Source organism: Bufo bufo, chromosome 2 (genome assembly GCF_905171765.1).
Source record: "Bufo bufo chromosome 2, aBufBuf1.1, whole genome shotgun sequence".
Lineage (NCBI taxonomy): Eukaryota > Metazoa > Chordata > Amphibia > Anura > Bufonidae > Bufo > Bufo bufo.
Genome location: NC_053390.1, coordinates 333,421,200 through 333,565,378, shown reverse-complemented (window position 1 = coordinate 333,565,378; position 144,179 = coordinate 333,421,200). Strand labels below are relative to the sequence as shown.

Here is a 144,179-nt window from a genome sequence, read left to right as displayed (position 1 = left end):
TCAGCCCAGCTCCAGGCTGTCAGGGCTGAGCTCCTCCTCCCAGAGCTCATCCGTGTCTTGTTATAATACTGAGAAGACGGACTGCACATGGCAACGCTGTGAGATGAGAGCTGCTGAATAGGAAAGTAGCATGCATTTGTGGGAGTTATTAGCAGGTAAAACGGAAAATGATCAAATTTTAAAGCACAAAAGCACTTATACAGCAGAGTGTACTATACCATTAGGGAATAAAAAAATAATACGGCAGTTACACTTTAAGGAGCATATACAGATGCAGCAGAGGGAACAGACACAGTCATAAAGCGTTAACTAGATATGATAAATCACCAAGTGTGTGTGTGTTAGATCTGCTACATCTGTAGACTTTGCACATGTGACTCTGCCATATGAATGGGGCATAAAGAATAAAGCTGCAAAGAAAAAAAGGGGTCAGTCAGCACATCCCATTGCGCAGGTGCACTCTGCAAACCAAATAAAGTACAAAAAAAGTATTCTGATGCAGCATTCAACTTTACTTAATAATCATAGCATTAGAATACTTTTTTAATGGAGGCACCAAAATGATGGTGAAAGATAAGGTGGGCCCAGCATACATGTGGAACCTACACTCCCTGAATTTTATGGTAGCCATCATGGCACATAACAGTTAGAATTTAGTGTTAGGTTCCCGTCTTATAGAGATCGCCTTGACGTGTGGCAGACGGGCCCAAATAATTTTGCACAAAATGTATTTGCCAAGAATCTCAAAATTACCTAATATTCATAGCATTATCATTAAAATACTTTTTTGTACTTTATGAAAAAAATACAATGCAACAGCAAATAAAGTATGAAGCCTCTCCAGGCAGCCACATGTGACTCCGCAAGTGGATGCCTGCCTTAAGGACTACAAATTGTTAAATGAATAGGCAACATGGCTGCCTTGAGTTCTCCAGGGTGGAAGGTGCTCTGTCTAGGTAATGGAGTTCATTCTGCCATCTAACAGAGCTCGGAATTAAGTTTCCGTAGGAGAGCGAGCAAACTGCTGTGCAAACACTATTGTGATTTCATTTGAACATTAGCTTACAAAATCCAAATTTCAATTTAGAAAAATTCTGCTTATTTCTGTGATGAATATTTTCCTAAACAGTTGCTAATATGAAAACTGCCTACCTTCTGAAATATGCTACCATTTCTTAGTTTCTTGCATATCAATAAGCAATGCGGAATATGTCAGCGTATATAGGAGTATAATAATATTAATAATAATCATTACACAATGAATACATTCTACCCTTAAAATGACAATTAAGCAAATAATGCCAAAGTCTGCATCATGTACAACATTGTTTGGTATAGCTTACTATTTCCAGCATTAGTCATATTCTATCTGTGTTGACTCAGTGTGCTGGTAAAGTGTGCAAATAGAGGAAATGGCACACATGATTACCAGTGTCACTGATCCATTGAGTGAGCATGAATAGGACATTGTGTGCTTATGTTTTCTCTTCCATTTCATACTGGCTCAATGAGATGTGTCTAGCAATATTGAAAGAATATAACTGTCCTTCCTTAAGCAGTTTCTGTATTTCTATATTAGGGTTAATATCTTTCGACACTTACAATGAAATGATTCTTCTTGCTAACAGGTTGCAATACCAAAAACAGCGATAACTACAACCGCATAAATTGTTTTCTTTAGTTGAAGCAACACTTTTCTGCTTTTGTGTCTTGGATTTGTGTCATTCAGTGATGCACTAGCTTACAGTCAGATGTGGACATAGTGCAAAATTAGTTCCTCAATAATAATAAGTCAAGAAGCTGCAAAAACTCTCCTCACCATCATGCTGCTACCACCAAGCTTGACTTCTGGTATGATATTTTATTAACTATGAAAGAGCTTCCATCACAGCACACAGGAGATATGACCATCAGGGACTGGCCACAATGAGGGTCCACCAACCAGCTTGACAGCCGTGAAAGAAGCAACTGAGCAGAAGCCTAAAACAACATTTTAGCTACTGTATATAGAAAAGCTCACTGCAAAAGGATTTAACAACTGCTACTGAGTTCATTGGGAGCTGTAGAAATCCATCAAGATCTTAGACCTTGCATTCCGTTAGTGAAAATTATTTCAGACATCAGTCAGGTATGCTCCAATATCTTAGGCACATATATCTCAAAAGAAGAACATGGGACTCTATTGATTTATTGGCCACAGTCAAGCAACCAACAGTCCTCTCTTAAAGGGGTTTTCCAGGTTCAAAGCTGAACCCAGACATAACATCCTTTGTACCATGTAGGATAGGAGCATCAGAGCATTTCTTGCCTCAGACTGCATAGCACATCGCGTGTACCAGCCTCTAAAACCACCCAGAACATTGCAATAGGCCGCTTGAGCCAGTGATGTCATCGGGCTCCCTGCTAGGTAGAAGTATCCACCTAGCATAGTGTTGTGAAGCCTGGAACATCACCGGCTTATGACAAAAAGCCTCGTGCTACGCCAAGCATGCTCAACCTGCGTCCCTCCAGCTGTAGTACAACTATGACTCCCACAATGCCCTGCTGTAGGCTGATAGCTGTAGGCTGTTCGGGCATGCTAGCTGTTGTAGTTTTGCAACAGCTGGAGGGCCGCAGGTTGAGCATGCCTGTGCGACGCGATGCAAGGCAAGGGAGAGCATCGGAGCAAAAAATGCTCTGATGCTCCTATCCTACATGGTAAACCAGTACAAAGGAGGTTATATCTAGGTTCAGGTCTGAACCCAGACAACCTCTTTAAAGGAGTTGTCTGGGTTTTTAACATCGATAACCTATCCTCAGGAAAGGTCAGCAATATCAGATCAGTAGGGGTCTGACATCTGGCACCTCAGCGGATTTGCTGTTTGAAGAGGTTACGGTACTCCAGTGTGCTCCAAGGCCTTCTCGCAGCTTCCTAAGAACATTGCATAGTGGCCGTGCTTGGTATTCAATTCTCTAGAATGGGACTGAGCTGTGCCTAGGCCATGTGACTTCATAGGCCTAGGAAGAGACCACAGTACCCATGAAGCACCAAAGTCTCTACAAACAGCTGATTGTGGTGGTGCCAAGAATGGGACCCCACAGAACAGATATTGATGACCCATCCTGAGGATTGGTTATCAGTATTAAACACCTGGAAAATCCCTTTAAGGCCCCTTTAGATGGGTCAACGATTGGGACAGTTTTTGGAAATTTCCTGCTTGGTCAGGCTGTCTAAAGGGAATTTAGGTCCTAAAGACATTTCATTCATTATAATCCATTTCTACAAATAATTACCTTCACCATAAATGATCACATAGAATTCATCGACATGAAACATTAATATATCTTCTGCATGTACATATTTGTTTATAGGCCTTGTAAGGGATCGCCTTATTCTCACAAGGATCTTCATAACCACTGGGTTTCTGGTCCAAACAGTGCAATTTATTTTACACTCTTCATACACAACATAATAAACATCGTATCCCTAACTCGGCTATACGATAGCGTTCCCACATGGAACCAGGTGCGGCTTACCCCAGACATACAGTCCACCAGCCCTCAGGCTGTAACAAATGCAGTACCTTTGGAGAGGGTTGTGGTCTAGTAGTCCTCTCGACTCTGACCTTTCAATGCTTGTTACTCGGTGTCACTGAGTCCCCCAAAGTCCAGGCTATTGCATAGCCTTGTGGCCCCTCAGCTTTGCCTAGCTAAGACCACACTGACAGAGCCTCACCAGGCCTCTGTCTGCACACTCTCCAGAGTGAGACACACCCAGGATCCATTAGCAGGATTAAATAGGATCCCTGGACATGAGCATGCCCTAAGTCCCGGACTGGAACCTGGGGAAACAACACCTCAATGTTCACATTGCCACATATCCCCCCCCTCTGTTCAAACCTGTGGGGGTGAACACATGTACCAACTGGATGCTCGTAACAGGGCATCCGCATTTTCTTGCCATCGCCTGGCTCAACCTTCCCCCTGGAAGATGTGGTCAGGGTCAGAGGCTTCCCTTTATTTTGCCAGACCCATGCCATCAGTGCTTGGTTTGTTACCCACACTGACATCTTGCCCAAGAGACATTGTCTACAATGTTCCCATGTCCATGTGACAGGCAGACCCTCTCTTTTTATTTTTTTATCTTTCTCGCTCTTTGACTTACACAGCTGCTTCAGCCGAGCACGCTTCTTATGACTCGCCTCTTTTTGTCTCTTTATTTTAACAGTAGATCGTACATTTCTTTTTCCTTTACTCTTAGAATTTCGATCTCGGCTTCTGGAACTCCCTTCAGAATATATTTTTATGCAAACGACAGACTCTCTGTTTGACTTCGCTGGCTCTTGCAGACGCTTAGGCCTTTTCTTGTCTTTGCGGAGCTCCGTCAGCAGAGCTGGCTTGCCCCCGCTCACTTCTTTTCCAGCAGTGGTCTCCTCAGATAGTGCCTCAGTTTCAGGGTCTTCTGCCTCTTCACTGCCTCTCCGCACTTCGGTTTTACCCTTGATCTCTGGAACATCCAAGGATTTCTCCCACTTCAAGAGCTCGGCCTTAGCTTCCTTGGCCTTGGTCTCTTTGGTATCCTCCTTTACTTTATTAGCATTCTCACCATTCAGGGACATGGCATCATATCCTTGCTTTCTTAATTCCTCCTTCCCTTTCGCATCAAGGTTGGAGGCACTGGGGTCTTCAGCATACTCCTTGTCTTCTGGCGTTTTCTCCAGAGGCTCACCCAAGACACTGGACTCCTTTTGGGGAGTCCCATCGTAATAGCCTAGATCTGCAAACTGGTCGTCCATCTGATCATATCTCTTCCCCAGCAGGCTGCTGGCTACTTGGAAGACCTTGTAGGCAGAGGGGACGTCTTTTGCGACCTGGTCCTGGTTACACACTGTCATGAGACTCTTGGCCTCTGCATGCACATCAGCCCCATCAACTGGTTCAGCCGATACCTTTTCCACCTTCTCTGCCTTGGCCAGCACCCCGGCACCACCATCTCCAGACCCACTTTTACCAGGCTCTGACTTCTTGGCACCTTCCAGAGGATCTTCCTCTTCCAGTTTCTCATTTTCTTTCTGTGACTCCTCTGGAGACTCCTGCAGTTGCTCTGCGAGAACCGCTAGCCCCATTTCTAGTGTATCTAGCGACTGTGCGGAGCGAGAGAAAACATCTTCAAGTTTGTAGCTGTACTGTCCTGTCAGGTCATCTACAACTGTCAGGATATGAGCTTCAGACACTAGGCTGTCACCCGACTGAACTCTCGTCTCGTCAGATATAACTGTCATCTGGTCGCTAGACTCGCTACTAGTAACCACTTTAGTTTTGCTGGGTCTTGACATGGTAGCCTCACTCTCAAAGTTGCTAACTGTCACTGCACATACGCCACTTATACTGTTTGTGTCATTATTAACCCTGACCTCTAGGGGCACCCATGAGTCAATCCCCACCTGGGACATTTTATTAATCATAGAAACCTGTGGAGACTGCACATCCACCTCTGGTACGTGTGGTACACCCTCTAGCCCCGCCACATTGTCTACAATAGGGTCTCCTAGGGGTGTTTCTTCAACATTTATCAACACTTTTATATCAGACACATGTTTACCAACAGGGTTAGCTTTTTCCCCAATCACAGCCTGCAAAGGAAAAGGCATGTCATTATTATCACATATTTCACATGACCTCACATTGCCATTATGCATTTCGTCAAACATGGTACCATCACTTTGCACCTTATCTGCACCCTTGTTCTCAATGTGCAGCTCCTTCACATTATCATTTAAAGGGACAGGTACAGGTTCTGCAGGAGTTTTGTCACTCTCTGCAGAAATGTCTCCATTACTTAAAACCTCCAAGCATAAGGGGAAATTACGGCCCACCATTTCCTCATGTATGAGCGTATTTGTAACATCAGGTTCACTCTCAGTGAGAACCACCTGAGAGTCCGTATTATTCACATAATTGTCCCGAACATGTAACACTCTACCAGTCTCTGGGGCGGCCATCATGCTACCTCTTACCTGGGCTAGCATGGGATCTCTGACTTTCACCACCCCAAATCTAGCTTTGATCACCGGCTCTTTGGGCGACCCAGAAACCTTCTCCCCTGCAGGTTTCTGCGAGGGAGCAATCACAGCAGGCTTATCCGCCTGTTCAGACACAGACTTATTACCCATCGGCCCAGCAGGTATCCCCTGCCGCCGGCTCACTGTCACTGGGTCTGCTACACAGTTAATAACAGGAACAGTCTTACCCTTTATAATCAACCATTCTGGTAAAGCAGTGCCATTCTCTCCCGCGGACTCATCAAGGTTGTGGTTGCTCCTAGCAACAGCTTTACTGCACCTCCGCACTTCCTCTCTAGGACTCCGGACACAGTCGCAGGGAAGATATGCACTCCTGAGAACCGCACCGCTCTCCACCTCTTTGTCTTCCCGACGGTTGCCCTTGGCAACGGCACATATCTGCTGTTCATCGGATTCTCCAGGTACACAATTTGTAGCATTTTCTCCGCTCCACAGCTGCCAAAATAACGGGAAATCTTTGCCAAGCACAAACTCCACTTCCAGGGTCTCACATTTGAAGAGCTCCCACTGCACAGGGCCATAGTCTGTTATAAAGGTCAGAGACACGGTGACATCTGTCTCTGGCCCTCTCTCCAGAAAGTCCAGAATTACGGGCAGGACCTGAGACACTTGTTGGCGGGAGTCTAGTACAACCAGCAGCGGGATCCCCCCGATCACCATCTCACAGGACTTTTCCCACGCGCTCCACCATTTGGCAGCCATTTTCACAGGTCAGTTTCTTTTACTGTGCCCTTTAAATCCCTGCACACTTTACACCACAGAAAAATAAAGTCCAGATTAACCAGCAGTTTTCCAGCAGCACCTGCTCCAGCTCCAGCAAACAAGCAGGCTTCCGGCCCTTTAAGTCACTGCACAGAAACACAGCAATTCCTTGGCAACATTCAGCAGCACCTGCTCTTTTCCGTCAGGTCGTTGCCCCTAGCAACCTGCTGTTATTGCCCGCATCCTCCACCATATGTAAGGGATCGCCTTATTCTCACAAGGATCTTCATAACCACTGGGTTTCTGGTCCAAACAGTGCAATTTATTTTACACTCTTCATACACAACATAATAAACATCGTATCCCTAACTCGGCTATACGATAGCGTTCCCACATGGAACCAGGTGCGGCTTACCCCAGACATACAGTCCACCAGCCCTCAGGCTGTAACAAATGCAGTACCTTTGGAGAGGGTTGTGGTCTAGTAGTCCTCTCGACTCTGACCTTTCAATGCTTGTTACTCGGTGTCACTGAGTCCCCCAAAGTCCAGGCTATTGCATAGCCTTGTGGCCCCTCAGCTTTGCCTAGCTAAGACCACACTGACAGAGCCTCACCAGGCCTCTGTCTGCACACTCTCCAGAGTGAGACACACCCAGGATCCATTAGCAGGATTAAATAGGATCCCTGGACATGAGCATGCCCTAAGTCCCGGACTGGAACCTGGGGAAACAACACCTCAATGTTCACATTGCCACAGCCTGTACATCTTCGAAACCACAGGGTGGCCATACATTGTATTCTTGATATCTGTATTGATATCTTTATAATGTAAAAGATATAATGTGTCCGGGGCAAAGAATGTGAAATAAAAATCACAGATAACTGCCCGCTTTAAGATCTGAATTGTCAGATAAGATGCAAGCATTTCTGTCTGACTATGATTACAGAGAATTGGCATAGACTTATCTGTACTGCCATCTACTTAATGATATTGTATAGTTGGTTAAAAGCATCACATTGCACCCACAAAATTCATCCCCTTTCTTCTGTGCAGACAGGATGTTACACTTGTCTTGGGGCTAGAATAGCAGTGCAAACAGTGTCAACCAGTCCATCACATAGCACTAAAAAAGTAAGAGGAAGTGGTTGTGGTCAGTGCATGTCTGAGTTTCATTCTGAGTAAAAGCTGTCAGGCACTGGCTTCATGAACCTTAGTCAAGCAAGGCGAGACGTTCTGCAGTATGTATTACTTTATTATTAAAGGGGCCATCTGCTTTAAGGTGGTGCATAGACCTATTTGTGAAGCAAATGTGTCAAAAAGAATAATTCATTGCACCAAGATCACCTGATTCAGTTATGCATCTCAATAAGGGTCGCGGCTTAGCAAAATGGAGGTGTCGTTTAAGATACGCCAACATTTTTGGGCCAAAATAAGCCATCCAATATGCACCAAAATTATACAGTGTGAGCAACGTACATTAAAATATAAATATCAAGTCAAACTTAACAGGGTTGTCAAGAAATGGCTTGCAAACGTAAATTAATGAAACAAATATGCAAATGTTTTTTAATTCCATCATAGCTGATGCAGAGACAGGGAAGGGGGCTGGCCTAGCTAAGTAACTGAGGCAGAACGTCAACCTCTTCAGCAACACAGAAAGGGGTAGAAAGCCCTCTGCCCATGCCAGAATACCACTTTTCAACAGGAGAAGCGCCACATGAAGGGGTTTAAAATTGGGCCATCTGTACAGTTTTTAAAAGTATAGGGTTTGCCTCGGGCAGCCACTGTAAATTGGTAAAAATAAGAAAATAATAATTACTCTTAGCGGTAATTTGATTTTCCAGAGTCCATGATAGCACCAGGAGGGAGGATCCTCCACCCAGGACAGGAAACCCACAGATATTTAAGAAGGAGGGGCCTCTCCATTTCTCAGTAGTCTTCAGAGACTAAGAGAGCATCCCTGATAATCATCCTTCTGATTCATCTAAATCCATTTTGTTTAATTCATTGAATAGAGAGATAGAGAGCTAGGGTGGGATAACAGCCTGCAAGACCTTACACCCAAAGGAAAGGTCAGAGACAGAAGAGAGGTCCAGTCTATACTGCCTATAGAAGGTTAGAGCAAAAGACTAGGTAGCAACCTTGCAAATGTCATGAATAGACGCATCTGCTCTCTCTGCCCACAAAGTAGATTCCGCTCTTGTGGAGTGCGCCGTCCAACCAATAGGTACGGGTTTCTGTAAGGAAACATAAGCTAGACAGATAGCTTGCTTAATCCACCTGGCTATGGAACTTTTGCTAGCAGCCTTTCCTTTATTAGGACCTGAATATTGAACAAACAAGGCATCTGACTTCCTCCATTCCCTAGTAGCATCCAGGTAAGCTAGAACACATCTCCTAACATCCAAGCAACTAAACTCCAACTCCTTATTACACCTGGGATTGGTATCAAAGGACGGAAGAACCACTTCCTGAGATTTATGGAAGTTTGACACTACTTTGGGAAGAATAGCTTGGTCTGGTCTAAGGACAATTCTAGCATCCTGGATGGAAGTATATGGATTGGTGGACAAGGCCTGGATCTCCCCTATCCTTCTAGCTGATGTGATTGCTACTAAAAAGGCACATTTAAGAGTAACATTCTGATAGAGATCTCAGAAATGGCTTCAAAGGGTCCTTTCATCAAACTCTGTAACACTAGATTTAGGTCCCAGGGAGGAACTTGGAAAATCCTAGTCGTAATGTCCCTTGCAATTGCTTTACAATAACTCATAAGAGGATGAACAGCTAATCTAACGTCAAACAAAACGCTTAAAGCCAAAATCTGGACCTTTATAGTACTAAGGGAAAGACTCTTCTGAAGAAATTGCAAAATCCTGGGAATAGAGAGACTACACTGTAGGACAGGATCAATTACCAGGAAAGCAAAGAAAGCCGCCCAGGAGGGTGGATGACTGGCCCCTGGCTTAATAAGTCCTTGATCTCTGGTAGCACCCAAGGCTCCCTGACTGAAAGAAGCCTCAGCCACATGAACCAAGCACACCGGGCCAAAAAGGTGCTATCATGAACACCGAAGCCCTTTCCTCCCGTATCTTCTTGAGAACCCTGGAGATCAACTGAAGAGGCAGGAATGCATAGAGTAGACCCCGGTCCCACGGCTGTCGAAAGGAATCCACTGCTGAAGGAAGGTCTCTTGGAAAGAGGGAAAAAAACTTTTCCACCTTTCTGTTGGATCTTGTAGCAAAGAGATCCACCGATGGTTCCCCCCAAAGCTGTACTAGCTGGGAGAAAAACCCCCAATTTAGGGACCACTCTCTCTGGTCTAGTCTGTGACGACTCAAAAAATGTGCCTGTTGGTTGTCCACTCATCTGATATAAAGGGCCAACAACGACAGGACTCTTCCTTCTAGTAAAGAAAAAATATGAGCAGCTATTTGTTGTAACTCTATGAACCTGGTACCTCCCTGGAGATTCAGATAAGCTACAATGGAACCATTGACGAAGGAGAAATGTGTATCGTGGCTCACCCGTATCTGACGTATGATGATGGTGCTATATTTTATGGGTGGTTCACCCGTCCACCCAATAAAATGGTTAAAATTAAGAAATGAATAAAATAAGCACTCACCACCTGGTATGTTATCAATCGTTTATCTCTTCGAATTTTTTAAAAAAATAGTAGCAACACATATAACATTAAAACATAATTGCATAGATATTGGTAGATATAACTGATGAATATAGTTGATAAATCTAGCTGATGACTATAGTTGATGAGTATCGCTGATCTCTTGGTGTCTGGAATAAATATCCTGCCTCAGATATACCTAATACATTAGCACCATGTGTAATAATAGATAAATATAAATATAAATAAATATAAAAATATCAAAAGGTATCAAAAGGTATTTCCAAAAGTGTCCATAGTGTGGCAAAACTATTCAAATATTTCCAAAAAATGCTATTTCACAAAAACAAGTGTCAAGGTAAGAATACTGAAACAAAGTGTCAAGATATTATTCAATGTGATGAGAATCCTCGTGCAGTATAAAATATCCAGACAAGCAAATTGAGAACTTAGGATAGATGTTTAAATCTCCCAATATCCGTCAGTATTTCCAATAATGGCAATCAATATAGCTTGGAGGTTAGATGTTAGTATATTGCGTTAGGTATTAGTATATAGGGATTGCGTCTGGGGCGTCCCCCTGATGCTCACCCTCTTACCTTCCCCTGCGTGATGTTCGCTGCTTTTAGGTGGTCAGCTTCGGTGCGACTCACTGTGTATCACCGCTGAATATGGTAAAACCGATAGTTGTTCACGGGATCTTTCGGCGTTGTTTGTTGGTCTCGTGGCCTTCTTCTGACGTCATCAAACCTCGTCTGGTTTGCGTGTCATTCTCCCGGCAACTCTCGTATTAGCTCGCGATAGATTCGAGCCCCGCTCCTGATTGTGGATAAGTGTATGCGTCGATCCGTGTAGGGAACGATTTGCTCAAATACACTTTCTTTAAATTCTCTCCTAGGTCTAGATGGGTAGTTGGTCCTCTCCAAATCAGGCCAGACGCGTTTCGAGGGTTAATCCTCTTCCATTGTCTGACAAAACTTTTTGATGACGGTTCTCGAGCAAGGGTAAAATCTCCTGCATATTTGAAGAAGCTGCACATATCGATCCGTCCAAAGGGCCCTGCAGAACCCTGCCCTGGACGTGAGCTCCCCAGCCAACTGGACTGGCATCTGTAGTTACTACTATTGGGTCCACAGTCCTCCAGGGAACTCCCCAGACAAGATTGACTGGATCCAACCACCATTTTAGGGAACTGCATGTCTGACTGGAAATAGACATTTTTCTGTCCAACTCTTCTCCCTTTCCTGACCAAGTCTGGAGAATCTCCCATTTAAGGCTCCTGGAGTGAGCCTGAGCCATGCAGGAGGTTAAAGTTCCCAGAGCTGACATGCCCTTTCTGATACAGAGTAGGATTCTGAATAAGTTGATGTATCACTGAGCTTAGTCTCTGGACTTTCTCCGGAGGAAGAAGAGATTTCTGAGATGTAGAGTCCAGTAATATGTCCAGGAACTGTTGAACCTTCTGAGGAACCATTCTGGATTATTCCGCATTGATTATCCACCCCAGAGAGTTCAGAATGCAGATCACCTGTTTCATCTGGGTGAGAAAGGCCTGTTCGGATTGGGTTATGATCAGGAAATCATCCAGATATGGCACAAACAGGATGTCTTTTTCTCTTATATGGGCTGCCATTTCTGCTACGAGCTTTGCGAAGATCCGCGGTGCCATGGAAATTCCGAAGGGAAGCACCTGGAACTGAAAATGTCTCAGACATCCCTGCATCTTCAGTGCCACTCTTAAGAATTTCTGATGAGCCGGGTATATTGGAAGATGATAATATGCGTCCCTGATGTCCAGGACCACCATATAACAGTCCCTGTATAGGAGGTCCACTACTGACTTCATTGTCTCCATTTAGAATTTTCTGTAAACTAAGAACTTGTTTAATACCTTAAAATTTATGATGGTTCTGAACTCTCCACTTGATTTTTTTTTACAAGAAAAAGGTTGGAGTAGAACCTCATACCTTCTTCTGATGGAGGAAAAGTGCCCCTTTTAGAATAAGTTTCTCTACCTCCCTTTCTAGAGCCTCCTGAGCCCTCAGGACTACCTCTGTTACCAAAAATGTTTCTGGGGAAGACTCTTGAATTCCAATCTGAATCCCTCCTGCAAGGAATAAAAAGAATCCAGTACTGTTGGAAATCAGTATTAAGTTTAAATAATTTACATTTGCAAACCTCTTGAGGACTTTTTAATCCACCAGACAATTCTTTCAACAACTTCCTGTATGTTACAGCTCAAGGATAGTGAAGTAATTGGAGCCACGCCTTTGGCATTAGTAAGGGGTGTCATAGGCTCCAGTCAATAACGATTATGGGTTGGCTATTGGCTATGGCAGCCAGAGGCCTTATGCAGTAGCTAGCATAACAATGTAACACTAATAAGCATAATATTTTGAAATACATACGTATTCCAATATATTATTAAAATGATCAGCAGATCTCACATTAAAATATGTTAGTGGTATAGTGGTAGACAAAAAGTTTTTAATAAAGTAATAAGTAAAAATAAAAAAAAATAAAAATGAATGCAGTCATACTGCAAACTGAAGCCAATGAAAACTACAACTTGCCCCATAATATACATTCAGGGGTGCACCACCAATGAGGCCAGGTGAGGCTATCATCTCAGGCAGCACCAAGTGGGGTAAGAGGCGGGCAGCGGAAGGTTAATGGGCAATGAGCACTTTCACTGTAGCAAAGGTATTAGGTTAAGAAATTGGCGTTGGGGGAGGGGCGCCATTTCAGTTTTCACGTGAGGCAGCGAAAGGCTAGATGCACCCCTGTATATATGCCCCTATATACATGAAAAACAAAGTACATCCTCCTTAAATTCTATGTTTTTTTACGCATAAGGACACAATAAAAACATCTAGTCCTCAGAAGGTCTTAAAATTAGGTAACTACTAGAGTTGAGCGAACCCAAACTGTAAAGTTTGGGTTCGTACCGAACTTTAGGTTTTTTGGCACCCGTACCCGAACCCGAACATTTACATAAAAGTTCGGGTTCGGTGTTCGGCGCTTTCTCTGCGCTTTTTGAAAGGCTGCACAGCAGCCAATCAACAAGCGTCATACTACTTGCCCCAAAAGGCCATCACATCCATGCCTACTATTGGCATGCCTGTGATTGGCTAACTGCAGCATGTGACCCAGCCTCTATTTAAGCTGGAGTCATGTAGCGCCGCCCATCACTCTGCTCGGATTAGTGTAGGGATAGGCTGCAGCTGCTGTGAGGGAGAGATCAGGGAGAAATCTTATGAAGAACTGCTTCTTTACTCAGCGATCTACAGCAAATGTGTTTTGTGGGTGCAGTGCACAATTGTTTTAAGCCTGCCCTGAGCCAACTACTACTGAAAACGAACTTTTTTTCATTCAGTTAGTCAATATCAATACATAGAAACATAGAATGTGCTTGCAGATAAGATCCATTTGGCCCATCTAGTCTGCCCAATATACTGGATACTATGAATAGCCCTTGGCTCTATCTTATATGAAGGATGGCCTTATGCCTATCCCATGCATGCTTAAACTCCTTCACTGTATTTGCAGCTACCACTTCTGCAGGAAGGCTATTCCATGCATCCAATACTCTCTCAGTAAAGTAATACTTCCTGATATTACTTTTAAACCTTTGCCTCTCTAATTTAAAACTATGTCCTCTTGTAACAGTTTTTCTTCTTTTAAATATTCTCTCCTTTTACCTTGTTGATTCCCTTTATGTATTTAAAAGTTTCTATCATATCCCCTCTGTCTCGTCTTTCTTCCAAGCTATACATGTTAAGGTCCTTTAATCTTTCCTGTTAAGTTTTATCCTGCAATCCATGTACCAGTTTAGTAGCTCTTCTCTGAACTCTCTCCAAAGTATCAATATCCTTCTGGAGATATGGTCTCCAGTACTGCGCACAATACTCCAAATGAGGTCTCACTAGTGCTCTGTAGAGCGGCATGAGCACCTCCCTCTTTCTACTGGTAATTCCTCTCCCTATACACCAAAGCATTCTGCTAGCATTTTCTGCTGCTCCATGACATTGTCTGCCTACCTTTAAGTCTTCTGAAATAATGACCCCTAAATCCCTTTCCTCAGATACTGAGGTTAGGACTGTATCACTGATTTTATATTCTGCTCTTGGGTTTTTACGCCCCAGGTGCATTATCTTGCACTTATCAACATAAAATTTTAGTTGCCATATTTTTGACCATTCCTCTAGTTTTCCTAAATCCTTTTCCATTTGGTGTATCCCTCCAGGAACATCACCCTGTTACAAATCTTTGTGTCATCAGCAAAAAGACACACCTTACCATCGAGGCCTTCTGCAATTTCGCCGAAAAAGATATTAAACAATATGGGTCCCAGAACAGATCCCTGAGGTACCCTACTGGTAACAATACCATTGTCTGAATATACTCCATTGACTACAACCCTCTGTTGTCTATCCCTCAGCCACTGCCTAATCCACTGCGTAATCCATTCAATACATAATCGGCAGCCATTTTATGCAACGATAGTGCACCAGCACAGAATATCTGCATGTCTGCAAGTCCAGAAATACTGCTTTGAGACACTAGGGTTAAAAAAAAACTTATTTTCATATAGTGCACATCTAGGATTAGACGTGCATAAGTGAGTGTCACATTTAGGCCAGAAATACAGCTTTTTGCTTACTGGGGTGAAAAAAAAACAACTGTTTCATATAGTGCACATCTAGGATTAGACGTGCATAAGTGAGTGTCACATTTTGGCCAGAAATACAGCTTTTTGCTTACTGGGGTGAAAAAAAAACATCTGTTTCATATAGTGCACATCTAGGATTAGACGTGCATAAGTGAGTGTCACATTTGGGCCAGAAATACAGCTTTTTGCTTACTGGGGTGAAAAAAAAACAACTGTTTCATATAGTGCACATCTAGGATTAGACGTGCATAAGTGAGTGTCACATTTTGGCCAGAAATACAGCTTTTTGCTTACTGGGGTGAAAAAAAACCATCTGTTTCATATAGTGCACATCTAGGATTAGACGTGCATAAGTGAGTGTCACATTTAGGGCAGAAATACGGCTTGGGCATACTGGGTGAAACAAACCCCTCTGTTTCATATAGTGCACATCTAGGATTATAGGTGCATAAGGGACTGTTCATTTTAGGCCACAAATACGGCTTTTGCTTACTGGGGTTAAAAAACCCTCTGATATATTGCACATCTGGGATTAGAGGTGCATAAGCTACTGTGAAATTTAGGCCACAAATACGGCTTTTGCTTACTGGAGTTAAAAAAAAAAACCCTGATATACTGCACATCTGGGATTAGAGGTGCATAAGTTACTGTTAAATTAGGCCACAAATACCGCTGTCATATAGAGTTAAAAAAAAAAAAAATTGCATCAGGGTTTTTATTGGTGGTTAATTATTTTTAACAGACTTAACCACTTTTTACTTTGCTTGATGAATGCTAACTGAGGCAAACATCTAATAAGGGACACGGTCATGGTCGTGGTGGTGATGGAGCCTCTGGTGCAGGGAGAGGACGTGGCCGTTCTGCCACAGCTACACATCCTACTGAACCTACCTCAGGTCCCAGTAGCCGCCAGAATCTACAGCGATATTTGGTCGGGCCTAATGCCGTTCTAAGGATGGTAAGGCGCTAGTCAATTGGGTGGCCGACAGTGGATCCAGCACGTTCACATTATCTCCCACCCAGTCTTCTGCAGAAAGCGCACAGGTGGCGCCTGAAACCCATGCCCATCAGTCTGTCACATAACCCCCGTGCAAATCGGGGAACCTGTCTGAGCCTCAAGTCATGCAGCAGTCTCTTATGCTGTTTGAAGACTCTGCTGGCAGGGTTTCCCATGGGCATCCACCTAGCCCTTCCCCAGGGGTGGACGCACAACCACTTATGTTTCCTGATGAGGACATGGGAAAACCACCTCAGCACGTCTCTGATGATGACGAAACACAAGTGCCAACTGCTGCGTCTTTCTGCAGTGTGCAGACTGAAAAGGAGGTCAGGGAGGAAGACTGGGTGGAAGACGATGCAGGGGGCGATGAGGTCATAGACCCCACATGCAATGAAGGTCGTGCCACTGACTTTCAGAGTTCGGAGGAAGAGGCAGCGGTGAGACCGAGCCAACAGCGTAGCAAAAGCGGGAGCAGGGTGCAAAAGCAGAGCAGCTGTCGCCAAAACAGTTCGCCTGCTACTGGCCACCGTCACCAGGGACCGAGCACACCAAAGGCAGCTTCAAGGAGTTCCCTGGCATGGCATTTCTTCACACAATGTGCTGATAACAAGACCCGAGTGGTTTACAAGCTGTGCCATCAGAGCCTGAAGCGAGGCATTAACGTTCTGAACCTTAGCACAACCTGCATGACCAGGCATCTACATGCGAGACACAGGCTGCAGTGGAGTAAGCACCTTCAAAACCAAGAAAGGGCTCAGGCCCCTCCTGCTCCCTCTTCTGCTGCTGCCTCGGCCTCTTCCTCCGCCTCTAGAGGAACGTTGGCACCTGCCGCCCAGCAAACAGAGGATGTGCCACCAACAACACCACCTCCGTCACCAAGCATCTTCACCATGTCACGCGGAAGCGTTCAGCTCTCCATCTCACAAACCTTTGAGAGAAAACGTAAATTCCCACCTAGTCACCCTCGATCCCAGGCCCTGAATGCCAGCATTTCTAAACTACTGGCCTTTGAAATGCTGTCATTCAGGCTGGTGGAGACGGACAGCTTCAAACAGCTCATGTCGCTTGCTGTCCCACAGTACGTCGTTCCCAGCCACCACTACTTCTCCAGGAGAGCCGTGCCCTCCCTGCACAACCAAGTATCGGATAAAATCAAGTGGCAACGCCATCTGTGGCAAGGTCCACTTAACCACAGATACGTGGACCAGTAAGCACGGCCAGGGACGTTATATCTCCCTAACAAGCCCGGCCTGGTGGTGTGCGATAATGGGCGAAATCTCGTTGCAGCTCTGGGACTAGCTGGTTTGACGCACATCCCTTGCCTGGCGCATGTGCTGAATTTGGTGGTGCAGAAATTCATTCACAACTACCCTGACATGTCAGAGCTGCTGCATAAAGTGCAGCCGTCTGTGCGCGCTTCCGGCGTTCTCATTCTGCCGCCGCTCGGCTGTCTGCTCTACAGCGTAACTTCGGCCTTCCCGCTCACCACCTCATATGCGACGTGCCCACCAGGTGGAACTCCACCTTGCACATGCTGGAGAGACTGTGCGAGCAGCAGCAGGCCATAGTGAAGTTTCAGCTGCAGCACGCACGGGTGAGTCGCACTGCGGAACAGCACCACTTCACCACCAATGACTGGGCCTGTGTACTCTGTTGCGCTGTTTCGAGTACTCCACCAACATGGCCAGTGGCGATGACGCCGTTATCAGCGTTACAATACCACTTCTATGTCCTTGAGAAAACACTTAGGGCAATGATGGAAGAGGATGTGGCCCAGGACGAGGAGGAGGAAGAGGGGTCATCTCTAACACTTTCAGGCCAGTCTTTTAGAAGTGGCTCAGAGGGAGGTTTTTTGCAACAGCAGAGGCCAGGTACAAATTTGGCAAGCCAGGGCCCACTACTGGAGGAGGAGGATGGGGATGAAGCATGTTCACAGCGGGGTGGCACCCAACGCAGCTCGGGCCCATCACTGGTGCGTGGCTTCGGGGATACGGAGGATGCAGACGATACGCCTCCCACAGAGGACAACTTGTCCTTATCTCTGGGCAGCCTGGCACATATGAGCGACTACATGCTGCAGTGCCTGCGCAACGATAGCAGAGTTGCCCACATTTTAACGTGTGCTGACTACTGGGTGGCCACCCTGCTGGATCCCCATTACAAAGACAATGTGCTGTCCTTAATTCCCTCACTGGAGCGTGATTGGAAGATGCGCGACTACAGGTGCACGCTGGTAGACGCGCTCCTGAGAGCATTCCCGACTGACGCCGAAGGACAAGTGGAAGCACAAGGCGAAGGCAGGGGAGAAGGAAGACGTCGCCAATGCAGCTGTGTCAGCGCTAACACCTCAGAAGGCAGGTTAGCATGACCGACATGTGGAAAAGCTTTGTCACCTCGCCGCAACAACCGGCCCCAACTGCTGATATGGAGCGTGTTAGCAGGAGGCAGCATTTGAACAACATGGTGGAACAGTAGCTGTGCAAACGCCTACACGTACTGACTGATGGTTCTTCCCTATTTAACTTCTGGGTCTCCAAATTGTCCACATGGCCAGAGCTTGCCCTGTATGCCTTGGAGGTGCTGGCCTGCCCTGCAGCCAGTGTACTCTCTGAACGTGTATTTAGCACGGCAGGAGGCGTCATTACAGACAGACGCAGCCGCCTGTCCACAGTCAACGTGGACAAGCTCACGTTCATTCAAATGAACCAGGCCTGGATCCCACAAGACTTGTTTGTACCTTGTGCAGAATAGACAGTTCAAACAGCCTCAACCATCTATCCTTCTACTCAAGTGCACTTTTTTTTTTTTTTTATATGTCCCAATATTTTGGGGGATACCCCTATGTAAAAATGCAAAATAACACACGTCTGTATTGGCTACCTATTCCTCCTTTGCCGCCGCTTCCACCTAGACCGCCACGTGAGCCTACACGGCCACATCCACCCATTCACCACATCCTCAACCTCTTCCTCCTACATCATTCCTATTTTTTATGTTTTTAAGGTCTTTTATGTTTTTTAAAATTCATTTCCCTATCCACATTTGTTTGCAGAGCATTTGCCATGCTCTTAAGTACATTTTGCTGCCTTTTGCAGCCCTCTAGTTCTTTCCAGGGCTATTTAAGAGACATTTTAGTGGCCAAAAGTTCGGGTCCCCATTGACTTAAATGGGGTTCGGGTTCGGGGTCAAGTTCGGGTCCCGAACACGAACTTTTTTTTTTTAAGTTCGGCCAAACCTGGCGAACCCGAACATCCAGGTGTCCGCTCAACTCTAGTAACTACTACTTCAGATGAACAACCAAACATGACAAATTAACACCATGTCCTTATTTAACTAGGCCACAATTCAGAAGCTGTATAATTAAGCTTCCATAAGGATTAAGAGGGTAAGTAGCAAACAAGTCCTGTAAATCAACTGTCCTTGATTAATTGATCATTAGCAATTGTGACCACCTCTATAAAAGCATCATTTTGGCAGATTGCTCGTCTGGACCATTCAGGCATGTGTTAAAATAATGCCAAGAAGTGAAAACATCAGCAATGATCTGCCCATCAATCTGAGAAGGGTTATAAGGCCATTTCCAAACTATTTGAATTTATCATTCTAGAGTGAGAAAGAATGGAAATAGAAAACAGCTAACAGTCTTCCCAGGAGTGGATGTCCCAGCAAATTCAACCCGAGGTCAGACCATGCAATGCTCAGAGAAGTTACAAAAACCCCAATAGCTACATATAATACTCAGTTTGCATGTTACATGATTAAGTTCATGACAGTACAATTAGAAAAACACTGAACAGGTATAGCTCGAAGGTTGCCAGGAGAAAGTATCTTCTTTCTAAAAAGAACATAGTAGCATAGCTTAAGTTTGCAAAGTTGCATCTGAACAAACTACAAAACTTCTGCAACAATGTTCTTTGGACAGACAAAATCAAAGTAATGCACAGCATCAAATTTGCCAAAAAACAAACATGGCATAGCAGCACAAACACCACATATCAACTGTTAAAGAGGACCTTTCATTACAATAAAAAAATCTAAACTAAGTATACAGACATGGAGAGCGGCGCCCAGGGATCTCCCTGCACTTACTATTATCCCTGGGCGCCGCTCTGTTCTCGCGGTATAGGCTCCGGTATCTTCAGATTTTCGGCTCAATCGGGAGGAGCCTGCTCTTGTTCTCCTGGGCGTCTCCTTCTCCCAAAAAAAAACTCTCAGGCTAGGAGCTGAGCGCTGCGATTGGCCAGCGCTACAGCCTGGGAGAAGGAGACGCCCAGGAGAACAAGAGCAGGCTCCTCCCGGTTGAGCCGAAAATCTGAAGATACTGGAGCCTATACCGGGAGAACGGAGCGGCGACCAGGGATAATAGTAAGTGCAGGGAGATCCCTGGGCGCCGTTCTCCATGTATGTATACTTAGTTTAGATTTTTTATCGTAATGAAAGGTCCTCTTTAAAGGGAACCTGTCATGTGGATATTTGATTATAATCTAACTAATTATATACAATCATTAACTCCTAAAAAGTGCCTTAGATGTATTCACTTACTGGTGTGACAGAGGGTTACCTCATAATATACACACAAAGATGCCACATGCCGCATGCTAATGAGCTGATTTGAGTCCAGCGTGATGTCAGTGAGTCCAGCGTTTTTTTTAATTCAGAGCTATAGCCACTCCCCTGCTCACCTGCTGCTGATTCATATGGAAAAAAACTGTCATTTAGCAGCAGGTAGGCGGGAAGAGTCAGGAGCTCATGAATATTCAGGACTCATCATTATGAGCTGGAGCTTTTCAATACAAGATGTTGGCAGATTGACTGGGTCAATTAAAGAAAGTGACCCAGCATTTTGCTAAGAGAATCATTCACTTATTTATGTTGCCCTTAGTTAGGACACCATGAAACTGGTGACAGGTTCCCTTTAAGCTGGAGAGGTGATGATTTGGGCTTGTTTATAGCCAGAGTACCTGGGCACTTTCCAGTCACAGAGTCAACTGTGAATTCCTCTGTATACCATTCCAGAGTCAAATGTGATGCCATCTATCCAACACCTAAAGCTTGGTCATTCAACAGGACAATGATCTCACTCACAACACCATTCTTCAACAGAATGGTTAAAAAAAAAAAAAAAGAATCAAGGTATTCCAATGACCCAAGTCAAAATCCAGACCTCAGCCTGTGGTAGGACCTTAGAATGCATCCCCACAAGAGTTGGCCAAAAGTCCTCCAGAACAATGTGAGAGGCTAATAAAGTCATACAGAAAATGATTTCTCCAAGTTACTGCTGCTAAAGGTTGTTCTACAAGAAGTTGATTCATAGCTTTTCATGGCTTTTCAATTGCAGTTTCATTTTTGTAGAATAAATAATGAAATGGTGGAAACTGATTTGTGCTCTAATGTTCTATTTACCTAATTTTAAGACCTTCTAAGGACTATATTATGTCCTGGTATGTAAAACCACAGAATTAAAAAAGGGTGTATTTTGTTTTCGCTTGACTTCACATCTACGGAAATATAAAAAAAAGTTATGTTTTTTTTGGGATTATGACACTGCAAACTACACTTTTTTTTATTAAATAGAAATGCTGTAGTAAAAAGAGTACAAAAGTACACTATTTGGTATTCATCTAATATACAGGGAGTGCAGAATTATTAGGCAAATGAGTATTTTGACAACATCATCCTCTTTATGCATGTTGTCTTACTCCAAGCTGTATAGGCTCGAAAGCCTACTACCAATTAAGCATATTAGGTGATGTGCATCTCTGTAATGAGAAGGGGTGTGGTCTAATGACATCAACACCCTATATTAGGTGTGCATAATTATTAGGCAACTTCCTTTCCTTTGGCAAAATGGGTCAAAAGAAGGACTTGACAGGCTCAGAAAAGTCAAAAATAGTGAGATATCTTGCAGAGGGATGCAGCACTCTTAAAATTGCAAAGCTTCTGAAGCGTGATCATCGAACAATCAAGCGTTTCATTCAAAATAGTCAACAGGGTCGCAAGAAGCGTGTGGAAAAACCAAGGCGCAAAATAACTGCCCATGAACTGAGAAAAGTCAAGCGTGCAGCTGCCAAGATGCCACTTGCCACCAGTTTGGCCATATTTCAGAGCTGCAACATCACTGGAGTGCCCAAAAGCACAAGGTGTGCAATACTCAGAGACATGGCCAAGGTAAGAAAGGCTGAAAGACGACCACCACTGAACAAGACACACAAGCTGAAACGTCAAGACTGGGCCAAGAAATATCTCAAGACTGATTTTTCTAAGGTTTTATGGACTGATGAAATGAGAGTGAGTCTTGATGGGCCAGATGGATGGGCCCGTGGCTGGATTGGTAAAGGGCAGAGAGCTCCAGTCCGACTCAGACGCCAGCAAGGTGGAGGTGGAGTACTGGTTTGGGCTGGTATCATCAAAGATGAGCTTGTGGGGCCTTTTCGGGTTGAGGATGGAGTCAATCTCTACTCCCAGTCCTACTGCCAGTTTCTGGAAGACACCTTCTTCAAGCAGTGGTACAGGAAGAAGTCTGCATCCTTCAAGAAAAACATGATTTTCAAGCAGGACAATGCTCCATCACACGCGTCCAAGTACTCCACAGCGTGGCTGGCAAGAAAGGGTATAAAAGAAGAAAATCTAATGACATGGCCTCCTTGTTCACCTGATCTGAACCCCATTGAGAACCTGTGGTCCATCATCAAATGTGAGATTTACAAGGAGGGAAAACAGTACACCTCTCTGAACAGTGTCTGGGAGGCTGTGGTTGCTGCTGCACGCAATGTTGATGGTGAACAGATCAAAACACTGACAGAATCCATGGATGGCAGGCTTTTGAGTGTCCTTGCAAAGAAAGGTGGCTATATTGGTCACTGATTTGTTTTTGTTTTGTTTTTGAATGTCAGAAATGTATATTTGTGAATGTTGAGATGTTATATTGGTTTCACTGGTAAAAATAAATAATTGAAATGGGTATATATTTGTTTTTTGTTAAGTTGCCTAATAATTATGCACAGTAATAGTCACCTGCACACACAGATATCCCCCTAAAATAGCTAAAACTAAAAACAAACTAAAAACTACTTCCAAAAATATTCAGCTTTGATATTAATGAGTTTTTTGGGTTCATTGAGAACATGGTTGTTGTTCAATAATAAAATTAATCCTCAAAAATACAACTTGCCTAATAATTCTGCACTCCCTGTATAAAGCTGAGTGTATGTGTGTATGTATGTCAGCTAAAGGAATCCGCACTGTCCCATTTACAATCATGAAATTTGGCACACAGGTACATCAGGTGTCCGGGAAGGTTTTAGACCAGGTCTCAGCTCTCTAGCACGTACAGTTCCTTAATATTCCCATGAAATGCAAATATAGCACATCACATGACCTAAATTAGCCAATAGAAGCCTGCAGGTCTTTCTCTTCAGATCCCAACTGCCATACACACGGTCACATGTCCCTTATCGGCCAATAGAAGTTCGCAGGTCCTTAATATACACACAGTTTTACACCAGGTTTTCATAACAACCCAGCCATTTTTCTTCACTTCTGCAGGTCAGCTTTAAAGGGGCAGGGAGCTGTGGATGACACTGTTAAGTGAGCAGAGTGCTGTGGAGGTCACAGTTCAGAGGGCAGGTAGGGTGCCCCCAGATCCTGCTAAGCCACACCTCTGATCCAGTTAGGCCACACCCCTTCCCACTCCTCAGCCGACGGGGATTGAAAAAATTAAGTTAAAAATCAACTTCTGTGAGCCACAGGGGTGGGAGGGAGAGTGACTTTCTCCCTGCAGCTTACACTCAGACAGCACAGTGCTGGTGTCTGAGAGTGAGCTGTTCAAAAAGACATCCTTGTGTCCATCAAGGCCCTGCACCAGATGGAGTACAGGGAGTGTGAAAGCCGGACTGTCCGGCCTAAAACTGGACCTCTGGCCACCTTAGGGGCAGGCTGCTGTGGAGGTCACAGTTAAGGGGATGGTCCGCTATGGAGGGCAGTGTTAAGGGGCAGATTAACAGTAAAGGCTACTGTTAAGAGGGCAGGCCCCTGTGGAGGCCATTGTCAAGGGGTGGTGTGCTGTGAAACTCACTGTTAAAGGGGCAGGCTGCTGTGAAGGTCAAAGTGAATGGGGTGGGCTGCTGTGGAGGTCCCATTTTAAGGAGACGGGGCACTGTAGAGGGGGTGTCAGTGTTAAGGGGTGGGGGCTGTGGAGATCACTGTTAAGGCGGCAGGGTACTGTAGATGTCACTGTTATGGGGGGATACTGTCGATATCTTTCAACGATACACACAAACATTAATTGAAATAGATTAACTATACCAGAGCGAAGCCCGGTCCTTCAGCTACACACTTCAGAACAAGAATTGTAATGTGTAATTAACTGCACATGTTTGAGAAATGTGGAGGTCACCTCAAACATTGTACTGGTATGTACTAATGCTTGCTCTTCTCCCACAGCATCTCCACAAGGATTTCCACTTTCATAGACTGAATGGAATATGTCACTATTCGCGAATATTGAACAATGTGTATTGGTGTTCTAAGTGTATATATATATATATATATATATATATATAAAAAGGAAAGAAATCTGAAAAGAAGTCTGGTTCCATGCATTGCTTCTTTATACAAGAGGAAAATGAAACACAGCTCGCTTGAATGGGGCAGAGTTACCGTGAGCTGCAGTATCTGATACAGTCATGATCAAACATAAATGAGGTCATTTATCAAACTGGTCTAAAGAAGAATTGGCTTAGTTGCCCATAGAAACCAATCAGATTCCACCTTTCATTTTTTTTACTGCTCCTTTGGAAAATGAAATGTGGAATCTGATTGGTTGTTATGGGCAACTAAGCCAATTCTACTTTACACCAGTTTGATAAATGACCCTAAAAGTGCTGAGCTATATATATATATATATATATATACACACACACACACACATATATACATTAAAGGGGTTGTCAGAGTTATATTTATCTATGACCTATGCTCAGGATAGGTCATCAATATCAGATCGGCGGGGGTCTGACACCCGGCACCCCCGCCGATCATCTTTTTGAAGAGGAGGCGCGCGCCGTGCCAGCACTGCCTCCTCTTCACTGTTTACACCCAAGCCGTCCCATTCATTTCAATGGAACAGATCGCTTCTATACAGCGATCCGTACCATTGAAATAAATGGGGCGGCTTGGGTGTAATTACACCTGCTCACCGCTGCAGATGCAACGGCGAGAAGGTAAACAGTGAAGAGAAGGTAGTGCTGGCACGGCGTGCGCCTCCTCTTCAAACAGCTGATCATACATAAATGTTCAAGATTATGAAATGGACAGGCTAGATAAATGTACAGTTGGAGAGAAAGACTGATAAATTCTGTAGACTGATGAGATTGTTGCAGATTTTTTTTTAGCTCTTTAATATGATTATGGGGCTGCTATCTTGAGATGTTCTTAACAGTTTTTAGAGATATGTTATGCAGAAGCCACCATGTGCCATAGACACAATAGACAGACACTGTCTTCACTGACTTATATGGGAGAGTTTTCTAGGCATGGTCTGTGACCTGTGCAGAGGTCAGGAGGGAGGGAGCAGAAAAGCTGTGATATCACCTATTGTGAAAGGAGGATCCTGTGTTTTCTATACATAGGTTATATCAGTTATTCGGATCCTGTCCATAATAATAAGCAGATAAATGAAGTCAAGTCATCTGTACAGACCTAGAAGGCCTATTATTAGGCTATATGTTGGCCAGTGCAAAAACTGCAGGATTTTATAGTTTTTGTTTAAATCTAGATATTGACATAGAAAAATAAATATAACCACCAAAATTCTTTAAAATGTTCAATATAAAAACCTGATTTAAACAATATGTCATTTTCTGATAACACATTCTATTTAAAGCAAAAGGAACTTAAAAAAAAAATCCCATCATGATATACTTCCCCCACATGTATAGAGTACACTTCCATCATATAATTTGTGATCTAACACTACACGACCATAAGTGCTTACCATGAATATTTCTACACATACAGTTATACCTTTGACATCCAGAACAGTACGGGGCACACACGGACATATGAATGAGCCCTAAAGCTTTCATATTAAATTGGAGTTATATACGGAGGTGTAGTATGACCCTCCACAACCTGATGCTGTATGGAGCCATAATAAAGCCATTCGCAAGAGGCAGCTTATGAGTGTGCTTGTACTTTTTTCCAGATTCGATCACCTCTTGACATTTGGTGTAATAAGCTCTTTAAACTGAATCAGAATGATGCCTTAGAAATGTGTCCAGAGAAACCTGCAGAATTGTGAATGCAGCTCTGACTGGACTACATGTTCAAATGTGTTGAGTATACAGTGCAGAATGTTACAGGTTGTCTTTTTCAAGTGAATGGGATTGGAGCGCAATACCTAACACAGAAAAGATTTAAGCTAAAGAAGAAACGCAGCGTGTAATTCAGCTTACTGCACTCCACTGTGCTGGGTTGGCAGCAGGTATCACTGAAGCATGAAAAGGTATGCTCCCGCTGGTTTCAATTACAGGACAGATTTAACATACATTTATTAGTGCATATTATCTTTTTTTAGCTACGTCTGTTCACATTGTGTATCGTGATGACTGCACATATTATTTATCTTGTATTATTTTGTGTATTCACGTGATAGTATATGCAAGTTATTTTATTTTCTGTAAACAGCTGCTTTTCAAGCGTGTCTCAACCAGGCGGAAGTTCTAATATTTGTCCTTTATATAACTAACAATTTTAGACATATTTATAGTCTACGATTAACGGGGTCCAAAACGCGTAAGAAAATCCATGCATATGCACTTTGATTGATACACTGGATTTTAGCTATCCTTTTTGACACGGATACTTGATTCTTTTTCTGCACCTTTTCATACTACAGACAAGAGTGCTGCTGTACCTTGTAATCTACAGATCATCACTTGATTTTCCTTCTAATGCTGTATTCACCTGATGCCGTCACATGACAACCATACTGTGATTTTTGCCGCAGTTTTCCAAAAGTGCTGCATATCCATAGCATAGTTGCTGCAATTTCAGAAAACCAAGGCAAAAACCTCACCTTGACCAAATGTTTTAAAAACAGCCTACGACCAGTTTCACAGAGTCAATATTTGTAAGCCAAAAGGAGAAGTGGTACAAATCTTTCCATTAAACGCTGGCAACCTTTCTCTGCCCCTCCATTTGCTATGGGTCTGTCTGTCTGGTGTGTATGTGTGAACACGTGCTTAGTTCAGTGCATCTCCCCTCAGGTTCAGCAAGGCAGGGGTTACACCCATTCTCTCATTACTCTGTGTTGCTGTCCAGCTGCTGACTAACTAGTTTAAGTACTTGGTTGTCTCCCTCACTCGTTGCCAGATCAACACGGATCCTGCAAAGCTTTGCTAGTCTGCTTTAGGCCTCATGCACACGACTGTTCCGTTTTTTTCAGTCCGCAAAAAAAACGGAAGCCGTCCGTGTGCCTTCCGCAATTTGCAGAACGGAACAGGCAGCCCATTGTAGAAATGCCTATTCTTGTCCGCAAAACGGACAAGAATTGGACATGTTCTATTTTATTGGCGGCGCAACGGATGCGGACAGCACACTGAGTGCCATCCGCATCTTTTGCGGACCCAAACAACGGCCGTGTGCATGAGGCCTTACCTTGATATCGGAGCTATAATACGTATACTGACCACAGCCTGTTCCTGACTAGGAGTCAGCCCGATTCCTCTGCTCCTACAGTCAGGTCTCCGTAATCCCTGTGGATCAGCTGCCTACCACTCCTGGGTGGTTGACAGAGTGAATCCCCATCCACGGATCATAACAATGCCAAATAGTGGCATAAAAGGGGAGGGAGGGAGTCCAAACAAGACTTGCCATTACTATGTCATGAAGTACTAATAAGCCATGCTCCCCATCCAGTCCTAGGGTCCGATTTGTATGCATCTTGAATCACTTGGAACATCGGTTTTCCTACAATTTTCTTAAGGTCATCTCTTTCTCCACACAAGAGTATAAAGCAGACCACACCACTTAGATCTTCTTTAAGAGTGGACATGGAGAACAGCACTGCAATTGATTTGCTAACTAGACCGAATTATAGATCTACAGGAGAGACGGCGTATAAACATTGTTCTGACTCTTCCAGACACTTAATCTGCTTCTATTGTTCATAAGCATTGTATGTGATGACAAAATAATTCGCTCCTTTGATTCCAGCCTTCTAAACTAAACACAACACTAAAAATAGGGACAAGAGAAATGCATTGCCAAGAAAATAAACTCTATTCTGAGGAGCCAATAAAGAACATGCAAGCATCTTGCCAAAGTATAATGAGCCTTTTGGCATTGGCTTGTAGATGTTATTGAGCACTAACAGCCCAGATCACACCAATACAGCCTGTTCAAATGGATGCTGCACATCAAGCAATACATCCTACAAACCAAATAAATACATAAAGGCTTTTATTTCTTCTCCATACAAGGCTCGCTTTCCCAAATAGATGTTCCCCGCAGCATATGTTTGTCTTAAACCTCATTTGAAAGAATGATTACTAGTATTAAATATGAAGCTACAGAGATGTTAGAAAGAAGAAGAAGAAAAAAAAAAAACCACCTTGGTAGTTCTCCAAAAAAGCACAATGCAGTTAACCAGAAAATATGAGTTATTAGCTTATCATAATTACATCCAGTTTCTAAAGTAATGGAGCAGTCCACAGTGAATTTCTTCAGGGAAGTGTAACAAAGAGTGTGAAATGAGCAGATGGATTTAATTTTTGATGAATTTCGACTGCTAAAATGATCTCTCAAGCTATCCTTGGGTTGGCATGTATCCTGTTAGAGATTCTTAACCCTTCTGATGCCAAAATAAGGCAGATACGTTTTTTTTTTCTGTATGACTTCACAGTAAGGCCAGATTGAGGCGATGTAAAACTCGTTCATGTTCTGCCTGCAAAAAAATAAATAACAGACCACCCACGTGCTGGTTTTCTCCTGGAACCATTGACCTCAATGGGCAAGCCTTGAGCGAAAATCGGAACAAAGCAGGGCATGCTGCAATTTTCTGTGCGGTGAAATGATCCATTGACTATCAAACTTAGACTAATGTGAACATCGTTCATCCGTTCGCTAAGATTGCTCTTACATGCTGCGTATTATGTGCCAAATCTGCAGTGTTACGCCGAATGCACACGGCGGTGAGCGGTCCGTTGTAACAAGGCCTGGATTCCTGCTGAGAGCAGGAGCGCACGGCGTCATTGGTTGCTATACGAGTGTATTACTGTAGTGCAGCTGCGGCATCATAGCAACCAATGACGCCGTGCGCTCCTGCTGTCAGCAGGAATCCAGGCCGTGTTACCACGGACCGCCCACGGCCGTGTGCATTCGGCCTAATAGAGTATCAGCTAAGAAAGAGATTTTCAAAATCTTATCTACACGATGCTGAGATTGTCTGTAGGTGTATTGACCTACACTGCAGATTTTAAAGCCTGCATCATGTCAATGTATATCCACAGCAGATTGTATGCAAAAAAAAAATATATATATATGTTCTTCATGATTTGTATTGCTGATCTGCATCAAATTCCACAAGTTTAACCTTTTGCTTACTATCACATGAATATTTTGGGGCAGTAAGCTCTTATCTGTATCCCGATGTATAAAATTGTCAAGTTACATTACGATCTGCCAGTGCCCTATGGTGATGAAGATCTCTCTTAGTCATTAGACAGCTGCAGTGACAGTAAGTATCCTGGAGACCAGCCAAAGTAGTCTCCCGTACAGGGCATCGCTTTAACAGGGTACTACAGCAATCCGTCAGACTGTAAAGTCAAAATGTTGGCAGGGGCACCCCCTGCTGGCTGTAAAATTAACTGTGGGCATGCAGTCTGAATTAAAGTGAACCTGTCACCATGAAAATGCTAAATAATCTGTAGGCAGCATGTTATAGAGCAGGAGGAGCTGAGCAAACTGATATATAGTTATGTGGGAAAAGATTCAGTATAGCTTGTATTTAATTCATCTAAATTCCTGCTCATTCTGGGCTTTGAAGTCCCGGAGACGGTCCTAGCAGTGACTGACCGCTATCTCTGTATACATAGTCAGAGGACAGCCTGTCAATCACTGATAGGACCGCCTCCTGGACTTCATATGCATAACTGGCAAGTTTTACTGAACCTTTCCCCCTAAAACTATATATCAATCTGCTCAGCACCTCCTGCTCTATAACATGCTGCCTGCAGCTCAGATACTATGTTTAACATGATAGGTTCTCTTTAACCCATTCCTGCCACAGACAGGCAGTCACTTTCTTCATAAAATTTTTTTTTAAAACATTAAAATTAAAAATAAATAAATAAAAATGTAATAAAAAGTAAAAATAAAATTAAGTTATAGCTATAGTTACTAGTTTTAGTAATAGTACAGCAGACTACGTATACACATTTTTCATTCATAAAAAAATTAAAATACATTGGTAAATTTTAGCATAGTAGACTGGGTGTGAAATATACACTTTTTTCCTTTCATAATATTTTTTTTAAATAGGTATTTGTTTTAGCTATACTTTGTATAGCAGTGTTTCTTTGTGTATAAATTACACAAACAAGCATATTTTTCATTTAAAAAAAAGAATGTAAAAAAGCCAAATGCTTAACCCCTTCAGGACCCTGAGATTTTCCATTTTTGCATTTTCATTTTTCACTCTCCGCCTTCCCATAGTCCTACCTTTTTTTTTATTTTTGCTTTCACAGCCTTATGAGGACTAATTTTTTTGCGGAACAAGTTGTACTTTCTAATGGCACCATTTACAGTTGCATACCATGTAGTAGGAAGCTGGGGGAAAAAAAAATCCAAATGGGGTAGAATTGGGAAAAACAATTCTGATGTTTTATTTTTTTACACTGTACACTATGTGGTAAAATTGACCTGTTATCTCCATTCTCCAGGTCAGTACGGTTACAATACCACACTTGAATAGTTTTTCTTGCGTTCTAATACTGAAAAAAAAAAAGTAAAACCTTTGTAGGGAAAAAACATTTTTATAACCATATTCTGACCCCTACAACTTTTTTGTAGTCGTGTACTGGGCTGTGTGAGGGCTAATTTTTGAGGGACGATCTGTTCTTTTCAGTGATACCAATTTGAAGTGTGTGCCACTTTTTATAAAAATAAAATTGGGTAGCTGAAGTGACAAAAAATGGCAAATTTGCTGTTTTTATTTATTTTCCCGTTACGCCATTTGCCATTAATATTGTTATATTTAAATTGTATGGCCATTTTCACAGATGGCGATGCCCATGATGTTTATTTTTTTATTGGTCAAGTATTTTTTATTTTGAGGAAAGGGGGGTGATTTGAACTTTGTTTTTTTTTTTTTATTATATATTTGTAAAAGAATTGTTTTCAAAGCTTGCAAAAGGCTAATTGCGCCAACACTGGTTTACGGTACCTTTAAATCTGTATTTCTTAGCCCTCTTGCACACGACCGTATGGCTTTTTCAGTATTTTAGGGTCCACAAAAAAGAGATCTGCAAAAAATACAGATGATGTCCGTGTGCATACCGTTTTTGCAGAACGGAAAAGTTGCCCCTTGATAGAACAGTAATATCCTTGTCCATTATGCGGACAATAATAGGACATGTTCTATCTTTGAACGAAAAGGAAAAACTGAAACGGAGTACTTTCCTTTTTTTGCGGATCCATTGAAATGAATGGTTCCGTATACGGTCTGTATATGGAACGCAAAAAACGGAAGAAAAAAAAAAAGTTTGTGCAAGAGGCCTTACAGTAGTTTGGGGACTTTAAAATGATTCCAGATTGCCCATTGTGTTCATTGATGGCTATATAGCCATCATTGAACACTTCATTTGGAATATAACAATACAATGCTGCCACCTAGTGGCCTGTATCGGCATATTCCTGAAATAGATACCTAAGCCTGCTTGAGGCTTCGGTCTATTTCAGTCCAAACAATAAATGTATTAGTCCAGCTCACCCAATTCTTCTGTGCACAGATGGAGCCACGGCCAGCTCTTCACATAAGCATAACAAGAAAAAGTTCCAGCACGGAGTAGATCATACGTTACTGCATCTTATTCCAGTATTCACATGACCGGTAAAACGCAGTGAGCTTCACCTCCCATCAGATCAACATTTTTCGAACCTCCTGAGGTGAAGCTCACTACATTTTACCAGTCATGTGAATACTGGAATAAAAGATGCAGTAACATATGATCTACTCCGTGCTGGAACTTTCAGCAATGTAACAGGTTCCCAGATCTCAGTCTGGGAACGCAGTCACCTGAGCAGAACTTCCACTTCTGGACTGATCAGATGCAGTGGTCACATTTGACCGCGGCATCTGAAGGGTAAAATGTATGCGATCAGCCTTATGGCTGATCGCATACCTGTGCCATGGGTCTCTGCTATTTAAAATAGCAGAAACCCGACAGGTATGGCCCCCGCTGCACGTGTGAGCGGGCTCCATGTTTAGGGACCGGACTTCCACCGTACATATACAGCGGAGGTCCTTAAGGGGTTAAAATGTCCAAATTTCCCCAAGATAAATACCTCTGAGGATAAACTCTGAAAAAGGAAAAATATACAGGTACATTTTATCATTTTTTTTTCTATATTACAAAAGATTAAGACAAAAACATTCCTAAACCCATTACCGTATATTTGAACTGTAAAAATGGACATTGTGTAAATTATCTACTGGCTGGGCCCACCGCAAAACTTCAAAGGACTAGAACACATTTTGCAGCCTATTTTCTACTGCTGGTTCTATTATATACTGCAAGTACAGATGTTGTACAGCACCAAAACATTAGAAACCCCTTTCCAAGTGACTTTATGTTGACCCCCTAAGGGGGTTGTTTTTTTATATTCATGACCTATCCTCAGGACAGGTCATCAATATCAGATCAGTAGGGCTGACTGAAGACACCCTTGCCGATCAGCTGTTTGTACGAGTGCTGCGTTCTTTTCAAGCATTCATTTCTCTTCAATTGCTGCAGTTCTGAAGTCCAATCTACTAGATGGGTGTGTCTAATAAAGTGGCTATTCAGTGTGTCTAGATTGTGGACAGATTTTTATTAGAATGTCTGATGATCAGGGTAAAAGGCTGAAATGTAAGGCTGACTCAATCATAGGGATAGTTACCGTTGTAAATAACGGTCTGCAATACAGGAATTAAAATGTGGCCAAATTATGGACACTTGAATGAGACCGAATATGACAAATGTCATTTGCTGAACTGAGACCACCTCTATCATGTAGACAGTTAATACCAGGCATTTACTAATGTATAGTGATTGTCCATATTGCTTCCTTTGCTGACTTGATTCATTCTTCCATCACATTATACACTGCTCGTTTCCAGAGGTTACGACCACCCTCCAATCCAGCAGCAGTGGTCGTGCTTGCACACTATAGGAAAAGGTGCTGTACCCTCCCTCTCGTGGCTTGGACCACAGGAGAGCACATAGGCCAAAACTTTTTTTCTTCTATAGTGTGCAAGCATCGCCATGGCTAATGGATTGCAGGGTGGTTGTAACCTCTGGAAACGAGCAGTGTATAATGTGATGGAAAAATAAATCCAGCAAAGGAGGCAATCACAATACATTAGTAAGTGGCTTGTATTAACTGTCTACATGATAAATGCCATTTACTGAAGTGACACAACCCCTTTAAGATTCAATTGCATTGCACGTTTGAGAAAATTGCATAAATTATATTCAATATAGAATGGATAATTTTTGGATGTATTTTTCTACCGTTACATAATGCTCACAAGCTATATATTCCTGTCTGGCAATGATCAAATAAAATGCTTCACACAAGCTACAGTAAAATGCATTACTTATGCACTTTATGCATTTTTAACTCTGAACAAAGATTAGAAACCAGCAAAACATTGGAGACAAAAGGGAACGTGTGATTTAAAGGCCTTATTCATACATTACAAATTTCTTCAGTATTTTGCATCAGCAAATCTGGACCGGATTCTAAATACAGATAGAATAAATTGGTAACATTTACTTCTTTTCTCAGCATCTACTCCAGACTTGGTCTGCTGATTTGGTCAGATTTTGAAGCCAATGTTCATAAAGCCTAAACAGTCAAAATCCACATATCATGAGGGGAGGAGAATAGTAACCTCTCCATTAGAGAGGACTTGTCCACCATACAGATTGTCACATGATTAGTGGCAGTATTGCAGTAAATACGACTGCAGGTTATTTTTGTCGACATCAACCATTGATCACACCTCTTTAGCAACAGAAGACAATAATAAACTGCCTCGTATGGCAGACAAGCCAGATCCTACAGAGCCAGCTATGGATCAGCCATCTGCATAATTACCAAGCGGCACCATTAAAGATGGTAATGCAGACTATAGCCAGTCCACGTTGGTATACCATTTTAAGGCTTGTATATGAATATCTTTTTACAGTTTAAAGAGCATCTGTCATTAGGATCAGTGTAATGCCTATTAGGGTTGATACTGATTAATAAAACAATACATTCATGCATCTGTTACCCAGTCTGTGATATATAACCTTTTACCAACATGTAAATGAGGTTTCGGTGCACCAAGAAGAAAGTCAGAGCCCCTCACAGCCCCAGAGCTCCTCCGCCCCACACCTCTTGACCTCTGACAGGGCCAGACATCTCACATGGTCCTATAATGTCATGTTCTTACCATAGTCTTCTGCATCAGCACTTGCTAGCTCTGATCCCTCCTCAGATGCACATTCACAGGGAGGGTGCAAAGACAAATAGTGATCAGGACTCCTTATTTTCCATACTTCTTTAGTAGTACTGCAAATAGTCCTTAACCCCTTAAGGACTCGGCCCAATTTCACCTTACGGACTTGGCCATTTTTTGCAAATTTGACCAGTGTCACTTTAAGTGCTGATAACTTTAAAACGCTTTGACTTATCCAGGCCATTCTGAGATGGTTTTTTCGTCACATATTGTACTTCATGACACTGGTAAAATGAATTTTATATTTATAAAAAAAATACCAAATTTACCAAAAATTTGTAAAAAATTGCAAATTTCCAAGTCTCAATTTCTCTACTTCTATAATACATAGTAATACCTCAAAAAATAGTTATTACTTTACATTCCCCATATGTCTACTTCATGTTTGGATCATTTTGGGAATGATATTTTATTTTATTTTTTGGGGTTACAAGGCTTAGAAGTTTAGAAGCAAACCTTGAAATTTTTCTGAAATTTTCAAAAACCCAATATTTAGGGACCAGTTCAGGTTTGAAGTCACTTTGCGAGGCTTACATAATAGAAACCACCCAAAAATGACCCCATTCTATAAACTACCCCCCTCAAGGTATTCAAAACTGATTTTACAAACTTTGTTAACCCTTTAGGTGTTCCACAAGAATTAATGGAAAAGAGATACAATTTCAAAATTTCACTTTTTTAGCAGATTTTCCATTTTAATAATTTTTTTCCAGTTACAAAGCAAGGAATAACAGCCAAACCAAACTCTATATTTATGGCCCTGATTCTGTAGTTTACAGAAACACCCCATATGTGGTCGTAAACTACTGTACGGGCACACGGCAGGGTGCAGAAGGAAAGGAATGCCATACGGTTTTTGGAAGGCAGATTTTGCTGGACTGTTTTTTTTGACACCATGTCCCATTTGAAGCCCCCCTGATGCACACCTAAAGTAGAAACTCCAAAAAAAGTGGCCCCATTTTAGAAACTACTATTTTTTGTTATTTACAACATTCATCTGACAGGTTAGATCATGTGATATTTTTTATAGACCAGTTTTTCACGGATGCGGCGATACCCAATATGTATACTTTTTTTTATTTATGTAAGTTTTACACAATGATTTCATTTTTGAAGCAAAAAAAAAAAAAAAATATGTTTGTGTTTCCATAGTCTGAGAGCCATAATTTTTTCAGTTTTTTGGCAATTATCTTGGGTAGAGTATGATTTTTGCGGGATGAGATGACTGTTTTATTGGCACTATTTTGGGGTGCGTGTGACTTTCTGATCGCTTGCTATTACACTTTTTGTGATGTAAGGTGACAAAAAATGGTTTATTTAGCAGTTTTTTTTTACGGTGTTCATCTGAGGGGTTAGGTCATGTGATATGTTTATAGAGCCGGTCAATACGGACGCGGCGATACCTAATATGTATACTTCCAGCCCCCCCTTTATTTTTTGTTCCACTTTGGGACTTGAACTTTTGGGGGTCTAATCCTTTACAATGCATTCCAATACTTCTGTATTGGAATGCATTGGCTGTATGAGTAATACTGTGTGTACAGCTGTGTCATACAGCTTCCGGCCTGTGAGATCCAGGGGGCTGGATCTCACAGGCTTGTCACCGGAAGGCAGCGCGATGCCTTCCTTAGATATCGCGCTGCCTTCCATGCCATTGGGTCCCCCCCACAGCCACATGGGGACCCGATGGCACCGCCAACCCAGGTAAAAGCCGCAAACCGCAGGTCTGATTTGACCTGCGGTTTGCTGCGATCGCCGATACGGGGGGGGGGGGATCCTGTCACAATTAACCCCCGCCGCAATCTACTTTTAAACTTAGGACGTACCAGTATGTCCTGAGACCTTAAGGACTCGGAAACAGGGCGTACTGGTACGCCCTAAGTCCCTAAGGGGTTAAAGGGATTCTGTCACCTCGTTTTCGGTTATAGAGCTGCGGACATGCACGGCTAGATCGCCGCTAGCATGTCCGCAATATACCGGTCCTATAGGGCTGTGTGCTTTTATTTTGTTTATTTTTTTTTTTACAGATATGTAAATGAGCCTTGTAAGGTGCCCAAATGGCTGTACGAACCTTCCTGGTGCCCATCCACGCGCCCCTGTGAAGGAGCCCAGCACCACCTATGTCCTCCGAATCTCCTCCTTTCGTCAGTTAGATTGCCGTAATCTCGCGATGCGCGAGCTCGCGCAGTGCCGGTATAGTGTTCCTTCCCTGTGCTGGCATCAGCCTCAGGGAAGGAACTGCGCATCGCGAGATTACAGTAATCTTACTGTAACGAAAGGAGGAGATTTGGAGGACATAGGCGTTGATGGGTTCCTTCACAGGGGGGCGTGGCTGGGCACCAGGAAGCTTCGTACAGCCCCTTGGGTACCTTACAAGGCTCATTTAGATATCTCTAAAATAATTTTTTAAACAAAATAAAAAAGGACACAGCGCTATAGGACCGGTATATTGCGGACATGCTAGCGGCAATCTAGCCGTGCATGTCCGCAGCTCTATAACCGAAAACGAGGTGACAGAATCCCTTTAATACAGTTGACAGATTCCCTTTCATCCCTTCCCAACCTTCACCATACATGTACGGTAAAGCAGAAAGGGACTTCCTGACCCACACTGTACATGTACAGGAGCTGTGCTTGCCTGATCAGCAGCAGGGGCCCGCTGTATCCACCAGCATCGATGAACATTCTTAGGCCAGTGGATTAAGCCTTTAGATGCCACAGACAATACTGACAGCAGCATCTAAGGGGTTTACACAGGGAGGGGGGTCCCTCTCTTACCCCATCAGCTCCCTGCAATACGATCACAGGGAGCTTAGGGTTGTAACAGCAGCCCCAGGCTTTACAAAGGTGTCGCAGGGTCTGTAACAACTGGCTCTACAAAAATATCACATGATCTACACAGTCAGGTGAATGCCGTAAAAAATAAAAAAAAAGTAAAAAAACTGTGCCAGAACAGCAAGTATAGTATCCAGCAATCAAACTCAAATGTATCCCAAAATTGTACCAGTAAAAAAAAATTTAAAAAGTCCTGCAGCCCTCATACAGCACCAAGTAAAAAAAAAAAAAAAAAAAAAAAAAAAAAGAATGAGCAAAAAATAAAAATTTAGGCTTCAGCGCATCTAATGACCTGCTCTTTTAAATATCAGATGATCCAGCTGGTTAGAAGTACGTTGTAAAATGAAGGGGGAAAAAAAGAAAAAAAAAGAAAAAAAAAAAAAACACTGTCAGGACATTTTATGGTCACCTTGCCCTCCAAAAATCTTATCAAGCGGTCAAAAAGTCAGATGTACCCCAAAAATGGCATAAATGAAAGTCACCTTATCCCGGCAAAAAAACTAGCCCTTACACAAGACCATCACTGTATTCAGGAGAAAATGGCTTACTAATCGTAGGGTGCTTTTTCTCCTGTTAGCCCTTGTGGAAGTGAAAAATCTGGGGCATTGGAAAAAATGTCATCTTTCATTTTCACAGCTAAGCGTCTGTAAATTCTATGAAACGCCTATGGGTTCAAAGCTCAAATTACTTGGTGTGTAGTATCAAAAATGGGGTCACTTTTTGGGGGTTTCCACTGTAGGAGTAGCTCGGGGTTTCTATTATGTAAGCCCCTATAAGTCACTTCAGAACGGATTTATTTTATTTTTTTTTTTATTGTTTTTGGAAATTCTTAGAAAGTTAGAAGTAATTTTTTTAAAAAATTTAAGCCTCCTAAAAAAAAATATATAAAACGACATTTACAAATTAGACATATGAAACTATTTTATGAGGCACAACTATCCATCTTAAAAGCACACAAAGTCAAAATTTAGAAAAGAGCAAATGTTTCCAAATGTTCTGTATATTTTGGATTTTTTTTTATAAAACGTATACATACTCAAATTTACCACTGACCTGGAGTACAATGTGTCATGAAAAGAAAATCTGAGAATGGCTTGGATAAGTAAAAGCGTTCCAAAGTTATTACCACAGGGTGACCTGTCAGATGTGCAAAATTAGGCAGGGTCAGGAAGGTAAAAAATGGCAGTGTCCTGAAGGGGTTAAAAGTCAACTCTTACTAATGAAAACAGGCACACACAAAAAAAAAACTAGAAAGTAAAAAGTAACAGTGTATAAAGGTTTATTCGGACATACTAATGAAGTTTACACTTCATTAACAAAGACGTTACTCTTTAAAAAACCATTGGATGATGTATTTCAACTCAATGGAAGCAGAAATAGTAGTAGGATTATTGACCTCTAAAATAAGGGGGTTAATTCCAAAATAAATAAATCAGTTGAAAGACTTTGCCAGGTTTGAGGAAATGGTCATGTTCTTACCACAAAGTAACAAAATATGAAGAAAAAAAAAAGAAAAAAAAAATTCTACCATCTTCGGTTCAGTACACAACAGATTTTGCTTGAGTAGCAGTACCACAATGGTTGTAACTGATTGTGATCTTGCAAAGGAACACAAAGCAGCCATTGTTTCTATGCTGTAACACATACCTAGAGCCTACAATGTAACAACTGCATGAGAGTCTCATACATTCTTACATGTGTAGACCTAGCCTTAAAGTATACATTCCAAGATCTGCGGGTAGCCATCTATACATGCATCTACAAATTGAGGAAGATTCATTGTACAGGCATCCGTTCCTGTTCTGCATTTCAAACTAGAGCAACAGAACACAGTATTCTGCATGCCTCTATATATAACCATGAAACACTATCAATTATATTATACCATAGGGGTAGGGGGGGGCGTAAGAAGTGGACTAAAAAGGTCAAGCTGATTCAACAAGATGGCACTAAATTAAAGCACCCATCTAAGTTGTCCACATCAAGTATGAACATAAAAATATGACTGTGTACAGTTCTAATCTTACAAATGCATTTAATTGTTTATATACACAGACTGACTCGTCATGAGTTCCAGCAAAGGCTGCAGTTCAGTACTGCGCGAGGAGGAAGTGTTTTCTGAAAACCAGCGTCAACAGGAAGACCTCCATTGTAGGTGAAGTTAATCAAGTTACAAGTCGGTTGAGCTAGAGAAGAGGTATGAGATACAGGGTATGGGTCATTTAAGCTAGCAGCCTATGACACAGATGACCATTCATTGCAGCTGCATTTTATAACATTTACAACTTCACTATACCTATTACAGTGTACCAAAGGTAAAATAAACCTTCACAACCTTACCGAGTAATTACAAATCCTATATACACCATGGGTATCAATTTACATATTTGACAATAAAAAAATGCTGTTGGTACTAAAGCCTTTACTGTAGGAAAACAAATATATTTACATTTTATACAAAAACTTGACCTTCAACAAAAAATATAATAAAAAAGGGGGGGGAAAAAAGGACGACAATATTTTAGGACAGACAGGATCATGTATTTCAAGAATCTGGTAAATCACCAATCTTCAGGATATCTGTTCCTCAGCCTTGAGTCACATAGGAAGAAAAAACAAACAAAAAAACGCAGACATATTAAGACATTTGATGTCCATCTTCACTTCAAATTTGTTCCAAGCCATTACTGAGCCCACAATGATGCAAGTTCCTTTGTACGCTCTGTATACACAGGTAATAGAGTTTAATATCCATGTTAAAAATCCCATTCTCCATTTTATAAAAAAAAAAATCTTCCTGCTTCTAGACAAACAAGCAGATTTTGGCCCAGATAGTCTTTCTGAGAACATTTCACCAACATTCAGTAGATCACTTCATAGACTGTGGCCTTCTTGTCCCCAGATCCAGTGACAATGTACTTGTCGTCCGTGGAGATGTCACAGCTAAGAACAGATGAGGATTCTTTGGACTGTGTTAAGAAAGGAATTGAGATGAATTAATAAAGCTTTCAGCAGTTTTAGATATATGAAAGTTGTATTAGAAGGGCTCTAAGATCAATGTAAAACCCACCTGGAAAATACTGGCTCCATAGGGAGTTCTCCAAGCATTAAGAAGGTTGTCTTTCCCTGTACTCACAAACCATTTACCTGTATTAATAAAGCAAAAAGGAAAAAACTGCATCACTGAAACTGTCACTCATTGCAGAATATCATTTTGGTTTTTCTAAAAAAAAAAAGCACTTCACGCACAAAATTTGGCCATGCACATTAGATGAATGTCAGTTGAACCCCTTGATTTCAGATGGACTGGACGGCCATGTATAGATTCTCCCTTGACAGCAAAAGTCAGAAGATTAATCACAGCTAAGACAATAACCCGTCAGAGGGTGAATATATTTAAAGGTAGTATAAATCAAATGTAGAGTATTAACCGAGTACCACCCTAATTAAAACGTAGCCTTTATTCATAAACGCTAAAATTACCCAAAAACATTGTATACAAAAAAAATAAAAAATATAGAAAATCAGCGATCGAATTGGAGCGGTAGAGGTAGGACCAGAGCAAGGTCTAGATTCCCCACCCCGAGGGCACCATTTAGGGGGAACCAACAAACTAATTACTACCCTGGGAGACAATTGGACCTCCAAAATTCCCTGGCCCGAGGGGGAGAGAGTTCCATTACGAAAGGGGAACAACAACAACTGGGAGAACCATCCCCAGTGTCCGCCCCATTGGGGACATTCTCTTTAGATACCTCATCCTCCTCTACAGAAGATCTTATGCCACCTTAGTGAAGATCTTATACCCATTAAGAAGAATTGAATTGTGTGGTGGGTACATACGATAGTCCTTTAGTTCAAATTCTCTGTTCCATATCTGACAAGGGTGTTCCTGACAGGTTCAAAATAACCGTCTGACTAGAGGATGATGTGAATACCTCTTGTTCTGTTGGGACGATGATTGTGTCCGGTCTCTCAAGGTGTAGGTATTCTGAGGAATCAGGCCTAAAAAAGATGTAATATATTCTAGGCACCCACCCATAGGTGCAAAAGATGTAAGGCATTATAGCAGTAGGTGACACTTTCAAATAGTGCCCAAGAACGGACCTATACAGCACATACATTTGCCAACTGTAACACTGTAGGTTTGGTGTACCTGGCCCAATGTGAAAGTGGAGGAAAGTATGTGGGTAAGACCCGCAAACCTTTTAAAAAAAGAATCTTGGAGCATGTCTGGGATGTTCGCAACAAACCGCTCTCAAGACACGTAATACTCCATCATGGAGGCAATGTTAAGACACCATGATCGAGACTATAAAGCATTCAATCAGGGGAGGAGACTGATAAAATCCTAAAACAAAAAGGAGTCTAAGTGGATATATGTGTTAAACACTATCTCGCCCTCTGGCCTTAACTAGAATATAGATTTTTCTTGCTTTTTATAGCCGGCCATATTTAGCATCTTACTGAGTGGGTAACACACTTGTCCCAGGTTAAATTTGCATTAGCTTGGAATATGTGGCCATTCCTATAACTGGGTACGTTTACTCCCTCTATTGATTGTCCTTACCCTTCACTGACCTTACCCTTAAACTGACTTGATTTATATATGGCTCTCACCAATAATTGTCAGATTATGTGCGCCACCAATGATTAATACTGGGGGGCTTGGGGGGGCGCACTGCGCCAACAATGAAGATAAGTCTTTCATTAATTCATATACAGGAGGCGGGAGCTGGCTGCAGAATCACATAGCCGGCTCCCGACCTCTATGAGCGGTAGCTGCGATCCACGGCACCTAAGGGGTTAACTACTGCAGATCGCAGCTACCGCTCAGAGGTCGGGAGCCGGCTATGCGATTCTGCAGCCAGCTCCCGCCTCCTGTATATGAATTAATGAGAGACTTATCTTCATTGGTGGAGCGGCGGCCACAGCCCCTCCCCTTTTGTCCTCTCTCCTCTAATTGGCGGCAGCACAGGGGGAGGGAGACACGGCTTCCTTCTCCCCTGTGCTGCTGAGGGAACACGGAGAGCGCTGAGAGCAGCGCGTTCTGTGTTCCCAATACGTTATCGGTATATCGGCAAAATAGATGCCGATACCGATAACGGTCAAAATCCTCAATATCGGCCGATAATATCGGTAAAACCGATAATCGGTCGATCCCTATTTAAAACCGTGCTAATCCATGTCCGCCCGCCACACAGATCCACTAGGTGATGCAGGTAGGCTGCTTGGGCTTTTGAGAGCTGCGCTTCCATTCTATGGCACCAATTTATACTGCAATGTCGTTTGATATAGCTCTATTATCTCATTATAGACTGATTCACAGCGGCCCATGTACCTTATCGAACAGCATCTATATCGGCTGATAACCAAACTTGGCTTAACATATGGGGCACGCAGGTACCTGTTATCTGTACAATCTTTGATGTAGTCTTACATCTTATACGAGGATGTACATAACCTATCTGTATGTAATGTGAGGGTGTCTTCAGGCCCACTGGTCCAACGTCTTTACTGCTTTCTTTTTGCCGAATCAGTGTCTTATTAACGCTTACCCTTTATCTATAACTAACTGGTGTCATAAAAAAGTGGTGGCCACCAGGTTGGGTCATGCATGCAATAATTCCTCTGATGCTTATTTAAATACTGCATTGATGTCCCCTGATGAGCCCACTGCATGCACTGGGCGAAACGCGTTGGGATAAAGGGACCTATACCTTGATCGTAATGATCCTTGGAGGCTGAAGGTGTCTTTTAGTTAATTAGTATATAACCAGATACTGGTTAGAATTTAGCATCTATCACTATATAATCAGCGATGACTCACCTTGATGTACTCAGTGTTATACCTCTGTCATTATGTATTCAGCATGGGTTTATTTTGATATACTCCGTATTTGTTTGTTACTTTGATGTACTCAGCAATTATTTTTTTGTGTTTAGAGTAGGTTATCTAATAGACCCACTTCAGGACACCCTACCTAGGTGTCTAACATCTGTCTTCAGGGCCAACCAAGGGCTTTTAGGAGGTTCCTGAATACGGGATCACCCTTATCGGGGTGGCTATTCCGTTTTATAGGCAAGGGTTTATAGTATTAGGGAAAGGCCCCGTATCAGACCATCACCACCCTGCCTAAAATACTGACCTATCCCGTATTGTGGAAGAGTTATGACCGTTCTGTCTACACTATTTTTGATTCAATAGCAAATGTCAGATGATCAGTTTTTAACATGATCCTTTGATTATACAGGAGATAAGTCGTCGGCAGAGGTGACTGGCAACTGCACACGTATTGAGAGAACACATGCAGGGCGGATTGGGAGGTATAGCAGTCAGCCAAATATGTACCACCTTTAGAGGAAGAAAATCATAAGAGCTTCAAACATCATTTACAGTACAGGCTTGTAAAAATCTGTCCCTGGGAACAAAAGGACTGGGCATGCTGAAATCAACAAGGCAATCCTTCTTTAACCCCCAACATCTGACATCAAGAGAAAGGCGAGACAGTTCATACACAGATGGCCAGCCAGTCCCACCGAAATCAACACGTTTGGCCAACATTAATCTAATGTTGTATGGCTACCTTAAACGGGTTGTCTGGTTTCAGGAGGAAACCTGACAACACGAGGATCCGCTTGCAATAAAGAAGTGCTCATTACAGACCCCGCGTCACTAATCCGATCCTCCTGCTCAGTATCTAGTTACCTGGCTAAGTGTTGAAGTTAAATTCCCACACGTGACTGCTGCAGCTTATCACTGGCATGCACCAAAGAGGTCAGCGATTGGCTTCAACAGTGACAAGTTGTTGACATGACGTCACCATTGCACGCAAGTCTTGGCCTGAAGAACCAAAGCAGCGGCGTGGGATCTTGCCAGGTAAGTAATGATCACATATTTATTGCTGGCAGATCCCCTGTTGTCTGTCCAATTTCCTCCTGAAACCAGACCATACCCTACCTAGAGGTTCTCGGAACTCAAGATCCTGTCCTCCCTACGATTACATTTTCTGAACTTCCTGTGAGCAATTCAATTTCACATGAATCTGACCCTGAAATGACTGAATATAAATCAATATATGAACAGCAGCACATTATATGATGAGGGAGAGGGAGGAATGGTAATGGGGCAAGTAACACTAGCAGACTTGATGTTCTGGGGGCAATCTGGTAAGGAGGGTTTAATAGACATTTTTCATAAACTGTCTTAACACAATAAACTAAGAGGTCACTAAGGCCTGTTTCACACTTGCGCTGTGGCATTCCAGTTTTGACATCCGGGAGAGGATCTAAAAACCGTGCCAAAAGGGTTCCGTTTTGTCCCCATTGTCAATGGGAATAAAACTGATCAGGATGCATTTCATTCTGTTTTGTTGCATTTTTTGACCGGAAAGAAAACCGATGCAAGCTGCAGTTGTGAGAAAACCAATGCAAGCTGCAGTTGTGTGTCTTGTCTGTGAAACGGAACAAACTGGATCCGGCAGCAAAATCAATGCAAGTCAGTGATGCCGGATCCATTTTAATGCCAGATCTGGTTTGTTCTGTTTCAATGTAACACAACCGCATCCTAACGGAACAGAAGCATCTGGATGGGTTATCAAACGGAGCCGTTTTGGACCGGTTTTGAGATCCACTGCCAGATCTCAAAACCGGAAACCAAAACGCAAGTGTGAAACAGGCCTAACTAGAGATCTCTTCAAGCATTCATTAAGGCCACGACAACCTTCCTATTGAACGAGCCAACACGTCATACAGCATAATGCACATTTTGTTAAAGGCTTAACTTCCCTATAATAGCAACAAAGAATAAAAAAACATGGCAATTCTGAGTGACTTCACACAACAGTGGAAATCACTTCGAAAATGTATTAAACTGCATTGGTTAGCTTCCTAACCTCACACCAAGAAAGAAAAAGTGTGCTGGAAGGCCTCCAACACAAGCTTGGCACAGGGGGGTCCATGGCACTAATAAAATAACATTCTAACATTAAACCGGGGGTGTTTGTGGCTTTCAGCACACATTCATTGTGGTCTGCTCGGCTTTTTAGAACAGCTGCTTTTTAGTCAGTATTGCTGTGAGCTGGTTTATAGAGAAAGGCCAGAAGGGGACACTTTCTCAGAAGGCACCATCAGACCTTCTGCTCCATAAGGAGACATAACTGGATACATGGAGAGATGATCTTACCTGCTGTTGGCAGGTCCCTTTTCTGCTACATATTAAATATGGGAGAGACTTATGAAGAGAACTTTAAAGTCCATTTTGCAGGAGTCTGTATTGCTGTAAGGCTACTTTCACACTGGAGTTTTGGATTTCCGTTTGAGATCCGTTCAGGACTATCACAAGCAGTCCAAAACGGATCAGTTTTGCCCTAATGCATTCTGCATAGATAAGGATCCGCTCAGAATGCATCAGTTTGCCTCCGTTCCGCTCTGGAGGCGGACACCAAAACGCTGCTTGCAGCGTTTTGGTGTCCGCCTGACAATGGAAGCAAATGGATCGGTCCTGACACGCAATGTGAGTCAATGGGACGGATCAGTTTTCACTGAATGCAAAACGGATCCGCCCCCCAATGACTTTTAATGGTGTTCAAGACAGATCCATTTTGGCAATGGTAAGATGATACAAACGAATCCGCTCTGAACAGATGAATGTGGTTGTATTATCGGTGCGGATCCGTCTGTGCAGATACATGACGGATTCGCACCAAACGCGAGTGTGAAAGTAGCCTAATGTGCACCAAATGTATCAATGTTTGATAGGTTTGGGGCATGTATAAGTTTAACACTTTTAAGATGTTGCTCCACCCTTTACTGGAGTAGGAAAGATGAAACCTGTCTTCAGCTCAAAAAGCTAATACCACCAATTCCCCTCACACTTTTCAAAACGCGTCGCATAAAAATGCAAAAACGTCACACAATTTGGGCAAAGGTCACACAGCCCTATTTTGCGACTTATCAAGCCAAAATTCTAGAGTGCAGGGCTTGATAATTTCGCCACCATATGTTCATTTTAACGTTTGAGCAATTGTGTATTTTTTTTGAGAATATCTATTTAAAATTTGCATTATAATAAAAAGAACCAGTCTTCAGAAGTTACTTACCACAATATGCAAACTTTAGGGACAACACACAACTCTCATGAAGGTGCAGCTGATATTTGTCAGGCTTATTAACATGCAGAACCTCCACATTACTGCTCTCCATTCCTACTGCAAGCCATTCACCAGTTGGACAGTATCCAAGAGAGAAGATCTAAACATAATAAAAGCAAGAACATGTTAAAAAAAAAATATATATATATATAATTAAAAAAAAGCCTGGTATATTCTGCCTAATGCAGGTGGTGTGAACAGCCACTAGTATCCACTTCTTGGGTTTTATTGCTGAAGTTGAGATGGTAAATAACTTAGAGCGACTGTCCTGCCTTTACTTAGTGAAGGCCTACCTTCAAGAAAGGTCATCACTAGGCTGATCATGGGGGTCCGCTGTTCAAGTGAAGCTTAGTCACTGTAAGTTGACGGAACTACACAAGATCAACCTTGTAGTGGAGGGAGCTTACGGACTTCAAATGGGAGCAGCACTGTAGTAACAAGCACCCTCCACAACAAGGTTGGCAGAGCTGTGTAGTTCCGGCGCCAACTTGCAGCAACAAAGCTACATCCAAACAGCTGATTGGAAGCTGTGCTCAGCGTTGGATCCCAGCAGATCAGCTAGTGATGGGATATCCTGAGCATAAGCCATCACTTAATAAAGGCTGAAGAACTCCTTTGAGGTCGCAATATACACCAATCCAAAGTTGATCAAAATGGAAAATTTCAAATAAAACCATAATTTGCTGGGTGAAAAGTGAAACGATCGTTTTAGGGCTCTTTCACACTTGCGTTGTCCGGATCCGTTGAGCACTCCATTTGCCGGAGGTGCCCACCGGATCCGTAACAACGCAAGTGAACTGAAAGCATTTGAAGACGGATCCGTCTTCAAAATGCGTTCAGTGTTACTATGGCACCCAGGACGCTATTAAAGTCCTGGCTGCCATAGTAGTAGTGGGGAGCGGGGGAGCAGTATACTTACAGTCCGTGCGGCTCCTGGGGCGCTCCAGAGTGACGTCAGAGCGCCCCATGCGCATGCATGACGTGATCCATGCGACATGTCATCCATGAGCGTGGGGCGCCCTGACGTCACTCTGAAGCGCCCCGGGAGCCGCACGGACGGTAAGTATACTCCTCCCCCCGCTCCCCACTACACTTTACCATGGCAAACAGGACTTTAGCGTCCTGGAAGCCATGGTAACCATTCAGAAAAAGCTAAACGTCGGATCCGGTAAGGCGCCGAAACAACGTTTAGCTTAAGGCCGGATCCGGATTAATGCCTTTCAATGGGCATTAATTCCGGATCCGGCCTTGCGGCAAGTGTTCAGGAATTTTGGCCGGAGCAAAAAGCGCAGCATGCTGCGGTATTTTCTCCGGCCAAAAAACGTTCCGGAACTGAAGACATCCTGATGCATCCTGAATGGATTTCTCTCCATTCAGAATGCATTGGGATAATCTTGATCAGGATTCTTCCGGCATAGAGCCCCGACGACGGAACTCTATGCCGGAACCCAACAACGCAAGTGTGAAAGAGCCCTTAGCCAACCGATGACAATTATAGTCTGAAAAGAAGTAGTCGTCTATATTTTAAAATTTTCATTCAATAGTCACATGAAATATATTTTGTTTGAAGAAAGATAGTCTGTGGACAAAAGATCTTTCTGTGAAAGAATGTCAGTATCCCGGAAAGAAATATGGAGGGATCCTCATGGGATTATAATCATCCCAGAGATTTATATTTAGGGTTTTGGCAGGAATTTTTCCCGCCAAAGATGTGAGGTGTAGGGGCTAAAAATAGTAGGGTTACTGGGCGGAGTGGCAGAGTTCATTCATTGGGTCTGGGAGGGGCCTATTAGATGCCGTTGCTGGGACCTGGTTAGGGTTTATAAGAGTGGTGTCTGTCAGCCGTGCGCTGTCAGACAAGTACCTGTGGAAGGATTGCTGCCCCGCCCTTGCCCTTTTGTTTTGCCAACTGTCACGGCTACTTTATTAGAAGGAGGGTAAAACTCACTCACTGATTAGGTGAGCGGATGAGTTGAGTCAGTAGTTTAGGCCGAGCTTATGGCTGGTCTAATTATTGGTTTGTTAAGATATTGATGATGATTTATTGTTAAATGACTTTAAGCTAATCTTTAATAACGATGGCCATGGCCTAATTTATTCCACCCATTAAAGTGTCCACGTGTATTTTTATTGGGTTAAAGGGAACCTGTCATGTGGATATTTGATTATAATCTAACTAATTATATACAATCATTAACTACTAAAAAGTACCTTAGATGTATTCACTTACTGGTGTGACAGATGGTTACCTCATAATATACACACAAAGATGCCACATGCCGCATGCTAATGAGCTGATTTGAGTCCAGCGTGATGTCAGTGAGTCCAGCGTTTATTTAACAGCTATAGCCACTCCCCTTCCCACCTGCTGCTGATTCATATGGAAAACAACTGTCAATCAGCAGCAGGTAAGCAGGGAGAGTCAGGAGCTCATGAATATTCATGACTCCTCATTATCAGCTGGAGCTTTTCAATACAAGATGTTGGCAGATTGACTGGGTCAATTAAAGAAAGTGACCCAGCATTTTGCTAAGAGAATCAGTCACTTATTTATGTTGCCCTTAGTTTGGACACCATAAAACTGGTGACAGGTTCCCTTTAAGCTATTGCTTAGTTGGTTACATGGTTTGGGTATGATTTATAATCCCATGTTCCCAGCAAGATCTTTCCTCCAGCACCATATTTCATCAACGTATATTGCCAGTTTAAACAACGGCCAATATGGACTAAAATGTCTATGGCTGTGGTAAGATCATTGTTCAACCATCTTCTATCTAATGTGTATGGTCACCTCTAGTCATTACAAATAAAGGGTTGCTCAGGCTGTAAAAAAAGACTGGAGAACTTCATGTCAAACATGGTGAAGACAAATAGATAAGATTAAACCAAGAACGTTGAGCAGGTACTCAAAGCACGATATGTAAAACTGAAGCTTATTTGGCAAGCCTAGACATAGAAACAAAAAACAAAAACTAGCTCAAAGTATAAATGCAAACCAAACAATATAAAGCTGTTACCTGTGAAGTGAAGTCATGTTGCTGGAGCTGTCTACCTTCACGGAGATCCCAGGATCGTACAGTGTTGTCCAAACCTCCAGTCCAGAGCTTGGTACCATCATTAGAAATATCAATACAGCTGGCTCCATCTGTGTGGCCCTGGAATTGCCTGATAAGGCAAACAAGATTGAATAATGATTTCCTGCCAGTAGTCAAGGTAAACATTGCTGCGTTGTTAGCTTTGGACTTTTCCTACACATGTCATCTCTTGTAAATCCAGTGGAATGGAACACCACTCCTCCCATTCTAACAAATTTAAACTACAAGGACAGGTTCAAAATGACAGGCATTATTCTAGAAAGCTTAAACAGCAATGAGTCCGAGGGCTTATTTCCACTGAACAATGGATGCGAAAAATAGATGGTACACAGAAGGCTTCCGTTTCTCTAACTGCCACACATTGAAGAATCTGATCCCCAAAAACAGACCTGAATAGGACCGTTGGTAGCATCCCCTAGTTGGCCATGAAAAAAAAAACAAAAAAAAAAAAAAAACACACACGAGAGAAACATTTTAAATAAATAAATACAACTTAGTGTGAATAGCCCCAATGAACTGTATTAGGGCTCTTTCACACCTGCGTTCTTTTCTTCCGGCATAGAGTTCCGTCGTCGGGGCTCTATGCCGGAAGAATCCTGATCAGTTTTATCCTAATGCATTCTGAATAGAGAGAAATCAGGATGTCTTCAGTTCCGGAACGGAACGTTTTTTGGCCGGAGAAAATACCGCAGCATGCTGCGCTTTTTGCTCAGACCAAAAATCCTGAAGACTTGCCGCAAGGCCGGATCCGGAATTAATGCCCATTGAAAGGCATTGATCCGGATCCGGCCTTAAGCTAAACGTCGTTTCGGCGCATTGCCGGACCCGACATTTAGCTTTTTCAGAGTGGTTACCATGGCTGCCGGGACGCTAAAGTCCTGGCAGCCATGGTAAAGTGTAGTGGGGAGCGGGGGAGCAGTGTACTTACCGTCCGTGCGGCTCCCCGGGCGCTCCAGAGTGACGTCAGGGCGCCCCAAGCGCATGGGTCACGTGATCACATGGATCACGTCATCCATGCGCATGGGGCGCTCTGACGTAATTCTGGAGCCGCACAGACTAAGTATACCGCTCCCCCGCTCCTACTATGGCAACCAGGACTTTAATAGCATCCTGGCTGCCATAGTAACACTGAACGCATTTTGAAGACGGCTCAGTCTTCAAATGCTTTCAGTACACTTGCGTTTTTCTGGATCCGGCGGGCACCTCCGGCAACGGAAGTGCACGCCGGATCCCAACAACGCAAGTGTGAAAGAGGCCTTAGTCAGTGGGTTGTACAGTCCTAAAAATGGTTTGCACACTGAAGAGAAATAGGTCATGTGATTAAGCTCTTAAATGGGGTTATCTGTGAGGTACTATTGATGACCTATCCAGGGGAGAGGTCATCAATATCAGATCTGCATGGACCCTGCCGTTCAGCTGTTAGAAGAGGCCATGTGACCTCACTGTACACCGGTCACAAGGCCTAGTTGCAGCTCAGCCGCATTCCAGCCAATGGGGCTGGGCTGCAATACCAAGCACTGCCACTATACGATGGCAATGGGGATGTTCACATAGTAAAAACACATCGGGAAAACTTGATTTGCATCTCCTGCACAATCTGCAACAGAAATCTGAGGCTGATCCTTATTTAAAGAGGTAATGTTAATGGGAGTAAAGAACTTTATCCAAGTCTGTCAATATTAAAGCGCTCACTTTTACTGATGTAATAGACCCACACAAGCATTTAACAGATACACAGCACTTTGACCAGGGGTGTGGGGTGGGTGTAAGGGAGGTTATGCCAGGACGACACTGGCTGTGCTTGCTTAAAATTACATCTGAAGGTTGGGAGGAGAATTATCAGTCCCAAATCTGTCATGCGCCTGCCAAACAGCCTGTAAAGCCTCGTGGATTTATTCCAGACAGAATAGTTTGCTGGCCTTCTATACAAGCAGGTTTGCCAACCTAATAGGATTCAGAAAGATGTGAGCTACATACAACCTAGCTCTAAGAGCAATTAAATAAAAATCCCTGCTAAGCCTTGTTTAACCCTTTTGGCATTCATTGCTGGTATTAAGATATTCCAAATGTCAGGGTCATGGAGCATAAAATACAAAAGGTCAGTTCCCAAGAACTCCATGTCAGCATTTCACTATAATGAAATGACATTACCCTCCAGGAAAGCCATCAAAATATCCATTTAAAGGGAAGTCTGGCTCCCCTACTACTTGCCCTCCCCTTGCAGACGTATTTAGCAGTGCAATAAAAAAAACACTGGTAATCACAACGGAAGACCTCAAAAAAAATAAATGTTAAAAAAAAAAAATGCTGGAAACAGGAATGTGAACACATGAAAGCCTTGGGATATGTTCACACATAGCAGATGGGTTGCAGAAATTTCTGCAACTGAAAATTCAAACAAGTCAATGGGATTTTTCTGCATTAGGCACACAGATGTCTGCAAGCTCTATTCAGATAAAGGGAACAGCTGCAGAAATCGATGGAAAAAAAAAGAAAAAAAAGTCTGTCATGTGTGAATATACCCTTATGTTTCATCCCATTTCATGGAGTTTAGCAAGATAAAGCACAATTAGGCTTCATGCACACGACCGCGTCTATATTGAGGTCTGAAAAGTATGGACAGCTTCCATGTGCAATCTGCATTTTTCATAACTAAAAAGGACTCGTTTCCAATAAAGACAAGAATAGGACATAAGCATGTGGACAGCATCCCTGTGCTTTTTTTGTCGACAAAAAAAAAAACGAGATTTTTGTATAACTTACCAGTAAAATCTCTTTCTCGCTCTTTCCTTGGGGGACACAGAAGACCTTGGGTATAGCTCATCTCCATAGGAGGCGTGACACTAAGTGAAAACTGTTAAGCCCCTCCTCCACAGCTATACCCTCAGCCTGGAGAGAGAGACTGCCTTTTCTCACTACTTGGACACGCAACTGGCAAAGTCCAACAAGGAACCAACAAGCCAACTACCCAACGGGTAACAAAAACTCGGAAACCGTACAGAGAAAAAAACAATGAATGGGTGGGTGCTGTGTCTCCCAAGGAAAGAGCGAGAAAGAGATTTTACTGGTAAGTTATACAAAAATCTCGTTTTCTCGCCCAGTTTCCTTGGGGGACACAGAAAACCTTGGGACGTTCAAAAGCAGTCCAAAAGGGGGAGGGACCACAGCACCAAGGTGAAGCACCCGAAAGGCATCAATGAACCGCCGCCTGCAGACCCAGGCGGGCCAAGGCAGCATCTGCCAAAGTCAGAGTATGCACCCTGTAGAACTCGGTAAGGAGTGCAAGGAAGACCTGTGGCCGCCTTGCCCAAATGCATGGCCGAAGCCCAATGCCTCCGGCCCAGGAGGCACCGACTGCTCTGGTGAAATGAACGGTGACACCAAAGACAGAATCCTGTCCTTGGTGCGGTAAACTCAGCAATAGCCAATCTGATCAAGCGGAGGAAAAACCACCCTGGAGTCCGTCAACCCTATGCACAGACCTCCTGGAAACCCAAGAGGCCGAACGTCGACAAGAGTCGGAGATCTCCAAGTAAAAACGGCAAGGCCCAAACAACGTCCAAATAGGTGAAGTGTTGAAGCGAAAGGCAAACACCACCTTCAGAAGGAAGGAAGGAAGAAAGAAACAGGATGTAGAACAGCCCTGTCCTGGAAAAGACAGAAGGCTCGTAACAAAAAAGGGGCCATTCAGGCACCCGTCAGACACGACTGATACTGAAACACAACCGTACAGGACAGAAGGGGTAGAGAGAACTTCTGTACCGGCTCCAAGGACAAGATTGGAGCGCCGAGAGCTCAGTATATAGTCCCCAGGGCGGTACCGAAGGACAGTACAGAGGAACCAAAGAGCCACTCCGAGGAAGAAGGTCTTGACAGGCCCAGAGGGCCGGGGAACGCTGGAAGAGGAAGAACAGCGCCGACACTTGACACCTCAAGTAAAGGAGTCCCAGTCCCAGGTCCAGGCCGGACTGAAAAAAAGACAGAACCATGGGGAGAGAAATTCAGAGTGGGGAATGCACAGCTTCCCACAGAACCCAAGACAAAAAACCCTAAGTCTTACGACAGATCCTGGACGAAACACAGCCAGGAGCGGACAGTAGCGAACCCGCTGGAGTCGCCTGGCAAGCGGGGGAAAACCTAATGTGATCAGGCGCAGACCAGTAACAAGGGCAGAAGGGTCGACAAAACTAGTCCCGTCGGCCCTCGAGCAACGTTGTCCCGTATCCACCCGAGTGGGGGAGCAGAAGGACAGACGGAAAGAAACCAAAGGATCCGCCAGATGCCAGGACAAGACAGGCTAAAGTCCATGCTGAAGTAACCACGTTGTACAGTCCCGGTGTGGGAGATCAAAGGACAATCTGGACCGAAAGGTAGTCCCCCCAAGTTACCGAGAAGGTAAGTCTACAGCAGGACCATTGTCTTAGAATGGACCACGCAATCTGCACTCAGTGGGAGGACAGAACGCGGTAGACTCGGTAAATAGGCACACAGCTAATACAGCCAGTGTGAACAAGGGAGACAGTACGAGGCCAAAAGGAACACCGGAACCATCCACATGAACAACCATGCTCTCCCCAGAGGGGAGGACAGTGAAAGAACAGCCTCTTAAGTCTGGCGGGAAGCCACATCGGAGTGATCTGTACCGAGCGGGAGCCAAACAAAGCCGGCGAGATAAGGTAGTCGAGACAGAGGCCGGCATAACACCCTCCAACCGAAAAGAGGAGGAGTGGGCAACAGGGAAGCCATAGGACAGCTCAAAAGCGGAACCCGCTACACTGAGACGCCCGGTTCACTGCCTCGCAGAAGGCGAATACCCTGAAGAACCCAAGGCGGAGGTCCTCCGGACCTGGGTAATCGAGCACCCAAGAGAAGTTGGGTGACCTTCCCGAGAAGAGCAGCCCGAACCTGGTAGCAGATCAGACAGAAGCGTAGAGGCGCCAAGAGGAAGGACTCATACCACACTGCATCCGAAGAGGAGGAAATTGCAGCAGGCAAGGGAACCGCAGTCCTGCCAGAGCCAACGAAGAATTCGAGAGGCGCTGCAGACAACAGCACTCTCGACCATGTGACCACTAGCGCAGGGAAGCAATGCTGCGGAAGGACGAATGGGCATGCATCTAGGACCCACGAACACTCCTTTGAATGAAAGGCCAACTAAATGAATGAGTACCACCCAGCTCGGTGCAGCAGAGCCTGTCCGGTCAGGTGGACAGAATGAACTCCTTAGAGACGAGTGCAAGGCTTGCGGCAAGCATCGTATCCCAAGAAAACAAAAGTATGCCGCAGGAAGCAGGTGAGGCATACGTACGAGCAGCCCCGTAAGCAGCGAGAAGGCCAACCCACCTAGAAAAAGGGGGGCTCGCCCCAGAGTGCCACAGCATGTACGGAATTGCAAAGTGCAACCTGAAAGGGAGTTATGCACAAACCTAGTATAGCATGCGATGGAACGCAATCAGTCCGCCCCGAAAGGGGGGAAATTGTACCTGGCCAACTGTAGTCGGCAAGAGTGCAAAGGCCCGTCCCAAAAGGGAGTGATGCCTAAGGCCGTACCTACTTCAGAGAAGCAGGACATACCCTATAATCCAGCAGGAACGCAGGAGGTCCACCTAGTGAAAGGGGAACATGCACAGGGGTATCCTAGCATTAAGTGAGTGTGCAATAATACACCCAACACTGAACTCTGTGAGAGTGCCACTACTCTGCCAATGAAGGGGGACATGTACAAGTCCAGCACAGCCATACAAGGACAGCCGTGAATCTCATGAGCGTGCCAAATTCTGCCCTTGAAATGAGGGGTGGTCACGCACAAGGCCAGCACCGTATCCAATGGAAGTGCAAGCGTTCCACCCATGTTAGAGGGCTATTCTCATGGCCAGTAATGTATCCGGTGAGAGTGTAGCATGCCGCCCAGAAAAAGGGGGGTAAAGCACATGGCCAGCATCTCATCCAGGGAGAGTGCGAGCACACCGCCATGTATGGGAGTCATACACATGGCCAGCAACGTACTGGCGAGAGACACACACAGTCAGTAAGAATGTGTGTATGTCGCCTGAGGAAGGAAGGCATGCCCCTGGCTGGCAGCGAATCCAGCAAGAGTGCGTACACCGCCCACGGAAGAGGGGTCATGCATATGGCCGACAGCGGATCCAGCGAGAGTGCAAGCACCCCGCCATGTATGGGGTACATGCACATGGCCAGCAACGTACCTGCGAGGAAACAACCACAGACAGAGGGATGTATGTATGCTGCCTGAGGGAAGGAGGCATACCAAAGGCCGGCAGGGAATTCAATGAGAGTGCAGCATACCACCTATGAAATGGCCGGCAGCAAAACCAGTGAGAGTACATCATAGCACATCAGTGAAAGTGCAGCATTCCGCCTATGGAAGGGGGTCGTGCACATAGCCAGTACCGTATCCGGTGAGAGTGCAGTATTCCGCCTAAAAAAAGGGGGTCATGCACATGATCGGCAACAGATCCAATGAGAGTGCTGCGTTCCGCCCAGGAAGGGGGTCACGCACATGGCCGGCAGCGAATCCAGTGAGAGTGCAGCGTTCCGCCTAGAGAAGGGGGCACACACATGGCCGGCAGCGAATCCAGTGAGTGCTGCGTTCCGCCCATGGAAGGGGGTCACGCACATGGCCGGCAGCAAATCCAGAGAGAGTGCAGCGTTCCGCTTATGGAAGGGGGGTCGTGCACATGGCCAGCACCGTATCCGGTGAAGGTGCAGTATTCCGCCTAAGAAGGGGGTCATGCACATGGCCAGCCGGCAGCCAGGGAGAGTGCGGTATCCCGCCTAGGAGGGGGGGGGATATGCACATGGCAGGCACCATAACTGGAGAGATGATGAATGCTGCCTACGGAAGGGCCGCATGCACTTGGCCAGCGCCGTATCCTGGAAGAGGCAAGAAAACCGCCTAAAAGGGGAAATGCCCTAGCAGCGACGCAGGCTGGGAGCGCAACACCATGCCGCCTGTGGAAAGAGGTCATGCAGACATGCAGCACTACTGATGAGGCTGCAGCGTCCTGCGCAGTCCAATAGAAATTAGTGATCTGTTATTTATTTATTTTATTATTATTTTTTTTTTTTAAACACAGCCTCTCTGAGGCTAAAGGGGAGCCACCATATAGGGGCACCTGAGAGACAGGAAAAAAGGGGGGCCAACTATACAGGCCCATTTGGGAGCCGGCCTGTACCCAAAGGGTTAACAGGGATCCGGCCTGGAGGGTGGCGCTGCGATCCCCAGAGGGCGGAGGAACCTCCAGGCGGGAAGAATTCGTGCCTGGAGAAGTTCCCGCCCCCTCCACCAGAGACCGGAATATTGCGGCCTAGTAGGCCGCGAAGCCGGGGGCTAAATTTGCGGCGCCCGGCCCGTTATACCGCCGGGGCCTGAGGCGGAATGGCGCTTCAAACCGGCCGCGGGAGCCCACCCCGCGGGCCGGTCGGAACTGCGGCCCAGCAGGTCGCGAAGCCTGGGACCAAATTTGCATAGTCAAGCCCAATGCCGGCCGCGGTAGCCCACCCCGCCGGCCGGAAGAGACAGGGACCCGGAATGGCGGCTTGCTGGCCGCGGGAGCCCACCCCGCCGGCCGGAAGAGTAAGGGGCCCGGAATGGCGGCTCGCCGGCCGCGGGAGCCCACCTCGAGCCCACCCCAAGGAGCCTAAAATTTTTGTGGCGCCCGGCCGCACCGGAATATTAGTGCTGGCCGGAGGTGAGGCCTTACTCCACTGCAGCGTCCTGCACACTCCGGTAAGGCCCAATGTGATCAGGCGAGATGGGGGGGACCAGAGAGGGGGTGCCCGTGAGGAGAAGGCAGGCGACGGCAAAAACTATGTCGCAGCTTCTGCAGCTAGCTGTGGGGAGACAGCCACTAGCTGCATGTACTATGAGGGCCAGGAAAAAGGGGCGGGGAGCAGATTGCACCCCAGGGGCCAGCCTAGGTCCAGCAGGGGAAGGGTCCAGAGGCCCAGTATGGGGGTCAGGCACGCAGGAGACCAGGGTGGGGGACGTAGGGCTGGAGAAGCCTCTCTCTTACCACAGCCGTCTTCACCCTCGGTCCATTCCAGCAGGGTCGCCCCTTCAGCTACTGGCACCGTAGTGGCAGGACGCTGGAAGAGGGACTTGGTGTGCGGGCGACCCTTGCGCTGGCGGGATGTAGGGGAGCTAGGCTGCCCTGATCCACCTTGCCTTCTGTGGGGGAGGCAGCAGTGCGGGTGACCGGCACTGGCGCAGCTCAACCCCGGGAGAAACAGAGAGGTCTAGTGCGTCTCTGTTGTCTCTGATGATCTGGAACAAAAAGAAAAAAGTAAAAATCTAAAATTTAAACAAGGAGAAAACAGCCCTGCAGAGCAGGGAGTGTCTTGCCTCCTTGGACACTAAGCAAAAACTGGCAGTCTCTCTCTCCAGGCTGAGGGTATAGCTGTGGAGGAGGGGCTTAACAGTTTTCACTTAGTGTCACGCCTCCTATGGAGACGAGCTATACCAAGGTCTTCTGTGTCCCCCAAGGAAACTGGGCGAGAAATGATGATTGGACATGGATACAAAATACGGTCGCGTGCATGAGGCCTTAGGGTGGAAGACTGCAAAGGATGGAAATCAGCAGAGTCATCTGCTACAATCCATCACCTGAAGATCTGTGGACTTTGTTTTAGCCACTGAAGTCAATGGAGAAGATCTGCAATAAATCAGAGCTCCTTCCGCAGAGGAAATTGACCAAGTGCAGGTTTTTTAAACCCAAGGCATGACCGTTGAACTTTGAAAACTTTTGGAAAATCTCATCCACTTAATGCTACTGTAACATTACATTATGTGTAGGCAACGTGTGTCGTGGGCTTACTCTTACCAATTCTGTGAAGGGGGCACACTAGTTAAATGTGTAGCAGGCCATCGAGCATCAAACCAACTGGCAGAAAGCATCTAAATTTTTCAACTGTAAGGCTAAATGCACACTTTCAAGATTGCGTGCGGAAAATCCGCACCGGTGGTCATGTACATTGTATTCTATGAGAATTTGAAATTCACAATGCAGCTTTTTTCCTCGCGGATTTTCTCCATTCACTTCAATTGGGAGAGTAAAATCCGCACCAATTGATGCGGACTGACTACACGGATCTGCCTGCGAATTTCAGTGCGGATTCTCCGCACATGAATCCTGAACGTGCACATGTGCCGTAAAGTTCTGGACGTGGGTCAGTGTCTTTTCATAGTGATTGAACTTTTTTTGCAAATTTCTATGCAATGTGTTCTGGTTCAACTGAACAGAATATGCACTTTGTTCACAAAACAGACCAAAGTAGCTCATGCTGCTGTGCGTTTCCTGGGAACAAACGATCCGTAAAAGAAAAAAAGATAAATAAATCTAAAGTGGTGTAAAGTAAAACTGGTTTAGTTGCCCGTAGCAAACAATCAGATTCCACCTTTCATTTCTCAGAGCTCTTTTGGACAGTGTAAGATGGAATCCGATTGGTTGCTAGCAAATAAGCCAGCCAGTCTTTACACCTGTCTGAATACACATTATAAAATTCTATGGATCCGCGTGCTGTCCATAGAGAACTTGCACAGCACACTGACCCGTGGATAAGCCCCAACGATGTCCGCAGCTTTAACATCAGGGAGGAACCAATATAAGGACTAGATTTTTAGCCCCATTAACAGAAGTAACTTATCAGCAGGAGGCACAATGACTTACCTCACAAGAGTCTGGTTGTGTAAGTCCCACACGGCAATGTTGCCATCACTACAGCAGGAGAAGCAGACCTTGGAATCAGGACTGATGGCCAGAGCATAGCAGGCAGGAGCCGATGAGGTCAGTTCTGCTTTTATACGCGGGGTAGGTGCTGCCAGGTCCCATATGGATAACGTGCTGGCCTCCCCTCCAACAATGAGGGTGCATCCATCAGGGAGTAATTTACATGACCTAATATAGTTATCCCGGTTCTATAGAAGTGGAGCAAAAAAATTAATCTTTATTATTGCATTTTTGTAGTTTTTCTGTAAACACTATAAAAAAAGGGTGTCTGACTAAATCACTGGTTCTCCAGACACAAACCAGAGACAAAGCCCACTTGCGGAAAAATAAAATGGCCCGTGACTACAGTGCGGACTATTTTGGTGGCTATAAAAAAGTTAAAACACTTATTGTGATGTTATAAATAGTGCATTATTTACACAGGTACATTCCTTCAACCGAATGACAAAGGCAGTCTGTACGTGTACGGCTGGAGAAGCCTAGGTAAACACTCCGCATAGCAACGCCAAGTCCTGAGATTATTTTTCATAACCGTCATCTAACAATTTCCAACCACCTACTTGGCAAACAAGCAGGGTAAACATACACACACACAGAGCGGAGACGATCGACTCTGGCTACAGCGCACGAGAATCAATTCTTTCAACCATCACACAATGAAGTGGCACTTAGAAGGAGCTGAACATGAGAAAGTGATCGTAAGCAGCTTGAACACAATATTCAGGCCGCTGCGCGACGTGCAGCTAAGCATACTATACTTAGACCCAAGAACACACATGAAATACTACGCAGGAAGCGGAATATTATGCAAGGTTACAACTCAAAATACACAGAACTGTAGGAAAAAATTTAAATAAACCCAGAGGCAAAATAAACGTACCCATTAGACAACCTAGAAAACTTGTTCTGGCAGTATTCAAGACATCACAAGACCAGAAAATCATTTCCTCCTTCAGTCTCCAAGGAGAAATTACCTAGAACACAAGTTCCTGCTCACTTACCAAACAGTCCAGCTGAGAGACGGGGCTTTTGTTGCCAGGTTGGCTAATGTCCCAGACCTTGACGCATCCCTTTCCACCAGTGTACACGTGTCTTGTGGGGTTGCTGATGGTAACTGCACAAACTACTTCTCCGTGATTTAGTGTGTTTATCTGCCGCGCGTGCCGAGGGATTCCTGGGCCAATGAGAGCATCAGGGGGGAATGGGACTGGCTGCATCTGGCCGTCAGCAGTAACGTGAAAGGAATAGGCCCTGGGGAAAAACACATTAAACAATGATGTAAGGATCACCTAGATTGCAGAACAAGCAGCTCTACAATATCATGCCACGATGGCTCAGACGCTTCTGAAGACAAACACAAACAAGAAAACACTTGACATAGATTAAATATAGTTTCCGATTCGGCCTGAAGCATGGAAAATAATTAGGCACTGAAACCCATAAAGAAAGGCGTGTTCTCTCCCCATCTGTGATGACTAAACAACCTAAGGAAGAACATCTGGACTTCCACTTTAATCTGTGACACTACAAGACCTTTCCTTATAGCAGGATATCCCCTCTCTTATGGGATGACTCCCATTATACTCCAATGTACTAAAGCAGCAACGCTCCGTCCAGTGTGCTATAGGACACGATTTATATTAACATGACTTCATATAAAGTAAAAACTAAGACCACAAGTCACAGACCATTTCCTGTACATTCCCAAATGTTTTACTTTACTCAGAATGGGGTGGTGGAATTCATGAAACCAGCCAAAATCCCCACCAATGTCTGGTTTTTGAGGACAACCTCAACAATGAAATGCATATACACGGTAGGAAGAGTAACCTTTACGACTCCATTCTTTCATATTACAGTTCCCAAAAGAGGTTATTTGGGTCATAGTTTTTAGCATTATTGCAATGCAAAACCTTCTTGATACGGTCCCCTCAACACCATGTCCCACAAAGCACTTTCATATAGTGCCATCACTTGATAGATGCAAAACAAAAGACAAATCTCTCCACATTGTATACTGCGGAAAGTATGCACCGTCCATATGAACCAGACATCAGGGTCAGGCAAGGTTTCCAGGATGTTCATGGACTGTGCAGTATAGAACAAGGTCTGGCACAACCATTACAACCAAGTAAAATCAAGAGGAAGATGATAAACGGGGAAAGGACACAGAGCGTTAGCCGTGTAACAGCCGTGATGACAGCAGAGGAAATACTACCCAAAACTAGGCAGCAGCATCAGACAAAGTGGTCATTTTTAGCTGCACTCTCTACCCTTAGTGTACATGGAATATGGGCAGGAATTTAAAGAGCCTCTGTCCGCATGATCAACCCTATTAAGTCAGATATATTGCCTGGTAGGGTTGATTGTGCCGATTTAACAGATACCTTTCTTTTTAGCTTGCACCACTGCAGAGTGTGAAATTTTATATTTAGGGAAAGTAAGCAGTTTCAGCACCAAGGGGCCCGCTGTAGCCCTTGGAGCACCGCTATTGCTACTCGGTGCTCAGTACACTCACCCCTCCCCTTTGATTCACATGGCTAGACAGCGTGAGGTGTACGCATTGCACCCGCACTGAATCCGGACCCATTGATTTCTATGGGGCTGTGCACATGAGTGGTGATTTTCACGCATCACTTGTGCAGAGCGTGAAAATCGCAGCATGCTCTATTTTGTGCGTTTTTCATGTAACGCAGGCCCCATAGAAGTGAATGGGGCTGTGTGAAAATCACAAGCATCCGCAAGCAAGTGCGGAAGCGGTGCAATTTTCACGCACAGTTGCTAGAAGATGATCGGGATGGAGACCTGATCTTTATTATTTTCCCTTATAACATGGTTATAAGGGAAAATAATAGCATTCTTAATACAGAATGCCAAGTAAAATGGGGCTGGAGGGGTTAAAAAAAAAATTAAAAAATTAAACTCACCTCATCCACTTGTTTGCGCAGCCGGCTTCTCTTCTGTCTTCTAATTTGCTGTCCAGGAGGAAAAGGACCTGTGGTGACGTCACTGCGCTCATCACCACATGATCCATCACCATGGTGATGGACCATGTGATTAGCGCAGTGACGTCACCACAGGTCCTTTTCCTCAAAGAAGAAGAAAGAGGAGAAGCCGGGATGCGCGAACAAGTGGATGAGGAGAGTTAAATTATGATTAGTATTTTTTTTAACCCCTCCAGCCCTATTGTACTATGCATTCTGTATTAAGAATGCTATTTTCCCTTATAACCATGTTATAAGGGAAAATAATATCTACACAACACCTAACCGAAACTTCTGTGAAGTTCGGGTTTGGGTACCAAACATGCAGATTTTTCTCACGCGCGTGCAAAACGCATTAAAATGTTTTCCGCAAAGCACCCGCATCTTATCTGGCCCAAATTCATGACGCCCGTGTGAAAGAGGCCTTAGTGATTGGTGGTGCAGCGTTATTTATGGTGTAATAACAGTCATTGGTGGCAGTGTGTGCGTTAGCGACATCAGTGCTCGTGGAAGTGTAGGTGCCTGTGGCTTCACAGAGGAGAGCAACGCAGCTGCTGGGAGGATGGAAAGGTAAGTATTCCCTTCTACACGCACAGTGCTCGCTCCGGTCTGCAGAGGCTCCGCTGCCACCAATAATTGCATACATATTGGCCAAATCACACTGGCAAAATAATGCAAATCATAAGTCTTTGCCAAAAACACACAGACACCAAAGACTGTTTTTACACCATAAACATTTGGCCACCAATGACTAAATGAGCCACAGCGCAAGCACCATTAGGCTAGGCTGTCTAGACCTGTCTATTAAAAAGGGGAGGTGAGGTGTACCGAGCACCGAGGGGAGTAGCTGTGCCAGGTCGAACGGCCAAATTTCCATAAATGTAGAAGTCCCCATATCCCCGCAGTGGTGCAAGATTATAAGCAAAAGTACAGTTTTAAATCAGGATGATCAAGTCGTACCAGGCAATACGATTGGTTTAATAGGGTTGATCATACTGACAGAAGCTCTTTAAATGAATGCAAGCTACAATAAACCTTTTCCCCAGCCACAACCTGCTGCTGGCAGATCAGATTGTATTTCTTCACTTCCTTTTAAGCCTTAGAAGAACTTGACAGAACTACTCAGCAAGGTATAAAAGGTGACCAAATGTATACATACGGCTTTCCTCCAGGGATTCCAGCTAGGTTTGGAGGCATTCCTGGCACTCTCATATGGGGAGGAGTTTCAAAGCCAACCTGTACAAATTTTAAGAGGAAACTACAGTTAAAACGTCAACTTTCCATGTGACATCCATTAGTGGCAGACATTACAGTGCCTACAGAGCTATGGGCCACTCATGTCTGGGTATTCTTCACTGTAAATGGACAACTAATTGGAATGAATGGAGCTTTAATAAATAAAAAAAATATTAAAAAAAAAAAAGAAAAGAAAGTCTACAATGAAGCACAGTGCAATGCAAGGGATGAGGTTTCACAGAACCCCATCTGCATGCAAGTTGTATACAGGATAGGTTCATGCAGAGTATTTTGGCAGAGGTTTTAAAGCAGATTTTCCTGCAAGCATTTCAGCCAGAAGCGGGTCCGAAAAGGAACTAGAAATCTAGAAGGAAGGATTTATACTTCTCCGTCCTGGTGGATCCACTTCTGCTTTGGCTGAAAAACCTGCCTCTAAAAGTCCTCCAAAAAAAAAACTGTGAACCTACCCTTACCATTCTGCATCATGCACCACATATGCCATAATTTTCTAGCAGATTAGAACACCAATGTCTCAGACTACGATGCAATAACCAAATTAAAAACCATGTCAAAATTTGCATTATGCAAAGCACTTTTAGGTTAATTCTGCAGCAAATTCTATGCGGCTGTGTGAACACTGCCTTATGTAGAGCAACAAGCTCTCCTACTGCTCTGCCAGTATCAGGCCAGCTCTTTGGTACAGAACATTCTACCTAGAACAGGCAAGACGCACAGCAGAAGAGTGTCAGCTAAGGCCTCCTCTTTACGTGCTGTCAATCAATGGATCAATTCTATTTAAGAAGATGCAATAAAATGCTGCACTCACCATTGGTGATCTGCCATAGGCCACAACAGCAGCTGCGGCCGCAGCAGCGCTCATCTGTGGAGACATATTGTGTAAACTTGCATACGCAGCTCCTGGACTGGTAAGTTCGCCGTTCATCCCAGCATGAGGTACCATCCCAAACGGAGTAGCATAGGGTCCTGGGACTGCTAGTGGTGTCCTCAAACCTGCAGCAGCTGGAAGGAAAGAAGTGCTTACTACAGGTCATAATACGCACTGGAAACTGTAGCAAACACGAGGACAAGTGTACATACACTTCCAATATGGAGTGAGGAGGGTAAAGGAAAGGACTCTCATCGAGGCAGCACTTTTTGGCTTTACGATAATGGAATTTCGCCCCCTCTTGTACAGAGCCGGAGCTTTATTTACAATATAGTTGCCTCTGCCAAGACTGAAAGATAAAGGCTGAGAGATCTGGAATTAATCTTATTCTAGGCCAAGCTCCTGAATTTTAATAGTCGCTTCACAAAGGAAAATAGATTTCTTCAAGGATTTACATGAAAGGACTTGCCTGTGAAAGTAAACATTGCTGCGATCGCTCGCTGTATGCATATAGCAAATATTAACCAACTGGAACTGGGAATTATGGGTTTGAGACCGGCATTACATTGAGAATAAGTAGATGGATATCTCCTGCCTGCCTTTCCGAAAATTGGAGTATTTGGAATTAAAATAAAGCCAAGTGTAAACAGTCTGCCTGAAAGTGGTGCAGCTGCTGAAAATGGAGTGCAAACATCTGCTATCCATCAGCCCTCTTTGATGGGAGGACCGGGGGAGAAAAACACATTTAAAGATTCATAAGGTATTATGTACGAAACATATGCAAAGTAAACAGCAGAGAAGAAAAAGGGAATTCTTACCAGCTTGGTTAATCAGAGGGTCCATGGAGGGGGGCTTGCCAAGTCCCGGGCGAAGACCTGACGTAGCACTTGTGCCGGGAGTCGGTACATCACTACGAGGAGTTGGCGTGCTTGACTTCAGGACAGGCGTGCTGGCTTTTTCATGCTAGTATCATTAAACAAATTAAATGAGTATTATTTTTAATCCAGGCCATATTACACAATTTATCACAACAGCAGCTGGGATACTGGGCATCTACTACCAGCTCCTTCAGCCAATTTTCATAAATCCACACAATGTTGACAGCATTAACTTGTGAGAAAGAAACGATGACCTTTAGTTCTACTGCCAAAACGAAAACTCAGATCTGTAGACAGCGTTACACTTTTTTCTCTCTAGCCACACAGAGGAGATTGTTTAAAACTAATTTCTAAGCCTGCATATAATTTCCTCAACGTGGTCTTTTCATAAAGCTTGACAAATTAAGGACTATTTGGCACAAAATCGCTGTACACCCAATACACTTACAATTGGCCTTCTAAAATTGTGGAAAATGAAGGCCTCCTGAATTTGCCATCACTTAAAGCAGGAATCACAGCCAAACGCCATGTCCTGTGTTGTGTATTTTTCCACTGCTATGCAGTCAGCTCACAAGACGTATAAAATGCATTAATAAACAAACATTCATACAGAATTTGACCACCATCATGCCCCACGAAAACAATACACCACAACACCCTAAAAAAACAACCACATTTTCAATGGATCTACAGGGAGTGTTCTCAGCTTCGGCAAAAATCTCTTTAAAGGGAGTCTGTCACCAGATTGTGACCCTATAGACCGCTTACATAGCGCTCTATGATTCTAATGGTACCTTTGATGTTTGCTTGTGAAGTTCCCCAAGGCAAAAACTGACTTTTATTCATATGTAAATTAGGGCTCACAAGTGCCCAGGGCGGCGTTCACCTCGTTGGAGCCCAGGCTGTTCTGCCTCTTTTCGTCATATCCCTGCCCCAGCATCTTCCTCTGCAGCGAGATCCTGCGCCTGCACTATCCATTGCTTGGCCGAGGCATGCGCACTGCGATGCCCATTGTGGGCACGGCATCGCAGTAGCTACTACGCATGCGCCGGCCAACAGCGAGAAACAGCGGCGAGGAGGCGGACCAGAGACACCCACAATGGGCATCGCAGTGCGCATGCCCTGGCCAAGCAATGGATAGCGCAGGCGCGGGATCTCGCTGCAGAGAAGGAGGACGCAAAGGAAGAGCGGGGTGGGCAGAGGAAGAGGCTGGGGCGGGGATATGACGAAAAGAGGCAGAACAGCCTGGGCTCAAACGAGGTGAACGCCGCCCTGGGCACTTGCGAGCCCTAATTTACATATGAATAAAAGTCCGTTTTTGCCTTGGGGGAACTTCAAACAAACATCAAAGGTACCATTAGAATCATAGACTGCTATGCAAGAGCGCTATGTAAGCGGTCTATTAGGTCAAAATCTGGTGACAGACTCCCTTTAAAAAAAATTTTTTTACCACTGGCAAAGCACACATCAAGGCGTTACTGTGCTTATTTATTAAAGGGGTATTCCAATCTCAGAAGTGAAAGAACACATTACAAAAGCACGCCACCCTCTACTCACCACTGTGCAAGTTGTGAAAAACAGCAACGCACTGGCTCTGCTGTCTCTGGCAGTCATAGCTGCGGCTGCACTTGCGCGATGCGCTCTCCATTCATCGCTATGGGACTTCCGCAAAACGGCATGCTCTTTGTTTATGTTGTAAACTCCAATAGCAGTGAATGAAAAGTATGCCACGCATGCATGGGGAGATCTTCACTTTTTCCGAGAGAAGATGAGGTCCCAGAGACAAGATACTCACATAAGATACTGATGCCATATTCTAGAGATATGCCATCAATGTGAGATGGAGCAACTCCTTTATGGAGTTCTTCAGACTCCTTAAAGGGCATCTGTCAGCAGTTTTGTAGGTATGAAAATGGGTGACTGGTTACATGTGCTCTTGGCAACTGAAGGCATCTGTGTTGTCGAGAAAAGTGATGTTTTAATATAGGCACATGAGCCTCTAGGAGCACTGGGGGTGTTTCTTTTACACCTAGAGGCTCTGGTCTCTGCAACTTCCAAGCCCTCTCCACTTTGATTGACAGGACCAGGTGTGATGACGTTTAGTGTCAATAACTATTGTAAGGTCACAGGCCAGCCTCACGTTGGACCTCCTAGGTATTATGGAGACCAGCTTGTCACCTTCTGTGTTACAGAACAGTTGGTAACACCTCTATTGCAGGTGAAGATGGATGGTAATGAGCGCCAGCATCAGTTTAATATTTTTCCTAGATTTACCCACCATGCTCATTTCTTTAGATTTTAAGGACGTCGAACTTCCTGATGATGCAGTAGACGCTGGACTGCTTGAGGCATCTTTCTTCATTAATCTGCTTTTATCAATACCATTTTCTCTGGGGGAATGAGCTGGGCTTGCTCTCGGAGACGATGGGTCCTAGAGACGTGAAAAACAGCTTTACATGTTGTGGTACAGTACGAGTGTAGCATTAAAACATAATAAGTCAAGCATTTGCAACAAATGCCTTTTCTTTATTAAATCAAGACTCACCTCATTGGAAACATCGACAACTAAATTGTCATCACTCTTGTCCCCATCACTATCCTGTAAAATAAAATAATTTGTAGGATTTCTCTATATGTGATCGAATCTCGCATCACACTTCATATACACTAAACTTCTGCTTTAGGACCTTATTCACATTTGTTTTAGAGGCTCAGTTCGGGACCTCAGTCGCAGATTTAAAAAAAATATATATATGATTATGCATTACACAATAGTGAATATCGAGATCACTTCAAAAAAGTCCCAAAAATGTGACCCTTGTTCCTGCACGTTTTGTCATCTGTGCTAAACTCTGAGCCTACTGGAAATGCTTGCCTTTCAAACCGGAAAACCAAGACTGTTAACGGTGTCTGGCTTTTTGAAAGACAAACAGGAAATAACTCTGCTTTGAGAGACTGGGTTATCAGAGGGCTAGAGAACATCTCCCAAGTCTGCTGCCAAGTATTTCGATTTCCTTTTGTAGCTTTAGCAAACCTCTGAAATGAAGAGTAACCAATGGCTTTCACAGCTCTTCCAAGAGAAAAATGATAAAGCAGAAGTAATTAGCATGAGCAAGCTTCACTTTCATGGGCCATCATGCAGGTCACCATTTTAGCCAGTCAGGTTCGGATCACTTTTGGAGGTAGAAAAGTATTTCCTATTATGTTGTTAAAATAAAGTATGACATTGTATAAAGTGGTAGCTTAAGGCAAGAGGAGGTGTTGGTCGTCCACTATATCTCAAGTAGGATTTATACATAATTTTAAGTTAAATAATTGTATATTGTACATTAGTACAACACTGATTTATACAATAGCTTTCTCTGCCACTTTTTGTTCTATTAACTATTTGACTGGCTCAGTGGTCAACACCGATGCCTTGCAGGCTGAGGTCCTAGGTTTAAATCCAACCAAGGACCACATCTGCATGAAGCTGTATGTTCTCCCTGTGTCTATGTGGGTTTCCTTCCACACCCAGCAAAGACATACTGATGTGGAACTTTGCTTGCTGTCCCCAATGGGGCTCCCGATCTATGATAAATGTCTGTACAGTGCAGCAGACTGTCAGCGCTATATAAGTGAGTAAAATAAAATAAACTTAGGGCTCTTTCACACTTGCGTTCTTGTCTTCCGGCATGGCATAGAGTTCCGTCGTCGGGGCTCTATGCCGGAAGAATCCTGATCAGGATTATCCTAATGCATTCTGAATGGAGAGAAATCCGTTCAGGATGCATCAGGATGTCTTCAGTTCCGGAACGGAACGTTTTTTGGCCGGAGAAAATACCGCAGCATGCTGCGCTTTTTGCTCCGGCCAAAAATCCGGAACACTTGCCACAAGGCCGGATCCGGAATTAATGCCCATTGAAAGGCATTGATCCGGATCCGGCCTTAAGCTAAACGTCGTTTCGGCGCATTGCCGGAGCCGACATTTAGCTTTTTCAGAGTGGTTACCATGGCTGCCGGGACGCTAAAGTCCTGGCAGCCATGGTAAAGTGTAGTGGGGAGCGGGGGAGCAGTGTACTTACCGTCCGTGCGGCTCCCCGGGCGCTCCAGAGTGACGTCAGGGCGCCCCAAGCGCATGGATCACGTCATCCATGCGCATGGGGCGCTCTGACGTCATTCTGGAGCGCCCGGTGAGCCGCACGGACTGTAAGTATACCGCTCCCCCGCTCCCCGCTCCTACTATGGCAACCAGGACTTTAATAGCGTCCTGGGTGCCATAGTAACACTGAAAGCATTTGGAAGACGGTTCCGTCTTCAAATGCTTTCAGTACACTTGCGTTTTTCCGGATCCGGCGTGTAATTCCGGCAAGTGGAGTACACGCCGGATCCGGACAACGCAAGTGTGAAAGAGGCCTTAGGTGGTGAACCACTGTTTTGGACACTTGACATTCAATACTTCTTTCAACTGAAAACACAAATACTAAATTATGAATTAAAAGGGTTCTTATTTATTTTTCCTATCTTCTTACCACCTGTGGAAATGAGTAAGGGGTTAATGGACTAATTCAACTACAATATATATATATATATATATATATATATATATATATATATATATAAGTTCTCCACAGGAAAGCTCATCAAGATGAAATTGGCGAGCTCCGACTCCCAGCACTTCCAACAACCAGCTGTTTGAGGCTGCAGCGCTCCCATAAGCGCTATGGTCTCCTTGCAGCTTACCCAGCAGCTCGGTACATTGTATAGTGGTTGTCCTTGTTATTGTAGCTCAGCCCCATTCACTTGGATGGCCTAGCTTATGTGACTAATGAACGTGACAGAAAATGGCCTAGAAAGAGGCCAAAGCGCTCACGGAGCCCTGTAGCCTCTTCGTACAGCTGATCGGCGAAGGTTCCGGGAGTTGGGACCCCATCAATCTCACACTGATGAGGATAGGTCATCAAAAAGGTAAATCCCAGAGAAGCCCTTTAATGAACAGAATAAATTCCCATGTCACAATGGAAATGAGCTCAGATCCCATCTAAAAGGTGATGAAACACATTAGATTATGCCAGGTGAAACCACCTATATCAGGACTAGCTGACCATCTAACTTATATCTCCTGACTATTCCCAGATGGCAATTTCCATATATCCAAATCCTGTTCCTGTTCTTAGAAGGTAAGCCGTCACCAGCTGACTCCATCCACCCTATGGAAACTTAGCTAGACACGTATGGGAGAGTTGGCAAGGACTAGCTGACTACTGAACAAATGTTCGGCTATCTAATACTTGACTTTCAACTCTCTTCCAGAAATATAACTAGTAGGAAAGGGTCATTAACTTACATAGTGGCTTGAATCTTTATCATCCACTTTCCTCTTTTTTAGGTCATTTGAATAATCTGGTCCATTTCTCCTTTTATCTGTTCCTCGCAGGCTGTCAGAAACCAACAAAGAATTACTCTGAAAAAAATAAAAATAAAAAAAAAGGTTTTCAAAGTGACTTGTCAGTGGTTAGATTGTGATAGAAAATGCCGTAAAAAAAAAAAAAAAAAAAAAAACACCCACGAATCTCCATATAGTCATAGTAGATGGTTTCAAGGAAACATTACTGCTTCCTAAACTTAAGGCAATGGTAAGCTGTGCTTTTCCAGACAAGTTGCGAATTTAACTGCAGTGACTGCATGCCTCATTCACGATACAGGGCAAATTAACTAGTGGAATTACTGTGCAGGTATTGCAATCATGTTCCCAAAGTCTCCAACATTCACCTACGAACCCAAAATTAAAAAACCTACAATGAGACTGGCTGGGTGTTTCATCCAAGCAGCAAAATAGTCAACATTAAAGGGAACCTGTCACCGGGATTTTGTGTATAGAGCCGAGGACCTGCATTGCTAGATGGCCGCTAGCAATACCCAGTCCCCATAGCTCTGTGTGCTTTTATTGTGTGAAAAAAAAAAAAGATACATATGCAAATTAACCTGAGATGAGTCAGGGACAGGACTCATCTCAGGTTAATTTGCATATGTATCATATCGTGTGTTATTTATTATTATTATTCTTTTTTTAACACAATAAAAGCACAACACACGATATGATACATATGCAAATTAACCTGAGATGAGTCCTGTACGTGAGGAGTTAGATGAGTCCTGTCCCTGACTCATCTCAGGTTAATTTGCATATGTATCTTTTTTACACAATAAAAGCACACAGAGCTATGGGGACTGGGTATTTTGGATGTGCTAGCGGTGATCTAGCAACCCATGTCCTCAGCTCTATACACAAAATCCAGGTGACAGGTTCCCTTTAAGTCAAAATCGGTCCAAGGGCAGAGAACTCTTCTAAAATGGCTACCAGTGATTTTATAGCAGACCAATGATGGACAGTGACAAAGCTTTTTAAAGTGGGTCAAACAAGGACAGTACTCAGTTCCCAATTAGCCATCGGCATCTATGGAATAGTTGATTAAACAGCTCAAGAAGGCTATTAAATACAAGGGCAATCTCATTTTACGACCAGTTTGTAGCTGTCATACTTAAAAGCTACTGCTTAAAACTAAACCTAAATAATCTAGAAAAAAAAAAAAAAAACAGATACATGCATATGACAATGGTCACTAGATCACTACCCTAATTGAAGAATTGTATCTCTGAAGGTACGCCCTTACAAATCCTTCACGCCTGGGACATCAAATTGTGGTATAAATGTTTTGGAGGTCTCTCTACACATTGATCTTAGAGGTACATTTTCACTGCATACACCTAACGGATGGATGTGAGCCATCTCCCTTGGAACTATATGTCATGTGGTCGCCAAAATCATTTGGAGGCAGCAGATCGTGCCGTCTAAAAGGCACATTGCTGCCTGCAAACAATGATTCAGTATGGGGCCGAGCAAAGGCATTAGCGATCTCTGCATGTAAACACAGTGGTCTTCGCTGACAAGCAGACGTAAAGGGGCATAAAGTGGCCTAACAGAAGAATCCAGGCAATAATTATCCAAGGGAGGCCAGGTCATTTACAAAGAGGAAAGGTCTACAGCCCTTTTAGGTTGGATGGCAACCATCATAAAAACAGGTAAACGAGCTTATCCATCTAGTTTTCAGACTTCAGCAGACTGAATCATGGAAGACAAAAGATTCGCCAAGTGAAAAGGAGACCAACTTCTGACGGTGGGACATGAAAGAGTAATGAAAGTGTCAGCTGCTAAAAGACCGCTTGCAAAGCCTAATAAATTAAGTGTGCATTTCTTGAACTCATTGTTTTTGCTTTCTCACCCATCTTTAACCCAAACTCAATCTCAAATTGATAATTCTTTTATGGTAACAGATTTAACCTTGGAATGTAGCACGTGAAAGACAAAAAAGGGAAATTTACCAGAACTGTTTTCTGTGTGAAAACAAAACTTGTATAGCATAACATTTTTTTATCTATATCTAAAGAAATTTTTTTTTTTTTTTTCTGGAATCATTTTGCAAGTGCACAAACTTTTATGTTAGTGAAATTATGGGCTGAAAATGGAGCAACAAGAAAAAAAGACCTTTAGTAAATGTTTTTGCAAATCTATTGAACACAGATCACCATACAGTGATCTCATTTCAACAGATTCAAGGAGGAGTCCTCTGTAAGGATGATTACATCTAGTCCCATTATGGTTTTTGAACCTAGCCTTAGTTCTCTACTTTCCCAGGTAATCAGGCCCTCCAATAACATGCATGGATTGTATCGGTTTGTATATGACCAATAAAACCATTTTAATGCCGATACCCGGTTTAAAAAACAGCCACCCAGTGATATGCAAACCCCTTTGAGGACTGCCCAAGCATGAAGCACATTACTTACTGTTCCTGGCTCTCTCTCTGCTCAGGAGGAAACACAGAAATGCGGATATGTCCATTAGGGTAAAGAAGCAAAAGCGCAAAAGAAAATAAAAAAATAAAAAATAAAGACAAATTAGAAGTCATAAAAGTTTTCAAAGCACATTTTATTTTCCATCCATAAGAAACACATTTACATTTTACAGAATCAAACAAGAATTAAAAGTGCAAACGTGCCTGTTACACTGCAGGCTACATGGTGTAGCTTCTGCTGCAGTTTAGTTTGATATTACTTGTGCTAGACAAAAAACCTAAAGCAAAAAATAATTTGAAACACACATTTGCAGATTTTAAAAGTTCTATTATCAGATTGATTATACAAACTGTTCGAAGATCTATGTGATTAGACAGTCTGTACATGCACCTTCCAGTCCAAGCTACATGGCTCTTTACCCTTGAGTGCTATGGCATATTAAGCTAGGTTGGTATAGCTATAGACAATTACGACAAAGTATGACCAGAGTGCTCAGTATAATTTTCATTTTGATAATTATCTTACAAAACATAAATGAGAAGAAAAAAAAAAAAAAATAGAATACAAATCGTTGTAAAGGAAAAAATAAAAATAAAAGGAGTAAAGTCTTAAATACACTTATCCCCTACATCTGCTTGCCATGCCTCTCACCTCTATGGTGGTCTGATTCGTGATGCTTCTTGTCATCCTTTATGGCAAGGTGAGATTGCCCACCAAGTGCATTAGAGAGGGCAAGGAGGCCTGCACTGCTTCCTAGAGGTGGCATACCGGGAGGCTGGAGTCCTGACGGATGTGGAGTTAGAGGCACTGGTGGTCCATGACTATGTGACAAATGTTGAGCTTGTAACTGTTGCTGCTGTTTTGGAGATTTCATGTACAGACAGGGTTTCCCAAGCAGAAGGGAAAAAGAAAGACATACACGTTAGGTGGAAAGGACAAAAATCTATTCAGTTTCTGTTGTCTATAATATACAAGCCTTAAAATAAACATGTCACCATAAAAATGCAGCATTTTATAGAGCAGGAGGAGTGGAGCAGATCGGTACCATATATAGTTTTATGGGGAAATATTCAGAATAAACTTTTAATTCATTCATTTATTTTCCTGCTCATTCTGGACTTTGAAGTCCAGGCGGCGGTCCTATCAGTGACTGACCGCTATCTCTGTATACACAGTCAGAGGACAGCCTGTCAATCACTGATAGGGCCAGCTCTCTGACTTCAAAGCCCAGAAATTAATAAAAATAAGTTTTTCTGAATCTTATCCCACAAAATATCTGCTCAGCCCCTCCTGCTCTAACATTCTGGCTGCAGCTCAAACACCTTGTATAACATGACAGGTTCCCTTTAAGAAGCAAGGCAGAACTTATTCAATATTCTGTACACACTGTACAGGTTATCTGTCCCACAGCCGAGATGAGCATTGAGATTAGATAGAAGAAACATGGCTGCTTATTTCCAGAAACAGCTCAACTCTTGTCTTTGGGATGCATCAGGATTTGCAACAAAATCCCATTTGAAGAGGATCTGTCACCACAAAATGCAATCTGAAGTCACTATGTTATGAGCAGGAAAAGCTGAGTGGATTGATATATAGTTTTGTGGGAAAAGATTCAGTCAAACTTTAAATTCACACATTTATTGCTTTTTCCACTTCCTGTGAACAGCTATCGGTACAGGAGGGAGGAGTTATCAGTGACTGACAGCTATCTGTGTACACACAATGTCATCAATAACCGATAGCACCTCCTCCTGTACCGATAGCTGTTCACAGGAAGTGGAAAAACTATACATGTGTAAATTACAAGTTTTACTGAATCTTTTCCCACAAAACTATATCAATCTGCTCAGCTTCAACTGCTCTACAATAAGATTGCATTGCATTTTGTGGTGGCAGGTCCTTCTCGCTGGCTGGGCGGTGCGCTCTGATTGGACCACGCTCACAGCCAGGGAGAAGGAAAAAAAATAAAAATAACACCCATGGCATCAGTGGGGGCCGCCCTACAAGGTAATACCATAATTAGCCCATGTCAAACTGATGAAAGGTCCTCCTAAGTGAATGGGCCTGAGCACATACCAGACAGCCTACACTACAGACAAGAGGGGCACCGATTCTAGAAGAAAGCAGCCAATGTTTTTAGTAAACTCTTAAAACCCCCTTAAAAGAATAAACATTGAAAATAACTGTATGGATTATTATGCACTCAACCAAAACACGATGAGTGGAAACTCCTAAAGAGTGTAAAAAAAAAAAAAAACTAAAACTCAAGAAACCACCAATGTGTATAGAAAAAAAAAAGCTTGCTAAAGTAGCTTAGTAGCAGGATAACATGGGGCATGACTAGTACACCTATATTATTCAGCACTAAACGCAACATAATCTACAAAGTCCAAAAAGCCAAACAAATCAAAAAAGAAGTGTAATTGTCAACTCTAGTGGCAAGCAGAAGGAGCCATACAGCTCCAAGAGTATGGACACCAAATGTCTGGAACACCTAAACATCAGATAGTAGGTGCAGGGAACAGATCACCACGCACCGTCTGCAGTGGATAGTTGATACTAAATCTAGGGATTGGAAACTAAAGCCAACAGATTACAAAAAGATAAAAGCCGGCCAGGATTAATTTCACAGATGACAACATTTTCAATCCATCAATATTAACAAAAGGCCTTCAAAAAAAAAAAAAAAGTCAATCTAAGGGAAAAGAGCAGACTAACACTTTGGGGGGAGTGTCCCTACACCTGCCATATATTATTCCTTGCCTCATATAGGACAATATATGCAACCTAGTTATTTATAGGCTTTCCAAGGATTAACAAGATATTCACACAAATAAGCCCTCAAGAGGTTAACCTCATCCTCTTAAGCTTCACACACTACAATCCTAGATGTAGCTGGCAACCACAGCCAAGGAGCAAAATAAACCAGCATCTTGCTAATCCTTGAGCCAATCACCTCATGCAAAGCGAGCCCGTGAGGAGACAGACAACTCAATCCGCCGACGCTGGCTCAGGGCAGACTGGACAGAATGCTCCATCATAAAACATTATGTAAGAAACCATCACCGCCTGTGCCAGCAACCCTATTCCACCCTATTGCTATGCATACTGCCAGCCAAGAGGCCAGGCCATTAAAGAGCTGCAGTAAACAAGATCAATGAAAGAAAAATGCATAAAGGAACTTGTGAAACAGAAAACATTCTGCATACTTCAAGTACAGAAAGGCCAGGATAGGCAACGTTTATATCTCAGTTTAGGAGATCCAGCGCAACTGCTGGATGCAAGCAAGGGTTTTTGTCTGGACCTCACTGCAATCAACGGGGGTCCATCGGTGAAGTAGAGGAATCTTTGAGCTCTGGCAGGCTGTTCTGTGCCCGAACAGAGATGTGAACGTAGCCTTAGGGCTCATGCACCTATATATATTTTGCGGTCCGCAAAAAAATAAGGATGACGTCCGTGTGACATCCGTATTGCATCTTTTTTTGTAGATCAATTGTAACAATGCCTATCCTTGACCACAAAACGGACAGTAATAGGACATGTTCTATCTATTTTGCGAAACAGCCATACCGACATACAGAAATGGAATGCAAATGAAGCCATTTCCATTTTTTTTTTTTGCAGACCCACTGAAGTGGATGGTTCTGCATACAGGCCTTAAAAAAAAAAAAAAAAAGGAACAGGAGGAAAAATAAAAATACGTTTGTGTGCATGAGCCCTTCGGCCCCTTTCACACAAGTGAGTTTCGTGAACGCACTGAATCCAGACCCACTCATTTCAATGGGTCGGTGTACATGAGCGTTTTTTTCACGCATCAGTTCTGCGTTGTGTGAAAACGCAGCATGTTCTATATAAAAGTGAATGGGGCTTCAGTGAAAAACACATTGCATCCGGAAGTGCGGATACGATGCGTTTTTTACTGACGGTTGCTAGGAAATGTTGTTTGTAAACCTTCCTTTTTTTTTTATCACGTGCGTGAAAAAACACATCAAAAACGCATTGCACTCGCATGGAAACAACTGAACTGAACGCAATTGCAGACCAAACTGACTGAACTTGCTTGCAAAATGGTGCAAGTTTCACTGAACGCACCCGGAGCCAATACACCACGCTCGTGTGAAAGAGGCCTTAGGCCTCTGGCACACGACCGTATGGCTTTCAGTATATTAGGGTCCACAAAAAACAGATCCGCAAAAAAATACGGCTGACGTCTTATTATTGTCTGAATAACGGACATGTTCCATCTTGAAACAGAACAGAAATACGAAAACAGAAGGCATACGGAATACCTTCCTTTTTTTTGCAGATCCATTGAAATTAATGGTTCCATATATGGTCCGTATACGGAATGCAAAAAACAGAACGTAAACTTGGAGAGGAGAAAAAAAAAAAAACACGTTAGTGTGCAAGAGGCCTTAAGCTGCTTTAGAGTTTCTGGTCGGTGTCCGTCATTGGGAAAAAAGTCCTGCATATGCTCCCAAACCGAAACCCGACAGACCTGATAGTCAGTGGGGTCCGTTAGGGGCTGTTCTAGTTTCAGCTATGTGCCTGATGCAGCACTTTCACCATCTCAGTTTTTCTGCTCCTATAACGAAGCAGAAGGGAAGCCATTGGCTCAACCGTGAAAGCCCTAGCATGTCACCATTTATCTATGTACATAACATATTTATAAAAAAAAAAAAAAAAAAAAGTTAGTTAAAACTGCTTATTTTTAATACATATTTAGCCCACCACCATCACAAAATTAGCTGCTGCCGGGAGGCTGCGCTAAACGTGATAGGAGAATTACGTCTGGCTTATTTGCATGAGAAAACCCATGATCTTTCACACTCCTAATAGGTGTCTAAACCGTTAAATTACTATTTCTTTTTTTCTGGTGTGAAAGCGGCAGCTCCTCGGGAGCATGCCCCCCCTCCATTGTTCTGTCTACCAAGTCTGCCTGCTCAACAATACCGACAGCTGCTATCAGACCGGCCAGTGCATACTTCCAATGCAGCTGCCGCTTCTAGCAACAGACAGGGGCTCCTAGCATCCACTCCCCTCCAGGGATACAGGTCGACACACTGCATTTTCAATGAAAGGGGGCAAAGGTCCAGCGAATTGTCAACCCAATTTTATGCTCCTGCGATTCTGCAGGATGCACAAAGGCTCCATTTAGGCAAGTGAAGCATATGCGGGAGAGCGAGACTTCTTGCACGGCCCTATAGTCATCGATCGCCCGAGAGACTCTCTCTCTTAACATATGCAAATGGACAAATCATACTTGAGGGCAAAGATTAAAGAGATGCCCGCTGTAATGGCGGCAGATCAAGGCCCTAATATACTAATGCTCATGAAAAAGAAATGAAACCGATCGCCCTGCGCAGAGATTGGATTACGGATATTGATTTTCATTTGTTCAATAGCCGCTCAAATGTAAAATAAGCTCACCATTTGGGGGAGTGGGCGATGTTAATGAAGAGCGCCGTTTAGGGGGGGGGGGGGGGGGGGGGGGGGGGGGGGAGGGGGCGCAGGGAAGAAGGTTAGGGGAGGGAATGTTTATGCAAGGCTAAGCTGTCAAGTGTAATAAAGCGGCTTGAATAAAACGTAAGCTGAAAATCCACTGAAGCTCCCCATTTCAGGGAGGAAAAAGCTATTAAAAGGAAATGAAGGTCACCCTCCCAGTTTATTTCACCTAATTGACTGCCAATGGCTTACCACAGGCAAAGCAACTGCAGATCTGCAATTGAGAAACTGATGAAAGGAGAGTTTTCAAGCTGAGACTCATTCTTTTATCAGCACTAATCCTCCCGCGTTTTTTAGGAGGGGGTTTTTTTTCCCCTCAGTCTCCAGTTGGGATGTAATTTTAAGCACAGATGGATTAACTGGTCCCATTGTCTGCAGACGTCACTGGACTATGGCACTGTTAATCCATACAGCAGCATGTCTAATTATCATTACAAAGTGTCTGAGGGAACCATAAAGACCAGCAGGGCATCTTCTCACAAGCAATTAACATAAATTGATAAATGAGTAAGCTGAATCGGCTCAAGCCGCTCACATGAATAAAATCAGAAAGGACAGCTCCTTGATTCGCCTGCGTTGGGAGGCCAGAAACGCTCTAGCCTATGTGGCGGGAATAATTGAATTCACACAGAGGGAGGAATGCATGGTTCAGTGAATTCATTAATGCGGAACAAATAACTGGTGATTGACAGTCACACGGAGGCGGCATTAGGCAATAAACAGATTAAAAACCAAGGGAGAGAGACTGGAGGGAAAAAAAAAACACACACATACTAGGATCTGCAAGGCACCATCATGTCAAGCAATTAAATATATAGGCACAGACAAGCTGCTCAATCCAGAGCCAGATTTCAGAAATGGACATTGATGAAGCAGCCCCTCGGGGATCGCAGAACAATTTGCACCATGCCACTGAAAGGGGGAGGGTTAACACCCCGCACGGTGTCACCTATACATAAGGGGTCGCCCAAAGGAGAGGATAAAGACATCACTGGATAGCTCAGTGTTTTATTTCCTCAATTCTTGGGTGACAGCGATCATCTAGTCCCCAGTGAAGACCAGTTCTAATTCAAGCCCACAATAGTCAGGTCTTGCTATTTAATCCAAGGTTATTCAGCTATAAGTAAATCCATTTCAAGCATACATTTGAATATTAGATCGAATGATATAAATTACCCCATAAATGTTTTAACTGGTGTAAAGTAGAACTGGCTTAGTAGCCCATAGCAACCAATCAAATTCCGCCTTTGGAAACTGAAAGGTGGAATCTGATTGGTTGCTATGGGCAACTAAGCCAGTTCTACTTCACACCAGTTTAATAAATGACCCCATTAGTAGTGCACATTTCAGGTAAAAGCTCACATGATTGAATATAACAAAGAACAGAAAACTCAAACGTCTATGACGTTGACCCTGAAATCCTAGGCTCCATTCCTAAGTTACGGTACTTTTTTTCTCAATATGAAAATTCGGCCTTGGGGGCAACAAGAGCAATGGTGACCCCCTTGTTACAGCAAAGCTCCACTCCTTTCGGTGGCCAGCCCCTGCTTGGCTGCTTTGAATGGCAGGGCCAAACGGTGGCAAACCAGTGAGGGAGGGAGTGGAGCTTGGGTGCAACAAGAGCACTGAAGCCTTAATCTGCATATTAAGAGAAAGTGACATAACTCTGGAACAGAGCCCCAGATCAACAAAAGAAAAAGTGCGTTGTAATCCAGTGACCCACAGCTGTGCGTCTATGCAAACAGTTTGATAGCAGGTCGGTGATGACAGATCCCTTTAAGAGGTAGGCGAGTACATCTCCAATTACAGTTGGCACCCAATGTGAGCTTGTGTTGAAGTTCATGGCAGGAAACCAGAACATACAGGTACCACCAGTCTGGAATAGCCTGAACAGTGCATGTCTATATGGAAAAATGTTCTTCTTGGGATATTATTTTTTTTAAGATACTAATATCTTGACATGGCACAGCACTAGTCTTTCCCAGTAATTCTGGCAGCAATCATGCAAACATAATATCATACATTAAACAAGTAAAGAAAGCTGGTTATACACACTGTAGGAGGTAGACCAGGAAGGCCACGTACCCCGATGATGGCATTCAGCTCTGCCATGGTCACTTGTTTGGCACGCTCTACAGCTTGAGCCACCTGTTGTTGATGCTGCACAGGAAAATATTAATTAATAAATTAATATTAAATTAACCAAAGCATTAACTTCAGAGTGGTAACCTACCTAAGGTTTCTCTCACAGGTTGTGGTCATACAGTGCCAATCTGTGGGAGACGTCAGCAGAGCAAGAGATCAATTCTCACTCATGCGCTATGGTTATGGAGTGCAGAGGGCAGGCACGAAATGTGTCAGCGACACGATCACGTGGGTTGTAACAAGGCGAGGATCACATGCGTAATGTAAGGCACATGATCCAGGAAGCGCCAAGAGCATATCATTTGAGGAGCTCCGTGCCACTAGGCAATTTAATAACAACCAGTTGTGAATTAAAGAAAAAAGCCCCTTAGAATACCCCTTTTATTCACTTCAGGTAAATGGAAGCAGAGTTGCAGTATCCTGGTACAAGCGCTAAACCGGAGGACGGAGTGCTCAGTTTCCAGTTCATCGCACTGTTATTTTTGGGGTCTGCTGCAAGAGGTGGACGAGGCTCAAGTGGGAGTGCTCGGGACGTGGGCAGGACCTCTGTGACCTAACGCATTTAACAATGTATACACCAGAATACCACCACATTACACCTCCTGGCTGGAGAAGATTTCAGTTTCTGATGCATGGGTGATGGAACAATCAAGGCGTGCACCTCACGTCGGCACAGGACGAATTAGGACTAGTGCACACAAGGCTGGTCTTAATAAGCCTGCCCCATAGTGTTTAGAAACATCCACGCCATTCAGAATCACAGCTGGCTTCCTGGTTTGTCCTATTTCGGTTTGCTTTTGCACAGTAATTAGAATTGGGTAGCCTATGATATATGAAGCCCCTGTATTCTCCATTCCCATAGTCTGCCCTGCAATCTGTTATGTAAAGAAGCAGGGGGCTCCACACACCATAACTGGAACAGATGTTCTTCGCACTTATGCAATGCAATAAAATTAACATTGTAAAGCTAACTAATTTGCAAACAGAAGTAGCATAATTGCACTTTAGCAGCCAGCATTTTACTTACTTCCTGAGAAAGAAATGGGATGACTTGTGCACAAATCGTATTCAGTCTCTTGGCAATTTCTGTCTGCAATGGAGAAAAAAAAAAACGAGGGGGAGAAATATAAGCACGCTAGTAAACCGAAAAAAATAAAAGAACAAAAAACACATATGGCTACATATCAAGCAACAGCAAGTCAAGTATGTTCAAGAATGGTTAACTTCTATAATGGTTTGCTAAGGATTAACCACCTTTCAGTTTGAGACCAAGAGTGCATTCACACGACCGTGTTTTCCGGCGGGTAAAAAGCAGATCATCAAAACACCGATACCAGCTATGTGCACACCGCGTCACGGTGCAGACCAATTGACTTTATTGAGCCCATGGTCTGCATGTTGCGGTGAAGTATAGAACATGTCCCAACTTTCTGTGGCATGGGCCTCCTGGTGCTTCCGCCTCCGTGCGAAGCACCACAAAAGATAGGACACGTCCTGTAGTTAACCTCAACTTCAGACCAAGGACCCATTAAATCAATGGGTCTACATCGCGTTGCAGCATGCGCAAGGCTGGTGTCAGTGTTTTGGTGGATCTACGGTTGTGTGAATGCACACCAAGCCAGATCACTTGTAACTTTTCCACCTCCAAGTGATTGGATGCTGTATGACCTCAAATTCTGCAGACTGCAACTTTGGTGGCCCCTCATCCATGGTACAGTGTGTTAAAGGGAATGTGCCACAGAAAACGCCCTTTTGCTTAAAAATTTTAATTTTCCACGTTATGTATATATATATATATATATATACACACATACATACCCCATGCAGTTTTCACACTAAAAACTTAATAGGTCAAGACTTCCTGTTCGTTGAGAACAGCTACGTGGATCATAAGCACAATAGACTGCAGGGGACTAATTGACTTCTAAGCATGGTCGATGACCTGTGCAGAGGTCAGGAGGGAGAAGATAAGCTGCGACATCACCTATTGTGAATGGTAGATCCTGTCTTATCTCTATATAGGTGTAATCTGTCATTGTAATCCTGCCTGGGATAATGAGATCGCTACTCAAAAAACGATCCTTGCAACATGTAAACATGAAGTCTCGATATATTTTAGACCTAGTGATTGGTGCGAAAACACAATGCATTTAGATTTTTGTTTTTTGAACATCGTGACATGGAAAACTAAAAATAAATTTTAAAAAATTAAAATAAAAATGCTAACAAAATAAGCGCAATATAAAAACGTTATTTGAACAATAGGTCATTTCCTGCTGACAAATTCCCTTTGCTGGCAACACTCGACCCATCTTCTAACAGTTAGGGGAACTTGAATCAAATTGTCTTGCTAATAGTAGAACATGTGGAGGGGGTAGAAAGCATATTAAAACGAGCCAGCATGTGCATAGGAGACTAAATGCAGTCTGGTACGGAAAAGCAACAAATATCCTCAAGTGCAATGTTTCCAGGATATCGGCAATTATGTATCTCTGCTGCATTCTGAGTGGTTTTGCGGCCAGAGTACAAATCTGTAACGTGTATGTTCAGCCCTGCACTGTAAATCAAGATAAACAGGAATAAACCAAATCCTTCATGCTTGAAGCAGCTCTGGCACACAGATTAGTAATAATTGTCCAAGTTCTCTGGCACCAAGAACCACAGCCTACAATGTCAGGAAAAGGCTCTTGTATCTGTATGGCAGCTCTCAGAACATCTCAAGAGCCCTTAATTGTTTATGTTCCTAATGCCGACTCTTGAGTGTTCATTTTTAATAGCTGGCTCAACTTCACCCATTGGTCCCCGCTACCTGAACGATGACCAGGGTTTTGCAAATGACATGCTTGTAGCAGTGCCCTCCATTCAAGAGCTAAAAAGGATCGCTGAAAGTAGTAGGAAGAAACTACAGCAGTCTGGAGACTGAGGCGAGTCTCTGCCGGCGGCTCTTCGCAAACAAAGCCTTAGAGACTGGCCCGTTGCGTAGCTAGTGAGAAGGTTTTCAGTTTGACACTTACAAGGAGATATATTTAACACAAAAAAACAGTACAATCATCATACGGCCACGGAAAGCATTTATTTAGTCATTATATCTAAAATATGTATGTATGTATGTATGTATGTATGTATGTATGTATGTATGTATGTGCCAACATTTTAAAAAAGTTCCAAGGTTTGGCCTCTCCAAATTGGTAGTGGTAAATTTGGTGTAAGTTATGCAATGCAGACTTGTAAAATGGGCTTCAAAACCTCCTCTCATGATAAATCCCCCACCTCTTCCCCCAGAGTGTTTGACAGTATTTGATAATTTTAGGGAAGAATGACTGCAGTAACCAAAGTGCGAGTCCAAAAGCGTCAAGAAGTGTAAAAAGTCAAAAATTATACCTCAAAAATAGAGCCCGTCAAGCTTCAGCTTTTATGGCATAAAAATCTTAAATCATTTTGCCCCAATATGTCAGAGGGGCCAACCAGCTCTCCTCCAACATGCCTGAACCTTTGTGCCCCAGGAGATAATCTTCAGACATTACAATGTTTGTGGCTATGTCTTACAATGCCACAGGCTAAAGCCATCTACAGCCCACCCCGAGTTAATCATTGGCATGTCTCCTGGATAGCAGCCAATGTCTTGAAGACATCACCTAAAGCCAGGGTGGATAAAAATCAATTATTTAAAAAAAAAAAAAAAAAAAAAAAAAAAAAAAAATTTAAATCAGATTTTTTTTTTTTATATAACATGCTTTTTGGAGGAAAATCTATTACCATCCAAAGGTTATTCCATCATGAAATAAAGATTCGTTTTTTAACGAATCGTTATTTAACAAGGTTTTTGTAAGATTATTGGGCAGTTTCTCTGCCTACAAGATATTATCCCAGATGCTTGGTTGACTTTTGCAGTTCTCAAAACTGAATTTGACTCAGCAGAGATCACATGCCTCTTCTTCACAGCAAAAATGTTATAACATGAACAGAGTTGTGAAAGAGACCTTAATCTTAACTTCTACAAACCTATGAATACAGAATCAACCTAATCAAACTAATATGAAAAGTTGTTTAAATCTTCATCTACTTGCATATTATAAGTTATACCAGCAAGAATTAGTCTTTATGTAGAAGACTATGATTTAAATCAAGCCTTACCAACTAGTGATTTAAATCAGTTTGATTTAAATCAAATCCACCCTGCCTAAAGCTGCTGTGAAAAGAATAAACTAAAAGGGTTATCCAACGAAAAGTATATTACCTGGCCACATGGATTGCTGAGAGTCCCACTGTTTAAACCTTTGGACAGGCAATCATTTTAGCAGGATAACCCTTTTAACAAACCATGCATTATGGTACCTTTATACTTAAAAAGAGAAGGATCAGGCAAAACAAGAATATATAACAATCACCATTGGCACTGCCTACATTTAGTAGTTTGGTTACTGACATGGGGTTAAAAGGCCTGGGTCAATAGCTCAAAAGTCCTCCTAGAAATAAAAATGGACTTCCTGCCATTTATACTATGCAACATTGTAAACCACAAAGGAATAAAGGTCAATGTTGCACTTTTTGTCATTACTGAATCATTTGAGATAATCTGTGTGGCGGATGAGAGAAAAATCGAAGCCAGTGAGAACGCTGCAAATGGCTTATTGACCTCAGAGCAATTTTCATCTCCATCTGTCTAACAGCAGACATATGGAAAGGGGGGGGGGGGGGGGATGCTCTCTGTGCTGAGCATTCTTTTTTAAATCCACGCCACTCTTCTTAAATGCTTGGCGCTCATTATGTAAACCAGGAATCCATTAATTGATTGGTTAAGAAGAAACCACACAAACACAGCACTGCCACTCCTCCCCCGGTTCTTAAAAGTCAGAGCATTAATATCAAAATTGAAGCATTTTTTTATATTTTTGGTCAAGATTTTAAACAAACTTCCACCAGCATTAGAAAAGGCTTGCTGAAAAGTCGACGACAAATATGTGAATTAGTAAGGAATGATCCATTAAAAGTGAAGTCATATGGATCTGGAAGCCGTGGTCCCTACAGTATATCAATGTCAAAAAGCATGTCAAGCTAAGAATCAATTCAGGTATACGCCACTGCCAAATTTCTCTGATCCCAAATGAGCTTTAAAATTATTTTATTGCTTAAAATTTAATTTGTTCCAACTCGAGTCTCCATGACAACGGTGGCTAACCCCGCAAATCATTTGGGTAATTGGATATCTTATCTCTCTATTGCTCTCAAATCGAATGATTCTGCTGGAATTGTAGCAGCCAATCAAATTTACAGGTCTCCCGAGGAAAGGGCTTAGGGAAGTAGACACATTCATCTCCTCCTTACTGCCATATTAACTGGGATATGACAAACTGCAGAGGTTGCTTCTCAAAGAGCATTTGGGATTAAGAACGGTTATCAACGCACGCCCTTCCTACATACCTCAGTTTCGTTCATTTATGTACCAGAATAGCGCAGCTCTCACAGCTAGACAATGCTGAGCGCCTGGACTTACATACAAACTTCTCCGTATTTGCAGGTCCTCCAACAGTAGCATGGTTTTATCACCAACGTAGGCGTGCATCTCCCCCAAAATCAAACCGTAGACATGAGAACTCGGCCATCTCGAGACCACCAATAAAGCCACATTATGGCTCCTTTTGAAGTCGTCCAATTCCCAAGACTTTTTTTGCCGTTTTGGAAGACAGCTAAACCACTTATTTTCTGCCATGGAACATTGCCAATAAGACTCTACAAAAAGCTGGGTCTCCGTGGGCTATTAAAAATGTTCTACATTTTCCAACCCAGCACCTATATCTGAATTCTTTTGTATTTGCATGTAATTAAAAATGTAGTATAGCCACTGAGCTATTCAAGAAAACGTATCTGTATAGAGCCACCTGCTGTTTGTTCTTTTCCTCATTTCTTCTCCACTTCACTGAGGTGGTTGCACGTGCTCAGGTCAAATCTTCAACTGTCACTAGCCACAAGCCGCTGCTGAAAGGATACATCCCCCTAAGCTGTCAGCTTGATATACATCTAGCAGAGCAATAATGAGGAGATCTCTGGATCCATGTGAGGTACAGGGCTGGTTCTAGCTATGTTAGAAAGAGACTGTCATGTACTATCTGATTTCTTTACATCAATACATGACCCCTTGAAAGGGTCTCCTCCAGTCTCCCAAAACTCTTATTCAAAAGCATCTCATCCAGCCAATACCCTGCTCTGTTCTGTCAAGGGTTAAAGGGGTTTTCCCGAGACTTTAATACTAATGACCTGTGCAGCATCTGATCAGTGGGGTCTGACACCCAGAACCCCCACAGATCAGCTGTTTGAGAAGGCACTGGCACTCACAGTAGCGCCACAGCCTTCTCTAAGCAACGGGTTCATCAGTCATGTGGCCTAGGAGCAGCTCAGCCCCATAGAAGTGAATAGGGCTGAGCTGCAATACCTAGCACAGCCGCTATACAATGTACAGCATTGTGTTTGGAAAGCCCAGAGAAGACCGCAGCGCTCAAAGGGAACGGTGCCTTCTCAAACAGCTGATCAGCGGGGGTCCTGGGTGTCCGACTCCAACCGATCAGATACTGAAGACCTATCTAGAAGATAGTTCATCAGTATTAAAGTTCTGAAAAACCCTTTTAAGCTGGGGTTCTGGCTTGACTAATATTTTCACTCAGGCTTGTTAAAGGGTTAGTTGAACTTCAGGACTTTGGTGGTGGTGGCAAATTGAAAAATCAAACTTACCAGCTCCCTATCTAGTAAACTTCTGGATGATGACATGCACTGCTGCAGCCAATGCTGGCCTCAGAGGAGACTTGTCTCAAAGTGGCGCTTCAATGCTGGGTCATGTGCCTCTTGAGGACATGTCATCTCCAAGACCAGTCATTAGCTGCAGCGGTGCATATGACACCATCCAGCTGGACGTTTACAGGACGAGGACTGCCCAAAGAGAGCCAGGGAGCCATAACAGTGTTGGGGAGCAGATGATTATAGCAACATAGTAACAGTTTATAAGGCTGAGAAAGACATCCATCCACAATTTATTTTCCCCCCAAAATGTAAAACCTGCTGCTGCCATCAGTTTAAAAAGTCCTAAAGGGCAACAACCCCTTTAAGTTACAGACTAGCTCCCTCCATCACGTAGTACTAGGAAAACCATTTTCTTCCTTCTGATGGATAGATAGTTTACGTAGCCCACATAAAATGATTTTTTTTCCTTAGAAACCACACCACTCTACTATGGGCTATGCTTGGTATTGCCATACAAGCTTGCAGGCAGTATTGACTGTAAGCCAACATTGACAGTAACACATACTGGGACAATACTGATGTATGGAAAGGCAGCAGAAAAAAAAAAGTTCTATAAATGAAACAATATGGGAGCAAAACTATGTAGTCAGGGACCGTCACAGACCACTTGTCCCAGTGTTCTCCACAACGTACCTTCCAGCAAAGCAAATAATGTCCAGCTCACTAGCAGCTGTAACTGCTGCTGACATAAAGCCAATTGGCAGCAGAAGACCCTTGTCAAGATCTCAAGAGTTTTGCTCTTGTACATCTTTAGCATGTCAGAACTTTTAAACCTTAGTTTGAAACATGATAACCCTTGAGTGGCTGACAAGTCTGAGAGATCACACCACGTTCACGATACAGAGAACAAACTTTGTGAGGGGCGAGGGAGGGGAAAAAAAAAAAAGCCAATTTGGCATTACTCAAGATACTTTCACTAACTGAGCATATGAATGTGTCAGCAATAAAGCAGGTGTCACGTTGTCACAAAGTGAACCTTTGGCTCTCAGACATCAGTCATGACATAAAAATACTACAGGCTGCAATTAGCAACAGATGACATAGCATGCCTACTTAAGTGAAAAGCCAGAGCAAGCAAATACCAGAGCACGACCATTAGTACGTGGCTGGCCATCAAATACTTCACTGTTGGACAGTCCCAACAAACCAATAAAAGCAAACGAGTACCGCCTAGGACTTACAAAGAATGGCACCATATTAAAACACCCTTAGGGCTCTTTCACACGAGCGGATGCCATGCGGGTAATCTGAGAGCCAAGATCTGTTCCGGACAGCAGAGACACGGAGCATTAACATGATTGATAATGCTCTGTGCCTCCCAGTGATCTTTTTACTACAAAATCACAGCGAGATAAAGTGGTCACCGTGATTTTGTAGAAAAAAGGTCAGAGATGCAAAGAGTTTTCTTTATCATGTTACTGCTCCGTGTCTCTGCTGTCCGGAACGGGGCTTGGCTCTCTTACACGCAGAAGATTACCCGCACGGCATCCGCTCGTGTGAAAGAGCCCTTAGGCTTCACACACACCACCAGAGATCGCAATAACGCCAGTACAAGGGTCATAGACGCCTGTTCAGACCATTTTACTCCCTGAAAAAAGTCTAAGGCGTACCAATACGCCTTAGACTTTCCCCTGCCTGTCATCAGCGTATGGCACGCTGTGAACGGCACAGCCAGTGCCCATGTAACCAAGTAGCAAAGCTACAGACAGCAAGGAGATTTGCCATTTGAGTTTGGGCAGGCGCGATACAGGCCCTGAATAAGGGGAAGCCAGCAAGCGCTGGAAGGAGGAGGGGCTAGCTTCCCAGGGGATGTTTGAATATGGAGTGCCAGGCACGCAGCACAAGGACCCTGGCAGCGGTGGAGCTAAAGACTGGGCCCGGACATGAAGATGGACGCAGAACAAGGTGACAGCAGTGTGTAACGCAACGATTGTGTGATGCATGTAGTGCAGTGTGTGATCATCACACGCATGTATGTGGTGCAGTATGTAGTGAATGCAGACAGACTATTATAGCCAAGTGGTAAAGTATAGGGAAGATCCGCCATATTGGACTGGACTTTATAACTTTGCTATAATAGCTTGATGTTATTTAGACCAGTAAAGGTCCCCTGCATAAATCCCCACCTCTGAGGCCCTATTTATTTCTGTTCTGCTCATCAAATGGAGCAGAACAATAAAAATAACGGAAGTGCTGGATCGGGCAGATAAGGCTGGGTTTGTCATACGATCAACATACACAACAGATGCCACACTGACATCCATCACCATAGTAAAAAAAAAAAATCTGCAGGATGGGAAAGTGTAGTGTACCATGTTTTTCCATCCTGCAAAGTCCAGCAAAAAACATGTAGGAGTCCGTTCAGTTTCCATTCACCAGTCTGCCTACCAGAACAAAAAAGTGCTGCATGTAAGGCTTTATTGTCTGGTCTTTAGACAGAATCTGCAACAGAGGCTCCAAACGCAGCCGCCAACGCATACGTGAGCAAGTGTAGGCAGATATATTTGAATTACTGCAGATTTCGTACTCCTCGGGTAAAAATACTCCTCAGAAATGGTCGGAGGAGTATTTTTACTCTTCTGGAAAAATGTTGTGTGACCTCTGCAAACCACCACGTCCGTTTTGCAACCTGCAGATCTGGTCTGTGCGCATGCCGCATTTTGCTGCAGACCCGCTGACTTCAATGGGTCCGCACTTTGAGAACAAGTATAGGACATGTGCTATCCTCTGCTGAATGGATGCTTCTGTATGCCTTTCGCATCCATGTGTCCGTTCCACAAAGTATAGAACATGTCCTATACTTGCCCGCAAAGTGCGGACCGTGGACCCATTTAATGGGTCCATGGGTCTGCAACAAAAAGCAGCATCCATTTTTTTTGTGGACCACAAAATGGACAAGGTAGTGTGCATGAGGCCTTATGCAGATAAAAGGAGACTAAAAAAGGTACCCGAACAACATAAAAATGTGCCATAAAAAGCAAACAAACTTTTTCAAAAATGGTAGAAGAATATGAATGAACATTCATAATGTCCAAAACTGGATCCTCTAAAGACATCCCCCCAAGTATCCCTAGTTTAAAAACTGCCCGGGTATGGTAGCAGCTGCTGATGCCTTTTGATGGCAGTTTTTCTTCTGACTTTTTGCAGATATTGGTGAAGTCTTTACACCAATCTGTAACAACTTTGTTTTCCGACAAGCCCTTTCTTAAGTGGAGTGTAACACATTTACGCAAGAAAACTGGCGTAAATTATAACTGAACTCAACTCCAGCTCCCGCTTGGAGTAGATTCCAGGTTCTGGAGCACAGATAGCAGAAGACGCTACAAATTCACCTCTTAATAAAGTTGTTGGATCTTCCTCCAAGGGGGTTTATATTAAGACTTAACAGTCCATAAATATGTAGAGTTAGAGATGCAAGTACAAACTAGAGAGGTGTCATGCCCCCTTATTATAACTGCAAAAAATCCATACCAACTCTGTCCTTGCAACCTGCTAGACAAGCGGTATTGGAAACTTGTTCTTCAATCTATTTACTGGAAACCCTCCCTTCTTAATGCATCCATTTTCTAGTCTTCCAAAAGCTCACCATTTTTCACCTCTTGCAGTGAACTTAGGAGTATCCTGGTTGATAAAAGTTACCCCTATCATGTGGAATGACCCTTTAATAAGGAACAAAGCACCATAAAACCACCAACTGTGGTCAATAAGAAAACACATTTAGGATAACATTTACCAGTAAGAACCTTCCAGAGAATGCTAATTTGTACACCACCCCGATCTATAGCAAAACCATATTTTGGAAGGGATTCTGGCTGTACCTCAGCAGCCATTACCCATAAACGCGTTTTCCTATTTTAGACATCTATGGCATATCTACCACTAGGATCCACAAGTATCAGACATGCCCGCTGTGGTCATAGGACCAAGTCACTTCCTGGTCCTGCAAGGACTGGAACTCGACCATGGACATGAGTTTTTTATGATTAGAGCCCCAGGGGATGTTTGCTCCAAAGGCTGAACAACCCCTTCAAATCTTGTGAATGCCATAAATCCATAAAATGGGAATAATCTGCCTTTTAACTCAAATTTGATCACTTCCAAGCATGTAGGTTGATGACAAACAAAAGTCTCCATTCCTCATACAAAATTGTCCATAATATTCTACTTAAGCCCAGTTCACTCTTCAGTTATTTGATTAGTTTTCCATCAGTTATTGTGAGCCAAAACCAGTAGTGAAGCCTTCTCAAAGATCAGGTATAATGAAAAGATCTCAACCTGTTCTCTTTCACTCGCACCTGGTTTTGGCTCACAATAACTGATGGAAATAACTGATCAAATAGCTGACGGGAGAATAAGGCCTAACAGTAGATTAAAACTGTCCCCGCCCTGCCAATACATGTCTGCAGAGGAATACAGTCTGCTACAGACAATTGGCCTAAGCTGCTGTACCAATTGCAGACCATGCACAGGAGAGATGCTGTTCCTGGCCTAAGGCCTCTCACACACGAACGTTGTGTACCCCATGGCTGAATTGCGGCCCGCATAGGGCGGGTCCGCAATACGCGGCCACCGGCCCGTGTGCACTCTGCATCACAGATGCGGACCCATTCACTTGAACGGGTCCGCATCACGGAGATGCAGAAAGGTAGCACGGATCGGAACCGTAGTGCTTCCGTGGCGTTTCTATCTGAGCCTCCTCTCCGCCCAAAAAAATAAATATATAGAACTTGTTCTATTTTTTTGCGGTGTAGACGGAACACGGACCCATTCAAGTTGAATGGGTCTCGATCCGTCCCAGCTGCCGCACGGACTTGCCCGTGCATTGGGGACCGCAAATTGTGGTCCCCAATGCACGGAACGGATGCAAGAGGCCTATTTCTGAGCAATTAACCAAGTGTAGTAGGCAAAATGATGACCTTGCACTGGTGTGCCCACACCAGAAAACAAAAAAACTCTAAAAAGCAGGTGGCTAGAGGGTTAAAATTACCGGGACACATAAAACACTCATTACAGGGCAGGTCCAAACATTACCCCTATTCACATAGGGACACAAAGACTCGGCCTATCACTTCAGCAAGAGAGAATACCGTTTCCAAGGACCATTTTATGGTTCCTCAATAGGCTCTGTGATCAATCTCCTGGGGGTTACTGGACCATAGGGGAGGGGGATCTCATCTTACACTAGAGCCTCTTTCAGCATATTACACATAATGAAAATGACAAAAGGTACAATACCGCAGGCACAATCACCATATACAACAGAGAGAAATGCTAGCTGCATGTGGGTAGAGGAAAAGCTTTCTGCAACCTGCATAGCCACCGTAAAGCAGTCAAACACCCAAGGAATCCAGTTGTGAAAGGGCGAAGAAAAAAAAAAGAAAAAAAACATTAACCTAGTACATATACCATTCACGCATCATGGTGCTAAGAGATGACAGTAGGCAGGCGGCTTTCACAAAAGTTACGTGAATCATCTACACAGCAGCCGGGGCGTAAGAATGTTAACGCTGTCTCTATGGATTTCCTCTGCCCCTCTTCCCATCTCCCAGTAACAAAGATGTTGTCAGAAGTGACATTTTTTTGCGTCCCCAGATGATTCCTTACTACCATTTGGTTATAAGCCATAAAGCAGGACTAATTTCAGCCTGTCAGGAGTCTAGCTAATGCCCAGTTTTCCCCCAGAGAGAGTTCCTGTCAAATGTAATGAGTGCTCCAAAGGCCCTCTCTACAACATAATGAGCACTTAGGCCACGCGGGTGATCAGTCAGCAAAAAGCATCAATTTGAGCCTGCCTGCACCCTGGGGTCTACACATCACCCGTTTTAATAAGAATTATGATTACTAGCTACCAAATGTCTCCTTACAATTATTAATGGTTGCAGCTGAAGAAAAACCTCTAAAAACTTTATTTTTATATTTTAAATGCTAAAAAGAGGTAAAAGCTGCCACTACTGATGAGCACCAAGTCAGTCCTACCTGAAGAACATGCAGCCCTGTATAAATTGCAAATAAAGAGGTAATGTGGAAAGAGTAGACCGCACTTTGGGAATATTCGTTATTGCACCAGGCTCTGAAATAGACCTTGTGACATTACTAAACCAGGAACAGCATGGTGCTCTTTACATTTTTTTTTCGTAATACGTCAAGAAGCATACAACTAGGGATCGACCGATATAGATTTTTTAGGGCCGATACCGATACTTTGTGAACTTTCAGGACGAGAGACGATAATTTATACCAATATTCTGGTAATTTTCATTAAAAAAAATAAATTCCGACACAAATCTGCTGAAAATAATGTTTGCTAACCTGTATTAATTTTTTTTAAATCTTTGTCATTTATACTTCATATTTAGGGGGTTTTTTTTTTTTGTTTTTTTACTAACTTTTAGCCCCCTTAGGGACTAGAACCCTTGTCCTATTCACCCTGATAGATCTCTAGGTGAATAGGAGCTCACACTGTCCCTGCTGCTCTGTGCACACAGCAGCATAGAGCTTACCATGGCAGCCAGGGCTTCAATAGCATCCTGGCTGCCATGGTAACCGATCGGAGCCACAGGCTTACACTGCTGGGGCTCCGATCGGAGGAGCAGGGGAGAGGGGGCACACTGCGCCACCAATGTTTTTAATGCTGGGGTGGGGGGCACACTGCTCCACCAATGATTAATACTGGGGGGCTTGGGGGGGGGGGCGGGCGCACTGCGCCACCAATGAAGAGTAATCTCTCATTAATTCATATACAGGAGGCGGGAGCTGGCTGCAGAATCACATAGCCGGCTCCCGACCTCTATGAGCGGTAGCTGCGATCCGCAGCACCTGAGGTGTTAACTACCGCAGATCGCAGCTACCGCTCATAGAGGTCGGGAGCCGGCTATGCGATTCTGCAGCCAGCTCCCGCCTCCTGTATATGAATTAATGAGAGATTTCTCTTCATTGGTGGCGCAGCGGCCATAGCCCCTCCCCTTCTCTTGTCCTCCTTCCTCTCATTGGCGGCAGCGGCATCACAGGGGGAGGGAGACACTGCTTCCTTCTCTCCTGTGCTGCTGAGGGAAAACGGAGAGCGCTGACATCAGCCTGATCTGTGTTCCCCATACGTTATCGGAATATCGGCAAAATAGATGCAGATACCGATCAAAATACTGAATATCGGCAAAACCGATAATCGGTCGATCCCTACATACAACTAACATGAAACCAGCACCAGTCAAGATGTATAGCTCTCATATCACTCTCTTATTAAAGATGCATGCATGACTGAGCACACAATCCTTTTCCACGAGAACCCACGTGACCTTCAGCAATGAACAAAGCACCTTTCTTGGAGCCATTTACAGCAGACATGTGAATGCTTATGTCTACCCTACAGCCACATACAAGACTAAGAAAACCTTCCACAGAGGCTCAGCTCCTTACAATTGCTTGCTAAAGGTCTTTGAATATACTCAAGTCCTGAAGCCTAAACTAATCAATTTCTCTGCTTCGCCCTGGTCGGTCAGCCATGCTCTTTAATTTAATGAAACAAGAATTTTAGACGGAGTAGCACATATACATCAAGTACGCAGCGTATTGTTGCATTTTGAAATGTGTCCAACTGTGCAACTTCATCTAATGATAATCTTTTTTAAGAGCCAATCGATTTCTTAAAGACTTATTGTACCATCATCTCGATGAAAATGTGAGCGTCAGCATATCTGCTGAATACTTACACCCTGCCATTAATGCTTTCTTTGGCAGACAATACAAGCTCAATTGAGGGTCCTCTGGGTTGAGCAATCATTTAGCTGCTCTCCTCTTATGAGGCCCTTAGTGCCTTGTTCCAGTTCAATACTCTTTTTATTCACCATTATCGTGGTCATAAGTTAGAACTTTATGGGAGCACGCAAACCAAAAGCCCATACCTCAAGTTTCCAATTCCAAAGACCTATCTGTACTTCTCAAGCGCTCAGATTTTCCAAGTTAACGTGCTGAACTTGATACAGTAATGAAGCAGCAGCCAAGTAGTAACCAGGGGAGATGCTGGCAACCTTCAGTGGTCAGCACATTCACACAACATGCTACCCCCATTAGACTGATCAACAACCAACACAACATCTTTGGGCACGTCTGATTATGTTGGCTCATACCGCTTGCAGCTCTTCAGCAGTGATGCTGCGGATAGTGTTGGTGATGTTTTCCTTGAGTTCATCCAGGGGATGTGGATTGTTAGCAGACACTTCCAGTTTTAAATTTCCTCACAGATAAAAATGTCATGTGGACAAGTCTGGGGAACGTGGTGGCCATAACCCCGTTCACAGTTCTCTCCTCCGTAAACAGTTCATGAACCCGTGCCAGCGAGCTCTGTGATGTTGGAAAAAGCAGGACATTTTTTCTTCTGCAGCATCACTGTTGGAAGAGCTACAAGAAGTATCAGCCAACATAATCCAACGTGCCCAAAGATGCATAGACGTGGACAGGGACAACTTTCAGCATCTTTTGTGACTTGAGCAATAAAAAAAATAAAATAAATCCTCTTGCTTATTGATCTTGTCATACTATCGCTGGAGGCAGGCTACTTTTTCGAGGGCCACCATGTAGAACATGTCCTATTCCTGGCCCTTTTGTGGACAAAAGAATAAGCATTTCTACAAAGAAGTTGCTGCATGCACACGGCTGGAATCTGTATTTTGTGGGCCGCATGTGCATAGAGCCGAGCACTAATAATCTCAAGTTTTACTATGGCACATGTCCCAGGTAGGTTTAAATGTAGAGATTGTCAAGTAAGCGCACTGCTACTCCACTCAACTAGGGACTGCGCGAGATAGCCAAGCACTGGTATGTTTGGCAGTGTCAGACTTTGAATGGACACAGGACCTCGTTCTACATGGTCTTGTGGATAGGTGGTGTCATATTGGGACAACCCCTTTAAGATAAGGCTATGCCACACTAATTAAATCAACCTACCTGTTTGTGCATTTCGATGTTCAGTCCGTAGGACATCTCATAATACTGTGGAGAAAAATAAGGGAAGAAATGTGACTACACCAAACATAGCTGCAACCCGAAAAGTAAAACACTACAGTTGTAGGCCACGTACCATCACATAATGCCTCTGCATCTCTGTCTTTTCACTTGCCAATTTTTCACATTCTAATTTAAGGCTGTAGAACAAAAAAATAAATAAATAAAAATATATACATATAAATAAAAGCAAGTTTCAACAAGAATGATATGTTTTCATGTACAGTGAGTAACAGAAGTATTTGAACACCCTGCGATTTTGCAAGTTCTCCCACTTAGAAATCATGGAGGGGTCTGAAATTTACATTGTAGGTGCATTCCCACCAGAATTAAAATAAAAAATTTAAGATTCTGGAAATCACATTGTATGATTTTTTAAGAATTTGTCTTACACTGCTGAACATAAGCATTTGAACACCTGAGAAAAATCAGTGTTAATATTTGGTACAGAAGCCTTTGTTTGCAATTACAGAGGTCAAAACGTTTCCTGTAGTTCTTGACCAGGTTTGCACACACTGCAACAGGGATTTTGGTCCACTCCTCCACACAGATCTCCTCTAGATCTGTCAGGTTTCGGGGCTGTCGCTGAGCAACACAGAGTTTCAGGTCCCTCCAAAGATGTTCTATTGGATTTAGGTCTGGAGACTGGCTAGGCCAGGGATGGGCAAACTGCAGCTCTCCAGCCGTTGATAAACTACAACTCCCAGTATGCCAAACAGCTATCAGCCTACAGCAGGGCATGATGGGATTTGTAGTTTTACAACAGCTGGAGAGACGCAGTTTGCCCATCACTGGTCTAGGCCACTCCAGAACATTGATATGCTTCTTATGGAGCTACTCCTTGGTTATCCTGGCTGTGTGCTGAAGACCCAGCCACGACCCATCTTCAATGCTCTGACTGAGGGTAGGAGGTTGTTGCTCAAAATCTGACAATAAATGGCCCCATTCATCCTCTCCTTAATACAGTGCAGTCTGACTGTCCCCTTCGCAGAAAAGCACCCCCAAAGCATGATGTTACCACCCCCATGCTTCACAGTAGGGATGGTGTTCTTTGGATGCAACTCATCCTTTTTCCTCCAAACACGACAAGTGAAGTTTAGACCAAAAAGTTCTACTTTGGTCTCATCTGACCACATTACTTTCTCCCATGCCTCCTCTGGATCATCCAGATGGTCAATGGCAAACTTCAGACAGCCCTGGACATGTGAGGACTCGAGCAGGAGAACCTTCGGTGCAATGCATGATTTGAAACCATGATGGCATAGTGTTCTACCAATAGTGACCTTTGAAACTGTGGTCCCAGATCTCCTCATGTCATTGACAAGCTCCTCCCTTGTAGTTCTGGGCCGATTCCTCATCTTTCTTATTAGTGATACCCCATGAGGTGAGATCTTGCATGGAGCCCCAGTACGAGGGAGACAGACAGCCTCTTCCATTTTCTAACAATTGCTCCAACAGTTGATCTATTTTCACAAAGCTGCTTGGCAATTGCCCCGTAGCCCTTTCCAGCCTTGTGGACGTCCACAATTTTGCCTCTGGTAGTAGTTGGCATCTGACTGACTGTGGGTGGACAGGTGTCTTTAAAGAGCTCAGACAGGTGCTACTAAGTTAGATTAATGAGTGGAGTAGAGGTGGACTTTTAAGGCACAGTAACAGGTCTTTGAGAGCCAGAATTCTTGCTGTTTCTCAGGTGTTCAAATACTTATGTTCAGCAGTGCTAGACAAAAATTCTTTAAAAGTCAATGCGATTTCCTAATTTTTTATTTTTATGCTGTCTCTCAGAGTGGGAATGCACCTACAATGAATTTCAGACCCCTCCATGATTTCTAAGTGGGAGAACTTGCAAAATCTCAGGGTGTTTAAATAATTCTGTTCCTCACTGTACATACATAAGACATCCTGAAAGTTATACAGTATTTTATAGAAGCCAACATGCTCTTGAAGGAGGCCTCATCCCTACTATCACTGATGAGCTACGCAAGATGCTCAACTTGAAAGACTTTGTAAGTACATGATCTCACTGCCGACATGTGGTGTAGGGTTGGGCGAAATCAAAAATATTACCACGATAACTATATTAAGAAATGTATCACGATAATTGTATATATCACATTAAATACACATTTATAAAAAGCAGAAGAAAAAAAAAAAAAAACACTTAGGGCCACAAGGAGGAGACATTATACTGTATGAGCAGCCACAAGGAGACGTTTTACTTTATGGGGCACTGTCTGGGGCAGCCACAAGGTGACATTATACTGACATATGGTGGCCCCAAAAAGAACAATGTCTTGTGCCCACCATACAATAATGTCTTTGTTAGTCATGTATGGGGGAGTGAGGAGGGACTCATGATGACTCATTCCCTAATGCCTGCTATTTCAATGTGCAATAGTGCAGTACAGCTTGCAGGAAGGAGTAGGCCAGAGTCAGACAGGACCACATTAGAAGATATACATGGTCACGTCATAGACCGACATTACACCTTTATTCACTCGGGTTGGGGCCGGCTATAATATATATTAGGGTCTCTCTCCACTCGCAGGCTCTGCGCTGCTCGGCGGCCTCGCTAGTCGTCCAATTCCAATGTCAGACGTTGGTGGACAGGGACTTCATTATGTGAGCCGGGGGCGGCCGCTGTGGGCAGGAATTGTACTCCTGGTATACAATCATGCAGAGGTGGGCAGCCGCGGACACATATTTTGACGCGGTCAGCACACATGACCGCTTCTATGACGTCATAAAATATTGCTGTTTACTAATAACCGCTGTATCGCCATATCGCTGTCTCCTAATACCACCAAGACCGGTATATCGCCAAACCCTAATGTGGTGTAGACATAGTCAGAGCTCTCGAGGAGTGACTACTGAAGTAGTAGTTTAAATGGAGCTGCCAAGAACATGAAGCATGATGATATGAATGTTTACGAACTTATGACTGCATCGACACACAGATTCAAACGCAAGAAAGTGTTAGGCCCAAATAAAACCGATACCCAGACTGATACTACAGGGGCACATTGCAGTCCCGTGTAGCATAGCTCATTATATAGTGTATTCGGAAAGTCTCCAGGGCTTTTCACTTTTTTCACATTTTGCAATGTCGCATTCAAGTTCCCATCAATCTGTTTCATACCTCAATGAAAAAGTAAAACTATTAAAATTAGCAAAAATGTCTAAAGTATTTCTCCTGATGATCTTTGAGATGTTTCTATATCTTCATTGGAGTCCATCTGTGGTAAATTTAGTTGATTGGACATGATTTGGAAAAGCACACCCCTGTCTATATAAGTCTCACGCCTGACAATGCATATCAGAGCAAAAACCAAGCCATGAGGAGGAAAGAACTGCCTGTAGAGCTCAGAGACAAGATTGTGTGGAGGCACAGATCTGGAGATGGGTACTAAAAATTTCTGCTACACCGAGATTCCAAGAGAACAGTGGCCTCCATAATTCTTAAATGGAAGATGTTTGGAACAACCAGGACTCTTCTAGAGCTGGCTGCCTCACCAAACTAAGTAATCGGGGGGAGGAGGGCATTGGCAGGAGAGGTGACCAAGAACCCAATGATCACTCTGGCTGAGTTCCAAAGATCCTGTGTGCAGATGGGAGAAACTGCCAGTAGGCCATCACCGCAGCACTCCACCAATCTGGGCTTTATGGCAGAGTGGCCAGAAAGAAGCCTTTTGTCAGTAAGGCCTTTTGCAACATATTTTCTTTCAGTGTCCGTTCCAGACCGTATATGGAACCATTCATTTCAATTGGTCCGCAAAAAAAAAAAAAATTTATTAAGTTACTCCGGGTGCATTCCGTTTCCGTATGTCAGTTCTGCAAAAAAATAAAAATAGAACATGTCCTATTATTGTCCACATTACAGACAAGGATAGTACTGTTCTATTAGAGGCCAGCTGTTCCGTATTTTGCAGAACGGAATGCACACGGACGTCATCCATATTTTGTGCGGACGGCAAAATACATATGGTCGTGTGCAAGATGCCTAAAAAAAAAAAAAAAAAAAAAAAACACATTAAAAAGCTCACCCAGAGTTTACAAAAAAGCACTTAAAGGGGTTGTCTCACTTCAGTAAGTGGCATTTATCATGTAGAGGAAGTTATTACAAGTCACTTACTAATGTATTGTTATTGTCCATATTGCATCCTTTGCTGGCTGGATTCATTTTTCCATCACATTATACACTGCTCGTTTCCATAGTTACAGACCATAATATAAACACCAAAAATGAGCCAGTGAGCAACACTGTCACCCAAAAAGGGGAAGCGAGGAAGATAAAACAAAAGTAAGAAAGGTACTAGTGCACTAGACCAAAATCGCCATAATAAGTACGGAGCAACTTACTCAGCCAATCCCTGAATTAAGCCAATAATGCGGTAGTTGATCAATCGTAGGGCACAAACCGTTGAAAAAGAAATTGGAATGTTCTTACCGATCAAGACATGCCCCATACGAAAATGGTTCAGATATAAGTACTTCTGCTGCAAATACGATTCAATTGCATGTAGTCCAGCTTCAAATTCAGGTGGCAGAGACATCCTGTATAGGTAGGCAATGGGAGCATCTAGCCCTAGTTAGCCCTGAAATCTGAGAGGTAACTATACCCACCGGAAAGTTACGCGACCACCGGCGAGAAGTGCTTATAGGGTTGAATGGGAAGTCCTTTTAGGGCTGAACAGGGTAATTGCCTGGTCTAGGGTCAGGTATCCGGACGGTGTCGCCCCTTTTGGGGCGGGTGCTCTATATAGAGAGGTAGGGCATCTATAGTTACCTCCCAGATTTCAGGGCTAACTAGGGCTAGATGCTCCCATTGCCTACCTATACAGGATGTCTTTTTGCCACCTGAATTTGAAGCTGGACTACATGCAATTGAATCGTATTTGCAGCAGAAGTACTTATATCTGAACCATTTTCGTATGGGGCACGTCTTGATCGGTAAGAACATTCCAATTTCTTTTTCAACTGTTTGTGCCCTACGATTGATCAACTACCGCATTATTGGCTTAATTCAGGGATTGGCTGAGTAAGTTGCTCCGTACTTATTATGGCAATTTTGGTCTAGCGCACTAGTACCTTTCTTACTATTACTATTTCTTACTATTAAAAGTTACTTTTTCTCTTCCTCACTTCCTTTTTGGGTTAGCGGTGTTTATATGGTTACAGACCACCCTGCAATCCATCAGTGGTGGTCGTGCTTGCACAATATAGGAAAGCACTAACCTATGTGAGCTCCCATGGTCCCGGCCACCAGAGAGGCTGACGCTTTTTCCTATAGTGTGCAAGCACGACCACCACTGCTGGATTACAGGGTGGTTGTAACCATGGAAATGATCAGTGTATAATGCGATAGAAAAATAATCCAGCCAGCAAAGGAAGCAATATGGACAATCACAACACATTAGTAAGTGCCTTGTATTAACTTTCTCTACATGATAAATGCCATTTGCTGAAGTGACAACCCTTTTAAAAGGGACTCGCAGTATGTGAGGAACAAGATTCTCCTGTCTGAAGACTGAACTTTTTGGTCTCAATTCTAACTGTTATGTTTGGAGGAAACCAGGCACTACTGATCACCTGCCCAAAACTATCCCTACAGTGAAGCTTGATGGTGGCAGCACCATAATGTAGGGTTGTTTTTTATCAGGGGCTGAGACAGGGAGACTGCTTAGGGTTGAGAGAAAGCTGAATGTACATCTTCAAACAAGATAATGACCCTCGTTCATTGGGTAATAGATCAGTTGTCCAGTCACAAAAATTATCATTTGCCCGCAGCTGATAGTGCTGTGCAAACATCTGCCGCAAGCAAACTAGTAGTCTGTATGGAGACGAGCAATGGAACTAGCCATCACTCCTCCACATTTATAACCAAAAGCCGCAATAAGGCCTCATGCACACGACTATGTATTTTGAGGTCCGCAAAACACAATTATGTCTGTGTGCATTCTGTATTTTGCGGAACGGAACAGCTGGTTACTAATAGAACGTGTCCTATTGTCTACATTACGGACAAGGATAGTAATGTTCTATTCCCTTGTGGGATGGACATACGGAAACTGAATGCACACAGTAACTTCCGTTTGTTTTGCGGACCTTCATAAGATCCGAAAAAAATTAAAAAAAGGAACGGACACGTCAAGAAAATATGTTCAAGTGTATGAGTCCTGAAAGTAGCTTTAGTATGTGTTGTCTACCAGCCCCTGGTTCAATCATAGCCAGTCTGTGGCTACCTAACCCTGGTTAGATCTGGCGATTTCTCTGTTTTTGTACCCTTCTTGCCTCCCAAGTGATGATAACAACGACGATCTTTTGGAGGAAAAGCACCCGGTATGAATTTTTAGGATTATGGCAGGGTTCATCAAGTTCTCCCCTTTAGAATGTGTCAGCAGATAAGAACCATTTGGCCCATCTAGTCCGCCCTTACGAGGGCTCTCCAGAGGCTATTGTATGTCAACCCCAAGGTTAGGGTCCATTCACACATCCGTATGCATTTTGCAGATCCACAAAACACATATACCTGCAATGTGCGTTCCGCATTTTGACGGAGTGCACATCACTGACACTCTTCTAGAAAATGCCTTTTCTTGCCTGCAACTGCGAAAAAGAATAGGACAAACGGCACAAAAAGCAAATTTTGGCCCCATTGAAAATGAATGGGTCCGCACCTGTTCCGTGAAATTGCGGACTCATTTTACGGACGTGTGAATGGACCCTTAGGCTGATCTGTTCAGGCTCCTGCACACCACAAATACCTCGCCACCAGCATTAGTCTGTGTGGATAATCGTATGGCATGGGGGAGTCTGGCGAACTGCTGTTATTTACTAGTTTTAACTTGTATTTTAGGCTAGGTTCACACCTGTGGCTAAGGTTCCATTAGGGTCCTCCTTTGTAGATATTATTGGCATTGTTCACCTTGCAGTAGTGATGTAGCAAAACTGCTGCAAATATGTCACCTGAGAGCTTGTGCCATGCTTCTGCAGCACGTGCCCGGATTTCAGCCCGCCCCATGTGCCACTTGTGTATTACACAGAAAGGGAGGAGAGAGGGGAGGACTGACATCTAAGCAGCTCCTGCCATCAGCTTTCACCACTCGCCGGGTCTGTGAACAGTACCTAATTTGCTATTTAAACAAAGCCTCATTACGGCTAGGCAGGCTCCTGTAGGTAAACAGCTCCGACTCATCTGCTGTTTTCAAGTCAAGATTTTGTTACAAAATGAAGAGCAAATATTGACCGTTCTCAGGCAGGTAGAAAACACATCACAAGGGGCGACGAGAGAAGACTATTTGTACAGGACAAATCAATGGGAAAACAATGGTGTGGGGCGCACAAACTTCTGCTGGCCATCGCCACCTACTGGTGATGCAGAAAAACACAGCCTCTGTGTAAACACCAGGAACGAGTGGGAAAATTGTAACTCGAGTGGCAAGTTACAAACTGGTTGAAATCTGTCTCCCATCATTTTAAACTACGATTATACTGGTGTTTCACATTGCCAAGATAAGATAAAGGCCTGGCCATAGAACGCTTTCTGCAGTGCCACAAAAGCAGGTTAAAACATTAGTGGGGTCATTTATCAGACTGGTGTAAAGTAGAACTGACTTAGTTGCCCATAGCAACCAGAGTCCACCTTTCATTTTCCAAAGGAGCTATCAAAATGAAAGGAGGAATCTGATTGGTTGCTATGGGCAACAAAGCTAGTTCTAATTAACACCAGTTTTATAAATTACCCCATAGGTGTACAGTAGCTTTAATTAAGGACCCCATACATATTCGGACCTGGTCTGATTTGTATGGGGAGAGAAAGATCAGGCGAAATGGATACTTTTACCCAACCTCACTCTGGCAGAAGAAGCTTTCCTCTCTTCCCTCTGAATACAAATACATGTGTGGCTGAACCGAATGGGTTGTGTGTATGGAGGAAGCAGGAGACATAGCGGCTGGCCAAACCATGACTCTGCCGACAGCTGTTAAAGGGGTATGCGGCCCTTTAAGCTGCCCAGGCACATCCAATAGCTGTCAGCTGAACGACAGCCATCTCTCCCGATACCCAATATACATAAACATTCGGCAGGGCAAACTTGTCTGCGTTTTACCTGGAGAGGGGGAGAAAGACGCTGGAAGACTTCTGGTGGTGGCTTAACTCCCTGGAGAACAAAAGGATCGGGCAAAAATATTCATTTCACCCAATTCTTGTCTCCCTTGACATTATCTGTTAAGGGAGAGCCAGGAACGCCCCCCACACACACACATTACAGTGTCAGCCGAACCCATAGTACTCCGCAGGTTCTGCCGACAAAAGTATAATGTGTATGGCCAGCTTTAGGTTTCTCAGGCCTACTGCAAAATCTTTACCAGGGCCACCCTAAACCTTCACTCCATATTATAAAAGGGATGTAGGCACTAGTATGGTAGAATTAGCATTACTAGGTGTCTTTACCTGCCAAGTGCCAGCACTGTTATCCTCATACTATACAGAGACCTTTGCACCCCCTCTACAGAACCAGCACCTGGGTGTTACTGACCTCTGCAACATCTACACCAGTGTAGATGAGTCATAACTGCAGAACAGCTAAAAAATAATAGGCCTCATCCTTCCAGAAAGTATGGGTCCATCCACACAGGATGCATTTTGATGTGGAAAATCCGCTGCGGATATATGGCAAGAACCAGCCATCCTATGTGTGGCCGTGACCTAGAAGATGCTCTTAAAAGGGGTACTACAGTCAGAAGCAATGTCACTTGACTGCTGGGATACCCTCTGACCACAGCACTCTGCTACTGCTATCTCAGTCAGTGCCAAAGATACCATACTCCCCCTAGTGGCTCGAGAAGGCACTGCACTTGCAGTAGTGCCGTGGCCTTCTCCATACTCACCAAGCACAGCACTGTACATTGTATAGCAGTTGTGCTTGGTATCAAGCTCAGCCCCATTCACTTCTATGGGGCCGAGTTGTGCCTAGGCCATGTGACCCATGAACGTGACGTCACATGGCCTAGGCTAAGCTGCGTGAAGGCCTACTGCGACCACCGCTGCCTTTTCAAACAGCTGATTGGCAGGGGTCCCCACCGATCAGATACCGATATCCCTTGCAAAACCCCCTGAAAACAAAAAAATACATACATTTATCAAATTATTCCCATTCCCTACAACCCTGTCACCCAGAGCCAGATTTATGGATCATGCGACCCTACAGTGACGTAATATCACCGAGACTTCAACACCATATCATGGAAAGCCACTTATCCCCAACAAGGTCTCTGGGGTCAGTTTTATTGCCACTTCCCCCCCAACAGTCCCATAAAACCTTCCCTGCTTCCTGATTGGATCCAATGAGACCTTTGCCACCATAAATACACACAGTTCTCACAAGGGCCTTTCAGGAGGTTTCTATGAAGCACTAAAAGGATGCTCACTTCACAAATATAACATTAGTCCAGTGTGATCCTTGAAAGTCCATGTCATGGTGGAAAAGTGGTCACGTTGATTTCACACGGTGTAACCCTCACCTGTGATACTGCGCTTGGAGAAACTGAAATTCTTCCTTGATCCGGTCCAAGGACTCTGGGATGGTGAATTTAAATGGCTGGCCTGCGGCCTGGTGCGGCGTCTGAGGAACCAAAAGACAGGAGTGAAATTAAATATTAACACAAAACCTTCAATACAGCTTCCACTTCAATGATACTCGAGGCAAAGCAGATATAATACCCTGCAGTCTTATTCCCATAAGGGTCTCCTAGAAGCCACCAAGAAATGTTTCCATGAGACCTGCCAAGCAAAGCAGGAATGCCGATTAACTCATTCGACAGCAGAATGAATGCATTACCACCAAACACAGCCAATACTGTTCTCTGGACGGATGGAGCAGGAATAGGTGTGACACACTGTTCCAACCCCTCACCTGCAGGATATAACCCTCACCTGCAGCTGAACCCCCACCAGGCCTGGACTATCGCCCATAACCATGTGGGGTGACACATCTAACATCTGGGACTCAAGGTGTAGTGTTCCATACCCTTCAGCTCTGGAGCTCTAACAGTCAAGGATTTCCAATGTCTTGCAGGATCTAAACATCACCATTTATATTCATTACTGGTACACGTGTCCACCGATTTCATGAAAGCTCCCATTGCTAATGACACGTTCTGAGGTGCCTTCTTCTCTAAGGTTGGTCACCTCAACGTCACGAGACAAATCTGTCCGTGTGACCAATAAGCCTAGGCCCAAGGCCTCCCTAAAGGACCATGCAGCTTTGGCATCCCTGACAGAGAGCTGGGAACATGGTGGCGCATTTCCAGATCATCTCACCGCCGATTCAGAATGGACGTACAATTTACACATCAGAAGGATCCCCAAAGGTTCAATGCAGTCTATTGTTCCCTGGAAGCAGCCAGCTACCTGACCTCCCACCAGAAAGACCATGACATGAGGCCATTGCCTCCACATCCATGCAAGTGTCAATGATACCGTGCCTGAAGTTGTGAAGACAGCAGCCAGGGGGCAGTAAAGAGACAAGGGGCTGTGCTCTCCCCACGTGGGGACAGAGGCTATTTCTGCCTCCCCATCTACTGAGAAAGGCATAAAGGAAGCAGGAAGTAAAGGCTGGATGGCACCCGTTAGAGTGGGTGGCAGCGACTACATGAACAGTGCCCTCCCCCCACACCGAACAGATGGCATGGGGTGACACCCGCCCGACTCACCGGGTGTCTGCCCTGGGGAAACATGGCTCTCCCAGCCGCCGCTTTGCTCCTTTGCAGCTCAATTCTCGGGTGCTTGTGCCGACTCCGCTGGCAGTGCTGGTGAGCGGCGGGCACGGGCGGCTACACGCGGCGTGCCCCCAGCATCCTCCCCGGCGCCCTTTGTCTGCGGAGAACAAGGAGCCAGCCGGCCCGCAGCCCGGGCGACAAGCAAACTTTCCCGGCTAAGTTTCCGCTCCTCTCCGATAGATCCACAAGGCCCCCAGCCGAGGAGGGGGATCAGCAGTGCACACGGCGGGGGGTTGGGTGGGAGAGGACGCAGCCCCAGCAGCAATCCGTAACCATCCAGCTGGAGGGAGGCGGCGGGAACACAAAGACTCCCAACAACAGCCCGTAGTTCCGACGGCTAATTAGCAGCTCCGCCCGCTCTTCGCCCTCCTTCCAGGGCCAGGGAACAAAGTGCGGGGACCCACACGCCCGCGGAAACTTCTTCCAACACCCAGCTGCCGGACACGGGATCCAGGCCTCGGCGGAGGCTCCCACTAGCAGCACCGGACTCGGGACACTGACGACGACTCCGGCCGTCCTCTCCTCTCCACAACTGGTTACATTAACACGCGGTTTCACACTCCTCCAGCTAACCAGAACCCAGCCCCGCCCAAACCATGCTAGCTTCGGCGGGCCTCGGCCAATCGCCGCACTGCTGGACCAACGTGGGGTCATGACGTCCTCTACACGCTACAGCCAATCGGCGCTCTCCCCTTGTCGTTCCTGGGGAAGCCTTCCACCCGGACGGCAAGGTGCAACGAGCAGCCAATAGCGTGAGTGCAGGGGAGGGACTAACTGGCAGTCGGAATGGGAAGGGTGGTGAGATGGAGAAGTAGCTGCCGGGCTGTCAATCAAAGTAACGTGGGGCCGAGAGCGTCAGGCGGCGTGTGTGTGTTTATAATGCTAGAATCTATGGGAGTGCATTTCTCAGACTATTTCTGGGGACTGGATGCTTCCTGCGGCTAATGGAGGAAAGAGGGACGGCCAATGGGATATCTATGTCATGTATGGCGCCTACATACTCCGATGACTTGTACAACCTTGTGGTGAAGCTCCACGCAATCTTCCTGTTTGACACTGCTGCAGCCAATTGCTGGCCACAGCCGTGACTCGCTCCCTTCCTGTCTTGATAAATGGCCCTGTGATGCAGTGGGAGCAGGTCACCGCTGCAGCGGGGTCAAACAGGAAGATGACATACATGGAGGCCAAGCACAAGTGGGGGTCTGCGCACGGACCACCCATAGGAAAACACTTCTGAGATCTCCATTGACTTCCCATGGCGCTGCCACCCATAGGTGCCACCTACTGACATGAAGCTTCGCTAAAGGGTCAGCTAACAGTATATGTTGTACAATTCATCGGCGTATATTGGCGCCATGCATAATATAGATATCCCGATACATATAAAATGGTGGGGTGTGAAGAGTAGCGCTAATTGGACAGCGAAGGAGCTGAGACCCCTTTAACCCACAGTTGCACAATCCCTTTAACCAATGGGTGCATACAGTGGGTGCATACAGGCAACAAAGGCCATTGGCTCGTTTTCAAACCTACTGAGGTGTAAGTAGCCAGTGCATATTAAAGGGAGCCTCCGGTTCAAGAAGAAAATTCACGTTAACTGAGGAATGAACAGAAAACGTATCTGGTGACCTCCTTTTCATCTTTTAGTTGCCCATCCACTGATTCCCAGGCTCCTCTTCTGCTATCCAATATGGCCGCCCACCTTCTCAGACTGTCTGATGTACTTTGTGCATTTGGTAGCCCAAGACACTTCCTACTTGTCCAGCCCTGCTTTTGGATTGGCCAGCATTGTTCACATGAGCAATTCTGTCCAATCCAAGGGCAGTAGGAAGTGTCTTGGGCTACCAAATGCACAGTAAGCACCAGGTAGTCTGGGAAGTGGAGCAGCCATCTTGGACGGCAAAAGAGGAGCCTGAAAACTGATGAATCTGCATCTACAAAGTGAAAAGAAGGTCACCGGGTGATTGTTCTGTTCATTTCCCAGTTGATGTGAATTTCTTGTCTTGGACTGGAGGGTCACTTTTATGTGCATTGGATTCATACACCTCGGCAGGCGTGAAAGGAGCCGGTGGTCTTTATCGCCTGTATGGGTAAACTATCCTTGGATATAGGAAGGACCTAATCGATTCACTATTCCTTATTTGTTCTGTCTGTTCCCCAGTTAATGTGAATTCTTGCGCCATGTATTCTCTTTCGGCATATTGGGTAGTTACTCTCCTGTAATCTGTTTTAGTAGAATATTTGCCATTTTTTCTTTTTCCAGGCCTTGCAACATTAACATCGAGAGACTGCAAACTGCCCATAGACATCTGGGTGACAAATGCTGGAATGGTCAGTTTCTCTTAACCAAGTGGCCGAAACATGTGAACTCAGGGGTAAGTGATCGCTACTGTGATCGCTCCTCCCCGTACAGATCCATTTTTTGTGAACTGATCCCTGTTTACACAGCACAGTCTGCTGCTCAGAAATGATGATTTTGGGTACACCATCGACGAGGCTTTCACTCAATGAATGAGCGTTTGCTCACTCATCGGGTGTTGGTGACACCTTCACCAATTATCAGGAACAAGAATTTGTACAAACGTTTTTTTCCGATGGGTATACACATTACACAGCCGTGGGCCGAATGCGAAAGGATCGGGCATGTTGAAATCCCACATTGCCTGCGTTTTAGGGTCCATATTTCAATTGTAATCACCTGCCCCGTGCAGTGATCTAAGATTGGTTCTGTAGAACCGCGTGGAATCTGGGTGTTGTGGAAGCTGAGATGTGGAAATACTCCAGTGGTCTGAAATAGGACTAGACCAGAAGAAACCAACCCAAGCCTGTGGAGAACACGTGTCCCTGGTTCAATTCAAGCCCATAACCCTGGTGCTGCCGTAGAGGAGTGCTAAGGGGAACCACTATATATCCATTAGCCACCATTCTGCCTGGAGATTGAGTGGATAAAGGACTTCAACATCTTTTGGGGCCTTTCAAGTAATTGCATGCACTCTGTCCGCAGGCCTTGCCAAATGGTGATGTAGTTCTTCTCTGTAGGAAACATATATCTTACCAGTATACGGCAAGCAGCCCCTATTATACGTGGCATCTAGTTTATGTGCTTTTACATTACTGGAAAATCAGACTTACTCGTAATAAGCCGAACATGATTAGCCCTTGTTTTTATTTTCGCTCCACATATAGAAATGCAATGAGGTTGTTACCATCAATTACAATCAAAATGAATGCAGAGCTCTTTGCTTGAAACGAGGGCATTAATTGCTTGGGAAATCCAACTTGAGCAAAAACATAACACTAAAAACATAAAGAGTAATTAAACCATATTTAGCTTATAATTGTAATAATCCTCCAGAACTAAGGATAATATGGTGATTAATGCTCCTGCAGGCTTAAGGGCCTTCTGTTAGTCTTCAGTCCTTCAGCGCCCTACAGTATGGCCATTAATAATGTGAACGTGGGATCACTAGATGGCATTGGAAATGAAGCACAAGGCCTCTGCGCTGCCCCTGTTAGCGGCATGCAACGTGAGCCGCCTGTATATACTGATAGTCTTGTCGCCCTATCGTCACAATAACGTGTGACATTACCAAGGTTCTCGGCTGAACTAAGAGATCATGCAAACAAAGGAGTACAAAGAGCCTTTGCATTCCCAGGCCAGGCAGCTTATCAAATGGGTTAAAGATTTGCATCATGTTTATTTTAGAGGAATTTTCAGTCATGGGTTCCAGCTTATTACTAAATAACACATTTCCTCATTTCTCATTTATTACCCCCCTGGGGAGATCAGCAGTGCATATATCTACAAAGTAAAACGTTTCCAGGTGTCTGCATAATAACACGGCATGGTCAAGATTAGAAAGAGAAATACTTATTAGGTTACAGTTCTGTGAACTCGCTGCCAGGGCCCGCTCCGCTTCATTACACGCCCGAAGAATTCTAGTACCAAGGCAGATGATTCATAGAGAGTGAGATAATAGATGGATAGATAGATAGATAATGGATAGAAAGAAAAATGGATAGATAGACAATAGATAGTGATGAGCAGCATAGGCAATATTCGAATTCGCAATATTTCGTGAATTTGTGTCTGAATATTCGCCATAAATTCGAGAATTCGTGATCATCATTCATTATTTACTTGATTGCGAAAATCGGCAATGTAATATATTCGCGATTAGAATATTCGCGATCAACACTAAGGGGTAGTCGACTTTCCTATTGGTTGCTAGGGATGTCGCTAAGTGCCGATATTCAATTCGCAATCAATTGGCCATTGGCATATTCGTGAATACGAATATATAGCACTATATTCTAAATATTCTCGAAGTGACGATATTCGCGATTCAAATTTTGCGATTCGAATATTCGCGCTCAACACTAATAATAGAAAAATTGATAATAGGTAGGTCGATGGATAAATAGATAGGAAATAAATCGATAGCTAGATAAATAAAAGATGATAGATTTATAAATAGCAGATAAATTGATAGCTAGATACGTAGAAGATTATAGAATATAGAAAAATAGATAGATAAAACAAAAAAATTACACGGCACTCCCAAAAAATTACCGTAAGTAAAAAAGAGTGTTCTTTAATCACCAGACAGCAACGTTTTAGTGGCCCCCGTTTGAGAAAAGTCCCAGTAAGGCTGAGTTCATACGAGTCCAGATAAGGTCCGGATGCGTTGCGGCAAACCCGCGCGAGTAGGTACCCAATTGCAGTCAGTTTTGACTGCGATTGCGTTCTGTTGTTCAGTTTTTATTGCGCGGGTGCAATGCGTTTTGCTTGCGCGTGATAAAAAACTGACTGTGGTATCCAGACCCGAACTTCTTCACTGAAGTTCAGGTTTGGGTTCGGTGTTGTGTAGATGTTATTATTTTCCCTTATAACATGGTTATAAGGGAAAATAATAGCATTCTTAATACAGAATGCTTAGTAGGAGGTCAATTGAGGGTTAAAAAATAATTAAACTCACCACCTCCTCTTGATCGCGTAGCTGCCGGTCTCTTCTTACTTCTTTAATCATGAGCTGCTGGCTAAAGGACCTGTGGTGACGTCATATCACATGGTCCATCACCACGGTGATGGATCATGTGATTGGACCATGTGATCTGACGTCACCACAGGTCCTTTAGCCGGCAGCTCATGATTAAAGAAGTAAGAAGAGACCGGAGAAGGTGAGTTAATTATTATTATTATTTTTAACCCTCAATTGACCACCTACTAAGCATTCTGTATTAAAGAATGCTATTATTTTCCCTTATAACCATGTTATAAGGGAAAATAATACAATGAATAAACTGTCACCTAGCAACCATGCGTGAAAATCGCACCGCATCCGCACTTGATTGCGGATGCTTGCGATTTTCACTCAGCCCCATTCACTCTATATTGTACGTGATAAACGTACAATATAGAGCTTGCTGCGATTTTCACGCAACGCATAAGTGATGCGTGAAAATCACCGCTCATGTGCACAGCCCCATAGAAATGAATGGGTCCAGATTCAGTGCGGGTGCAATGCGTTCACCTCCCGCTTTGCACCCGCACGGAATACTCACCCGTGTGAACTCAGCCTAAAAGGACTGGAACGTCGCTGTGTGGTGATTAAAGAACACTTTTTGACTTACTTTTCGGGAGTGCCGTGGAATTTTTTTGTTTTATACTTTGGATATTGGATTGCTTCCAGAGCCACAGGCATCCCATCAAATTTAGGCCTCATGCACACAAACCGTTCCGTTTTTTGCGGTCCGCAAATTGCAGATCCGCAAAACACGGAAGCCGCCCGCGTGCTTTCCGCAATTTGCGGAACGGAACAGGCGGCCCATTGTAGAAATGCCTATTCTTGTCCACAAAACACGGGAGCCGCCCGTGTGCCTTCCACAATTTGCGGAACGGAACAGGCGGCCCATTGTAGAAATGCCTATTCTTGTCCTCAAAATGGACAAGAATAGGACATGTTCTATTTTTTTTGCGGGACCACGGAATGGAGCAACGGATGCGGACAGCACACGGAGTGCCGTCCGCATCTTTTGCGGCCCCATTGAAATAAATGGGTCCGCACCCGAGCCGCAAAAACTGCGGCTTGGATGTGGACCAGAACAACGGTCGTGTGCATGAGGCCTTATTCTGCAGTTCTGCTCACAACACTTGGGGCCAGATTTATCATGACTCTGACAGCTCACTCCACTTTCACATATGGCTAAAGTCAGTTTTAGCCAAGTCAGACTTATGATCGGCCCTTTAAGACTGTAATAAATGTGGTTTGACGGTAGCAGTTTATCCGTCAGTAAGGGGCTTTACAAAAGACGCACGTCTTTACGAAAAAGTCGCACGTTTTTATGAAGAAGTCGCATGTTCTATTAAAAAGTCTCATAAGATAAGCATGGTCCTCACTGGAGTGAAATTGCGACTTTTTTTGCGACTTTTTAAATAGTCCCAATAGTAAATCTGTCTAGAGATTAATTTACATAAGAAAACACGCCCACTTTCAGAAAACTGGCGAGCATAGTGCAGAGCAGGAAAAAGTCGCAAATTTGTGCGCAGTTTTAGCGTTTGGGACTTTTTTTGGGACTTTTTCACTCCATTATTCTGACCTGAGCTAATGATAAATCTGGCCCTTGGACTTTATTAGATGGATAGATAGATAGATAGATAGATAGATAGATAGATAGATAGATAGATAGAAAGAAACATAATAGACGGGTGGGTAAATAGATAGACAGATAGAAACAGCTAATGCACGTAGAGCACTATCATGTCACGGCCCCTTCCCCAGCATTTACACATGGGTGGCATTCTCATCTAGCCAGTGGGTCAGTGGCATCTCCTGGTGCCGGAGTGTGATGGGTAGCATCTGCACATACCTTGTATGCTCTTCTAATATTTGCACAGGTTCCTTGCTATAAAATGATCCATAGTGTGTGAGGGGACAATGAGGTGTGAATGCGGCCTGTCCAGGGCACTGGGGACTATGCCATACACATACTAGAAGATCGTAATATTGGTAGTCATTGTGGGTAAGTAACTCCAGCCATAGCATGAGGGAAATGCTGAATCCTCGCTTGTGGTTTTCCTGTGAGCCCATAGCAGTCTACATTGATTGATCGGTGTACGTCAGAATAACAGAGGCGGTCATCCCTGACCTTACAGGACCCACAAAGGGCAAAAGGTAAGGTAAGAACCTACATCTCCTTATCTCCGCTGACAGTTGGACTTTTCCAGGCACGCAGTTTGGTACAGCAGAGCCCTGCAACAATTATTTAGTCTGACTGTCAATTAGTTTTCACTTTGTAAATTAATCAAAGTGTAATCTACAGAGGATTCGCTGATTATCTCTTCAATCTCTCCCAAGAAGTCTGGGTTTTCTATCTCACCGGCTACAATTCACCTCTTTGATCTGGCACTGTGTGCTAATGATATTGCTGGTGTCACTTTCAGGAGGCTTCTTCCATTACAGCAGTGTGCTAGTTACCCAGAAGAGCTTGCTATCTATTGCAGAGCTGGGTGGTGACATTCTAGGATTACAAAGGGTTCAGACTAGGCTAGCAGGCCCATTTTAGAACAATGGCGGGTCCATTTGAATGTGTGGTCCTCCTATCAACAACAGTAGCTCTGCATGCTTGTACAGTGCTTTGAAAAGGCTTGTCTTGTATGATAAGGAAGGACCCCTGGTCAATGCGATCCTGTGGGGTTGTTGACCTAATTGTTTGTGCAAACACTTGAGACTGAATGCTCATTACAATAGCAACTCAATGGGAGAAGAGCATTTTCAAATTCATAAGATGAGAATCATTGGTAAGTTACCCTTATTAATGGTTTTGTTCATTTTATTCACAAATTCTCTTTTAATTAAAGAACAATTTCACGGAAAATCTAAGTAGGTTTCTTAAATATAGGTCCTTCACCTGTCCAGTTAAGTTCTCATCATTTTATGTTGAAAAAAAGGGTTCTTCAGGCTTTTCATAAAATCCTGGCATCCATGGGAAAGATAGTTCGATCAGTAGTGTCGATTCCACTGTCGGCTCTTTCAGTCAGATCCTCACTGGATGTGTTCCCGAGTCTTCCTGTTCAGCTGCATATACTGGAAGACTCGCAACACATCTGGTCAGGACCTGAGTGGAAGAGCCCACAGCCATTCTGAGCACAGCAGAGACAGCAGCATCCAAGGCCGGCTCCAGGTTCATGTGGGGCGATAAAGTCTCGGCCCCCTGTGGCATTTTGCACAACGCTTACAATAATGAAACTGCATGTACCGTATTTTCCAGCGTATAAGACGACTTTCTAACACTAGAAATTTTTTTCAAAAGTCGGGGGTCGTCTTATACGCCGGGTATACTAAGATCCGATTGGTATATTCTAACCCCCAGGCGTTCCCATGGTGACGGGGACTCTTGCCTGGGGGTTAGAATATACAGGGCCCCGCCTCTCACAGGATATACATTTATAAACTGTAATCCATAACTTTAACTTTAAATCAGCGCTCATCTCTTTACAAGGGTATCTTACTCTCAGCTCCGGTAACAGGCAGTGCGGGCGGCGCTCACTCACTGACGTCACGCGCCTGCTTCTCCCACTAGGCGGCGCAGGCGCGTGACGTCAGTGAGTTAAAGTTACGGATTACAGTTTATAAATGTATACTCCTGTGAGCGTCGGGGAGGGGGATCTGTGGATGGCACTGTTTTGGGGGGATCTGTGGATGGCACTGTTTAGGGGGGATCTGTGGATGGCACTGTTTAGAGGGGATCTGTGGATGGCACTGTTTAGGGGGGATCTGTGGATGGCACTGTTTAGAGGGGATCTGTGGATGGCACTGTTTAGGGGGGGATCTGTGGATGGCACTGTTATGGGAGGGGGATCTGTGGATGGCACTGTTACAGGGAGGGGGATCTGTGGATGGCACTGTTATGGGGAGGGGGATCTGTGGATGGCACTGTTATGGGAGGGGGATCTGTGGATGGCACTGTTTAGGGGGGGATATGTGGATGTCACTCTTATGGGAGGGGGATCTGTGGATGACACTGTTATAGGGAGGGGGATCTGTGGATGACACTGTTATGGGGTGGATCTGTGGATGACACATAGCATAAGATGCTATATGGTGTCATCCATAGATCCCCACATAGCAGTGTCATCCACTGATTCACCTCCCCATAGCAGTGTCGTCCACTAATCCCCCTCCCCATAACAGTGCCATCTACAGATCCCCCTCCCCATAACAGTGTCATTCACAGATCCCCCCTCCTCATAACAGTGCCATCCACAGATCCCAGTCAGTTCCCTGGACTGGAGAAGATCGTCTTGAAGACAGGGAGGGCTGGGCATTCAGGGGTAGTCTTATATGGTGAGTATAGCCCAAACCCTATATTTTATATGGAAAAGTTAGGGGTCGTCTTATACGCCGGAAAATACGGTATTATAGATTAAATACCTTACACAGAGCATGCTACAGAGCAGATATATGTGAATCAGTCCTTATGTGCCTACTTTTATTTTCTACCCAGTATTTCAGTCCCTCAGGTCTACTCACAGATATGTGCCCCCTCACAGTTGATATGCCAAGATATGTTCTCCCTCACAGTAGAAATGCCAATATATGTGCCCCCTCACATTAGATATGCCAAGATATGTCCCCTTCACAGTAGATATGCCAAGATATGTCCCCCTCACAGTAGATATGCCAAGATATGTGCCCCCTTCACAGTAGATATCCCAAAATATGTGCTCCCTTACAGTAGATATGCCAAGATATGTGCCCCCTTCACAGTAGATATCACAAAATATGTGCCCCCTCACAGTTGATATGCCAAGATGTATCCCCTCTTCACAGATATGCCAAGATATGTGCCCTCTTACAGTGCATATACCAAGATATGTGCCCAGTGCGCCCTTCACAGTGGTTATGCCCAGATGTGCACCCCCCCAATACTTTAAAAAAATTGTACCAGCTCACAGTAGTATTGCCCTCATTGTACAACCTTCACAGTAGTTTTGTACAGAATTGTGCCCCCTCACAGTAGTTATGCCCACATTGTGCCCTCTCACAGTAGTTATGCCCTTTATGTGCCCCTTTCACTGTTGTAATGCCCTATCTGTGCCCCTTTCACAGTAATAATCCCCATTGTGTCCCCTTCACAGTAATAATCCCCATTGTGCCCCCTTCACAGTAATAATCCCCATTGTGCCCCCTTCATAGTAGAAATCCCCATTGTGCCCCCCTTCACAGTAATAATGCCCACTGTGCCCCCTCCATAGTAATAAAGACCTCTTTGCCCCTCCATAGTAATAAATAGTGTTGATCGCGAATATTCTAACCACAAGTTTTTATCGCGAAAATCAGCACTTCGAGAATTCGCCAAGATATAGTACATAGTGCTATATATTCGTAATCACGAATATTCTAGATTTGTTTTCATCAGTAACCTCCCTTTTTGCCTGTGGGCCAATGAGAAGGCTGCAATATCTTTGTCAGAGCTTAGCAACATCCCTAGCAACCAATAGGAAAGTTGCCTACCCCTTACTATATAAGAACCTCCCCAGCAGCCATTTTCTGTAGTTTTATGGAGTTCTGAGAGAGACAGCAGTGTTATTGCTGTGCTCTGTGCTCTGTGCTTTCCCGTGTCATTACATTAGTTAGTTAGTTAGGTCATATATATAATACAGATAGTTAGTGGGAGATAGTCAGTGTAAGTTAGATAGTGATATAGTGTAGCTGATAGGTTCTTCTGTCCTTACATACATGCTACAGACATAGTGCTGTGATGTCACAACAATACTTAGTGCACCAATCAGTAATATCTACTCCGACCTGATAAAATGTGAAGTTGCATGTATTGCGCAAAAAATATGCGCTTCATTAGTGCCGATTTGCAATAATGACTGGAGATCACAAATTCTAGAATTCGCAAATTTATTGCGAATATTATGCAAAAAATTCACGAAATATCGCGAAAACGAATATTGCCTATGCCGCTCATCACTAGTAATAAAGTCCTCTGTGCCCCCTCCATAGTAATAAAGTCCTCTGTGCCCCCTCCATATTATTAAAGACCTCTGTGCCCCCTCCATATTATTAAAGTCCTCTGTGCCCCCTCCATAGTAATAAAGTCTTCAGTGCCCCCTCCATAGTAATAAAGTCCTCTGTGCCCCCTCCATATTATTAAAGACCTCTGTGCCCCCTCCATAGTAATAAAGTCCTCTGTGCCCCCTCCATATTATTAAAGACCTCTGTGCCCCCTCCATAGTAACAAAGACCTCTGTGCCCCCTCCATAGTAATAAAGTCCTTTGTGCCCCATCCATAGTAATAAAGTCCTCTGTGCCCCCTCCATAGTAATAAAGACCTCTGTGCCCCCTCCATAGTAATAAAGTCCTCTGTGCCCCCTCCATAGTAATAAAGTCCTCTGTGCCCCCTCCATAGTAATAAAGTCCTCTGTGCCCCCTCCATAGTAACAAAGACCTCTGTGCCCCCTCCATATTTTTAAAGACCTCTGTGCCCCCTCCATATTTTTAAAGACCTCTGTGCCCCCTCCATAGTAATAAAGTCCTCTGTGCCCCCTCCATAGTAATAAAGTCCTTTGTGCCCCATCCATAGTAATAAAGTCCTCTGTGCCCCATCCATAGTAATAAAGTCCTCTGTGCCCCCTCCATAGTAATAAAGTCCTCTGTGCCCCCTCCATAGTAATAAAGTCCTCTGTGCCCCCTCCATATTTTTAAAGACCTCTGTGCCCCCTCCATAGTAACAAAGACCTCTGTGCCCCCTCCATATTTTTAAAGACCTCTGTGCCCCCTCCATATTTTTAAAGACCTCTGTGCCCCCTCCATAGTAATAAAGTCCTCTGTGCCCCCTCCATAGTAATAAAGTCCTTTGTGCCCCATCCATAGTAATAAAGTCCTCTGTGACCCCTCCATAGTAACAAAGACCTCTGTGCCCCCTCCATAGTAATAAAGTCCTCTGTGCCCCCTCCATATTATTAACCTCTTAAGGACATAGGGCGTACAGGTACGCCCTTGTGCCCTGGTACTTAAGGACACAGGGCGTACATGTACGCCCTGTGTATTTTCGATCACCGCCGGGCGGCGGGCGGTGATCGGAACCCCGTGCCTGCTCAAATCATTGAGCAGGCACTTGGGGCAAATGCGCCGGGGGGTCCGGTGACCCCCCCATGTATGCGATCACAGAAAACCGCAGGTCAATTCAGACCTGCGGTTTTCTGCGTTTCCGGGTTGTTCGGGTCTCTGAAGACCCGATAACCCGGAACAGGATGGTGATGGTGGTGTGATTTCACCCCACCAATCACCATCCAGCGATCCTGAGTGGTGATGGTGACATCACCACTTAGGATCGCTTTCCGATTGGTCTGTGGGCGGTCCGGCGCCAAATTCAAAAGAGGCAGGCGCTCCTCTCCTCCTCCTTTTGTGTTCCGGAGCCGGAGGAGAGAGGAGCTGCCTGCACGTGTGCCCACCATCGTTGCCAGCACCCCCAGGACCCGATCTGTGCCCCCAGGACCCGATCTGTGCCCCAGCACCCCCCATCAGGTACATAGGGACAGCATAGGGAAAGTTTGTTTTAGGCAGGGAAAAAAAAAGGGAAAGTTAGTTTCTGAACTTTTCTTACTTTGATTGCATCACCCTAAGTTAGGGTGTCTGGGGTCCACAGCACAGCTGTGTGACCCTAGACCCCCCCAGGGGTGCTGCCACTTGTCCCCCCCCCCACCGCCTCCCCCCCCCCCCACCTTTTTTGGGGTGCATTTTTTTTTTTTTTTTTTTGTACGCTGATTGTGGCCGGCACTTAGTGTCCGGCCACTGTTAGCGCATCGCACACCCCACCGCTGATCAACTTCGGACAGTTGATCAGCGGTTTTGATTTTTTTCCCCCACATTTTTTGCCCTTTTTTTAGTTAGTTTATTTTATTTTTTTTCTGTTAGTTTTAGGGTGAGTTCGTGAACACCCGTGCCCCCACACACACGCACACAAAATAAAGAGTTACACACACGCACATATACACGCAGACACACACTCCCCTATGGCCCGCCGGACGTTCTCGGCCGAGGAGGCATACGCCCAGCTTGCCTCCGACTCCGAGAGTCCCAGTGAGGATGAGGATGACCCCACATTCCTGTTGTCATCCGCATCCTCCTCATCATCTAGCGATGATGATGAGCCCCCAAGGCGGCGGAGACGCCGCCAGGCGGAGCAAGGGGACCGCCATGTTAGGGACCCTGTGGCCCACACTAGTACGAGCAGCTCTGGGGCTCGTACTGGTTTCCCGGCCCACCAGTTAAATCCACCGGAGCCCCCTTCCGGTGAACTTGTCTGGTGTAGCCCAGAGCGATACGAGCCCGTGATTCCTGATTTTGTAGGCCAATCAGGAATCCAGATTTCCACAGTGGGCTACACTGAATATGACTTTTTTTGTCATTTTTTCAGTGACCCACTGGTAAATCTGATGGTGGAGCAGACGAATCTGTACGCCCAACAGTTCGTCGCTCAACACCCGGGCTCCTTTTTGGCCAGGCCCGGTGGCTGGACGCCGGTCAGTGCAGCCGAAATGAGGATATTTTGGGGCCTCGTGCTGCATATGGGCCTGGTCAAAAAACCCAGTGTCAGGCTGTACTGGAGTGGGGACGTCCTATACCAGGCCCCACTTTACAGTACAGCCATGACACGCTCCCGGTTTGAGGCCATCCGGAAATGTCTGCATTATTCCGATAATGCAGCATGTCCCCCCCGAGGTGATCCTGCCCATGACCGTCTGTATAAGATACGGCCGGTCATCGATCACTTTGGGGCCAAATTCATGGAGGCCTATGTACCTGGAAGGGAGGTCGCGGTTGATGAGTCTCTCATTGCGTTCAAGGGGAGACTCATTTTCCGCCAGTATGTGCCCTCCAAGCGGGCGAGGTATGGCGTGAAGCTATACAAAATTTGTGAGAGTACCTCAGGGTACACTTACAAATTTCGTGTGTACGAGGGGCGAGATTCCCGGATTCAACCCCCAGAATGTCCCCCCACTCTGGGTGTTACCGGGAAACTTGTGTGGGACCTTATGTACCCACTGCTGGATAAGGGTTACCACCTTTACGTGGATAACTTTTATACCAGTATCCCCTTGTTCCAGTCCCTTGCCGCCAGATCCACGTCCGCTTGTGGGACCGTGCGGAAAAATCAACGCGGCCTCCCTGCCCACCCCCTCCAGGTACCTATCCCCAGGGGTGAGACCCGTGCCCTTACCACTGGAAACCTGTTGCTGGTCAGGTATAAGGACAAGAGGGATGTCCTTATGCTGTCCACAATTCATGGTAACGGCATCACCCCTGTCCCTGTGCGAGGTACCGCGGCAACGGTCCTCAAGCCCGATTGTATCGTCGCCTACAATCGGTATATGGGAGGAGTTGATCTCTCGGATCAAGTCCTCAAGCCATATAATGCCATGCGCAAAACCCGGGCATGGTACAAAAAAGTTGCGGTCTACTTGGTGCAGGTTGCCATGTACAACTCTTTTGTACTATCCCGAAGCGCTGGCAGCACAGGGACTTTCCTCCAGTTCTATGAGGCAGTCCTCAAGGCCCTGATCTTTTCGGACCGGGAAAGAGCAGGCCGGAGTACCTCGGGAACTGTAGGTGCCCGGATCGTCCCTGGCCAACACTTTCCAGGTGTGGTCCCCCATACTGGAAAGAAGGGACGAACCCAAAAAAAGTGCAGAGTGTGTCGCAGGAGGGGGATACGGAAGGACACGACTACTCAGTGCGACACGTGCCCCGATCATCCGGGCCTCTGCATTGACGGTTGCTTCAGGGAGTATCACACTTCCATGGAGTACTAAATTTATATCCCAATTTAGCACTGACATCGGATAAAAAAAAATGGTTCTCAGACCTGAGACACCCAAAAAAACTAAAATAATTTATTAAAAGTAGACATATTAGGTATCGCCGCGTCGGTAATAATCTCCTCTATAAAACTACCCCATGACCAACCCCCCCAGATTAACACGGTCAAGAAAAAAAAAAAAAAAAAAGGTGCAAAAAAAGTTTTTTTTTGTCACCTTACATAATAAAAAGTTTAATAGCAAGCGATCAAAAAGTCATATAGCCCCCAAAATAGTGCCAATAAAACCGTCCGCTCCTCCCGCAAAAAATGAGCCCCCACATGAGATAATTGGATAAAAAAAATAAAAATAAAATGACCCTTAGACTTTAGAGATACCCAAAAAAAAGATTTGTATCAAAAAAGATAATATAGTCAAAAACCTAAATAATTGTAAAAAAAGTAGACTTATTAGGTATTGCCGCGTCCGTAAGAATCTCCTCTATAAAAATATCCCATGACCTAACCCCCCAGATTAACACGGTTAAAAAAAAAAAAAAAACGGTGCCAAAACCGCTATTTTTGGCACTTTTCCATTTCAATCCGTTTTTTCCGGTAACAAAACAAGGGTTAACAACCAAACAAAACTTAATATTTATTACCCTGATACTGCAGTTTACAGAAACACCACATTTGTGGTCGTAAACTGCTGTATCAGTAAAAGGGAGGCCGCAAAAGGAAAGGACCGACATGGTTTCTGGAAGGCCGATTTTGATAGCCTTTTTTATTGACACCATGTCCCTTTTGAAGCCCCCCTGATGCACTCTAGAGTAAAAACTCCCCAAAACTGACCCCATCTAAGAAACTACACCCCTCAAGGTATTCAAAACTGATTATACAAACTTTATTAACCCTTTAGGTGTTCCTCAACAGTTAATGGCAAATGGAGATGAAATTTCAGAATTAAAATTTTTGGTAACCTTGCCTCACAAAAATGTAATATAGAGCAACCAAAAATCATATTTACCCTAAAAATAGTCCCCAAAAAAATGCCACCTTATCCCGTAGTTTCCAAAATGGGGTCACTTTTAGGGAGTTTCTACTCCAGGGGTGCATCAGAGGGGTTGAAACAGGACACAGTGTAAATAAACCGGTCCATAAAAATCAGCCCTCCAAAAACCAAACGGCGCACCTTTCACTCTACGCCCCGCTGTGTGGCCGTACATTAGTTTACGGCCACATATTGGGTGTTTCTGTAAACGGCAGAGTCAGGGCAATAAAGATACAGTCTTGTTTGGCTGTTAACCCTTGCTTTGTTAGTGGAAAAAATGGGTTAAAATGGAAAATAAGGCAAAAAAATGAAATTTTCAAATTTCATCCCCATTTGCCAATAACTCTTGTGCAACACCTAAAGGGTTAACGACGTATGTAAAATCAGTTTTGAATACCTTGAGGGGTGTAGTTTCTTAGATGGGGTCACTTTTAGGGAGTTTCTACTCTAGGGGTGCATCAGGGGGGCTTCAAATGGGACATGGTGTAAATAAACCAGTCCATAAAAATCAGCCCTCCAAAAACCAAACGGCGCACCTTTCACTCTACGCCCCGCTGTGTGGCCGTACAGTAGTTTACGGCCACATATTTGGTGTTTCTGTAAACGGCAGAGTCAGGGCAATAAAGATACAGTCTTGTTTGGCTGTTAACCCTTGCTTTGTTAGTGGAAAAAATGGGTTAAAATGGAAAATTAGACAAAAAAATGAAATTCTCAAATTTCATCCCCATTTGCCAATAACTCTTGTGCAACACCTAAAGGGTTAACGACGTATGTAAAATCAGTTTTGAATACCTTGAGGGGTGTAGTTTCTTAGATGGGGTCACTTTTAGGGAGTTTCTACTCTAGGGGTGCATCAGGGGGCTTCAAATGGGACATGGTGTAAATAAACCAGTCCATAAAAATCAGCCCTCCAAAAACCAAACGGCGCACCTTTCCCTCTACGCCCCGCTGTGTGGCCGTACAGTAGTTTACGGCCACATATTGGGTGTTTCTGTAAACGGCAGAGTCAGGGCAATAAAGATACAGTCTTGTTTGGCTGTTAACCCTTGCTTTGTTAGTGGAAAAAATGGGTTAAAATGGAAAATTAGACAAAAAAATGAAATTCTCAAATTTCATCCCCATTTGCCAATAACTCTTGTGCAACACCTAAAGGGTTAACGACGTATGTAAAATCAGTTTTGAATACCTTGAGGGGTGTAGTTTCTTAGATGGGGTCACTTTTAGGGAGTTTCTACTCTAGGGGTGCATCAGGGGGCTTCAAATGGGACATGGTGTAAATAAACCAGTCCATAAAAATCAGCCCTCCAAAAACCAAACGGCGCACCTTTCCCTCTACGCCCCGCTGTGTGGCCGTACAGTAGTTTACGGCCACATATTTGGTGTTTCTGTAAACGGCAGAGTCAGGGCAATAAAGATACAGTCTTGTTTGGCTGTTAACCCTTGCTTTGTTAGTGGAAAAAATGGGTTAAAATGGAAAATTAGACAAAAAAATGAAATTCTCAAATTTCATCCCCATTTGCCAATAACTCTTGTGCAACACCTAAAGGGTTAACGACGTATGTAAAATCAGTTTTGAATACCTTGAGGGGTGTAGTTTCTTAGATGGGGTGATTTTTGGGTGGTTTCTATTATGTAAGCCTCGCAAAGTGACTTCAGACCTGAACTGGTCCCTAAAAATTTAGTTTTTGTAAATTTCTGAAAAATTTCAAGATTTGCTTCTAAACTTCTAAGCCTTATAACATCCCCAAAAAATAAAATATCATTCCCAAAACAATTCTAACATGAAGTAGACATATGGGGAATGTAAAGTCATCAGAATTTTTGGGGGTATTACTATGTATTACAGAAGTAGAGAAACTGAAACTTTGAAATTTGCTAAATTTTTCCAAATTTTTGTTAAATTAGGTATTTTTTGGTGCAAAAAAAAATAATTTTTTGACTTCATTTTACCACTGTCATGAAGTACAATATGTGACGAAAAAACAATCTCAGAACGGCCTGGATAAGTCAAAGTGTTTTAAAGTTATCAGCACTTAAAGGGACTCTGGTCAGATTTGCAAAAAATGGCCTGGTCCTAAGGTGTAAAAAGGCTGTGTCCTTAAGGGGTTAAAGACCTCTGTGCCCCCTCCATATTATTAAAGTCCTCTGTGCCCCCTCCATAGTAATAAAGTCTTCAGTGCCCCCTCCATAGTAATAAAGTCCTCTGTGCCCCCTCCATATTATTAAAGACCTCTGTGCCCCCTCCATAGTAATAAAGTCCTCTGTGCCCCCTCCATATTATTAAAGACCTCTGTGCCCCCTCCATAGTAACAAAGACCTCTGTGCCCCCTCCATAGTAATAAAGTCCTTTGTGCCCCATCCATAGTAATAAAGTCCTCTGTGCCCCCTCCATAGTAATAAAGACCTCTGTGCCCCCTCCATAGTAATAAAGTCCTCTGTGCCCCCTCCATAGTAATAAAGTCCTCTATGCCCCCTCCATATTTTTAAAGACCTCTGTGCCCCCTCCATAGTAACAAAGACCTCTGTGCCCCCTCCATATTTTTAAAGACCTCTGTGCCCCCTCCATATTTTTAAAGACCTCTGTGCCCCCTCCATAGTAATAAAGTCCTCTGTGCCCCCTCCATAGTAATAAAGTCCTTTGTGCCCCATCCATAGTAATAAAGTCCTCTGTGCCCCATCCATAGTAATAAAGTCCTCTGTGCCCCCTCCATAGTAATAAAGTCCTCTGTGCCCCCTCCATAGTAATAAAGTCCTCTGTGCCCCCTCCATATTTTTAAAGACCTCTGTGCCCCCTCCATAGTAACAAAGACCTCTGTGCCCCCTCCATATTTTTAAAGACCTCTGTGCCCCCTCCATATTTTTAAAGACCTCTGTGCCCCCTCCATAGTAATAAAGTCCTCTGTGCCCCCTCCATAGTAATAAAGTCCTTTGTGCCCCATCCATAGTAATAAAGTCCTCTGTGACCCCTCCATAGTAACAAAGACCTCTGTGCCCCCTCCATAGTAATAAAGTCCTCTGTGCCCCCTCCATATTATTAAAGACCTCTGTGCCCCCTCCATATTATTAAAGTCCTCTGTGCCCCCTCCATAGTAATAAAGTCTTCAGTGCCCCCTCCATAGTAATAAAGTCCTCTGTGCCCCCTCCATATTATTAAAGACCTCTGTGCCCCCTCCATAGTAATAAAGTCCTCTGTGCCCCCTCCATATTATTAAAGACCTCTGTGCCCCCTCCATAGTAACAAAGACCTCTGTGCCCCCTCCATAGTAATAAAGTCCTTTGTGCCCCATCCATAGTAATAAAGTCCTCTGTGCCCCCTCCATAGTAATAAAGACCTCTGTGCCCCCTCCATAGTAATAAAGTCCTCTGTGCCCCCTCCATAGTAATAAAGTCCTCTGTGCCCCCTCCATATTTTTAAAGACCTCTGTGCCCCCTCCATAGTAACAAAGACCTCTGTGCCCCCTCCATATTTTTAAAGACCTCTGTGCCCCCTCCATATTTTTAAAGACCTCTGTGCCCCCTCCATAGTAATAAAGTCCTCTGTGCCCCCTCCATAGTAATAAAGTCCTTTGTGCCCCATCCATAGTAATAAAGTCCTCTGTGCCCCATCCATAGTAAAAAAGTCCTCTGTGCCCCCTCCATAGTAATAAAGTCCTCTGTGCCCCCTCCATAGTAATAAAGTCCTCTGTGCCCCCTCCATATTTTTAAAGACCTCTGTGCCCCCTCCATAGTAACAAAGACCTCTGTGCCCCCTCCATATTTTTAAAGACCTCTGTGCCCCCTCCATATTTTTAAAGACCTCTGTGCCCCCTCCATAGTAATAAAGTCCTCTGTGCCCCCTCCATAGTAATAAAGTCCTTTGTGCCCCATCCATAGTAATAAAGTCCTCTGTGACCCCTCCATAGTAACAAAGACCTCTGTGCCCCCTCCATAGTAATAAAGTCCTCTGTGCCCCCTCCATAGTAATAAAGTCCTCTGTGACCCCTCTGTATTAAAAACAAAAAAACACAGTAAGGGTCCATTCACACGTCCGCACTTTGGGTCCGGATCCATTCGCAATTATGCGGAACGAGTGCGGACTAATTCATTTTCAATGGGGACTGAAAAGATGTGGACAGCACACAGTGTGCTGTATGCATCTGCATTTCCGGTCTGCGGCCCCGAACTACCGATCTGCGGCTCCGCAAAAAAATTTAACATGTCCTATTCAGCTGCGGACAAGAATAGGCATTTCTATTGGGGTGCTGGCCCGGTGTTTTGCGGATCCGCAAAACACTGCGGACGTGTGAATGGACCCTAACTACTCACCTTGTCCCGTTCCTGAAGCTCACATACCTCTCTTCCCTGCAGGCACAGATCTCTCTGCAGCACTGTGTGGGCAGAGCTTACGCAGATAACCGGGTTGCAGGCTCCACCCACACAGGCTGGCAATGCGATCTGCACCTGCAGGATGAATGGTAGAGCAGGGATAAGTCTTCCAGCTTCACCATTCAGAGCACGGCTGGCCTGAAGAAGGGGAGGAGCGTGGAGAGCTGAGCGGTGAGTAACAGGACCCAGCTTCCTGCGCTCCGATAATGAGCTCTTCCATCTGTATTGATGGAAGCCCTCATTGCTTCTGGCAGCTGTGCTGTGGGCCCCGGTACTTGTCCGGGTATGCCGTGTGCTGACGCCGGCCTTGGTGGCATCGGTAGCATGACGGACAGCAAAGTATTGACTAAATTATTTTTCCTACACAGGGCAGAAGGTGCCAGAATGTTATGAAAAGCCCAGAGAACTCCTTTACAATGAATGTCCATGTCATTTTACGTCAAAAATGTTGTACTGATTCATTTCTTGATATATCTATAGTGCTTAGATCTCCATTGTCTTGTGTAATGCCATGGGCTCCTATGACCAGTTTTAAAGACAGGCAGGGACACAACAAAGTCACTTCAATACAGTTTATTGCTTGTTCCAGCTGATTGCAGTCGGGACAAGTAATCAGTTCATGTCATCCACAATAAAGTCATGCAGGCTTGGGGCTCCGTTAGAAGCGTCAACAAGCTTGTTGCCCTGCTGGGTGCCACTGGTATTTGTTTATGTTTCTGCAAAAATGATGTGCCCTTCTACCTACATGACCGCTGCCAATCACCGGCCTCAAGACCTCTAATACCAGTGATTGGCTTCAGTGATCACATGGGCAGATGACCATTGCCACCGTTTAGTCTATTTTATTCCAATGTCAGAAAAACCCTTTAACAAATTAATGTTCATGGGTGAACATCCACTATATGCAATTTTTCAAACAACCAAAAATAAATAATGGTTTGAAAAATCTTAACATATAGATGATGAATATTTCCAGCAGTGCATTCAAAATACATATGTGGCCATTTTCAAACATAAGCTTAATCACTTTCTTCAGCAGTTTTGGCCATATACCGCTGAGGCCAGTGATTGGCTGCAGTGGTCACATGAAGTATACAGGCATATCAATGCTACAGGCTTGTAAACAAAGATCGCTGGTGAAGGAAACAGCGGGGGGATTAGCTGGTGAGTATACTGTAGCTTCATTTTACATTTAGTGACTTTAGACTGTTCTTAACTTAAACAACCCTTTAAGCCTAATTTGTATTGTTATCATTTGTTTCTAGGAAGTCTGGGGGATTCCCAGTATGTTTGCCATTACAGCCCAGTTCCCTTAGCCCACTTAGATACTTGAAGGGCAGGTTTGCCTAGTTATGTAATGATAGAGAAGTGTAGTTTGACAAGTTTGCCATTCAAGTGTCTGAAAAGCTGTTATCTTCTAAATCAGGGATGCTCAACTTGGGGCCCTCCAGCTATTGCAAAACCACAACTCCCAGCATGCTTGGGCAGCCTACAGCTACTAGGGCATGCTGGTAGTTGTAGCTTTGCAACAGCTGGAGGGCCCCAAGTTGAGCATCCCTGTTCTAAATAATGTTTTGTAATCGACACATGGAGTAAAGGTTAAAATAAAGGAATGGTTGAGCCCCCTACTAAGGGTGCCCGATAATAACACATCCATCGGCGCTCGTTTACACGGGCCTGATTACACAGGCCAATGCAAACCGAATGCATTCTTGTGCTGATGGTGATCAGGCATCTTTCATCCTGATTTGCTCCGGCATTTCCTGATCGACTGCTCGATTATATCAGCCAGTTATCGGAAATGTGTGTTCCTATGAAGGTTTTCTCCCAATAATTTGCCTGACTATCATGTGGTCTAATAGGGGGCTTTAGTTCAGTACATTAAAACTTGGAGACTGCTATAACTATGGCTTGTCAGACAGCTTTGACCTAAGGGTCAATATGTAGGGATACTACTAGATACAGCCAATCCTGCTACCATGCACACAGATATTGTCTGTCTACAGAGGTGGAATGCAGAGACAGATCAAAACTTTTCAATTTAGACCAGCAGACAGAGAAAAACCACAATTTAAACAGACATGAGAGCAGACGTGTGAGTGCATCTGGCAGCCCTCATAAGATTACATCTTTAGTATTTCCGATTTACATGGAAAAAGTTGCAGCACCATTTATAGAAAATAGATTTACATAAATATGTGTTGCAAAGTTTCAAACCTCAGGGGCTTTCAGAGGTCACCTGGGGTAATTGGGTCATCGTTTCAGCGCTAGTCTTGCTACACAGATGACGTAATGGACTAACTCACGTGATTGCTGAGGTCAATGACTGACTGCAGGGATCATGTGTAGTGTTGATCGCGAATATTCTAGTCGCAAATTTTTATCACGGATATCGGCACTTCGAGAATTCGCGAGGATGCAGAATATAGTGCTATATATTCGTAATCGCGAATATTCAATATTTTTTTTCCATCAGTAACCTCCCTTCTTGCTTGTGGGCCAATGAGAAAGCTGCAATATCTTTGTCTGAGCTTAGCAACATCCCTAGCAACCAATAGGAAAGTTGCCTACCCCTTACTATATAAGAACCTCCCCAGCAGCCACTTTCTGCAGTTTGTTTGCAGTTCTGAGAGAGACAGCAGTGTCATTGCTGTGCTCTGTGCTCTCTGCTTTTCTGTGTCATTACATTAGATAGTTATTTAGCTCATATATATATAATACAGATAGTTAGTGGGAGATAGTCAGTGTAGGTTAGATAGTGATATAGTGTAGCTGATAGGTTCCAGTGCAGGGTATTAGGCAGTGTGATAGGAGTTACTGTTTCTCTGCTGTCCATACATACATGCTACAGACATAGTGCTGTGATGTCACAACAATACTTAGTGCACCAATCAGTAATATCTACTCAGACCTGATAAAATGTGAAGTTGCATGTATTGCACAAAAAATATGCGCATCATTAGTGCCGTTTTGCGCAATCGCAAAAATAATGACTGGAGATCACGAATTCGAGAATTCGTGAATTTATTGCGAATATTATACGAAAAAAATTTGCTAAATAAAGCGAAAACGAATATTGCCTATGCCGCTCATCACTAATCATGTGGACTAATCATTGACTTCATCACTATATGACTGGAACTAAAGACTGCGGCAGAGCAGCGACACAGAGACTATGTGGTATTAAGCAGGTGAGTTAAGTTTTATTTTTATTTTTTTTATAGCATTTTGAGGTCCTAGAAAACCCATTTAAAAATCAACATAAAGCAAGAAAGCTTATATGTATCCTTCCTCCATCTAATTCCTCTACCAGGTAAGTGACTGTGTTAAGCTGCAACAACTGGTCCTTGTACCTAATTTTTGGTGATAGCAGAATTCCTAAGCTGAGTAACATGACAACCTGGGAGGAGGAAGTGGTGTTGGCGAGAATGGCATAGCTAGCGGTGACAAAAGTGTGAGGTGGCCTAGGACTGTATAGGTCAGTTTACCATATGACCCAAAGCTGTCCTTGAAGGGACACAAGGTCAATTGGGAACAGAAAGTGAGGGAGCTCCTACAAGGACCATCGGCGGTAAGCTGACGGCAAATGCTAGAGAACAGACTGACTGAACTTCCATAGAGAGCAGGAGACGTCGGTGGGGAGGAGCCCAATCTGCCTGACTGGCAGGAAAGAAGGAAGCACTGGAGATGTTGGTTGGCTGGACCAGGTGGTTCCATGTGTAGTACACCAGACCTGGGGGTACTACCATTTTATATAGTTTTGTTTTATGTATTGTATTATATATTGTTATATAATTTTATATGCTATGGCTGTATGTACCAGTAAGTTTGTGAATGGCAAGGGTTAACCAGGGACAGGGCTAACCACCCTGTTCCTCTCCTCTTGATAGAAGGGGGCTGGTCCCACTCCTTGCCAGGAGGAGGAGGAGTTCCTGTTGAGTTACAGGAAAGGAAGGAAGTACATGTCTGAGCTGCTGCTCCTAAAGAGGATTCTCCAATTCCTTGGAAAGACAGACAGCAAAGTGAACAGCTACATCCAGCATTTGAATACAGCGCTGTGAAGTGAGGGACTACAGCTAAGACACCCACCACATAGTAACACAGTTTTTAAGGCTGAAAAAAAGACATAAGTCTATCAAGTTCAGCCAGTTATACTGAAAGTTGATCCAGAGGAAGGCAACTAACCCTATGAGGTAGAAGCCAATTTTCCTCATTTTAGGGGAAAATATTCCTTCCCGACTCCAATCAGTTGATCAGAATAACTTCTAATTAGAGTTGAGCGAACACCTGGATGTTCGGGTTCGACGAGTTCGGCCGAACTTTCGAAAAATGTTCGGGTTCGGGATCCGAACTCGACCCGAACTTCATCCCGAACCCGAACCCCATAGAAGTCAATGGGGACCCGAACTTTTGGGCACTAAAAAGGCTGTAAAACACACCCGGAAAGGGCTAGAGGGCTGCAAAATGTAGTTAAATCCCCTGCAAACAAATGTAGATAGGGAAATGATGAGTTAACATAAAATAAATAAAAATTAAACAATATTAATTGGAGTGAGGTCCCATAGCACAGAATCAGGCTTCAAGTCACCCACCAATGGAGAAGGTCACTTACTATTATTTTGACCACAGCACCCAGACAAAGGAGAGAGGTCCCACAGCAGAGAACCAGGCATCATATCACCCACCACAGGAGTAGGCCACCATTTAGTTACTTTGACCCCTACACCCAGACGGAGGAGAGAGGTTACACAGCAGAGAATCAGGCATTTAGATCACCCACCACAGGAGTAGGCCACCATTGAATCAGACCCCGGCAACCATGTCAGATGGCACAAGCATAAGCTTTATATCAATCAGCACAGGAGAAGGCGACTTTGACAGACTTTGACCCCTACACCCGGACGGAGGAGAGAGGTTTCAAAGCAGAGAATCAGGCATTTAGATCACCCACCACAGGAGTAGGCCCCAATTTAATGGGACCCCGGCAACCATGTCAGATGGCACAACCATCAGCTTCATATCAATCAGCACAAGAGAAGGCGACTTTGAAAGACTTTGACCCCTACACCCAGACGGAGGAGAGAGGTTTCACAGCAGAGAATCAGGCATTTAGATCACCCACCACAGGAGTAGGCCCCCATTGAATCAGACCCTGGCAACCATGTCAGATGGCACAACCATCAGCTTTATATCAATCAGCACAGGAGAAGGCGACTTTGAAAAGGCAGCAAAATGTAGTTAAATCCCCTGCAAACAAATGTAGATAGGGAAATGATGAGTTAACAAAATAAATAAAAATTAAACAATATTAATTGGAGTGAGGTCCCATAGCACAGAATCAGGCTTCAAGTCACCCACCAATGGAGAAGGTCACTTACTATTATTTTGACCACAGCACCCAGACAAAGGAGAGAGGTCCCACAGCAGAGAACCAGGCATCATATCACCCACCACAGGAGTAGGCCACCATTTAGTTACTTTGACCCCTACACCCAGATGGAGGAGAGAGGTTTCACAGCAGAGAATCAGGCATCATATCAACCACCACAGGAGAAGCCACCATTTAGTTACTTTGACCCCTGCACCCAGGAAGAGGAGAGAGGCACCACAGCACATATTCTGGCATCATATCAGCCACCACAGGAGAAGCCACCATTGAGTTACTTTGACCCCCGCACCCAGGAAGAGGAGAGAGGCACCACAGCACATATTCTGGCATCATATCAGCCACCACAGGAGAAGCCACCATTGAGTTACTTTGACCCCCGCACCCAGGAAGAGGAGAGAGGCACCACAGCACATATTCTGGCATCATATCAGCCACCACAGGAGAAGCCACCATTGAGTTACTTTGACCCCTGCACCCAGGAAGAGGAGAGAGGCCCCACAGCACATATTCTGGCATCATATCAGCCACCACAGGAGAAGCCACCATTTAGTTACTTTGACCCCTTCACCCAAACAGAGGAGAGAGGTTCCACATCAGAGAATCAGGCATCATATCAACCACCACAGGAGTAGGCCACAATTTAATGGGACCCCGGCAACCATGTCAGATGGCACAACCATCAGCTTCATATCAATCAGCACAGGAGAAGGCGACTTTGAAAGACTTTGACCCCTACACCCAGACGGAGGAGAGAGGTTTCACAGCAGAGAATCAGGCATTTAGATCACCCACCACAGGAGTAGGCCCCCATTGAATCAGACCCTGGCAACCATGTCAGATGGCACAACCATCAGCTTTATATCAATCAGCACAGGAGAAGGCGACTTTGAAAGACTTTGACCCCTACACCCAGATGGAGGAGAGAGGTTTCACAGCAGAGAATCAGGCATCATATCAACCACCACAGGAGAAGCCACCATTTAGTTACTTTGACCCCTGCACCCAGGAAGAGGAGAGAGGCACCACAGCACATATTCTGGCATCATATCAGCCACCACAGGAGAAGCCACCATTGAGTTACTTTGACCCCCGCACCCAGGAAGAGGAGAGAGGCACCACAGCACATATTCTGGCATCATATCAGCCACCACAGGAGAAGCCACCATTTAGTTACTTAGACCCCTGCACCCAGGAAGAGGAGAGAGGCCCCACAGCACATATTCTGGCATCATATCAGCCACCACAGGAGAAGCCACCATTTAGTTACTTTGACCACTGCACCCAGGAAGAGGAGAGAGGCACCACAGCACATATTCTGGCATCATATCAGCCACCACAGGAGTAGGCCACAATTTAGTTTATTTGACCCCTGCACCCAGGAAGAGGAGAGAGGCCCCACAGCACATATTCTGGCATCATATCACACACCACAGGAGAAGGCCTCTTTCAGTGATTTAGGCCTTTGGACCCAGACAGAGGAGAGAGGTCAGAGATTAGCTTCATATCCCCCAGCACAGCAGAAGACCGCTTTATTTGACTTAGGCCTCAGCACCCAGACAGAAGACAGAGGTAGCATGGCAGAGGTTATGGCTTCATGTCACCCGTTAGTTTAACCGGCCACTTTCATCTGGTTAGGCCCCGGCGCCCAGACAGAGAAGAGTTTCATTCAACTGTGGGTTTCATAAAATTTGTATCAAATAAAGAAGTGGCCCGTAGCACAACAAGACATGTTTTAGGCAGTTAATAAGGACTACTCTGCACAAGGGAGGGACAGGTCCTGTGGGATCCATGCCTGGTTCATCTTTATGAAGGTCAGCTTGTCCACGTTGGCTGTGGACAGGCGGCTGCGCTTGTCAGTAATGACGCCCCCTGCCGTGCTGAATACGCGTTCAGATAAAACGCTGGCCGCCGGGCAGGAAAGCACCTCCAAGGCATAACATGCTAACTCTGGCCACGTGGACAATTTCGAAACCCAGTAGTTGAATGGGGCCGAACCATCCGTCAGGATGTGGAGGGGTGTGCAGACATACTGTTCAACCATGTTAGTGAAATGCTGCCTCCTGCTAACACGTTCCGTATCAGGTGTCGGTGCAGATAGCTGTGGCGTGGAGACAAAACTTTTCCACATTTCTGCCATGCTAACCCTGCCCTCAGATGAGCTGGCCGTGACACAGCTGCGTTGGCGACCTCTTGCCACTCCTCTGCCTTCACCTTCCACCTGTTCCCCTGTGACATGTGGGAATGCTCTCAAGAGCGCCTCTATCAGCGCGCGCTTGTACTCGCGCATCTTACGGTCGCGCTCCAGTTCAGGAATTAAAGTGGGCACATTGTCTTTATACCGGGGATCCAGCAGGGTGGCCACCCAGTAGTCTGCACACGTTAAAACGTGGGCAACTCTGCTGTCGTTGCGCAGGCATTGGAGCATATATTCGCTCATGTGGGCCAGGCTACCCATGGGTAAGGACAAGCTGTCCTCTGTGGGAGGCGTATCGTCATCGTCCACCGTATCCCCCCAGCCACGCACCAGTGATGGGCCTGGGCTGCCACCCCGCTGTGAACTTGCGTCATCCTCGTCCCCCTCCACCTCCTCCTGTGGTTAGTACAGTGCCTTGGCTGGCGACTTGTGAACCTGTCCTCTGCTGCTTAAACAAACCTCCCTCTGAGCCACTTCGAACAGACTGGCCCGAAAGTGTTAGAAACGAGCCCTCATCCTCCTCCACCTGGGCCACCTCCTCTAACATCATTGCCCTAAGTGTTTTCTCAAGGAGACATAGAAGTGGTATTGTAACGCTGATAACAGTGTCATCGCCACTGGCCATGTTGGTGGAGTACTCGAAACAGCGCAGCAGGGCACACAGGTCTCGCATGGAGGCCCAATCATTGGTGGTGAAGTGGTGCTGTTCGGCAGTACGACTGACGCAAGCGTGCTGCAGCTGAAACTCCACTATGGCCTGCTGCTGCTCGCACAGTCTCTCCAGCATGTGCAAGGTGGAGTTCCACCGGGTGGGCACTTCGCATATGAGGCGGTGAGCGGGAAGGCCGAAGTTCCGCTGTAGCGCAGACAGGCGAGCAGCGGCAGGATGTGAACGGCGGAAGCGCGCACAGACGGCCCGCACTTTATGCAGCAGCTCTGACATGTTGGGGTAGTGGTGAATGAACCTCTGCACCACCAAGTTCAGCACATGCGCCAGGCAAGGGATGTGCGTCAAACCGGCTAGTCCCAGAGCTGCCACGAGATTTCGCCCATTATCGCATACCACCAGGCCTGGCTTGAGGCCCACCGGCAGAAACCACTCGTCGGTCTGTTGTTCAATACCCCGCCACAACTCCTGTGCGGTGTGGGGCCTGTCCCCCAAACATATGAGTTTCAGAATGGCCTGCTGACGTTTACCCCGGGCTGTGCTGAAGTTGGTGGTGAAGGTGTGTGGCTGACCGGATGAGCTGGTGGAAGCAGTGGAGGAGGAAGCCGAGTAGGAGGAGGAGGCTACAGGAGGCAGAGAATGATGCCCTGCGATCCTAGGGGGCGGAAGGACGTGCGCCAAGGAACTGTCCGCCGGGGGCCCAGCCGCCACTACATTCATCCAGTGTGCAGTTAGTGAGATATAGCGTCCCTGGCCGTGCTTACTGGTCCACGTATCTGTGGTTAGGTGGACCTTGCCACAAATGGCGTTGCGCAGTGCACACTTGATTTTATCGGACACTTGCATGTGCAAGGAAGGCACGGCTGTCTTGGAGAAGTAGTGGCGGCTGGGAACCACATACTGCGGGACAGCCATGGCCATCAGCTTTTTGAAGCTGTCTGTGTCCACCAGCCGGAATGACAGCATTTCAAAGGCCAGCAGTTTAGAAATGCTGGCGTTCAGGCCAAGGGCTCGAGGGTGACTCGGGGGGAATTTGCGCTTCCTCTCTAAGGTTTGAGATATTGAGAGCTGAACGCTGCTGTGTGATATAGTGGAGACGCTAGTTGACGGTGGCGGTGGTGGTGGTGTCGGTGGCACATCCTCTGTTTGCTGCTCGGCAGGTGGCAACATTCCTCTCGAGGCGGAAGCCGAGGCAGCAGCGTTAGAGGGAGCAGGGGGAGCCTCAGCGAGTGCCTGGTTTTTAAGGTGTGTACCCCACTGCAGTTCATGCTTTGCATGTAGATGCCTGGTCATGCAGGTTGTGCTGAGGTTCAGAACGTTAATGCCTCGCCTCAGGCTCTGATGGCAGAGCGTGCAAGTCACTCGGGTCTTGTCGGTAGGACATTGTTTAAAGAAGTGCCATGCCAGGGAACTCTTTGAAGCTGCCTTTGTGGGGCTGGGTCCCTGTTGGCGATGTCCAGTAGCAGGCGAACTCTGGGGGCGGCGGCTCGTCTGCTTTGGCCCCCTGCTCCCTCTATGGCTTCGCTGTTGTCTCGGTCTCACCACTACCTCTTCCTCTGAACTGTGAAAGTCATCGCCACGACCTTCAGTCCATGTGGGGTCTAAGACCTCATCGTCCTCTGCATCGTCTTCCACCCAGTCTCCCTCCCTGACCTCCTCCTGTTCAGTCTGCACACTGCAAAAAGACGCGGCAGTGGGCACCTGTGTTTCGTCATCATCAGAGAGTCGGTGACTCTGCTGTGGTGGTATTCCCATGTCCTCTTCATCTGGAGACATAAGTGGTTGTGCGTCAGTGCATGGTATGTCTTCCTCCACTGGGGAAGGGCTAGGTGGACGCCCCTGGGAAACCCTGGAAGCAGAGTCTTCAAACAGAAGAAGAGACTGCTGCATAACTTGTGGCTCAGACCGTTTCCCTGATATGCTTGGGGGTGATGTGACAGACTGATGGGCTTGGTTTTCAGGTGCCACCTGTGCGCTTTCCGCAGAAGACTGGGTGGAAGACCATGTGGTGAACGTGCTGGAAGCACTGTCGGCCACCCAATCGATTAATGCCTGTACCTGCTCAGGCCTTACCATCCTAAGAGCGGCATTGTGCCCCACGAGATATTGCGGTACATTCTGCCGGCTAGTTGAGGGAGTTCGTTCCCTACTGTGTGCGCCTGGGGCCGAACGGCCACGTCCTCTACCAGCAACAGAGGCTCCACGGACACCACCACGACCGCGTCCTCGTCCCTTAATAGTATTTTTCTTCATTGTTGCGATTCAACTCGCACCACAATGAAATATATTATTTTTTATAAGCAAAATCCCCTCACTGGAATACTTTCAGTCTTTTGACTGTATGGATTACAGATGGAATGACTGTTATATGTGAGTACCGCTTTCTTTGACAGATTCTAGTATGGGTACATATATGTTTTCCCAACCCCAGCAAATTAGTTTGCTAATTCCAGATGTATGAAACGCAGGCCTAACTGTATCTAGTATATTGAACGCCAGATAAACTAACTTGGCCTTTTTTAAATAAAAAAAATTCCCTCACTGGAATACTTTCAGTCTTTTGACTGTATGGATTACAGATGGAATGACTGTTATATGTGAGTACCGCTTTCTTTGACAGATTCTAGTATGGGTACATATATGTTTTCCCAACCCCAGCACATTAGTTTGCTAATTCCAGATGTATGAAACGCAGGCCTAACTGTATCTAGTATATTGAACGCCAGATAAACTAACTTGGCCTTTTTTAAATAAAAAAAAAATTCCCTCACTGGAATACTTTCAGTCTTTTGACTGTATGGATTACAGATGGAATGACTGTTATATGTGAGTACCGCTTTCTTTGACAGATTCTAGTATGGGTACATATATGTTTTCCCAACCCCAGCAAATTAGTTTGCTAATTCCAGATGTATGAAACGCAGGCCTAACTGTATCTAGTATATTGAACGCCAGATAAACTAACTTGGCCTTTTTTAAATAAAAAAAATTCCCTCACTGGAATACTTTCAGTCTTTTGACTGTATGGATTACAGATGGAATGACTGTTATATGTGAGTACCGCTTTCTTTGACAGATTCTAGTATGGGTACATATATGTTTTCCCAACCCCAGCAAATTAGTTTGCTAATTCCAGATGTATGAAACGCAGGCCTAACTGTATCTAGTATATTGAACGCCAGATAAACTAACTTGGCCTTTTTTAAATAAAAAAAATTCCCTCACTGGAATACTTTCAGTCTTTTGACTGTATGGATTACAGATGGAATGACTGTTATATGTGAGTACCGCTTTCTTTGACAGATTCTAGTATGGGTACATATATGTTTTCCCAACCCCAGCACATTAGTTTGCTAATTCCAGATGTATGAAACGCAGGCCTAACTGTATCTAGTATATTGAACGCCAGATAAACTAACTTGGCCTTTTTTAAATAAAAAAAATTCCCTCACTGGAATACTTTCAGTCTTTTGACTGTATGGATTACAGATGGAATGACTGTTATATGTGAGTACCGCTTTCTTTGACAGATTCTAGTATGGGTACATATATGTTTTCCCAACCCCAGCAAATTAGTTTGCTAATTCCAGATGTATGAAACGCAGGCCTAACTGTATCTAGTATATTGAACGCAGATAAACTAACTTGGCCTTTTTTAAATAAAAAAAATCCCCTCACTGGAATACTTTCAGTCTTTTGACTGTATGGATTACAGATGGAATGACTGTTATATGTGAGTACCGCTTTCTTTGACAGATTCTAGTATGGGTACATATATGTTTTCCCAACCCCAGCACATTAGTTTGCTAATTCCAGATGTATGAAACGCAGGCCTAACTGTATCTAGTATATTGAACGCCAGATAAACTAACTTGGCCTTTTTTAAATAAAAAAAATTCCCTCACTGGAATACTTTCAGTCTTTTGACTGTATGGATTACAGATGGAATGACTGTTATATGTGAGTACCGCTTTCTTTGACAGATTCTAGTATGGGTACATATATGTTTTCCCAACCCCAGCACATTAGTTTGCTAATTCCAGATGTATGAAACGCAGGCCTAACTGTATCTAGTATATTGAACGCCAGATAAACTAACTTGGCCTTTTTTAAATAAAAAAAATCCCCTCACTGGAATACTTTCAGTCTTTTGACTGTATGGATTACAGATGGAATGACTGTTATATGTGAGTACCGCTTTCTTTGACAGATTCTAGTATGGGTACATATATGTTTTCCCAACCCCAGCACATTAGTTTGCTAATTCCAGATGTATGAAACGCAGGCCTAACTGTATCTAGTATATTGAACGCCAGATAAACTAACTTGGCCTTTTTTAAATAAAAAAAAAATTCCCTCACTGGAATACTTTCAGTCTTTTGACTGTATGGATTACAGATGGAATGACTGTTATATGTGAGTACCGCTTTCTTTGACAGATTCTAGTATGGGTACATATATGTTTTCCCAACCCCAGCACATTAGTTTGCTAATTCCAGATGTATGAAACGCAGGCCTAACTGTATCTAGTATATTGAACGCCAGATAAACTAAGGGCTCTTTCACACTTGCGTTATTGTCTTCCGGCATAGAGTTCCGTCGTCGGGGCTCTATGCCGGAAGAATCCTGATCAGGATTATCCTAATGCATTCTGAATGGAGAGAAATCCGTTCAGGATGCATCAGGATGTCTTCAGTTCCGGTACGGAACGTTTGTTGACCGGAGAAAATACCGCAGCATGCTGCGCTTTTTGCTCCGGCCAAAAATCCGGAACACTTGCCGCATTGACGGATCCGGATCAATACCCCATTGAAAGGCATTGATCCGGATCCGTCCTAAAATCTTCCGTTGTTACGACGCAACAACGGATCCGGAAGTTGCGTCTGCGCCTGCGCCAGGAAGTAGGAAGGCCTTGGCTGCCGCGAACTTGCACAGACAACCCGTGCGGGAGAGGACAGGTCGTGTCATCAGCTCCAGGAGGTGAGTATTCAATGTGTGTTTTGTTTTTTAAATACATGGACTACATGCATCTACTATGTCCTAGACATAGTAGATGCATGTAGGAGGCAGTAAATTAATTTCGGGGGTAGTAGTCTCCATAGGAATGCTGCCCCCAGCTACCAGCATGCAGTCACCCCAGCTTCAGTCCCAAGTGTTTTTTCTTTGGGACTGCAGCTGGCTGGGGTGACTGCATGGTGGATGTTGGGGGTAGTAGTCACCCCAGCATGCAGTCACCCCAGCTACCAGCATGCAGTCACCCCAGCTTCAGTCCCAAGTGCTTTTTCTTTGGGACTGCAGCTGGCTGGGGTGACTGCATGGTGGATGTTGGGGGTAGTAGTCACCCCAGCATGCAGTCACCCCAGCTACCAGCATGCAGTCACCCCAGCTTCAGTCCCAAGTGCTTTTTCTTTGGGACTGCAGGTGGCGGGGGTGACTGCGTGGTGGATGTTGGGGGTGGTAGTCACCCCAGCATGCAGTCACCCCAGCTACCAGCATGCAGTCACCCCAGCTTCAGTCCCAAGTGATTTTTCTTTGGGACTGCAGCTGGCTGGGGTGACTGCGTGGTGGATGTTGGGGGTGGTAGTCACCCCAGCATGCAGTCACCCCAGCTACCAGCATGCAGTCACCCCAGCTTCAGTCCCAAGTGCTTTTTCTTTGGGACTGCAGCTGGCTGGGGTGACTGCGTGGTGGATGTTGGGGGTGGTAGTCACCCCAGCATGCAGTCACCCCAGCTACCAGCATGCAGTCACCCCAGCTTCAGTCCCAAGTGCTTTTTCTTTGGGACTGCAGCTGGCTGGGGTGACTGCGTGGTGCATGTTGGGGGTAGTAGTCACCCCAGCATGCAGTCACCCCAGCTACCAGCATGCAGTCACCCCAGCTTCAGTCCCAAGTGCTTTTTCTTTGGGACTGCAGGTGGCGGGGGTGACTGCGTGGTGGATGTTGGGGGTGGTAGTCACCCCAGCATGCAGTCACCCCAGCTACCAGCATGCAGTCACCCCAGCTTCAGTCCCAAGTGCTTTTTCTTTGGGACTGCAGCTGGCTGGGGTGACTGCGTGGTGGATGTTGGGGGTAGTAGTCACCCCAGCATGCAGTCACCCCAGCTACCAGCATGCAGTCACCCCAGCTTCAGTCCCAAGTGCTTTTTCTTTGGGACTGCAGCTGGCTGGGGTGACTGCGTGGTGGATGTTGTGAGTGGTAGTAAGGTGGTACTGTTGTTTAATATAAATGTGTTAAAATTTTTATCTTTTTGTTCTCATTTTTCTTTTAGGTTATTTGTATTGGGAGAAAGACCAGAAATAATAAATTAAAAAAAAAATGTCCAGTAAGTATCTTTTTTTATGTATTTTTTCTAATGATTCAAAATAAATTGTTTAATTATTTTTAATTATTTCAATAGGCTATTCAAGTGAGTCCGGGAACTCTCCTCCAAGGCGACGAGTTCGCTTGGAAACGGTATGTCATGTTTTAAAGTTTTATTTTATTATCCCATCCATGTCCAAAATATTATTATTTTTTTCTTTTACAGCAATCGTCAACGGAGGAGAGGTATTCTGGCCCAGCTCCGACAGCGGAAGAGGAGGAAGTCGGGGGTGGACACCATGAGTCGGTAATTATAAAAAAAAAAAGATGTATTTTTTTTTTTAATAATTCTTATAATTTATGGTTATTAAATTTATATTCTTTTATTTTAGTCTAATCCTACTGTTGCCTCAAGAGGTCGTCAGCAACCACCCACAAGGCGCCGGGGAGCACGCGGCGGTCGGGGACGTGTGAGTATATCTCAGTATTGAATGTTGTTATATCATATGTGTAAATTATTAAATTATTTTTTAAAATTAAAAAATTTTCTAATTTTTTTGTAGGGTTCAAGGGCCTCTGCCAGAACGGATGAGGAGGAATTATCCGGTTTCTATATAGACAATGACCTCCTCATCCATCTGGTGGAGGAACGCGTCCCACTCTGGGACCATACCGACCGCCGCCATGCAGACCATCACCTGACCCGGAGTCTGTGGATGGAGATTTGTGGCAAAATGCTGACCGATTGGGACGACCTCAGTGAAGGCAAACAGGAAGATTGCAGTAAGTATCCTTAAATTTTTTAAATTGATTCGTTCTGTCATATCCAAACTGTGGCCCTCCAGCTGTTACAAAACTACTACTCCCATCATGCCCTATCCAGGCATGTTGGGAGTAGTAGTTTTGAAACAGCATTAGGGCTGCAGTTTGGTAAATGCCTGTAATTTGAGAGTAATGTTTATTGTTATATTTTTCAGAGACGGCAGTCATGGTGCGATGGCGCTCAATAAGGGACCGCTACAAAAAGGATTACAATGAGGAGGTCAATCGCCCGAGTGGGTCTGGCGGAACCCGCCGGCAGCCGTACCGCTATGCGGCTGCCCTAGGGTTCCTACGTAGAACCCTAGAGCTGCGAAGGTAAGTAAAAAATATCCCTAAAAAAAAAGGAAAAATGTTTAATTCTAAAAACATGCAAATTTTTTTTTTTTTTTTTTTTTTACAGAACAACTAGCAGTACTCGGGCGCCAGAACCTCCTTGTGAAGGTCATCAAGAGGCGGTCCCTGCTGAGCTGCCATCCGCGGATCCCTCTCCACCTGTTCCAGCACCTGGTCAGGACCCAAATCGTCCTCTACTGGTGCCCTCTGGTGACGCAACAATGGCCGTTATGGCGCCACTTTTTGAGGCGTTGATGCGTCGCCAGAGGGCCGGTAGAAGCCGCCAAGCTGATTATGAAGACCTCACAAGGCTCTTGTATGAGACCTTGTGTGGTTACAGCAATAGGATTGTAGCCTTGGAGGCCGAGCAGAGAAGTCAGCGGGAGTTTATGGCGCAGTTTTCTCTGCCGGGCCCGCTACAACCCTATTGGCTGTCAGTTAATCAGCTGGTGGCGGACTTTGCACCCGACCAGGTGTTGGAGTTGAGACGTAGGGTGGAGGATGCGGTGTGGGATTTGAGACACCGCACGACTTCCGTCCCCCAACC

General features: G+C 44.5%; 1 protein-coding gene across 5 annotated transcripts; it reads right to left on the bottom strand.

Moving 5' to 3' along the window:
* Positions 1 to 38,817: 38,817 nt before the first annotated feature.
* On the bottom strand, positions 38,818 to 108,078 carry TLE1 (TLE family member 1, transcriptional corepressor). 5 transcript variants are annotated; one of them, XM_040417042.1, is made up of 21 exons: positions 107,635 to 108,078; positions 106,444 to 106,544; positions 97,001 to 97,064; positions 96,868 to 96,912; positions 82,163 to 82,225; positions 81,046 to 81,150; positions 74,137 to 74,338; positions 73,477 to 73,493; positions 70,976 to 71,092; positions 68,195 to 68,248; positions 67,928 to 68,080; positions 65,590 to 65,734; positions 64,712 to 64,905; positions 63,809 to 63,885; positions 60,667 to 60,916; positions 59,606 to 59,853; positions 49,839 to 49,986; positions 46,771 to 46,921; positions 40,740 to 40,816; positions 39,796 to 40,638; positions 38,818 to 39,765 (listed from the first exon to the last, which is right to left on the bottom strand). In XM_040417042.1, exons 1-20 carry the CDS (start codon positions 107,656 to 107,658, stop codon positions 40,531 to 40,533), a joined length of 2,343 nt encoding a protein of 780 aa, XP_040272976.1. In that variant the 5' UTR covers positions 107,659 to 108,078; the 3' UTR covers positions 38,818 to 39,765; positions 39,796 to 40,530. The 5 variants fall into 5 exon arrangements, with proteins under 5 accessions (XP_040272976.1, XP_040272978.1, XP_040272979.1 ...); XM_040417044.1 differs by having other exon boundaries at positions 81,076 to 81,150; XM_040417041.1 differs by having other exon boundaries at positions 38,819 to 39,765; positions 74,137 to 74,341.
* Positions 108,079 to 144,179: the final 36,101 nt, after the last annotated feature.

Bases quoted from the DNA above. Each gene is read 5' to 3' on its own strand.
- TLE1 (XM_040417041.1), bottom strand. From the start codon at position 107,658: ATGTTTCCCCAGGGCAGACACCCG. The intron at 68,081-68,194 runs GTGAGTCTTGAT...TCACGTCTCTAG, and splicing joins TTGTCGATGTTTCCAATGAG to GACCCATCGTCTCCGAGAGC. The intron at 60,917-63,808 runs GTATGTATACAT...GTTTTTCCCCAG, and splicing joins GGAATCCCTGGAGGAAAGCC to GGCCTATTCCTTTCACGTTA.